A 135189-nucleotide genomic window follows, 5' to 3' on the forward strand; every position below is an offset into this window, starting at 1 on the left:
ATACTTTTGGGATGATAGTCATAATAGTCATACTCGTTCCCATGTTGAAACGTAGTGGAAGTAGCAGATCTAGGAGCTCAAACCCGTTTTGATCTCGTAGATCTGATACTTTCACTATTTATGTATTTTTATTGTAATTTAAATAATGTATTAATACTTGTGATGGGCCTAATGTACCTCAATGTACCAGCTTGAACGATACATTTGGGGATTCCAGACAACATAGCGCGCCCACTATCGTTGACCGGCTGGGGAGACCCTTGAGTCTCGGCCCTACCCCCGGCGTTCTGAGGTCACTGTCCTGGCAGGGAGACCATCGACCCTACCCCTGGCGTTCCCAAGGAGCATTCCAGACATCAAGGGCAGCAGGCATAATTTTCCTAAAAAAAAAAGGTGTTAAAAACAAATGTTAGAAATGACTACACATGTACGTGCCCATCGGCCTACTTGAGAACGATGCAACTAGGGAACCTAATAATACCCGTCAACTTGTCATAGCACCCGTTTTAACGGGTCCCTTTTGTGACCATACTATATGGAGGTCTCTGCATCTGTCTGTCTGTGCCTGAAGAGTGCAAACTGACTGTGACAAGTGGACTAGTGGTTAAGTAATCAATTAACAGGTGTGGGGTTGCCGTGGCAATCAATTGGCTGAGGCAGAGACTGGAAATTGCACAGTTGAGGGACTTGGGCTCATTAGGTCCACTGGCAGAGCATGACCAGAGCCTTTTGTGGTGTTTCTGGACAACGGTGTATGCCACCGACTCAAGGCCGGGCACTGCACTCCCTGTGGGGGTGTGGAACGCGTGTGTCAAGTTTGAAGTTGGTGGGGCAAACTGCGGTTGTCCTTGAGTTACGTGCATTACAACAGCACGCACGCAGAGACGTGGCACATTTATAGTAGGATTTGGGACCACAATCGGGCATAGCTCCGCCCTAATTGCTACATTCACTACATTTCTAAAAATAAAAAAATCTCTGAAATGACAAATAAAAATAAACTAAGATTGCTGCGTTTAAAGCAACCCCAAAAATGATCAAACATTAGCCAAATTGGTAATTACATCAGAAAGGCAAAGATTTTGAAAATAGCTGATCTACAAGCTCACAACAGCTCGCAGTACAAGGTATTGCCTTTGCCACTGCAATGCTGTAGCTACAAAAAATATTCTAACAGCAATGATGAATACTATTAAAAAGTATTGATAAGCAGTGTTGGGATAAGTACTCTCATTTCTGACTTGAAGGTTTCTTCAACCAATGTTCATGTTTTAGAGAAAGTAAAAGATGAGTGTTTATTGGTTTATTTTCATTTGCTGCTTTGTTTCGTTTGAACGATTTTAGCTATTTTTGACAGTAGGACTATAACAAATGAAATAAATCGCTATAAGATTTTGTAAAAAAAAAAAAAAAAAAAAAAATTTGGTCACCCTCGGTTATAACATTATTTAGCACCATGTTCGAATGCCCCCACCCCCATGTCAAAAATAGATAAAAATCACTAAAACGAAACAAAGCAGCGAAAGAAAATGTACACTCATCTTTTACTTTCTCTAATAACCTAAAACATGAACCTTGGTTGAAAAAAATCTAAAGTTGTTTAAGTAAAAGTATCAATAGTGCTGTATAGAAATACTGTTTCTGTGCCAGTCCAGAATTTAAAATGTACTTCAGCAAAATTACAAAAGTATTGGTTTCATAGCTATTGAAAAATAGCAGACCTACAAGCTCGAAGCGTGGCACTCGGTGCCCCTCTCTCTCTCTAGCAGGCAGAGCATACCCCTCTCTCTGTTTCTGGCGCCCCCTACTGGTATTAATAAGTCACATACTTGTGTCGTTCCAATTTCACGCATGCGCACACCACTCATGCTCATGACTACACAGGTACACGCACAGGTACACGGACATTGCTGGTTGTAGGAGTGGTTGCACCACTCAAAAATATTGGGGAAAAACTCAAGTGCAACTACCTCAAAATTTAAAGGAATGACCGGAAGTACTCAAATTCCCTCAAAAACTGTTTTTAACATTGTAACAACATTGTAGTAACCTTGCAATAACATTGTAACAACATGATTGTAACATTGTAACAACACACTCACCGGTCTGCCGGGTCCACAGGCCGGGGAGAGGCAGGGAGCCAAATCTGTACCTCTCCCCCCCGCTGTTCTGAGGAGGGTTCCAAGAGCACCAGGCATCATTCTCCTTTAAAAACAAACAAAAAAGTATATATATTATAAAAAGACCCGTCTGAAGTGTACTGTACTGTACTGTACTGTACTGTACTGTACAAGCCCTCCTCCATGGCCCGTGTGTGTCTGTGTCAGGCTGTGCAACAGTGACACTTGGTGAACAAACGCTATAATACTATTTTCGTGCTCGGACACAAGGACACAGCCACACACATAGCTGTCTATAGGAGTGGTTGCGCCACTCAAAAATCACACCCGTGTGAAGTGAGGGGTGCTCATCATCATCGTACATCATCATCAAGAATGGTGGTCCCTTAGTGGTCCCTAGTGTTCCCACCGACATCTGACTGGTTAGCGGATTTGCTCGTCTACATATGACATAAATATTTTCCCTTCATTGTCAATGGCAATTAATGTTTTATGTTTAATTTACGTCATATTTGAAGTAAATTTGACCTAATTTCTCCTGTTATTGGCAAATATTGAGACGTGTGGGGACAAATGCTGTATTAAATAAAAATCACACTCGTGTGAAGTGAGGGGTGTATTATCATCGTACATCATGACGTAACGTGTGTCGATTTGCTCAGACACACATGACGTAAATTCACCATTCATCATCAATGGGAACTGAAAAAAAAAACCTAACAAAAAACGTTTGAATTGATTTCGGAATGTGGATGCAAACTTTAATTTTCAGATTTGTCACAGGTGGTTATCCCATTTAGGCCTGACGTTGAAATTAAAATAATTTATACTTAAAATGTATATATATTTTTTTCAGGTGCTTTATGTTCATGGAGAAGAGTTACGTTTCCCTCCTCCTCTGCTCACACGGTGTGTGTTTTCCCCCTTCATCACCACACAAAGCCACGTGAAACACCGTTTTATTACGTGTATAGATTATGAATACAAAAGGAAAAGTTAAACATCTGAACAATCCAGACTGAGCAGTGTAGTCGCGATCCCCCACAGAACCTCTTGGGATTCTTATTATAAAATTATGGTTCACTAGATGCCTGTCATGACTCATGATGATTCTTATTATATAATTATGGTTCACTAGATGATTATTATATAATTATGGTTCACTAGATGATTATTATATAATTATGGTTCACTAGATGCCTGTCATGACTCATGATTCTTATTATATAATTATGGTTCACTAGATGATTATTATATAATTATGGTTCACTAGATGCCTGTCATGACTCATGATGATTCTTATTATATAATTATGGTTCACTAGATGATTATTATATAATTATGGTTCACTAGATGCCTGTCATGACTCATGATGATTCTTATTATATAATTATGGTTCACTAGATGATTATTATATAATTATGGTTCACTAGATGCCTGTCATGACTCATGATGATTCTTATTATATAATTATGGTTCACTAGATGATTATTATATAATTATGGTTCACTAGATGCCTGTCATGACTCATGATGATTCTTATTATATAATTATGGTTCACTAGATGATTATTATATAATTATGGTTCACTAGATGCCTGTCATGACTCATGATGATTCTTATTATATAATTATGGTTCACTAGATGATTATTATATAATTATGGTTCACTAGATGCCTGTCATGACTCATGATGATTCTTATTACATAATTATGGTTCACTAGATGATTATTATATAATTATGGTTCACTAGATGATTATTATATAATTATGGTTCACTAGATGATTATTATATAATTATGGTTCACTAGATGATTATTATATAATTATGGTTCACTAGATGATTATTATATAATTATGGTTCACTAGATGCCTGTCATGACTCATGATGATTCTTATTATATAATTATGGTTCACTAGATGATTATTATATAATTATGGTTCACTAGATGCCTGTCATGACTCATGATGATTCTTATTATATAATTATGGTTCACTAGATGATTATTATATAATTATGGTTCACTAGATGCCTGTCATGACTCATGATGATTCTTATTATATAATTATGGTTCACTAGATGATTATTATATAATTATGGTTCACTAGATGCCTGTCATGACTCATGATGATTCTTATTATATAATTATGGTTCACTAGATGATTATTATATAATTATGGTTCACTAGATGCCTGTCATGACTCATGATGACGATGCCAGCCAACCAAGTATACGCATCACCATGACGATGCCAGGCGTGTATATCCATATTATGAGGTTTCTAGTCTGATGTCAGTGCTGGATATCGCTGTTGTCTCCATACTGTATATGGAGCTCCACGTGAAATAACGCAGGCTTTCACCTAGTGCTCCATATATGGAGACAAGCTATACTATACACTATGCCCAGGTCTCGTGACATTGCACGCGCCGGTAGGCGTGACAGCCTACCGTGACGTGAGCCTTGCATGCCCTAATAGTATTGTTGTATTGTATGCATATTTATCCACTGATTGCGAACGCAGTGATTGCGAACGCATTGAGCACTTACTATGAGACCTAGCAGATCATGTCTGTCTGTCTGTGTGTGTGTGTGTGTGTCTGTCTGTCTGTCTGTCTGTCTGTCTGTCCCGCTATACGTCCAAATATGGAGTGTACGTCCAAATATGGAGTGTGTTGCATCAATCACAAACAAACCACTCAGCTCCATATATGGGCACAAAAGGGGCCAGGTCCCAACAGCGGGACAGACACACAGACAGACAGACATGATCTGCAGCTGCGTTCGCTTCCCGCGTTTGCGCGTCTTACTGGTTTATATAGGCCTGTATTTTATAGATGGTTTTACTAGGTTGGAGTCATTGCACTGTATTGAATCAATTTCCATGAATCAGCCGTTTGCATTCTTCTATTTTATACGTAATGTCATTTTGAGCATTATAGTTAATAAAGATCGCTCTTATAATTAGTACATTGTTGTCTGTGGTGCTTCCAGGGACTGACATTTACTACCACAACGCTAGAACCCACATTTATTACAATATTTTCAGACAGTTATCCACTTAAAGCCTCAAACCTGTACTTGGCATGTCATCTATTCCCTCTATACCAAACCTCTTTGCAAAAAATAGCGATCTACAAGCTTGTAGATCGCTTGTAGATTGTAGATTTTTGGCTAAAGTTCCCCTCAGAATAGGGATAATCGACGTTCAAGTGGTTAATCAGACCAGTGTGTGCCCAGTGGAAACCTCGTATGAATCTGATCTCAGGTCAGAATGGGTTAAGATCCACAAGACACCCTTCAATCTGCTTCAAATTGGTCGTCCGTGTAAACGGTAAATTATATCACACAAATACCAACAGTCCAATACCTGGACAACCACTGCAGTGGTCCATAGACCACCTTTTGAAAACATCTGCTTAACCCATTCTGACCTGAGATCAGATTCATACGAGGTTTTCCACTGGACACACACTGGTCTGATTAACCCCATTCTGACCTGAGATCAGATTTTTAATATGTCAGTCGTTCTTCGATTTTTCAAAAATAGCAGACCTACAAGCTCGTAGCCTTGAGCTTGTAGATCTGCTATTTTTCAAAAGCTAAAGCATAACATGATGCTAACACCAAAATGGGTTCCCGTTCAGAATGGGTTAAATGGGTGCGAGATGGATGGATGGATGGTGTGATAGGTGTGTGTACTGTATAAAGAAGTGATGCCAGTATTGTATTGTATTGTCTGTATTGTATTATATTTTTTATTATTATTATTATTTATAGTGAAGCCATATGAATGAACCGATACAGACACCCAGCTGTTTAGAGCTCAGTTAACTTCGACAATAAGTAAATATATATAAATATTTTTGTACAAATCGCGACAACTACTCAACGCAGCGTCCGATTGCGATTTAACTGTGCATGCATATTCCCACTAGGCTGAGGAAGAAATGCCACTTGTCCCAGATATTATTATTATTATAGGAGATCCCCCCCCCAGAGCAGTGTTGTCCATGGTGAGCAAGTTGACCTGGTGATCAGCTACAAATACAGTAATACTTGGACACTGCATTTGATAGCAAGCTGAAATTCGATGTAAACTGTGATTTGCTGTTTAAGAAAGGCCAACAACGCCTCTTTTGTTTGAGGAGGCTCGCCAAATTTCAGGTTGACAAATCTCTAATGAAACTGTTCTACAGTGCATTTATTGAGTCAATTATCTCCTTCTCCATCATTTGCTGGTACGGAAACCTGAACATAAAGGGAAAAAAACACCCAACAGATTGTGAGAACGGCCTCAAAAATAGCTGGAGTAAATTTTAGTAGCCTGGATCATGTCTTATCTCTCAAACGCCAGGGGGGTTAAGGGGGTAAATCCTCTTAAACCCCAGGCAGGGGGGTAAAGGGGGTAAATCTGCAACATCGGAGTTGGAACCAGAGACCAATTGGGTCTCCATTGACCCACTGAGCGCTGTTCAGAGGTGGACAGCCGCTGCCCCCGACGGTACAAATATTTGTGTACCGTCCATGTTTTTTTTTTTTTTTTACTGTGTTTTATGTGATTCATGGGTCTGCCTGTTATGCTTTGCTCTACACCAAATGGCCCTTCGGGGACAAACAAATAAATTAACCTGAACATAATCAAAAAAAATATCTTTGTGACGTTTTTTTTTTTTTTTAAGTCCGAATTTGTGACTTTTGTTCCGGTAAGGGGGTTCGTACTTTGTCTCCACCATCAGTTGTCTTCAGAGGAGGCTGCTCTGTTGGAGGATTCCAGACGAGATGGCAGGTGTAAGTAAGGGCCGCGTGGACACCAGACAGCGAAGTCCGATCATCACACGCGCAGAAGGGGACCTTCCGGCGTGCCTGAGGGAGTGTTTTAGGGTCAGCCTAACTAGCCCATCTCCCAAAGGCAGGGTCACCCCTAGACACCTGATCACATCTGAACCTCTCCCACCCTGTACCGCTGTCGTTCCAGGATACCAGCCATTATTTTCCTATAAAAGAAAAAAAATAAATACAAAAAGGATTAAAAAAACAAGTAAACTTCTTTCTTCTTTTTTTTGCTTTTTCTGTTTTTATATGCGTCTATGGAGTTAACGTTACTCTTAGTCTAATAGAACACTGCAGGTGTTTTAAGCATTATGTTGCACTTTAGCTATTGAAAAATAGCAGATCTACAACCTCGTAGCGTGGCACTCTGTGCCATGCTACGAGGTTGTAGATCTGCTATTTTTGAAAAATCCTAAAAATGTGGCGCAAATCTTTGAATATATATTCTTTCAGAGCCAAAGTTTTTAACTCAAATCTTTGCTTCTGGGGAGTGGGGAGGTCCCTGGAACAACATGTTTTCAGATGGGGGTCCACGACCAAATGCAGATAATTCTAGGGGTCCTTGACATGAAATAGTTTGAGAACCACTGATATAGAAACATAGGGTTTTTCAGAAAAGGGTCATGATTTAGAAGGCATTTGTAGAATCGTCCTCAGGTTAATCAATATATTTAACATATCTTCTTACTGTAGGGTTCGACTGTATCAGCGACATGCTTTAGGGTTATTTATGCCTGGCTACTACCCTGAAAATAGCCGATCTACAAAGCTTGTAGATCTGCTATTTTCATGTGCGCAACACTGGCACCCGACTAAGTATAATCATTCTTTAGAGAAAGCCAAAACAATTCAAAGAAATAGCCTAAACATACACACCCACAACACCAGAGGGAGTGCAACAAACCATGTACAACCCAGATTCGGCACAAACAAGGGACTAAATTAATTTCGTTCCTATGCCAAAATGGGGAACGCCCTACCAACAGTCATTAAGACATGCAAATCACTTTACTCCTTCAAAACTGCTCTCAAAGGGCACCTATACGGACGGCTGCAATTCGAAACTGGCCCCCGTAAAATCTGAATTCCCACCCCCCAACTGTATATGTTTCTTTTCCCTGTTAAGGGAGCAAGTGCGTGCGTGCGTGCGCTTGGCTCACCTGTTGTTGAACCGTTTGAAGGCCTTTCTTTCCTCCTCGTCCGGTGGACCTCGTTTCCTATCTGGGCTCAGGTTAGGCGTCTCGGCCGTAGGCCTTGTCCTCACAGAGGGCCTCCATGCCTAGCACGCTCGGGGGATGGCCGGGAGCCCTCGTGACAGGAGGGTCCGGCTTCCCCTGATCGAGCGCGCCAAGGGCTCAATCGGTCCCCTAAGAGACGTAGCCGGGGGCGTCCGCCCAGAGGGGACGACAGCGTGCTCAGTCACCCCCGCTCCACTTCTTTTCCCCTGACGGGGACTCTCTGGTGGAGCAGGCATGGGGTTGTGAGGGTCCATACGGCCGAAGTTACAGTTCACCCCCGTGCGGTACTGACGACGGGCGAGGGCCGGAGCCCAGACGCCCGCCGGCCAAGCACAGCCCAGGCGGGCCGGAGCCCTAGATTGGTGGTATATTCCCCTCCCAACGGAGGAGCCTTTCTCGAATCGGGTTACGAGCGTAAGGCGCCCCTGCAGAGCCCAAAGGGTTGCAGTGAACGTTAGGTCCCCGCACTGCCCTCTAAGAGGGTGCGCCACAAACGTTGCCTGCGATCCGAAGATCCTAGCAAACATGCGGACTTCATGCGGGTTGACACCGTGCTCTTCCCCCCGACCGAAACGAGGCGAACTGCCGATCGAACAAGGCGGACGCCCCCGCACCGACCCCCACGCAAGCCCATGGGTCCCCCACCCGCCATGGCGGGCAGGCGGATCCATGGACGGCATGCCGGATCAAGCAACGAGAGCGCCCCTCGCATCCATCGACAACCCTTACGGGCAAAGTTCGGAAATACCACCAAGAGGAAGCAGAAAGCCCCGCTCCGCACCCAAAAGAGCACGGGTTGGGGAACTGCTTAAGGGGCCTTGAGCCCACGCGGGCAGGGCAAAGAGAGAATGCAGCACAGGCGGGCGAGGGCCGAAGCCTAAACAACCGACAGCCACATCCAACCAGGTAGGGCCGGAGCCCTGTAAGACCATACTGCTTCCTAAAAGGATGGCAGTCACGATCACCGAGACAACTGATCAAGCCCGCACTATAACTTCAATCAAACTTCAAATTCAATTAAATTCAATAAAAAGGTTACTTTTCAGTTTTTTTGGATTCCAGTCCAACACCTTTCTCTTAGGCCTGGCCTGGTGATAGGTGGGTATACAGGGAAGTGCTGGGGATGGAGGGGGTGGTGACGTGTGTGGCTGTGAGGCGCCAGTATTGAGAGGCTGCGGGATCGGGTGGTTCTTAGAGGGTTCAGAGGGGCCTGTTTGGTCACGGTTGTTTCCGTATAGAGGCCTACTCATCATTACCCGGGATCTTAGGGTACCGATCCTGCGCTTCACACCGGCGCCTCCTGTGGGGGAAAGGGAAATGGAGTTTAAATCATGGAATGATGCTGTGGTGTGCTGGGGAGTGGTGGGTGTGGTGGGAAGGACTAGTGAGGTGGGTTGGAGTGGACTTGGGGCTGTGGACTCCTCACAGGTGGAGCACCCTCTGGGTTGGAAACGGGGGGAGGTTCCAGTGGTGGTATGGGTGGACTTGGGTGTCGAGGAGGCAGAAGGAAGGGGATAGGGTGAGATGCCCGCCACCTCCACCTCCCGAACACCGCTAGGGGGTCCAGGTGAAGAGGAGGCAGGCAGTGTTGAGTCCTCCGGGACAGGGGGGAGGGGGGTTGTGGGGGGCAACCGGGAGCTGGTCCTCTGGGGTTTTACTCTGTGGCTGGGGGGGCGCCAGAGCAAAGGCCTCTGGACGTCTCCCCAGCGACAGAGAGCAAATGGGTCTGGGTGGTGGGCACTAGGGAGGACGGGTCGCTGGTCTGTGGGGGTTATGAGGAGGGGTGGGATGGTAGGCCGCCTGGTTATAGGGAAGGTGAGAAGGGGTGGGATGGAAGGCGTTGGGAGTAAGGCTGGTGGGGAAGTGTTTCTGCCCAGAGGAGGGGGGAACACTTGGGCTGGGGTCCTAGGGTGTGGGAGCAGGCCAGGCCGAGCACTAGCAGAGCTATAGGGAGGTCTCGAGTGAGGTGGAGGGGGGGCGGTGTGTGATGCTGTGTATGTGTTCGCTCGTGTATGTATGTTGTAGCGGTTTGTATGTGTGAAATGTGTATTGAGTTGTGTCTGTGTATGTTGTCTGTGTTGTGTATTGTGTTGGCTGTGTGTGTTGTGTGTGTTGTGTGGTTGGCTGTGTGTGTTGTGTGGTTGGCTGTGTGTGTTGTGTGGTTGGCTGTGTGTGTTGTGTGGTTGGCTGTGTGTGTTGTGTGCGTGTCTGTATCTGTAGTATGTTGCTAACCCGGGTTAGGGTTGCAATTTGTGTATATGTATTTATATATATATATATATATATATATATATATATATATATATGTATGTGTATATATATATATGTATATATATATATATTATTTTTATTATTATTATTATTACTTTTTGTTCTTACTGTAAAGCACTTTGAACTGCACTCGCTGCCTGGAAAATGTGCTATAAAAATAAAGATTGATTGATTGATTGACACGTATACAGAGACAGACATGTACACAGAGAGACAGACACGTACACATGGACATGTGTGTACTTGTCTGTCTCTCTCGGGATTCCTGGATCGCTGCCCTCCACAAATTCCTATCCAACATCAGGTTCTTGAGCTCTGCAGTGTTGTCAGCCAAGCTGTCGCGCCGCAGCACGTCTACATAGGTGGTATGTAGAGCTTTGCTCCCATAGGGTGAATTTACTTGCCTCAAGTTCTGGGTGCCTGACGCAGTGCCCTGCCAGCCTCATCCTTCTCTCTCTGACTTTGTCCGTGACGCGTGGTAGGTCCCCATAGAGGTCCACATTTCTGATGCGATCCGTCCATGTGACACCTAGTGCCATTCGTAGCATTCTAGTGTAGACTCCATCCAGGGCTTTTTCCTGTTGTACTGTGAGGGTCCATGTCTCGGCCCCATACAGCAGTACTGACTCCACAGTAGCTATGAACAGCCGCCGCTTAAGGTCTTCTCCCATGTCTGATTTCCACACTCTCCTCATCCCGTGCAAGGCTTTCCAGGCAAGTGCTCTCCGAACATTCAGATCCTGTTCAGTTGAGGCAGTCCAGGCCCTGAGGTACTTGAAGTCCTCGACTTGCTCGAGCACCGTCCCGTCTGCAGTGGCAATGGTTTTGTCCTCTGTGTTGACTGTCATTACCTTTGTTTTCTTGGCATTGAGCTTGAGGCCGATCTTCCTGCACTCCTTTTCTACTGCCAGTAGTAGCTCCATTCCTTTCTCGACTGCATCCGAGATTAGGGCGATGTCGTCTGCTGCACTGATAACTTTGGGGTGGGACCGTCTAGTTTGAATGGACAGATAAGAGTTGCTAGCGGCTCCATATATGCAGATATAGGTGATGATCCAGTCTTCTCAATATATGGCTATCCAGGGTTTGTTGAGGACAGTGTCGTGATCTTCATATTATGGAGACGGCCATATATGGAGCGTGTCACGAGGCATGATACAACTATACATGATTGATCTGGAAGCTTTTTGAAGAGTATTACTTCTTCTTGCTGCGAGAGTGAGGTCTAGCCAACACCAACTCGGGATTCCTGGATCGCTGCCCTCCACAAATTCCTATCCAACATCAGGTTCTTGAGCTCTGCAGTGTTGTCAGCCAAGCTGTCGCGCCGCAGCACGTCTTACAATTACAATTTAGGCATTTAGCAGACGCTCTTGATCCAGAGCCACTTACAATTAAGCAAAAAACAAAAGCATGTCATACATCACATACATAAAAAAGTAGTCATCATGAATCGTGTATAAACTAAGAACGTAACAGTGGAGTATCTATGCCAACAATACATACTATACTATATTATACTACTAGAATTTCGTGCGCGCTACGCGCGCACTCATCCCAGAGCGACTTTGCCACGCACTATGGGAAGAAATAAATGGCGGGAGTTGACTCCACATGTAGTAACGAATGGGTTATTGGAAATGTACCATTGTTTTGTCCTGAATATTTCCACAGCCTAAGTACTAAAGGATTGTGACTGTGGGACAGACATACAGTCTGACATACAATAGGCTACACGTGTGCACAGTGAATAAACAATGACCTATATGCCCAGAGTTCTTAAATTAACATAGTTGGATTTTAACAGAAAGACAATGCCATAAATCAGTCAAAGTAAGTGACAGACTCAACAGTAGCACACAGCATGCAAGGCAGCGATGCATGCATGCAAACATGTTTGTCCAGCTGAGATTTAGTGTCTCCATCTCTCTGTGGAAGAGGTTGCACATGACCTGTACGGCCACACTGAGGCGCTCCAACACAAACACAGACACAAAACAACACCACGCTGTTTGTCCAGTTGACCCAAATCAACACCAATACCTAGCCTGTTTGTCCAAAACACAGTATCTGCTGGCCACGTGTCTACTTCGCCACAAGCTAATGTTAGTAACAAATGTAGGGGAGAGCCGCCAAGGTTGTAACGCTTCACGGTTGTAACATGGACGTTATATCTTGATTGGTCAACGCCACCATGACGCCATCGCGTCAGTATGTGTACAGCAACGTACTCTACGTGGCCAGGAGTTTGAAGTTTGAAGTGTTTACCTTCAAAATGCGTCTAATTTTACACCTGGAGTATATGTGTGGTACAATTTTTGTCTTTGGTGTTGGTGAATAAAAATCCACATGGATGTGTTCATGCTTATGTTCTTCATTAGTTTGCATCGTGTTTAGACGGAATTCACGTTCATTCTGGTCTGTAAGCAACTGCAAAGAAAACTTGCAAAAGCGGGTCATTTGTAACATGTGTTACAAATGGTCCGCTTCCATTCAATGCCATTATATGTAATATTTACATATTTGACATATTGGCCAATATTATATGTTCTGAAATGGTATTGTATCGTGTAGTGTATTCTGAAATTAGTTTAGGGTTGTATAACGTTGTACAACTCAATCAATCAAACGTTTGTTTAATCAATGTATTGCCCCATTGAAAAAAAAGAAATGGCCAAACTGGTACTGGTACACCCGATACTATTTAATATTTCCCTTATGTTTGATACATTTTCTTATCACATCCATGGTATGAAAACAATGCGAAGGAGTTGCTTCAATGAAATGTAATTGCTTTAAGCTGAGAACGATATGTTTAATGGTGTTTTTTAGCGTTGTTACATTTATCATGCATGCCGTTACAATTGATCCGATATGCGCAGCAAATGTAACACTGAAACAGCGTCCACGTTCGGTTGAATAACTCCCGACCTGTTTTATCAAAAAAATAACTTGAAGTGGTTTATGGTAGCTGACATGTGTAGGTCCGTTGCCTGAAAATATTACATGTGTAGCTAAACGGATCTCTGAGTAAAAGAATGAAACGTGCAAAATGTTACATCCTTGGCGGCTCTCCCCTATTAGTTTACTCACAGCACAGCACCGTCACTCCTGTCAGTTATTTCGTCCTAATAACTTGAAGTGGTTTATGGTAGCTGACATGTGTAGGTCCGTTGCCTGGAAATATGACATGTGTAGCTAAAGGGATCTCTGAGTAAAAAAATGGAACGTGCAAAATATGTTCTAAAATAGTATTGTATTGTGTAGTGTATTCTAAAATTAGTTTAGGGTTGTATAACGTTGTACAACTCAATCAATCAAACGTTTGTTTAATCAATGTATTGCCCCATTGAAAAAAAAGAAATGGCCAAACTGGTACACCCGATGCTATTTAATATTTCCCTTATGTTTGATACATTATCTTATCACATCCATGGTATGAAAACAATGCTAAGGAGTTGCTTCAATGAAATGTAATAGCTTTAAGCTGAAAACGATATGTTTAATGGTGTTTTTTAGCGTTGTTACATTTATCATGCATGCCGTTACAATTATTCCGATATGCGCAGCAAATGTAACACTGAAACAGCGTCCACGTTCGGTTTAATAACTCCCGGGCTGTTGTGTGTATTGCGTGGTTAAAAGGCCGTGTGTTTGTGTTGTAAACAACTCATGTTATGTCTGCGCACACTGTATGTTGCTATGGCTGCTGACGTTAGCATGTGTGCTATCAGGCAAAAGCTGAGATAGATATGCAACTACTACTGGGGAAAATGCCATACAAAACACAACACCTAATTTCGGAATGTTATTGTGACCTATTGAGCACAATCAGACCATCATGATTTGCTTGCTGGACCTATAATTAATTTATTAGCATTAAATGTCCACTCGCCCATCCAAAAGAAAAGCAAGATGGCTGCGACAGATTGTGAGCGCGACGGACTACGGAGGCCAGGAGGAACAGAGCTGGTGACGTAAGAGGCAGGCAGTGTTGCCAGGTTTGCGAATTGTAAGCGAGTTGCAGTGTATGCAAGTAGCGTGGTTAAATTCCTTGTTTCTCGGCGTGTTGTGGCACCCGTTTATCTGCTGGCTCGATCGTGATTTTCATAAAAGTAATATTTGCAGAGTAACTAAGAAACTTGAACGGCTAAAAAATAGGCTATGTCAGTTGGGGGAGGGTGGCGAATTTATTTTGCATATAGAGATGTGTGGTAAAAGTGTGGTTCGGTCGGAGATAGAGCATGAAGAATGAGTATGGGTACACCTTTTCACTTGTATATAAGATACTATACAACTATACATGATTGATCTGGAAGCTTTTTGAAGAGTATTACTTCTTCTTGCTGCGAGAGTGAGGTCTAGCCAACACCAACTCGTGATTCCTGGATCGCTGCCCTCCACAAATTCCTATCCAACATCAGGTTCTTGAGCTCTGCAGTGTTGTCAGCCAAGCTGTCGCACCGCAGCACGTCTTACAATTACAATTTAGGCATTTAGCAGACGCTCTTGAACCAGAGCGACTTACAATTAAGCAAAAAAACAAAAGCATGTCATACATCACATATATAAAAAAGTAGTTATCATGAATCGTGTATAAACTAAGAACGTAACAGTGGAGTATCTATGTCAACTATACATACTATACAACTATACATGATTGATCTGGAAGCTTTTTGAAGAGTATTACTTCTTCTTGCTGCGAGAGTGAGGTCTAGCCAACACCAACTCGGGATTCCTGGATCGCTGCCCTCCACAAATTCCTATCCAACATCAGGTTCTTGAGCTCTGCAGTGTTGTCAGCCAAGCTGTCGCGCCGCAGCACGTCTACATAGGTGGTACGCTTCTTTCCCCTCCTGGCTTTGCTCCCATAGGGTGAATTTACTTGCCTCAAGTTCTGGGTGCCTGACGCAGTGCCCTGCCAGCCTCATCCTTCTCTCTCTGACTTTGTCCGTGACGCGTGGTAGGTCCCCATAGAGGTCCACATTTCTGATGCGATCCGTCCATTTCTCGACTGCATCCGAGATTAGGGCGATGTCGTCTGCTGCACTGATAACTTTGGGGTGGGACCGTCTAGTTTGAATGGACAGATAAGAGTTGCTAGCGGCTCCATATATGCAGATATAGGTGATGATCCAGTCTTCTCAATATATGGCTATCCAGGGTTTGTTGAGGACAGTGTCGTGATCTTCATATTATGGAGACGGCCATATATGGAGCGTGTCACGAGGCATGATACAACTATACATGATTGATCTGGAAGCTTTTTGAAGAGTATTACTTCTTCTTGCTGCGAGAGTGAGGTCTAGCCAACACCAACTCGGGATTCCTGGATCGCTGCCCTCCACAAATTCCTATCCAACATCAGGTTCTTGAGCTCTGCAGTGTTGTCAGCCAAGCTGTCGCGCCGCAGCACGTCTTACAATTACAATTTACAATTTAGGCATTTAACAGACGCTCTTGATACAGAGCGACTTACAATTAAGCAAAAAACAAAAGCATGTCATACATCACATATATAAAAAAGTAGTTATCATGAATCGTGTATAAACTAAGAACGTAACAGTGGAGTATCTATGTCAACTATACATACTATACAACTATACATGATTGATCTGGAAGCTTTTTGAAGAGTATTACTTCTTCTTGCTGCGAGAGTGAGGTCTAGCCAACACCAACTCGGGATTCCTGGATCGCTGCCCTCCACAAATTCCTATCCAACATCAGGTTCTTGAGCTCTGCAGTGTTGTCAGCCAAGCTGTCGCGCCGCAGCACGTCTACATAGGTGGTACGCTTCTTTCCCCTCCTGGCTTTGCTCCCATAGGGTGAATTTACTTGCCTCAAGTTCTGGGTGCCTGACGCAGTGCCCTGCCAGCCTCATCCTTCTCTCTCTGACTTTGTCCGTGACGCGTGGTAGGTCCCCATAGAGGTCCACATTTCTGATGCGATCCGTCCATGTGACACCTAGTGCCATTCGTAGCATTCTAGTGTAGACTCCATCCAGGGCTTTTTCCTGTTGTACTGTGAGGGTCCATGTCTCGGCCCCATACAGCAGTACTGACTCCACAGTAGCTATGAACAGCCGCCGCTTAAGGTCTTCTCCCATGTCTGATTTCCACACTCTCCTCATCCCGTGCAAGGCTTTCCAGGCAAGTGCTCTCCGAACCTTCAGATCCTGTTCAGTTGAGGCAGTCCAGGCCCCGAGGTACTTGAAGTCCTCGACTTGCTCGAGCACCGTCCCGTCTGCAGTGGCAATGGTTTCGTCCTCTGTGTTGACTGTCATTACCTTTGTTTTCTTGGCATTGAGCTTGAGGCCGATCTTCCCGCAATCCTTTTCTACTGCCAGTAGTAGCTCCATTCCTTTCTCGACTGCATCCGAGATTAGGGCGATGTCGTCTGCATAGTCGAGGTCAGTGACCATGATGGGGTGTACTCGCCTTGACTTCCTCGGGACCAGAGTGAACCCCCAGAGTGGGGTTTGGACCTTGGCTCGAGTCTGGCTGTAGCTTGACTATCATCTGGACCATATTTTCTGGAACTCCGTAGGCACGTAGAATACTCATGAGTTTCCCCCGGTGGATGGTATCGAAAGCCTTTTGGAAGCCAGTTCCGCCAGTTCAGCCAGCTCCGCCAGTCAGCCAGTGTAGAAAGTCAGGCTGCCAAGCCAGCGCACATCAGCCCTTGCAGTCAACCATTGCAGCCATACCAGCCTTGCTCAGTCAGCTCAGCCAGGCCTCTCTCGAGGCCTGGCTCTCTGCCTGCCTGGCCCGGTCTGACCCGCCCTGCCTTGCAGCAACAGAACAAGCCGGAGTGGCAAGCCAGCCAGCTCAGAATAAGAGCTCAGCAAGCTAGCGCAGCTGGCCAGTCTGGGCTTGTTGCTGAGCTAGCATTCTGAGCTGGCTGGCTTGTCAGCCCGGCTGGTTCTATTGCTGCAAGGCAGGGTGGGGCAGACCGGGCCAGGCAGACAGAGAGCCAGGCCTCGAGTGAGGCCTGGCTGAGCTGACTGAGCAAGACTGGTATGGCTGCAATGGCTGACTGCAAGGGCTGATATGCTCTGGCTTGGCAGCCTGACTTTCTACACTGGCTGACTGGCGGAGCTGGCTGGCTGTGTTGGCTGACTGGGCGGGCTTGCTGGCTAGCTGGCTTGCTGGGCGCCCTGAGGGAAGCTTTGTGATGGATCTCTAGGGGCATTGATTGGCTTGTGTTGAGCCTTTTAGTGAGGTCACCTGACTTTGGTACTGGAACGATGTTCATTGTGCGCCATATCTCCGGCTTCTCTCCAGACATGTGTGCTTTGTTGATGAAATCTAGCACCACCTCGTCTATAGGCACGTATTTCAGAACCTCTGGTGTCAATCCATCCTCCCCACAGCTCTTGCCCCACTTGATCGTAGCCTTGGCCTTCTGGTACTCATCCATGGTGAATGGTCCATCTGGAACGGGAAGGTCATGGAAGACAGGGGCCATCAGAACATCCTCATCCTCAGTTGCAGGTGGGTTACCTAGGAGTGTTTTGAAGTGCTGGTACCATGCTTCAACCCGTTCCTCTGCATTTTCTCCCCGGATCTTGGTAGTCTGAGAGGAGTTTCAGCCAGAGATGTCATTGATGAGCTTCCAGCCCATGCCATGCTTCTGGTTAACATGAGCATCCTCGATCTCCTTGATCTTCTGGTTTAGCTCCTGTTGTTCCAGTGTTTCATAGACTTGGTAGAGCTCCTCCTTCCTCCGCCTGTATTCCTCCTTCAGACCCTCTAGTTTTCGATCAGCGACAAAGTCCCTGTGTGCTGCTCTCAGCTCCTCCCTGGCTTTGATGATTCTGGGGTCAAGACATCTGTCTTTCCTCCTTGCTTTGGGGGCTTGCTGGAGACATGTCTCAGCTGCTGCATTGTTTGCTTCAACAAAACGTTGGTAGCGCGCTGATATGTTCTCCTCCTCCTGCAGTACTTGGAACCTGTTCTTGATTTCTACTGCGTAGCGTTCCTGTAGCAGAAGGTCCGTTGCCAGTTGACTCCATTTATATTTCACCTTCCTCCTTCCCTCCTTCCTTGGGGCCCTCAGGCTCAGTCTAACTGTTGCTGTTACGACCCTGTGGTCTGTGTAGAGTGAGCTCCATTTTCTACGAGTGAGGATGTAGTCAATCTGATGTGCCGTGTTGTGTGGTGACATCCATGTCCACAACTTCCCCCTCTTCATTTGGAACATTGTGTTGGTGGCCAGAAGTTGGTGCTCTTCCATAATCTCTAACAAGCGTTTTCCATTGTCATTTGTCTGTTCGTTGTAGGTGAACAGCGCATCTCCTGGTCTGAGAAAGTCCCCTAGGATGGCCAGGAAGTTGTGTAGCTTGACTCTTTCAATTGCATGCTTGAGCTTGTGGTAGAACTGTTCCTTACTTTCCATGCTGGCATCTTCAGTCGGGGAGTAAGCTTTCTGATATGCGTTGAACACCGATCAGTACCTTCTGTGCCTCCCTTCCTATGAGGATTCCAACACCACCATTTCGCTGCCTGGGCTGCATTCCGCCATGCTGACCCTGTGTATAGGGCATACCCCATTCCAATTGTCTGGAGGTTAATCTCGTTTGTTATGTCGTCCTTGTGCACCTGCCTGTGCTCTTGTAGGCCGCATATGTCAACGTGCTGCTCCCAAAGGTTCAGTGCTAGCTCCTCAGTCTTCAGCCCACGTTCTCCTTCCTGCTTACTGCTTGTGGGTGCTGCAAGAGTCCGGATATTGAATGTGGAGAGTCTGAGGGGCCGCTTGCATCTTAGTATAGCATCAGGTGCCCTGCACCCGTTAGCTACGCCCCGCCCAGGTGGGTTTAGGGGCGCTGCATCATCCGGTCTGTCTGGCAGACGCGCTTTGGTACCTGGCACTGTTATGTTCCTGGGGACTCCCGCCCCTGGAAGTATAGGATTTGTGTTTCGGGTGTAATGATCCATAGTTTCCTTTCATGGCTGTTTACATTCGAGGGTCGCCGGTCCTCTCGAACGGAACAGTTTAACGTCATGCCCAGGACATATTACAGAAGAGTATTACAGTCAAGCATAATACAGTAAGACGCCCTGAGGGCTAGAAGCGACCTCGCCCCGGCAGACTGCTGGGCGAGCACTGGCGCTTTGGCATGGGTGGGTCAGATGAACATCTGGAATTAATTCTGTACTGGCCATATATGGAGCACGTCTTGAGTGTACAGGGTTTGATGAGGTCTGGCCATATATGGAGCACGTCTTGAGTGTATAGGGTTTGATGAAGTCTGGCCATATATGGAGCACGTCTTGTGTACAGGGTTTGATGAGGTCTGGTCATATATGGAGCACATCTTGAGTGTACAGGGTTTGAAAGTCTAGGTCAGTGACCATGATGGGGTGTACTCACCTTGACTTCCTCGGGAACCCCAGAGCCTCCTCTCTGCCATTGATTGCAAGTCTCAGTGCATGATCCATCACTACAACGAACAGGAAGGGGGCAAGAGTGTCACCCTGTAGGACGCCTGCTAGAATCTCAAATGTTTTGGTGTCAGTCACAGGTTTGGACCTTGGCTCGAGTCTGGCTGTAGCTTGACTATCATCTGGACCAACTTTTCTGGAACTCCGTAGGCACGTAGAATACTCATGAGTTTCCCCTGGTGGATGGTATCGAAAGCCTTTTGGAAGTCAATGAAGTTGATCACCGCTGAAATTTTCAAGCCTGTTGAAATCAGCTGCACTGATAACTTTGGGGTGGGACCGTCTAGTTTGAATGGACAGATAAGAGTTGCTAGCGGCTCCATATATGCAGATATAGGTGATGATCCAGTCTTCTCAATATATGGCTATCCAGGGTTTGTTGAGGACAGTGTCGTGATCTTCATATTATGGAGACGGCCATATATGGAGCGTGTCACGAGGCATGATGGAGCCAGCTTAGGTGGATTCCTCTCAATCATCTCCCTAGGGAGGTCCTCGGACATCCCGCTGGAAAGAGACCCCTGGGAAGCCCAACGATGAGATGTCAGAATTATATCTCCAAAATCTTCCGAAAACGCCTCGGGATCCCCCAGAATTAAGTTACTAATGTTGCTTTGGAGAGGGAGGTCTGGAGCTCTCTGGTGGAGCAGTTTTCCCCCACGACCCGACTACGGAGAAGCTGTTGAAGATGGATGGACGGACCTTTGTGGTGGTACGTGTCAGTCTGATACCTCGGTAGTTGTCTGCAGCTTTAGGCACTAGGATGATGTTAGGTCTAGAATAGTTCTTCAAGTCACTTAATATATAGCTTCACACTAAAGGGGGTTAATCAAACACAAACAGTTGGTTGGCCAACCTGGCGGGAAGGAAACAACAAGATACGGAAAACATTTGGCCAACCAATTAAAAACAGATTCAACACACATACCACATACTGTACCACACACACACACCCTTAGGCCCATCACAATTACTACATAATAAGTATTTGTGATAATCGCAATACTTTTGGGATGATAGTCATAATAGTCATACTCGTTCCCATGTTGAAACGTAGTGGAAGTAGCAGATCTAGGAGCTCAAACCCGTTTTGATCTCGTAGATCTGATACTTTCACTATTTATGTATTTTTATTGTAATTTAAATAATGTATTAATACTTGTGATGGGCCTAATGTACCTCAATGTACCAGCTTGAGCGATACATTTGGGGATTCCAGACAACATAGCGCGCCCACTATCGTTGACCGGCTGGGGAGACCCTTGAGTCTCGGCCCTACCCCCGGCGTTCTGAGGTCACTGTCCTGGCAGGGAGACCATCGACCCTACCCCTGGCGTTCCCAAGGAGCATTCCAGACATCAAGGGCAGCAGGCATAATTTTCCTAAAAAAAAAAGGTGTTAAAAACAAATGTTAGAAATGACTACACATGTACGTGCCCATCGGCCTACTTGAGAACGATGCAACTAGGGAACCTAATAATACCCGTTGTCAACTTGTCATAGCACCCGTTTTAACGGGTCCCTTTTGTGACCATACTATATGGAGGTCTCTGCATCTGTCTGTCTGTGCCTGAAGAGTGCAAACTGACTGTGACAAGTGGACTGGTTAAGTAATCAATTAACAGGTGTGGGGTTGCCGTGGCAATCAAACGGCTGAGGCAGAGACTGGAAATTGCACAGGTGAGGGACTTGGGCTCATTAGGTCCACTGGCAGAGCCTGACCAGAGCCTTTTGTGGTGTTTCTGGACAACGGTGTATGCCACCGACTCAAGGCCGGGCACTGCACTCCCTGTGGGGGTGTGGAACGCGTGTGTCAAGTTTGAAGTCGGTGGGGCAAACTGCGGTTGTCCTTGAGTTACGTGCATTACAACAGCACGCACGCAGAGACGTGGCACATTTATAGTAGGATTTGGGACCACAATCGGGCATAGCTCCGCCCTAATTGCTACATTCACTACATTTCTAAAAAAAAAAAAATCTCTGAAATGACAAATAAAAATAAACTAAGACATTGCTGCGTTTAAAGCAACCCCAAAAATGATCAAACATTAGCCAAATTGGTAATTACATCAGAAAGGCAAAGATTTTGAAAATAGCTGATCTACAAGCTCACAACAGCTCGCAGTACAAGGTATTGCCTTTGCCACTGCAATGCTGTAGCTACAAAAAATATTCTAACAGCAATGATGAATACTATTAAAAAGTATTGATAAGCAGTGTTGGGATAAGTACTCTCATTTCTGACTTGAAGGTTTCTTCAACCAATGTCCATGTTTTAGAGAAAGTAAAAGATGAGTGTTTATTGGTTTATTTTCATTTGCTGCTTTGTTTCGTTTGAACGATTTTAGCTATTTTTGACAGTAGGACTATAACAAATGAAATAAATCGCTATAAGATTTTGTAAAAAAAAAAAAAAAAAAAAAAAAAAACATTATTTAGCACCATGTTCGAATGCCCCCAACCCCATGTCAAAAATAGATAAAAATCACTAAAACGAAACAAAGCAGCGAAAGAAAATGTACACTCATCTTTTACTTTCTCTAATAACCTAAAACATGAACCTTGGTTGAAAAAAATCTAAAGTTGTTTAAGTAAAAGTATCAATAGTGCTGTATAGAAATACTGTTTCTGTGCCAGTCCAGAATTTAAAATGTACTTCAGCAAAATTACAAAAGTATTGGTTTTATAGCTATTGAAAAATAGCAGACCTACAAGCTCGAAGCGTGGCACTCGGTGCCCCTCTCTCTCTCTCTCTCTCTAGCAGGCAGAGCATACCCCTCTCTCTGTTTCTGGCGCCCCCTACTGGTATTAATAAGTCACATACTCGTGTCGTTCCAATTTCACGCATGCGCACACCACTCATGCTCATGACTACACAGGTACACGCACAGGTACACGGACATTGCTGGTTGTAGGAGTGGTTGCACCACTCAAAAATATTGGGGAAAAACTCAAGTGCAACTACCTCAAAATTTAAAGGAATGACCGGAAGTACTCAAATTCACTCAAAAACTGTTTTTAACATTGTAGTAACCTTGCAATAACATTGTAACAACATGATTGTAACATTGTAACAACACACTCACCAGTCTGCCGGGTCCACAGGCCGGGGAGAGGCAGGGAGCCAAATCTGTACCTCTCCCCCCCGCTGTTCTGAGGAGGGTTCCAAGAGCACCAGGCATCATTCTCCTTTAAAAACAAACAAAAAAGTATATATATATTATAAAAAGACCGGTCTGAAGTGTACTGTACTGTACTGTACTGTACTGTACTGTACTGTACAAGCCCTCCTCCATGGCCCGTGTGTGTCTGTGTCAGGCTGTGCAACAGTGACACTTGGTGAACAAACGCTATAATACTATTTTCGTGCTCGGACACAAGGACACAGCCACACACATAGCTGTCTATAGGAGTGGTTGCGCCACTCAAAAATCACACCTGTGTGAAGTGAGGGGTGCTCATCATCATCGTACATCATCATCAAGAATGGTGGTCCCTTAGTGGTCCCTAGTGTTCCCACCGACATCTGACTGGTTAGCGGATTTGCTCGTCTACATATGACATACATATTTTCCCTTCATTGTCAATGGCAATTAATGTTTTGATGTTTAATTTACGTCATATTTGAAGTAAATTTTACCTAATTTCTCCTGTCATTGGCAAATATTGAGACGTGTGGGGACAAATGCTGTATTAAATAAAAATCACACTCGTGTGAAGTGAGGGGTGTATTATCATCGTACATCATGACGTAACGTGTGTCGATTTGCTCAGACACACATGACGTAAATTCACCATTCATCATCAATGGGAACTGAAAAAAATAAACCTAACAAAAAATGTTTGAATTGATTTCGGACCAAAATTGGGCATAGCTTCGCCGTCCAGAAAGACGTGGCATTACTCCTTTAAAGCAGGGGTATACCATTCTGGCACAATAGTTACACAAACTGTTGGACAGTTTATTTATTTATATATATATATATATATATAAAAAAACAGTACAACAGTGAATGTTTTTTTTTTTTTTTTACTTGAGTATTTCAATTTCCAGTACTTTTACTTCACTTTCACCACTACATCTCAGGGGCAAATATTCTACTTTTACTCCCCTACATTAATTTGAAACCTTTCATTACTGTATGTTAGTTTGTACATTTAGATCAGTGGTTTTCAACCCTCTTCATATCAAGGCCCATTATTTATTTATTGGGCATTTGAGCCACGGAACCACCATTTGATGACATTTAGCCTCTCAGAACCAAAACTAAAGCATATTTTTATGTCGTTCGATAAGATTTTGCTGTACCATTAGGAGAGATAACAGGCAGACATTGATCAAAAAAACAATTCTTCTACATTCTCTAATTGTACTAATTACTTACTATATGGAGCACATCTTGAGTGTACAGGGTTCGATGAGGTCTGGTCACATATGGAGCACATCTTGAGTTTACAGGGTTCGATGAGGTCTGGTCACATATGGAGCACATCTTGAGTGTACAGGGTTCGATGAGGTCTGGTCACATATGGAGCACATCTTGAGTGTACAGGGTTCGATGAGGTCTGGTCACAGATGGAGCACATCTTGAGTGTACAGGGTTCGATGAGGTCTGGTCACATATGGAGCACATCTTGAGTGTACAGGGTTCGATGAGGTCTGGTCACATATGGAGCACATCTTGAGTGTACAGGGTTCGATGAGGTCTGGTCACATATGGAGCACATCTTGAGTGTACAGGGTTCGATGAGGTCTGGTCACATATGGAGCACATCTTGAGTGTACAGGGTTCGATGAGGTCTGGTCACATATGGAGCACATCTTGAGTGTACAGGGTTTGATGAGGTCTGGTCACATATGGAGCACATCTTGAGTGTACAGGGTTCGATGAGGTCTGGTCACATATGGAGCACATCTTGAGTGTACAGGGTTCGATGAGGTCTGGTCACATATGGAGCACATCTTGAGTGTACAGGGTTCGATGAGGTCTGGTCACATATGGAGCACATCTTGAGTGTACAGGGTTCGATGAGGTCTGGTCACATATGGAGCACATCTTGAGTGTACAGGGTTCGATGAGGTCTGGTCACATATGGAGAACATCTTGAGTGTACAGGGTTCGATGAGGTCTGGTCACATATGAAGCACATCTTGAGTGTACAGGGTTCGATGAGGTCTGGTCACATATGGAGCACATCTTGAGTGTATAGGGTTCGATGAGGTCTGGTCACATATGGAGCACATCTTGAGTGTACAGGGTATGAGGTCTGGTCACATATGGAGCACATCTTTAGTGTACAGGGTTCGATGAGGTCTGGTCACATATGGAGCACATCTTGTGTACAGGGTTCGATTGAGGTCTGGTCACATATGGAGCGCATCTTGAGTGTACAGGGTTCGATGAGGTCTGGTCATATATATTAACTGTTGTTTTGAAAAGTGCTTTATAAATAAAATTTACTTACTTACTTACTTACTTACTATATGGAGCACATCTTGAGTGTACAGGGTTCGATGAGGTCTGGTCACATATGGAGCACATCTTGAGTGTACAGGGTTCGATGAGGTCTGGTCACATATGGAGCGCATCTTGAGTGTACAGGGTTCGATGAGGTCTGGTCACATATGGAGCGCATCTTGAGTGTACAGGGTTCGATGAGGTCTGGTCACATATGGAGCGCATCTTGAGTGTACAGGGTTCGATGAGGTCAGGTCACATATGGAGCGCATCTTGAGTGTACAGGGTTCGATGAGGTCTGGTCACATATGGAGCGCATCTTGAGTGTACAGGGTTCGATGAGGTCTGGTCACATATGGAGCGCATCTTGAGTGTACAGGGTTCGATGAGGTCTGGTCACATATGGAGCGCATCTTGAGTGTACAGGGTTCGATGAGGTCTGGTCACATATGGAGCGCATCTTGAGTGTACAGGGTTCGATGAGGTCTGGTAACATATGGAGCGCATCTTGAGTGTACAGGGTTCGATGAGGTCTGGTCACATATGGAGCGCATCTTGAGTGTACAGGGTTCGATGAGGTCTGGTCACATATGGAGCGCATCTTGAGTGTACAGGGTTCGATGAGGTCTGGTCACATATGGAGCGCATCTTGAGTGTACAGGGTTCGATGAGGTCTGGTCACATATGGAGCGCATCTTGAGTGTACAGGGTTCGATGAGGTCTGGTCACATATGGAGCGCATCTTGAGTGTACAGGGTTCGATGAGGTCTGGTCACATATGGAGCACATCTTGAGTGTACAGGGTTCGATGAGGTCTGGTCACATATGGAGCGCATCTTGAGTGTACAGGGTTCGATGAGGTCTGGTCACATATGGAGCGCATCTTGAGTGTACAGGGTTCGATGAGGTCTGGTCACATATGGAGCGCATCTTGAGTGTACAGGGTTCGATGAGGTCTGGTCACATATGGAGCGCATCTTGAGTGTACAGGGTTCGATGAGGTCTGGTCACATATGGAGCGCATCTTGAGTGTACAGGGTTCGATGAGGTCTGGTCACATATGGAGCGCATCTTGAGTGTACAGGGTTCGATGAGGTCTGGTCACATATGGAGCGCATCTTGAGTGTACAGGGTTCGATGAGGTCTGGTCACATATGGAGCGCATCTTGAGTGTACAGGGTTCGATGAGGTCTGGTCACATATGGAGCACATCTTGAGTGTACAGGGTTCGATGAGGTCTGGTCACATATGGAGCACATCTTGAGTGTACAGGGTTCGATGAGGTCTGGTCACATATGGAGCGCATCTTGAGTGTACAGGGTTCGATGAGGTCTGGTCACATATGGAGCGCATCTTGAGTGTACAGGGTTCGATGAGGTCTGGTCACATATGGAGCGCATCTTGAGTGTACAGGGTTCGATGAGGTCTGGTCACATATGGAGCGCATCTTGAGTGTACAGGGTTCGATGAGGTCTGGTCACATATGGAGCGCATCTTGAGTGTACAGGGTTCGATGAGGTCTGGTCACATATGGAGCGCATCTTGAGTGTACAGGGTTCGATGAGGTCTGGTCACATATGGAGCGCATCTTGAGTGTACAGGGTTCGATGAGGTCTGGTCACATATGGAGCACATCTTGAGTGTACAGGGTTCGATGAGGTCTGGTCACATATGGAGCACATCTTGAGTGTACAGGGTTCGATGAGGTCTGGTCACATATGGAGCGCATCTTGAGTGTACAGGGTTCGATGAGGTCTGGTCACATATGGAGCGCATCTTGAGTGTACAGGGTTCGATGAGGTCTGGTCACATATGGAGCGCATCTTGAGTGTACAGGGTTCGATGAGGTCTGGTCACATATGGAGCACATCTTGAGTGTACAGGGTTCGATGAGGTCTGGTCACATATGGAGCACATCTTGAGTGTACAGGGTTCGATGAGGTCTGGTCACATATGGAGCACATCTTGAGTGTACAGGGTTCGATGAGGTCTGGTCACATATGGAGCACATCTTGAGTGTACAGGGTTCGATGAGGTCTGGTCACATATGGAGCACATCTTGAGTGTACAGGGTTCGATGAGGTCTGGTCACATATGGAGCACATCTTGAGTGTACAGGGTTCGATGAGGTCTGGTCACATATGGAGCACATCTTGAGTGTACAGGGTTCGATGAGGTCTGGTCACATATGGAGCACATCTTGAGTGTACAGGGTTCGATGAGGTCTGGTCACATATGGAGCGCATCTTGAGTGTACAGGGTTCGAGGAGGTCTGGTCACATATGGAGCGCATCTTGAGTGTACAGGGTTCGATGAGGTCTGGTCACATATGGAGCGCATCTTGAGTGTACAGGGTTCGATGAGGTCTGGTCACATATGGAGCGCATCTTGAGTGTACAGGGTTCGATGAGGTCTGGTCACATATGGAGCGCATCTTGAGTGTACAGGGTTCGATGAGGTCTGGTCACATATGGAGCGCATCTTGAGTGTACAGGGTTCGATGAGGTCTGGTCACATATGGAGCGCATCTTGAGTGTACAGGGTTCGATGAGGTCTGGTCACATATGGAGCGCATCTTGAGTGTACAGGGTTCGATGAGGTCTGGTCACATATGGAGCGCATCTTGAGTGTACAGGGTTCGATGAGGTCTGGTCACATATGGAGCGCATCTTGAGTGTACAGGGTTCGATGAGGTCTGGTCACATATGGAGCGCATCTTGAGTGTACAGGGTTCGATGAGGTCTGGTCACATATGGAGCGCATCTTGAGTGTACAGGGTTCGATGAGGTCTGGTCACATATGGAGCGCATCTTGAGTGTACAGGGTTCGATGAGGTCTGGTCACATATGGAGCGCATCTTGAGTGTACAGGGTTCGATGAGGTCTGGTCACATATGGAGCGCATCTTGAGTGTACAGGGTTCGATGAGGTCTGGTCACATATGGAGCACATCTTGAGTGTACAGGGTTCGATGAGGTCTGGTCACATATGGAGCACATCTTGTGTACAGGGTTCGATGAGGTCTGGTCACATATGGAGCACATCTTGAGTGTACAGGGTTCGATGAGGTCTGGTCACATATGGAGCACATCTTGAGTGTACAGGGTTCGATGAGGTCTTGTCACATATGGAGCACATCTTGAGTGTACAGGGTTCGATGAGGTCTGGTCACATATGGAGCACATCTTGAGTGTACAGGGTTCGATGAGGTCTGGTCACATATGGAGCACATCTTGAGTGTACAGGGTTCGATGAGGTCTGGTCATATATATTAACTGTTGTTTTGAAAAGTGCTATGAGCTTGTAGTTCTGCAATTTTTCAATAGCTAAAGCATAACATGATGCTAACACCAAAATGGGTTCCCGTTCAGAATGGGTTAAAATACTATATAAAATGCATTCACATTAACACAGCAACAGTGATCATGAGCAGTGGGGATTAGACTATTTTTTTTAAATGTCCACAGCAGTTGGCAGTGAACAAACAAAGTTCTGTAACCCTTCTTTTCAGCCAATTTTGCCTTAAGCCTCCTGCCTGATGTCCAATTCAGAGTGAAGAGGATGGGTAGAATCATTGTAAATCTTAATTGATTTTTTGGTTATGTATATATATATACTGTGTATATATATGTCCTGAAGTTGCAATTGTTTGTCTCCAATGATCTTACTTGCAAATATTGCAAAAGGGCATGGGCTATGAACTGCCCACAGCCCTCCTATGAGACAGAAGACTCAGTAGAAAAAATTGTGGTATTTTATCATGAACATTAGTGAGGGCCAATTATATGAAGATAGGTTGAAAAGTGGTGAAGTTGCCCTTTAGGCAGTGTGAAAACTCTTCATTCCCCTTTCATAATAGAGACCTGCCATACACTACTGCACTCCACCCCGCTTCCCACTAGGTGGCAGCAGAGTAGTGGAAACATTGCATGATCATCATTGTAAGGTCTTCTCGACTTTATCACTTTGCTTGATGAGAGCTGATAATACCGTATATTATTAATATTAATGAAATTGATTGAAAACCACTGCTTTAGACACCAGTGCAACCAGTGTCATGTTGAATGAACACTTTGAAACAGTCTATAAGAACCTGATAGAGGGAATCTTGACTTTTAACATGGCAATGTGGTTTGGCAATCTAAATGTAAAAGGAAGAAGCAAGCTGCAGCGAATAGTAAACCTAGCCTCAAAAATCATTGGGAAGAGACAGCAACAATTAGGCTGTATCTACAAGGAGGTACTTCGTAAAAAAGCTGTCAAGATAGCAAACGACCTCCTCTCATCCACTCGGCAGGGAGTTCGAACTACTTCCCTCTGGTAGACGGTACAAAGTTTTTTAATTCCTTCATACCAAATGCCATAAAGGCACTAAATGATACCATGTCTCGCTATATATGTTTGTTTTTCCAATGTATTTGCCACTGTTGTCCTGCACTTTTTTGCCATGAGAAAATAATTGTGTTAAGTGTTTTTGTTTTTTACTGTTGAGACCGAAGACGAATTTGCACATACGTGGACAATAAATGAAAGTAACTAACTAACTAACTAACATCCTAACATCCCGGAACATTCACCAAAAATAGCCTTTCTAGATCTGCTATTTTTGGTGAAGAGACTTATTAAACTGTACTCTGCGAGTTCTTTTTCAGTTCAACTTGAAGTGGCATCGATACATTCCAAATAATATTATCAAAGTATTCTGGGGCACTCTTGGACTTGCGTTAACCCATTCTGGGCGGGAACCCCCTTTGGTGTTTTAACTAAGCATTATGTAATACTTTAGCTATTGGAAAAATAGCAGATCTACAAGCTCGTAGCGCGCCACCGAGTGGCAATCTATGAGCTTGTAGGTCTGCTATTTTTTTTTTAATCGTGAAAATGCGGCACAAATCTTTGATTATATATTCTTTCAGAAGATTTTTTATGTTTTTTTTATGGCCTAAATGTTTTTTTTAAATTGCGTTAAGGCACCCAATATCCTGGCATACTGTAAAACACAAGCAGCAGCAAACAATAATAATACAAAATCAAGGTTCCTACTTTGAGCCGTCTTCATCAGTGGTGTTGAGTTGGACTGGAACCCGGACAGAGAGATGTGGACGGTTCTCGCTCTGTCGACTCGCTCCATATGAGGGCTGGGAGAGAAGCCGTACGCCTTGAGTATCTGAAAGAAAGAAGTTCATCATATGTAACATTACAATGAATGTAGGACCCCTGGGGGTCCCCAGAACCCACTTTGAGAAGGATTGGACCCATGTAGAGCCCGACCAATGTCAACATTGCTAGACCTTGCATTAAAATACATTCACATTAATCCATTCTGACCTGAGATCAGATTCATACAAGGTTTCCACTGGACACACACTGGTCTGATGAACCCATTCTGACCTGAGATCAGATTCTAAAAATGTCAAGTCGTTTTTTTTTTCAATAGCAGAGCTACAAGCTCGTAGCGCGCCACTCGGTGGCGCGCTACGAGCTTGTAGATCTGCTATTTTTCACATTTTACAAGATGCTAACACCAAAATGGGTTCCCGTTCAGAATGGGTTAAAATACTATATAAAATGCATTCACATTAACACAGCAACAGTGATCATGAGCAGTGGGGATTAGACTTTTTTTTTTTTTTTTTATGTCCACAGCAGTTGGCAGTGCACAAACAAAGGTTTTCTAACCCTTCTTTTCAGCCAATTTTGCCCTAAGCCTCCTGAGTGAAGAGGATGCGTATAGAATCATTGTAAATATGAATTGATTTTTTGGTTATGGAGCGGTTGTATATGTCCCGAAGTTGCAATTGTTTGTCTCCAATGATCTTACTTGCAAATATTGCAAAAAGGCATGGGCTATGAACTGCCCACAGCCCTCCTAAGACTGAGTAGAATTGTATCATGAACATTAGTGAAGACCAATTATATGAAGATAGGTTGAAAAGTGGTGAAGTTGCCATTTTACACTTGGGTGCATGCTGAAAATAGCCGATCTACAAGCCCACAAGGCGTTGCGCTGTGACGCGTTGTGAGCTTGTAGATCGGCTATTTTCAGTAAGTGTAAAAACAGTCATTACGACGGCATCAAGGCCCGCCAATGTACATTTCAGTCGACTAAAATCTTATGACATTTAGTCGACTAAAACTACACTAAACACTAAAACGTTCCAGGTGACTAAAATGTGACTAAAACTAAGTGAAAACTATTCAAGAGACTATCTATGGGCTGTATTTTGCGTGTCTTAAGTACCAGGTCTTATTCCCTATAACTTGAGTAAACTAAAGACCTGGAGGCATGATCAATGCCATTTGGCTATTCTGAGTGGCCAAAGAGCATTGATCACGCCCCCAGGTCTTTAGTTTACTCAAGTTAGGGAATAAGACCTGGTCCTTAAGACGCGCAAAATACGCGCAAAATACAGCCATATATGACTAAAACTAAAATCTAAATCTGCTGCCAAAAACAACACTGCTTGTCAGCCTGTAGTGGTCATTTTAGAACGTACCATATCCACTTCAGAGATGCTGTCCAAACTCTACACCTGGACGTCCACTCCCAATATGCCTCACACAATAGCCTAATATAGGCATAAATCTACTTAATTAATGTCATAGCCTAAGTCACTGTATTTATGTACATATAAAAGTTATAAACTCAACGTGTTAATGTTGTTATATGCACGAGCTGGCCTCGTTGCACAGTTACACATTGGCTCGCTGTTGCCGTTGTTCTCCATTCTTCGTCGAGTGCGTTATGTTAATATGGAGAAAACATTTAAAATTACAAAAAAATTATAATAACTCACGTCTGTTCGCACGGTGTGTGTGTGTGTGTGTGTGTTTCCCCGCTGCATTTCCCCCTCTTCTCTTCTCTTCTCTGCTCCTCCTGCAACATCAAACAAATAAACAACTTCACTTTAGGAAAGTGGCGCGCGAGACGAAAACAGAGCTGCAAGCCTAATTTCTGTTTATTAGGCGCGCGAAAAAAATAGGGGGGCGGGGTGAAATAGGCCTAATTACAAAGCACGACCTTGCCATGAAAGTAAAACGATGTAATAGTTATTATAAATGTTTGTATTTTGTTCTATCCCTCCCAAAGTACACTATTGCGAAGTACTTCACTATATTAATTCATGAACCATGTATGTAATGTATTGTAATTGTATACAATTACAAACAGCTAGCAACCATCGTTGTCCTCCTACCTATAAAACAGCGCATTTATCGAGTCATTGCGAAAACATATCGGCGGATACATAACGTTAGCTGGTTAAATACACAGCTAACGGTTGGCTGGTTAGCTATGTAGTTACAGCTAACGTTATGTGGGAGGGCGAGCCTCGGCGGATAGATTACGTTAGCTGCTAACGTAATGTACCAGGCTCTTTCTCACCGGAGGTCGGAGCCGGGTTTGCGCGGCGTGTTCCTGGCGGTGGGGCCACGTCGTGTGCCCGTGGAGGACCGTCTCGCGGGGAGGGCGAGCGTCGGCGGATACATTACGTTAGCAGCTAACGTAATACACAGCTAAAGCTCACCACACACCGGCTGCGACCGTCTGCGGCGCGGCGCGTTGCTGCGCGGCGCCTGGAAAATAGAACTGTGTTCTATCGGCGCGGGCGGCGCGGCGCGGCTTCATTGAAAATAATGGAGGCGGCTGTGTGCGCCGCGCGGCGCCGCGCGGGGGACGCAGCCGGTGTGTGTCGGGCTTAACTTGCTACAAGCCATGTTAGCTTGCTACTCCCCATCTCCCTCCACTTTGATGTAATGCAATGTTAGCTTGCTAAAATATGAACTTTATATAATAACACCAAGTCAACTATATGGTAAAACAATAGTGGATATGTACAAACCTTGCTTTGCAGTGGAGTGGTGCGTCGGAAGTTCGGAACATGTAACTATTATTAATAAAAACGTTTTCCGCTTTCCGAGGCTGCTGCTGGATGAAGAGAAGTGTCGCGGGTTGTGGTTGGTTGCGCATGCGCGAACGATACGGGCGGTTACCTAACCTCGCCTCACCAGGCTTTCCACCGCCTCGGAGGAAAGCCTGGTCCATAGAGTATTCCTGGTCTCTGTTCCAAAAGTCCGTATGATCCGGGCTGGAGCAGGATGATGTGCCTACGTCATGTTGTAGGCACTTCCCAAACAAGACGTACCCACAATAATTCCCCCTTCCCCGCGATCATAATTTTAGTTCCTACCAATTAATATGCTTCTGATGCGGCGTACTTTAGTTTCGCTGAATTTTAAAATACAAAATAAATATAAATGTGAGTGTGCTTTTTAGAGATTATTTAGCGTCTTTGCTATCCCTTTGTTATACGTTTTGTTTAGTTTGTTATCCCACGAGGAAATTCTATTCTCATCGGCTACGAGAGAGAGTCACTCATGCACAAGTAATTGAGTTACTTACAGGTTATATGCGGGTCCTCCTGTTGTCGATCTATTTACCTCTTAGAGTATACTCTAAGATTTACCTCTAAAGAAAAGATATAGAAATGGCATCCCAAAAAACCCCGACCAAAAATGTCAAAGGAGACCCAACAAGACGGAAAAGATGCGGAAAGGAATTGGTTCGTTCACCACATGTACTTTTTGGAGAAGATTCGCCCTTGGAGGTTGAATTAACGGTAATGTAACATACTTTAAAATGCGTGTATAATGTCATATTAATGCATTAAGCTTGGACATTATAGGCATAATTGGAAACATTATAAAATACTGTGTACTACATTTAAATGCCATATGACTTTCTAAAATCCCAATCATGACCAAATTGATTTAATAGGCTACTATAGTCCAACTTTTTCCCCTTTTTCTCATTTTCAGTTTTTATTTCATATTGCTCACAAATGATAGGCCTACATCAGAATCAGCTTTGTAACATCAAGGTTTACATAATTGAAAACATGGGTGACATTGTGTGAAATGTTTTGTGCATAATTTACATCGTAGCCTACGTGTTGTTATTTACATGTTACATAGAAAAAAATGGAAGAAGGGGGTTGGTCAATGAAAAAAAGCAAAGAAAACATTGATAGGCCTATAACATATACATGTCGACAGTTAATGCAATACAATAACAACAATGTACAGAAAATTCCAGAGGTGATCTGGTATGTCTATAATATAGCGGTAGCTAGCGGGGAAATGTTAGCTGGGGTATACGATCCATACTGTTATTTTTTTATGGAGGGTCCCCTCCCCCATTCTCTCTCTCTCTCTCTCTCTCTCTCTCTCTCTCTCTCTCTCTCTCTCTCGCTCTCTCGCTCTCTCTCTACCTTTACTTTCACATTCTTTATCGTTTTCGAAAACGAGATTATGTTCTTTTTGCATTTTATATTATATTCTTAATTTCTGATGTTTGTTTTTATGTGTATATTATGTTTAAAGAATGAAAACATTTATGGAATTGGGCAAGACCAATGGACCTGGATAGAAAGTTGTCATTCTATATAAAAGTTATAGTTTATTTTATGCAGTCATGCAGTTGTGAATGAAACTGATGTCTTGACTTCTATAAAAAGAATGCACAGAAACAGAGAGTCAAACAACAAATGTCACTATGATTTGTTTTTCTAATTTAGACAATGCACAACATCAATTTCTGTACAAATAACATGAATTATTTACACTGTTGTTTTATTTATTATTTTTGTAGATTGGGAAACTGATGTTAAATCCTCGGCTTTTGCTATAACTATTATTATTTATTGTTATTTATGTTCTATTAGGGCGCTAGTGCATCAGCCTCGTCTTCTGTAATGCAACAAGACACGACAGAGGGTGTCCAGGTTAGTAATTTTCCATAATGTAACATCATGGTGTAATGTATGTGCTGTGTTCTACATGTTATTCTATACTTTTTTTGTACTTATGTACAGATGGATACTCCCTCTCCGCCTGTTCCGAGTCCTACTATTTTTCAGCGGGGAGATTGGAGGACACGGCGGAGAGATTGGAGGACATTGAAAGTAAGTGACAAATTAAATTCAATATATTGAATATCGAGAATAGCATTAGTTCATCATGCACTAGGGTGGCTGTCATTGACATGTTCTACCGGTGTATTCACCTGCTGCTCCTCGTGCCACGTCTTTTTATGTCTTTTTATTATTTCAGGAAACTCGGCGCATTTTACCAACACCTGTTGACCCTCCAGCAGCCCCCTCACCTGCTGTAATAGAACAGGACATTGAAAAGGTTATCACTCCACTGACGACATCCACAGAGTCTGCCCAGGTTTGAATTTTCACTGTATAGAGTTGGCATCTGCATTGTGTTTCAAAGTAAGCTAAAACAAAAGCTGTCACATAAAAGTATTTTCTGTTTTGTTCATGTTCAAGGTTTGTCTTGATAAAATGCAGTGGCACATGATTTCTCTGCCACATTTCCCCAAATCACATGATGTTGTCTGTGTTTGGGTACCTTTGATGTTATGGGCATGGTAAGAAACCACTTATTACATTGCCACCATAGTGGCACAATTTGTGTGTGTGTGTGTGTGTGTGTGTGTGTGTGTGTGTGTGTGTGTGTGTGTGTGTGTGTGTGTGTGTGTGTGTGTGTGTGTGTGTGTGTGTGTGTCACCATTGAGCCATGTCGAATATATTACTGTATTTGTATTTGGATAGATTTTGTATTGTATATGTGATATCATATTTTTGTTCTATTAGAAAGCTGACGTCAGACCAGTTTCTGGAGTGCAGACAAGCTCAAGAATTCCAGTGTTGTGGTCTCCGAGAACAGTAAAGGTTTGTCACCTTTATCCAAAGCGCTTTAGTCAACATAATGCGATTTGGGAAAACGCGGCAGAGAATTCATGTGCCACTGACATGAATTCTCTGCCACGTTTTCCCAAATCACATGATGTTCTCTGTCACTGTGTTTGCGTACCTCTTGGTGTTATACACACTTCTATCCGAGCCACCATAGAAGCACATTGAGTAACAACCACTTACAGTCTTTATATAGATGGTGAGAATTGTTATTGTTATTGTGTGTGTGTGTGTGTGTGTGTGTGTGTGTGTGTGTGTGTGTGTGTGTGTGTGTGTGTGTGTGTGTGTGTGTGTGTGTGCGTTGTGCCACCATTGAGCCATATCGAATATATTACTGTATTTGTATTTGGAGAGATTTTTTATTGTACTGTATGTGTAATATCATATTTTTGTTCTATTAGAAAGCTGCTAGGGGCCTTTCAGCCAAGACTTCTACAGCATCCTCCTCACCAGCTCTAATGCAACAGGAAGTTAGCACTCCAGTCACTGTCCCACTGTCTGTCAAGGTTTGCTTTTTTCCTCTTAGAGTCGTACACCGTATTGTGCTTTACAGCAAGCAATTACAAAACAAAACAAATTTTATTTTGTTTTGTTTTTATTTTTTACAACATTTCAGAAAGCTGACGTCAGACCAGTTTCTGGAGTGCAGACAAGCTAAAAAATTCCAGTGTTGTGGTCTCCGAGAACAGTAAAGGTTTGTCACTTTATCCAAAGCGCTTTACATATATAAAATGTCAACATAATGCGATTTGGGAAAACGTTTTCCCTTCTCTTTCCTAAAAACCACTTTTAGTCTTTATTTGCATAGTTGGTGAAAATTGTGTGTGTGTGTTTGTGTGTGTGGGTGTATTTTTTTCCCCCCTCTCCTATTAGGGTATTGCTGGGAGAATTCTAACAAAGGCACCTACTGTATCAGGCCCCTCGCCTGCTGTGGAGCAACGGGACACGACAGTCACAGAGTCTTCTCAGGTTTGTATTTTTCCTGTGTAGAGAATAGATTGCCACTGTATGGTATTTGATTAATAGCATGAAAAATAAACTACTAATACGATTGAATTATTTAAAATAAATTATGTCTTTGTGGTTATATTTCATAATATGTAATTTCAGAAGGCTATTGACAGACCCGTTTCTGGACTGCACAAAAGCTCAGAGGCTCCAGAGATGTTGTTTCCTACAAAGGTAAACGTTTGTCTTGATAAATTGCAGTGGCAAATGAATTCCCCTGCCACGTTTTCACCACATCACACATGATGTTCTCTGTGTTTGTGCACCTTTCATGTTTTGGGCATGGTAAGAAACCATTTATTACATTTGTGCCACCATTGAGGCATATCAATTTTATTTAACTCGATTTGTATTTAGAGAGATTTTGTATTGTATGTATGTGTGATATGTTTTTGTTCTATTAGGATGCTATCCTTATAGCAAATGCATCTACTGCATCAGCCCCAGCGCCTGATGTAAGGCTACAAGAAACAGAAGATACCACTCCACTGACATTCACAGAGTCTGATCAGGTTTGTATTTAACCTAAATGTAACATAGATGTAATGTAATTGTACTGTATATTTGAAGTATATAAATCGGATTACACTTTTGTGTTTAATGCACAGACGGCGATTGTCTCTGAAGATACTTCTTCTCTTGTACCTCACTCACCTGCTGTAGTCAGATGGAAAAAGGTAAGAATTGTTGAATGCAATGTGCGTGATACAAATTTTAATATATGCACTACATGTTAATGTAGTCTTAATGTAATCTTATCTAGTGTTATTTCCGTAATCCCTCCATTATAAACCAGGGGGATTGTCTATTGAAGACAAACTGGGTGGATATGATGTTTTTGATTTTGGCCACTACTTTTTTGTGCCCTTAGATCGTTCCTAGGGTGCTTTTACCAAAGACATGTACTGCATCATCATCCTCTTCTGCTGCACCTCCAACTTCAGCAATTGGGCAGAAAAAGGTGAGAATTGTTCAAGTGCAATACAATGTAAGCAAAAAATAATTCAAATATATTCAATAACATCTTGAATAGCATTATTATTCCATTATGAGTGTGCTCGATTGTTATATACTGTGTGGATATGATGTTTTTTTATTTGGTCTACTATCATATATTTTTTCCATTAGGGTGATGCTGGGGGCCTTTCAGAAAGGACACCTACTGCTTCACAATCACAGCCTGCTACCACTCTGCTCACATCCCCAGAGTCTGTATGTATTTTTTTCTAAACTAATGTATTTACACTGTATCATGATTATTTTAAATACTGCCTGTGTTACTTTTGTAAATGTTTGCTGACTTTAGTGTGTAATACACAGATGGACATCTCTCCTGTGGCACCTCCAACCACACCTATTGTCATGCGACGATATCGCAGAATGAGGAAGGACTGGAAGGTTAATAAGATGGGGCCACATCAGAGGATAGCACACCATGCGGCAGAGGGACATTTCAAATGCCTGCCAAATGACCTGATGGCAGTACCTGCACTTGAGTGAGTTGGTCATTTCAGAGGTGATGAATCTCTTAAAAAAAGAGTGTGCTGCCATCACACGTACTGCATTTGGCTCCATATTACGTCAAACTTCCCTACAGTCCCTCAAGAACTTCCATTGGGAGGACTTAGTTAAGGAATGGAGGACAAGTGCGCCAACATTAATTAAGTTCATCGAAAGTGCTACTTCAAAATCACTAAAAGAGCCCACCACAACTGACACTACTGAGGCTAAAACAAAAAAACGGATTGCAACTATGGCTGGAGCGATGATGCTTAATGCTCGTTCACGGAGTATGTGTGCACCCATGTTCCGCAACTCACTGTTATTAAGGCATGCAGGAGCGACAAAACGTTGCTTTCACCATTTTCGGACACAAGGCATTTGTGTCTCGTACAAACTGACTTTGCAGAAACTAAAAGAGATGGGTGGAACGTTTGACAAAGAGATCCTGGAATGGAAAAAAGCATGTGAGGGAAGCAATGTAGAACAGGAGTGCATTGATGAGAGGCCAGAAGAAGATGAATGGGTTGATATTGAGGATTCAAAAGACTCTGAACAAGAGGATAGACCCACCCGTACCTCAGCAGCAGAGCCAGAGAGTCAAAGAATGTTGCCAGGCGCTGATATACAGGTATGGCTTTGATATTACATTAATGTATTCATTGGTTTTTGGAGACAGTATAAAACAATATTGGACTGTAACAGAAAATGTGTTGTCAACCTAAAAAAAAGTTATTAATTGTTATGCTCTTTAATCTTCAATCTATTAATCTTTAATTTAAATTTAATTCGAATTGGATTATAGAGGTGAACTTACAGCCCTAACGCAGCCGCACACGCACGCTCACACACACACACACACACACACACACACACACACACACACACACACACACACACACACACACACACACACATACCTGCGTAGCAGTGCGTTCTGGCTGCGTTCTGGCTGTAGCTGCAGTGCTATCTCAGCCTGTACGTCGCGGCTATCCACCATGTGTGAGTCTGGGAGGTGTGTGTGTGTGTGTGTGTGTGTCTGGGAGGTGTGTGTCTGGGAGGTGTGTGTGTGTGTGCGTCTGGGAGGTGTGTGTCTGGGAGGTGTGTGTCTAGGAGGTGTGTGTCTGGGAGGTGTGTGTGTGCGTCTGGGAGGTTTGTGTGTGGGAGGTGTGTGTGTGCGTCTGGGAGGTGTGTGTCTGGGAGGTGTGTGTGTGAGTGAGAGTGTGTGGAGGATCCAGCGCTGTCCACACCGCTGACATCTCTGACCGGCACGCTCTCCTCTTCCTCTCCACAGGGGCCACGTCTGTCCCCAGGCCAGGGGCCCGAGTCTTGGGTACAGCCCGGCCGGCTGTCCTTGGCTGGCTGGCCTGGTGTGGGGCCCCCAGCCATGGGGGCTGGTATTTGGGCTGGTTGGCCTGGTGTGGGGGCCCCAGCCATGTGGGCTGGTCTCTGGGCTGGCTGGCCTGGTGTGGGGGCCCCAGCCATGGGGGCTGGTCTCTGGGCTGGTTGGCCTGGTGTGGGGGCCCCAGCCATGGGGGCTGGTCGCTGGCCTGCCGTGGAGTCCATGGTGGTCGTGGATGGAGCAGGGGGTTCCTCAGGGATCGGAGTCAGTGTGGAGGAGGTCAGACGACGGTTGAAGGGAACCTCTGGCCCGGGTTCCGAGGTAGCGGACTGGAGCTCCGTTCTGAGATAAAGATGGATGAATCAAAGTAAGCTTTTCTTTCAGACAATCTGAAAAGGATTGTAATGTTGACTTCAGTTGTTAAATCTAACGAACGAGTGGGGTGTGGTAGAGGACATCTCCCCGAACGCGTGGGTATGTCCAGATAGTTGCCTCGCCGAGCCGTCTTTTGTCCAGTGTCCATTCTGGGTCCGGAAACGGTACATTTCTTTGCATTGACCCCAGTAGAAGGGCTCCAGCTGTGAATTTTACACCTCTCCCGCTTAGCGGAGACTGTGGGGTGGTAGAGGACATCTCCCCGAACGCGTGGGTATGTCCAAATAGTTGCCTCGTGGAGCCGTCTTTTGTCCAGTGTCCACTTTATATGCACTCCAGTGAATAGCATTTATCCATTTAGATAACTTTTTTATGTTATTTAATTACTTATTTTTACACAGAAACATAATGTGTGTCTTTACAATAACTGTAATGTAATAATAATACTAATAATGTAATGTAATAATTATTTAATTAACGAATTAAATAACCTTATTTTATTCTGAAGGCAACCGGATGTCTTAAATTAGCTAGCTCTCAGACAGGAAGTTCTAAATTAGCTCATAAGACGGAGCCCGCTATTTCAGTAATAAAAGGGTACTTCCGATCGGTTATTTCAAAATAAACTTCAAAATAATCTTCAATGCTTACTGATATTTTTGTGTTTTGTGTTTTAAGGAGCCAACCCGAAAAGTGTATGTAATGTGTAGCATACATTATATGTAATGTTCATTAATATGCTCTGTCCCGTCCAAATAAACAAATAATGTAAAGTCAAATTAAATTCCAGTTGACAATGAACTGGAGAATTTTACGTCATGGACCGGTGGTTGAGCAAATAGGCATATCTTACGTGTCTATCTTACGTCATGATGATGTACAATGATAAGAGCGCCCCTCACTTCACACGGGTGTGATTTTCTTATTGTAATATTATTAAAAACGTATCATTTGCAACACCCCCGTGGCCCACCAGTGGTCCTAGGCCCAGAGGTTGAGCACCACGGGGTCCAGAGTATTGTGTTATGTGCCGAGACTCCTCCCATTAACAGCCGTCTGTGTCTGGCTCAACCGAGGTGGAAAGCGTTCCCTGGTCCTCGCCGGGTCTTTCCGTGTCTGCCTCCAAATACGCGTCCAGACAGACACACAGGCGCGCCACCTGAGTGGTCAGTAGCTGGGGGCCCGGACGGCGGTTTCCCTGTTGGAGTTCGCTCTTGAGCGAGTCGTTTGCCCGGCTCTCCACGGCTCTGAGGTTGTCGTCCGTGCTCCCGCTGCTCTCTTCTCCCTTCCAGCTGAGCGACAGGGAAAACAGGGGGGACACAGCCGGGTAGCGGGGGCTCAACACCACCGCCGCCCGCAGGCGAGCGGCGCCCCTCTCCACCACGGCCACAAAGTACGCGTCCGTCTCCTCGGCCGGGCCGCCGCCGTCCGTCGCGTGCCGCGTGAACGCCAGGTCCCTGTACTCTCGGTACGAGATGGCGGTCCAGGAAGTCAACCGGGAGACGGTTTTGCCGGGGAAGAGATGCTGACACTCGCCGGCGGAGACCGGGACTGCAGCGCCGTTTTCCAGCGAGGCAAACTGTCTGTGCAGGAGCAGGCGGGACTCCACGCGCTCCCTCAGCAGTTTCACAGTGCTCTCCATGTGGCTGGCGCTCAGGGAACCGCCCACGCCACCACCCTCCTCCGGGGCATCGCCGGGGAACTGTAGTCCACCGAGTTTCTGGACCCATAGGTAGGGGCAGCCCATCTCCTCTGCGTAGTCGGCAAACGACGTGATCCCGACCTTATCCAACTGGTAGCGGTTGGCCGGGTTGGGCGACTCTCGGGCCCGGTCGCCAGCGAGGAGGCAGTCGAGTAGAGTGTCGGGCTTCAGCAGCTCACCTGCGCTGACGACGGCTGCGGAGGCGAGCTCGGTGGATACCTTGGACTTCGCGGTCATAATGTTGAGGTTCGTCAGGTAACAGAAGTGCAGGTGGAGAACGCTGCCGTCTTTACACTTGATGTCCAAACAGACGGACAGAGGGTGTCTCCTCAGCATCTCGCGTCGCTTGTTGTCCAGCTTCCCGCCCGCGGTGGGCCGTCTCCTCTTTGTTTCGTCCAGTTCCTCTGCATCGGAGTGGCTCTCGTCGGCCTGGCAGACTTTGGGACATTTGGACAGGGCCTTGGCCTCCTCTATGTCTCCGGCGATCGACACGCACAGGTCCCCGTCGCAGGCCTGTCCGTAAGCCGAGGCCTGGACGAACAGGACATAGAGGGAGGCGGGCAGGTGGCGGGCCATCTCCGTCTGCCTCGGGCTCCGCTCGGAGGAGCAGCCGGTGGGCACGGATAGATACTCCTGCACCGGCACGGACGCCTGCATGATGGCGTTCAGCCCTGGCTGCAGGCTGCTCAGGTGCTCCTTCTTCACCTCAATGCTCTTCCGCGTGTTCTCCCTGGCGGCCTGAGACTCCGTGCATTTCTCCGCCAGCCTCTTCCTCTGCTCCAGCTCCCAGTTCAGGCGCGCCAGCGTGCGCTGGTGCGCGTCTCCTCGGGTGACGGCGGGCCTGGATATCGCCGAGGGGGCCTCCTCGTAGAACTCGGCCTCGCTCACCAGGTCGACGTCGTCGTGCTCGGAGTTGAACTCCAGACACTTGCCGATGGCCTTCTGCCAGTGCATGACCTGGTACAGCAGGTTCTGCAGCCGCACGTGCAGCACGTCCACCTTCTGCTTGGCGTCGTGCGTCTGGTCCCGGGCCCTCTTCAGCCGCATGTGGGCCAAGCGGTTGAGCCTCTTCAGGGTCATGACGTGGACGCAGCTCTGCATGCGTTTGCGCTCCGCCTCGGCCGCGGAGGAGCCTCCGCCTCGGCCGCCGTCCTCCTCGGTGGCGGCTCCGTTGGCTCTGAGCTCCTGGATCTCGCCCATGAGCGTGGCCAGACTCTCGCACGTCTGTTTGTACTGCAGGCGGTCCCGCTCCGGGTCGCGACCGTCCAGCTCCGCCCACTCACTGTACGCGCCGCCACGACCAACGTCCTGCTGCTGCTGGTCTCCTCCGTCTCTGCTGCGTTTCAACTCCGGAGGAGTTCCTCCCTCACCGCGGAGCGCCTTCACCTTACGCTTCTTCAGAACATCCGACATCATAACGTTGTTGGCTGTTTGAAGTAGAAGGATAAGCCCGGCACGAATGACCCAATAATGCCGAGCAGAGTACTTGGAGGATCAGTCTGATGTCATGGACCGATCGCCATATTTGGGCAAGACTTTCATGGAACTTCAACTCCATATTTAGGCACCTCCATTTTTGGGCATGACTGACATAGAACTCCCATGTCTAGGCAATGCTTGTGATGACGCAATGGGTCTCAGTTATCTTTGATATCTTTGTAGGCCAGGTTTTTGGGCCCGGCCAATCAAACCCTCTTCTGATTGTCCAAAAACCTGCCCTCTGCTTATTGGCCGGGCCCGAAAACCTGCTCTTTTCTGATTGGCCGGGCCCTAAACCTGCCCTCTTCTGATTGGCCAGGCCCAAAAACCTGCCCTCTGCTGATTCTGTCAATCAGATTACGTAAAAATCCCAAGGACACGGTCCGAAAATTGAAGCATTGTCCTGATGAAATTTGTTCAGAAACAAACATCAAAAAACAGAAAAAAAAAGTGTTTCTTTAAAGTCAATACTTTCTGTCGATCAGATTATACTAAGATCCCCTGACCGTCTTCCTATCTGTCTGTGTTTCACGTCTGAAACACGTGTCTATACTATGTGGTATGTTATGTTCGATTTTGCTTTTATTTCTTCATGAAATTACTGAAACAATTGTTTTTTTTATTCATGAAAAATGTTGCTTTTGTGGGAATGTTTTTTGGAAAATGTTTTACAATATAATAATTAAAAACAAAAAGAAAAGAGTCAAAATGTATATATATAATATATATATGTGTGTGTGTGTGTGTGTGTGTGTGTGTGTGTGTGTGTGCGTGCACGAGCGAGTGCATGAAAGCAGTGCTGGACATTAATTAATGCAGTGGTTTTCAACCTTTTTCATATCAAGTCCCCTTGTATTCCGCATTTGAGCCACGGCCCACGCACCACCATTTTAATTATTTTACATTCTCTACTTTTGTGTGTAGACTTCTTGTAAATTAAGTAATGCAGATGTTTAACAATATAATGTAACTCTCAAGAGTTAAAGATCTACTGTATATAAGGTTCCATTTGGTTACCAACTCTCCATCAGTTAGCTCGGGACGACTGTGTTTTCCAGTGCTGATGATGGATGGTGGGAGTGGCGGTAGAGATTGGAGGCGTGTCGTGGAGATTGTGACACACCTGGGCCAGTATAAAATCACCAACCAGTATAAAGGGAGGGAGAACAGCCCACAAGCTCTTTTGCCATTGTAACAAACACCACATGCTGCTGAGACCCTGTTTTCTGTTTTCCCAGTGAAACAATACTAGACAGACAAAGTCACTAGTCAGATAAAGTTGATAGTCAAAGTTACTTTAAGCAACTCAACTCATATAAACCACTGTCCAAGTATCCCAAACCATTTGCCTGCATACTGTTTATAAATCAATACATTGAAACTGGGACTCAACTGATGCAAATTACAGCAATGTTGTTATTCAATTGAGCCATTTAAACGTCACATCTATAACCATAAGTGTTCACTTCGTAAATGTGTGTCAACCCCATAGACTGGTCAACCCCCAGGCCCCGTCTAATAGATTTGCAATTACTGCTGTACAGTGCCCTCTGGTGTTGGAACGTCAACAGTGCATCCCAATTTATCACCAAAATAGGACATTGGTTGGAACACTTTAGCATTTACTCAGATGAGCATATAGACTACAGGAGGTTTGAGATCAGATGGTCAGATGATCATATAGCCTCCCATAGACAACAGGAGGTTTGACAAGATTCTTGGATTTTTTCTTAAAGACTACATTAGACTAGATTTATAATATTTAACCTTTAACCCATTCAGACCTGTCACATTATAGCTTTTAACTTTTAACCACTTGAACCACTATTTTAAACCTTAGCTATTGTCAAAATAGCAGATCTACAAGCTCTTAGTGTGGCAGAGTGCCACACTATGAGCTTGTAGATCTGCCATTTTAGAAGAAATGTGGAAATGTGTGAAAATCTTTGAATATATATTCTTTCACATCGAACATTTGTAACGCAAATCTTTGTTTCGGGAAACAAAATATTTTGAGATGGGGATCTGCAGCCAAATACATATGATTCTGGGGGTCCTTGATATGAACAACTTTGAGAACCACTGACATAGAAACATGTTGGCGTTTCAGAAATCTGTCAGGATTTAGAAGACATTTGTAGAATCAGTTCTCAGGTATAATCGGGTTAAACAGAATCTTGTCAAAACTCTTGTAGTGTGTATGGGAGGCTTTACAGACGAACTAAGACGAAAAATGTCCCTCGAATACCTTTTTCCACTGACGAAAACTAAATGGAAACTAAATGAAAACTAAAAAAAGTATTGACAATTTCGTTAGATAAAAACTAGACTAAAATGTTAGGGACCAGTGGACAAGAGATCCAGTAAAAGTCATTTTACACTTGGTTGCATGCTGAAAATAGATCTACAAGCTGTAAAATGAGCCATTAAGACAGCATCAAGACCCACCAAAATAAATTTTAGGTGACTAAATTAACTGCAGGTTTAGTCAACTAAAAACTTTTAGTAGACTAAAACTAGACCAATACTAAAACATTCCAGGTGACAAACTAAATGAAGTTTCATTCCAAAGACTGACTAGACTAAAATAGAAATTTGCTGCCAAAAACACATAAATCAACAAATCTAACCACTCGAAGAATATACAGCATCCTTGAAATGCTACATAGAGACAGGCAGAGTGTACAGTGTGAAAAATACAAAGGTTTATTTAGATATTTGGATGGGCAAAAAGGCTCCCACAACACTGTTTATTCATTAAATACAATAGCAGATATAAAACGTGTCATAGAAAAGCATTAGAAATCTTTAAAAACTAGGTTGTTTCCCTGGGAGTAAACTTGTTGTTGGTAGTGTCAGTTATACAGATTAAGGCACATACACATTTGAAGCACTAGTTTGTTTGAGTCTAAATTGGGACCCAAAGTTTTAAGAGTAAAGGCTGTGAGTGTGTTGCGTGTACGGTATGTTGACAAAGCATCGGGTTGTCAACGTCGGGTTCGGGGACCACCAGGAAGCCCAAATGGACCATTTATGGGTCTGTAACAGAGTTCAATTCTTACACTCCCCAAGGTTTAATTAACAGAGAATTTTACAAAACGTAAAAATAAAAATGGCTACACATTCCAATATCCAAGTTTCCAATACGGGGTTACTTTAACCCATTAGTAGAATGCTACAAGCATACTACGTTTAGTTACATTGATTCAAGTTGGAACATGCATCCATTGATTGATCGATCGTAACATGCTCTGAACCACGGCCGAGAGACGCCGACGCCTTTTGAGATGTTCAAGTGGAAGTCTCCTCTCCTCTCCGCTCGTAGTGCGGCACCGAGTGCAGCACTTTGAGCTTCTAGGTCTGCCGTTTTTGAAAAATCGTGAAAGATTTGAGTTAAAAAAATGTTCGCTCTGAGAGAATATATTCAAACATTTGGGCCACATTTTCACGATTAAAAAAAAATAGCTTAAGTATAACGTAATGCTATAAACGCCAAAAGGCGTCGGCGTCTCTCGGCCGAGGTTGAGACTGGTGGGCCGCGAGCATTCAGAGCATGTTACGATCGATCAATCAATGGATGGTGTTCCAACTTGAATCAATGTAACTAAACGTAGTATACGTCCCTATGTAGCGGTATCGTGTGAAAACTCACTTCAAGGTTTTTATGAACGAATACTTTGCTGTAAGCCCGCTCTGGACTAAGAGCGTCTGCTTAAAATGCATGAATTGTGAATTGTTTTTACATATATACCATTCTGATATTACAATCATACTGTTTGACCAATTAATTGGGGGCCCGCAGGTTGAAAACCACTCACTGATCTAAGAGGGAATTATTTGGCGATGGCGGTGCTTTGCTTCTAGTGTTTTCTCACACCTCTGTACAACATTCATTCATTCATTCATTCGTCAAGGTGCCTTTCAGTCTCAGCAACAATAAATGGGAGGAAAAACAAAACGAACAAACAATGTCATATAAAAAAATGAATGGATAAATATCAAACATATCACAAAAAAGCAGGCTATAAATCCCCGCTAAGACAATGTTAAAAATAATAATACCAAGGGAAAAATGGCACCATAAAAACAAAAAAACTAAAAACATTAACTTGGAACTTTGGCATGCACGCATGCGTACGCACTACAGGTGTGTTGAAACTTCCTTCTTTCCTGGTTTGGGTTGTTTTTGAAGACTGGCCAGCGGAGTGGGCGGGGCTGCCTGGAGGACCTTCACAGAAACCCTGAACTGAAAGAGGACAGAAGAAAACAGACAAATGGAGCTTTTACAACGAGCTTGTACGCAAGTGTTTATTTAAAGCTAGAACATAAATATGATCACAGACTTATTTTTTTTTTTACAATTGTAAGCTCACATTTTAGGAGCTTTTTGTGGGTCGATGTTGATGTAGACAAAAATAGGTCACAGATTTATCTCGACCTTTAAAAGAGAATATAAAAGACAAGATTTGATACAGTTTGTAATGGGATGCAAAGCAAATACACGTTCATGTTATCTTAAGTATGTGTGTGAGTGTACAGATATACAAATACGGTTATGCGTGGCTGGGCGATTAACCCGACAATATATTTAAAAAAAAAACACATTTACAACAGACTTAATCTTGATCGTGTAGGTCGATTAATTGAGAAGCAGCTTTTTAAAATTAACTTGCAATTTATTTATTACACATCAATGTAATCCTTCACCAACGTCTGTGTGTGTGTAGTATGTTTGCGTTACTATGCTTGTGAGGACCTGTGTGTGTAGTATGTTGTGTTACTATGCTTGTGAGGACCAAAATGTCCCCACAGCTCTAGTAGAAGTTGAGAAACGGTTCAGACGGACGTCGTCAGAACCATTTTACTGGTCCTCACGTCGTCAGGACCATTTTCCTGGTCCCTTACGTCGTCAGAACCATTTTACTGGTCATCACGTCGTCAGGACCATTTTCCTGGTCCCTTACGTCGTCAGAACCATTTTACTGGTCCTCACGTCGTCAGGACCATTTTCCTGGTCGTCGGGACCATTCTTTCCTGGTCCTGACGTCGTCAGGATCATTTTCCTGGTCCTCACGTCAGGACCATTTTCCTGGTCCATATTTTTTTTTCTTATTTGTACAAACTGTAAAAACTGTACATTGGTGACTATAATCTAGCATTCTAGCTGATCTTGAGGCCTACCAAAACGGGAGAAAAGCTTTTCCTCCTCCTTATCAACTAGTACCAGCAAGGTCGACTAGTGGATTTACTCGTTGAATAGTCGACTAGTTGCTTAAAGCCCTACCTGATTCTAGTTGAGTGCTGGTGTTGTGCACCGAAAAGAGTTTTTTTAGTTTTTTTTGCTTTAGCCTTAAATGGTAAGACCACATTTTTTGAGGTTTGGGTTGTGTAGTTTACCTTGCCATGATGTAACTCCAAATGTGGACAAGAAATTAAAAAAATATAATTCTGACAAAATATAACTTTGACATTGTACACTGAAACAGCTCTCTTTTAGTGCGTAAACAAAACACAATGTGATATTTCTGATGCAAATCAAAACACAGGACAAAAGGTCAACCAGGGTCTGGGCTTTCTCTAGCCACGCTTTTATTGACACCGATTCTCACAGGGGGGGCGGGGCTGAGGGACAGTGACACAGTTCATACGGCCAGGGGGGGCGGGGCTGAGGGACAGTGACACAGTTCATACAGGGAGGCTCTTTAGCCCTCGAGGGTCCGGTCTGCGGGGTGAGAAGGCACAGAGTTAGCCCATTTAGGCCAGTCATCGAAATTTAAAAATTGTCTTCTAAATCATGACAGTTTTCTGAAATACCGTATGTTTCTATATCAGTGGTTCTCAATATTTCCATGTCAAGGATCCCCAGAATTATGTAATTGGCCACCGACCACCCCCCCATCTGAAAATATGTTGTTCAAGCTCGTAGCGAGATTGTAGATCTGCTATTTTTCAATAGCTAAAGTATAACATAATGCATAAAACACTAAAACAAGTTGGGGCGCCAAGGTCCCTCCCGGGGCGATCTACCAACTATCAAACACAAACTAATAATTCACTTCTATTCTCTGTTCTTTCTAGGCGGTAGTGGCGGCGGCAGAGCACCAGGAGGCGCTCTCAGACCGATGGACAGCAGGTAGGTGGGTCTAGTATAGTAGGGGACAGGCGAGTGCTTTAGAATACAGGGTCTCTCCCTATCCCAGGACACGGAACCAGGCTCAACCGGATCTTCAGGCGGATAACAGGTGAGTGGGTATATCTTCAGCCAAATAAACAGATAACAGGGGGCTTCTCAGTCTTCTTGTCTCTTAATAACCTGCCATCTCTTCTTTCAGATCGAGGCCCCGTATTAAACGTAAGGGAGGCTCCTGATCCTTTAACAACATCCACGGGAGCTGGCCAGGATTGTTACTCTTCTATAACATATCTTTGATCATTAGCTTCTGCTCCGATGGCCGTGCAGGTTGTTCTCCATGAGTGAGGTAAGATTCAAGGTTGGCTTACGACCCAAGTTGAGCGAAGGCGTCCGGGAGATGCGGGGACCACTCGCATTAATGGACCGGGCCTGGGGAGTTGTCCGTTGGCGTGGCTGATCCGCTTTCCTGCTGCTCCACGAAGCCACCTGAGGTTGGCGCTACGAGCGCGCTTTCTGTCTGACCGCTCTGCGTGGTGAACCAGCCGGCACCGACACGCAAGGCGGCCGGCATTTATGTTCTGCATTTAAGTCAGACGTCATTTTGTAGTCCTATACGTCACGTCCGGGTCCAAGTGGCACCAGCTCCTGTCCGCTTCTCATTGTAAATAGCAATATCTAAACGCGTGAATCTTTTTACAATGACATTATTTTTCAGAAAGGAAGCCATTGAGGGTTAAAATGCTCAAAACACTCGCATTGAGCTCGCCTCAGAAGCTTTTGAGCTTGTAGATCGGCTATTTTTAACAGTATAACAGTAATATGCAGTGTGGAAATATGTGACCAGATTTGACTGAGAGACTGCCATCGCGCAAATGCCAGCGTTTCAAAAATGAGTTAATAACACAGTGACAGTAACAGAGTGACTTTGAGAGCTGTTTCAGTGTACAATGTAAGTCAATGAGGAGCATATTTTGAATTATCAATTTCTAATCACTGGAGCATTTGTTTTTTTCTTGTTCACATTTGGAGTTACATCATGGTAAGATAACTAACTACACAACCCAAACATCTAAAATGGTGGTCTCACCCTTTAACCCATTTTGGACTGAAAAAATCTTTAAAAATCCTAATAGTTTTCTGAAAAACCTATGTTTCTATGTCAGTGGTGGTCAAACTTTTTCACGTCAAGGACACCCAGATTCATCTCTATTGGGCCACGGACCCCCATCTCAAAATATATAGTTCCAGGGACCCCCCCAGAAGGAACGAAAAATGTTCGTTCTGAAATATTCAATATTCAAAGATTTGCACCACATTTTCACGACTTTTCAAAAATAGCAGACCTACAACCTCATAGCTTGTAGATCTGCTATTTTTCAATAGCTAAAGTATGACATAATGCTTAACACCAAAAGGGGTTCCCGCCCAAAATGGGTTGAGTATAGTAATACTACAAACGTGTGTGCGTGCGTCTGTGTGGCGTGTGCCTGTGTGTGAGTGTCGTACTTCTTCCGGTCCTTGTCCTTCTTGCCGTTGGAGGTCAGGCTCTGGGCCTGCAGCAGCTGCGCTGCAGCGCGTCTCTTGTTGAAGGAGCTCTGGTCCTCGTCCAGCATCCTCCTCTTCTCCTCCAGCGCCGCCTTCTGCTCCGCGTGCAGCCTTTTCAGCTGCTCGAAGCGGTTCTGCAGCTGCGCAGGCACACACACACACACACACACACACGCACAGGCACACACACAGTACACACACAGGCACACACACACAAAAGATGTAAGGGCAATGATACCAGTATACCACCAGTGTTGATTTCGTCGACTAAAACTAAAGACGAAAAATGTTCGTCGACTACCTTTTTCCACTGACGAAATGAAAACTAAGCTACGATGACTAAAACAATGACCAAATATACTGACAATTGTGTCAACAAATAAAAACTAGACTAAAATGTTATAGGAAGGGACTAGTGGACAAGAGATCCAGTTTTATGCTAGGTTGCACGCTGAAGATAGCAGATCTACAAGCTCACAACGTGCCGCGACGCGGTGTGATCCGAGCTTGTAGCTTGTAGATCTGCTATTTTCAGCATGCAAACAAAGTGTAAAATCTGCCTTTACAATGACATCAAGGCCTGTCAAAACAGTCGACTAAAATCGTATGACATTTGGTCGACTAAAACTGGACTAACACTTTACACCAGACAGGTGAGTTTTACTTGGAGACACCCTCAGTTCCATTTCCTGACAAACAGGAACCCAGAACCAGTTGCTGATGCAGCGACAGAGATTGCCCTTCCCTGTCCGGCTTGTTGATTTCGTCGACTAAAACTAAGACGAAAAATGTTCGTCGACTACCTTTTTCCACTGACGTAAACTAAATTGAAACTAAATAAAAACTAAGCTATGATGACTAACACTATGACCAAATATACTGATAATTTCGTCAAGTAAAAACTAGACTAAAATGTTAGTAAGGGTCTAGTGGAAAAGAGCGTTGTGAGCTTGTAGATCGGCTATTTTCAGCAAGTGTAATATGCGTGTGTTTCATCATGCCTCATACTGTGATGTCATGAATGAATGTGTGCGGTCAGGCCAATGAGCACCTCTCGTACTGTGATGTCATGAATGAATGTGTGAGGCCTTATGAGCACCTCTCATACTGTGATGTATGAATGTGTCCAATGAGCACCTCTCATACTGTGACGTATGAATGCATGTGTCCAATGAGCAACTCTCATACTGTGATGTATGAATGCATGTGTCCAATGAGCACCTCTCTCTCTGCGTCCTTCAGCTCCGACTCCTTCTCCTTGACCCTCTGGACAAACATCTGTCTCATCTCCTCCTCCCTCCTCTGCAGCTCACTCACAAACTCCTGACGTTTGGCCTCGTATGTCTGCTGCAAGCTACACACACACACACACACACACACACACACATTTAACATCTTTATTTGCATTCACATTTAACAAGAAATTCATGAACACAAACAATAGTTTGTAAAACTCTACAACAAGTGCTACAGGATACAGATCACGGGTACAGAAAGCATCGCCTTCTAGGCTTTTCCATATACTGGAGAATGCCAATTATTGCAGACACTGAACAGAATTTCAAATTTCAAAACACACCAACTTGGGTGTGTGTGTGTGTGTGTGTGTGTGTGTGTGCTGGTGTCACTCTGACCTGACAGGCTTGCACTCGGGGCCCGTGTCCTTGAAGCCCATCTCCTCCAGCTTGCAGCGGCGGTACAGCTCGTAGTGCCTGGTGTGCGTCTGCTCACGCAGGTCCTCCATGTTGATGCAGATCAACATCTCCCTCAGCTTCACAAAGTCACAGTGGTTCTCGTTCTCCACTGACACACACACACACACACACACACACGTTAGGACTACTATACACACACACCAGTGTTTTGTTTGGCAGCACATTTTGATTTTAGTTTTCGTCAGTCGCTTGAATAGTTTTCATTTAGTTTTAGTCACATTTTAGTCACATGGAATGTTTTAGTTAGTCTGGATTTAGTCGACTAAATCTACATTTGATTTAGTCGACTAAAATGTATTTCGGCAGGCCTTGATGCCGTCGTAATGACTGATTTTACACTTGCTGAAAATAGCCGATCTATAAGCTTGTAGATTGGCTATTTTCAGCATGCAACCAAGTGTAAAATTACTTTTACTGGATCTCTTGTCCACTAGTCCCTTCCTAACATTTTAGTATAGTTTTTATTGGTTGACGAAATTGTCAATATATTTAGTCTTAGTCATCATAACAAACTTAGTTATGTAGTTTTTGTCAGTGGAAAAAGGTAGTCGAACATTTTTCGTCTTAGTTTTAGTCGATACACACACATCTATTCAGCACACAAACGATGTCAGTATTTCACACCTAAAGAATTTACAATATAGAAACACTATGTGGTGTGATGTAGTGTGTGTGTGTGTGTGTGTGTGTGTGGAGTGTGCTCTCCTGCTGTATTTTAATGCTAAATAAAGAATAAGTTGTAAGCTAATATGAGATGTGTGATAGTCTTTATGACTTATTAGCCCTTTAAAAAAATGCATGTAAATATTTTCATTGTTGAAAGAAAATTATTACTTTTGCCTATAATACAGGCATAGCACTGTGCAATGTGTCTGTTGATTGAGTTCACGTCACAAATACACACATTAGAATCGCGCACACACACACATACTTAGGTGACCTACCTTGTACCACACCCCAGGGGTACTGGCGAGCCTTCACCATCTTGTTGCCCACCATCACCTCCTCTGTGCTGCCCACCACTGCGAACGGCAGGTGGCCCTGTGTGTGTGAACAAAACGTGTCACACGTCTGTGTGCGTGTGTGTGTGTGTGTGTGTGTGTGTGTGTGAAGAAAACGTGTCACACGTCAGTGTGTGTGTGTGTGTGTGTGTGTGTGTGTGTGTGTGTGAACAAAACGTCAGGCCATGTGACTGACTTTCAGTGAGAAGACATTAGGGTCACTACTAGGATGTTAAACGTTCATTCATCGATTAATCGCTGTAAGAAATTCAATTGAACGCAACACCCTGAGCACACGGGACGAAGTTCTCCGACTTTTCAATTAGTAACGCCCAGCGCCCGGGACGAAGATTGATCAAAAGGACGGAGATTATTGATATCAAAACCGATCGCATCGCTCCACAGGATGGAAGCGTCTGTTGGGTAACATTCAATGTTGCGCAACAGTGGGACGTCATCAAAAATGTTCCCACCCCCGTTTAGCCAACGAGACCGAAAATCTTAAAACTTTATTAACTCTTGATCTAAATCATTCCGTCCAATTCTAATGTGCATCAGCTATCAGGAGGAAGTATCAGGGGGTGCACGGCCAACAAAGTTTGGGAACGGATACACTGTAGACTGTTTTATTAACCCAGTTAGGCCTGATGTCAAAATTTAGTTTTCTGAAATACAAGGACACCAATAATGTAATTGGCCACCGACCTGAAAATATGTTGTTCCAGGGACCTCCCCATGAAGCAAAGATTTGAGTTAAAAACGTACGTTTGAAAGAATATGTTCAAAGAATTGCACCACATTTTCACGATTTAAAACAAATAGACCTACAAGCTTGCGCTATTTTTCAATAGCTAAAATATATAATGCTTAAAACACCAAAAGGTGTTCCCACCCAGAATGGGTTACGGAAAGATTGGCATGTCAACGCATGTTCGGGTGTCAATCAAATCAACTGCGTCAGACGACTCCCGCAGCCCGCTGTTTTTTGTTAACTGCTCCTGGCGGCATAAAAAAAAAGAGCGCGGATTTCACATCATTTCAGATCGTCTTTTTCCTGCGATCCCATTGACTGTCACAACAGACAACATTTATAGATGGGTCTGGTTTGGAGTAGCCTAATTTAAAACACTGTCCGACTTTGTTTTGAGCCAATATTAATACCATGCGCTATTGTTACAGCCAGGAGCATCGTGCATAGCTCAGACTCGGACGAAATATACGACATCAGTTATGTTGTCATTATATATATATATATATATATATATATATATATATATGTATATAGAGAGAGAGAAACATTAGGCTAAACGTGTAGCCTATGGATAAGGGTGTATCGATACAACAGGTTTCAACTTTCGATTGATTGAACTGGCGGAGAGGTCCACATCTCATTCAAACAGCAGTAGGGTTTATATACCATAGGATAGGTCAAGTAATGTGATGCAATCACCGCCACAAATGGTCCTACAGTGTTATGTAAAATGCACTTCTGCATACCTCACGTTCCATTTCTTGGATTCATGAACATTGCATGCGACGTGCAGTGTCTGTCAGCGAGAGACGAGAGAGGGAAAGAGAAAATCAGAGAGAGAGCCAGGCAGAGTTCCACTGCAGGTCGCTCGCGGAAAGGTTTACAGACAGGACGGACAGAACTGTTTTTATCTTTTGACTGACAAAACATTTAGAGGTTTAATAGATAGGTCTATCGGGTTGGAATGATTTCAAACACTGTCATTTAGTTGGAATTTCAATGGCAGGCATTCTCACTCCAAGGAAATGTCGGCTCAGCAGCGCATCGAATTAAACAAACACCTCACCATTCAAAACGTCCTCTCATCATGGAACCTATTATCTTAAACAAATTCTAAGTTAACCGACGATAGATTGATGAGTCCAACATAATCAATCAACTTCCAGCCGCTCCACCACCACGCAGAAACATCAAACAACTCCCCAAGCCATGACTTAACATTATTGCAGACATGATTAGACGGAGACTCACTGATTAAGTTTATTATGATAAACTTTTAATTTCATATCACACCATATGCCTAGAACTTAGGTCGCCAGAACAGCACGAAAAAAATTATGTCATAGGTGACACAAAATTTGACTAAAACTAAAAGAAAACTATTCAAGAGACTGAGTAAAACCAAAAGTTGCTGTCAAAATCAACACTGGCTTGTAGATCAGCTTTTTTCGACGCACGGCACAACACAATCTATGCCAGGAACGTCAGGTTACTTTTTAAGCAGCATACCTTACCTGTGCCAAGACGTAACATTGCGTTATTAGCTTTTATTTAATTTTCTCACGCGATGTGCACATGGATGCGCCCACGGTTATTTATTATTTTTAATTGTCCCATATCTCTGGCAACTGCACTGCGTTTCTGTTTAACAGGTGGGGCGGATTGAGTTGACAAGCATGCAGTGCAGGGTTGACTCACTGTGTGACTGGCCAGAGGCTAGTGCTAAAATGAGCAGACGAGGTGACACGAGTCCTTGAGTGGCCATGCTCTCGTCTCCCAGTCAAGGACGTTCATTTTAGGTATGCTCTCGGCTCGTTTCTGACACCGTGTAAGATTACTTATGTAATGCGTAAGAATCACACTTTTAAAATTGGTTGTGTAAAAAATATGCAATTTACACGCTTCAAAATCAAACAGCAGGTGCCGTTCAAGATCTTGTTGACTGATGATGCATTTTTTACTAATGCTGACTGTAGTGTGGCTCAGAATGTCATCTTCTGCTCATTGCACACACACAGAGAGAGAGAGAGAGAGAGAGAGAGAGAGAGAGAGAGAGAGAGAGAGAGAGAGAGAGAGAGAGAGAGAGAGAGAGAGAGAGAGAGAGAGAGTGTGTGTGTGTGTGTGTGTGTGTGTGTGTGTGCGTTCCTACATTCATGGTGGTGTTGACCTTGGCCACGGTCTCGTCGTCCAGGGGGAACTGGTATATCTGAACGCCGTTGCTCACCAGTTCACTCATGATCTTAATCTTGAACTTGTGGAGTTCACTCTTGGTGATGGTGTCTGCCTTGGCAATCACTGGGATGATGTTCACCTTGAGACAGAGAGAATGACTGTGTTAATAAACATATGCCAGAAAATAATGTACATTTTGGCATTGCTCCCAGGTCAGTGTATACGGGCTAGGGCGGGTCATACTTTTTTTTTTTTGGAAAATCAAAATGCTTGCAGTGTCTATTTTGTGTTTTTTGATGGAGAATTCAAATATGACATTGTTTTTTTGATAGAATAACTCTAACCTACATTATTTTGTACTTTTGCCCGTTTTAATCTCTTTTTAGGATTTTAAAGACAACGGAAAGCATTTATATTAACAATTCAAGTGCATGTATATCACTGGATACAATTATGATGATCAATTATCACTTCCTGAACAAGTCCTGTCTCAGCCCTAGACATCAGTCTCCTGCTAGTCTCCTGAGCCCTCCATCCCTCGTTTCCTGAGAGAAGTATGTAGCAGAAGCCTCAGTCACCATGTTGACAACCCTCTCAATGCTCTGAGTGTGGCAAGGCCAGTTGGGCACATTCATGGGGGTGACAATGAAGATCTTAATCTCTGAGGTGTTTAGTGTGCAGGTGAGACCAGAGGTGGCTCTGACACACCTTCTGACCAGCTAAACAATCCACCAATGCTGGAAGCATCATAATTGATCTCAGGTGTACTTCTGGTTCTTACAGAGTTGTCTCCCAGCTGAGTATCTGGGCCTCCTTCTCCCCTGATGGCTAGGATTATCTCCACCCACTCAATCATCTCATTCTGATCCGAGCACAGCAGTGCCAAATGGAGATAATTCTGGGGGTTTTTGACATGAAAAAGGTTGAGCACCACTGACATAGAAACATAGGTTTTTTTGTGGTGCACGACATACCTCCATAGAAATTACTGGAATCAGTCACAGCGACTGAACACCTGAATCCATGAGGATGGGTTGTTGTCAAACACGTGAGCAGTGATGGCCATGTAATGTAGGACAGTGGTTCCCAAACTTTTTCATGTCAAGGACCCCCAAATTGACACCAATTAGCCCACGAACACCCATTTGAAAAGACATGAGAGAAGTTGTTTGTGGTGATTCTCAAGCCGTTTAACTTCAAGGTCCCTTAGATTGACATGCATATTAGTCTACAGACCCCCATTTAATGGCATTTCTATCTCTGGGACCCCCGGTTTATTTTGTCAAATCAACGTTAATTTAACACAGAGAGTGTACAAATGGAACCAAATGGACCCATTTGTACACTCTGAGTTACAGACCCATAAGGGTCCATTTGGTTACTAACTGTCATTTAGCTGGGGACCCGCTGGAACTCCCTCAAGGACCCCTAGGGGTCCCCAGACCCCACTTTGGGAACCACTGACGCAGGAGAGTTGAACACGTATGTACATGTGAGGTCAGTTGCTATCTAATAAATAGTAAATGTCGTTTGAATAAGCTAACTGTGCGTCCTCACTCTTTAGAAGGCTGTCCTGTCTGGGTGACTGCAGGGCCAACAGTCTACTGAGCTTAAAGCCTGCATTCCATTCCTCTGTCATTCCTGTCTGTCTGCTTCCCTGTCTATCTGTCTGTCTGTGTTGCCTTGAACCCAAGACATGCTTGGGGAAGGAGCCCTTGTGTCTGCACATGACCGACAGACAGACGGACGCACAGTGACACGCACGGTCGCACGCACACACCCCGTTTCCTGAAGGAAGAAAAATGTTGCTGGTAATAGCATACCAATAACTGTCTGAGTGACTGAATGTGTTTTCTGTGTCAGTGATGTGGTTCCAACAAATGTCTCTTTCTGTACAGTGACAAAGGCGGAGGCTAGAGTGAGCTGTGAGTGAGCAAGCGAGAGAGAGAGAAAAAGGAGGAGATTGCAGCAGCATTCCAGCACTCTTTCCACCCCATTGACATGCAAATGGCCGGGTTACGTACACTGTAGAGCTGAGAGCTCACACACACACACACACACACACACACACACAATCACACACACACACACACACACACAATGTACACCACACACACACACACACACACACACACACACACACACACACAGAGAGAGAGAGCATGGGAAAGTGTCAGACCACCACCGGTGCAAAGGGGAAGGGTTCTGTTTAGTGGGATCGCTCCGTTAGTCTTCTCAGCATCCAAACCAGACATAATAACAACTGTGGAGGAGGAGAAACTCCAAAAACAAACCACCACATACTCTGGCTCATGCCTCGCTCATGCCTGCCTCCCTCCCTCCCTCCCTCCCCGCAAGCTTGGAATGGCTTTCCAAAGGCTATAAATGTCACTGACATCGTCAGTCGTCACCAACTAGCAGAAATAATAAAATAAATTAAAAGCCTGGGAGTGTAACGGCAGCTTTGTGTGAGTGCCATCTCCAAACTAAACATGCAGCCCAGGGCTCTCAAATTCGAGGAGCAAATATGCATAAAACATAATTATGAGCTGAAGAGGCATCGACGATAAGGATTGTTGTTTTTGTTTGTGTGTTCAGGCACAGATGCACACAAGCATATAAATGGTAATGGTGCATTTATATAGCGCTTTTATGCAAAGCACTTTGCATAGATCAGTGGTTCCCACACTTTTTCATGTCAAGGACCACCAAATTGACACCAATTAGCCCGTCGTGGACCCCTGTTTGAAAACATATGCCAGGGACCACCATAAGATAGATTTCTACGGCTCTAGCAGTGATTGTCAACCCGTTTAATTTCAAGGACCCCCAGTTTGACATGCATTAGTCTACGGACCCCCATTTATTGGAATTATTTGTATCTCTGGGACCCCAATTTATATCGTAAAATCAATGTCAATTTAACTCAGAGAGTGTACAAATGGAACCAAATGGACCCACACTTTCTTAGTTACGGACCCATAACGCTCCATTTGGTTCCTAAGTATCATTTGGCTGGAGACCAATCAAGGACCATCAAGGACCCCTGGGCGTCCCCGGTCCCCACATTGGGAACCACTGGCATAGATTTTTCATCACATTCACACACACACACACACACATCCATACACCGATGGTGGAGGAAACCTTGCAAGGCACCAACCAGCTCATCTGGAGAAAATAGGGGTTCAGTGTCTTGCTCAAGGACACTTTCGACACTAAAAGGTGGTTGCACACTGGACACGTTTTTAAAACCGATGGAGAAATGCCGCTAAAAATCAGAATAATGCGCTCTGTTTGCAGGGACCTTAACTCTGGGGGAGCTCGGGATCAACCCGGGAACCTCACGGTTCCCATCCGGCCACTCTATAGGCCACTCTGAACCCACTGCCGCCCCGTATACTAAGTATCTGCCAAAATACACACACACATGCTGTGTCCAACGACAATGGGAATGGAACGTTTCAACGGAATGGAACGTTTCAACATCAATTTAAAACGTTTTACCCATTTTGGGCGGGGAATCCCTTTTGGTGTTTTAAGCATTATGTTATGCTTTAGCTATTGAAAAATAGCAGATCTACGAGCTTGTAGATCTGCCATTTTTGAAAAATCGAGAAAATGTGGCCCAAATCTTTGAATATATTCAGGCATGCAAACAGGCCCAAGGTGAAAAAGGTGACAGTGTGCGGGGCCAACGCTGTGCCGCGGGCAAAACCGCGGCGCAAATCTTTTAAGCGTTTATCGGTACTAAACCCACTTTGGGGGGGGGGGGGGGGTGTCATGGGGGACAGTATATACTACACTGTACTAGCCCTCCTCCCGGCCTGTGTGTCTGTGTGTTAGGCTGTGCAACAGTGACACTTGGTGGTGAACAAATGCTATAACGCTATGTTTCGTGCTCGGACACAGCCAGGGACCCAGGGACACAGCCAGGGACAGACCCAGTGACACAGGGGCAGCCAGGGACAGACCCAGTGACACAGGGACAGCCAGGGACAGACCCAGTGACACAGGGACACAGCCAGGGACACATCCAGGGACAGACCCAGTGACACAGGGACAGCCAGGGACAGACCCAGTGACACAGGGACAGCCAGGGACAGACCCAGTGACACAGCCAGGGACACATCCAGGGACAGACCCAGTGACACAGGGACAGCCAGGGACAGACCCAGTGACACAGGGACAGCCAGGGACAGACCCAGTGACACAGGGACACAGCCAGGGACACAGCCAGGGACAGCCAGGGACAGACCCAGTGACACAGGGACACAGCCAGGGACAGACCCAGTGACACATGCAGGGACAGCCAGGGACAGACCCAGTGACACAGGGACACAGCCAGGGACACAGCCAGGGACAGCCAGGGACAGACCCAGTGACACAGGGACACAGCCAGGGACAGACCCAGTGACACAGGGACAGCGAGGGACAGACCCAGTGACACAGGGACAGCCAGGGACAGACCCAGTGACACAGGGACACAGCCAGGGACACAGCCAGGGACAGACCCAGTGACACAGGGACACAGCCAGGGACACAGCCAGGGACAGCCAGGGACAGACCCAGTGACACAGGGACAGCCAGGGACAGACCTAGTGACACAGGGACAGCCAGGGACAGACCTAGTGACACAGGGACAGCCAGGGACAGACCCAATGACACAGTGACACAGCCAGGGACAGACCCAGTGACACAGGCACACAGCCAGGAACAGACCCAGTGACACAGGGACACAGGGACACCGCCAGGGACACAGGGACCCAGCCAGGGACAGACACAGGGACACATACTGTAGCTGTCTATAGTGTGGTTGAGTGGCTGCACCACTCAAAAATGACAGATGATTATTTACTAAATCAGTACAAATCTAGTCAGTATTGAGCAAGATGTTAACATTCATGTCCTGATAGTCATAGAACAATTAATTTACTCCAACAGGAGCACTAGCCCCTCGAGGAGCACTAGCCCCTCCTATATTCAGTAGATTTGTGTCCTAAATGCCATTGACAATGAATGAATTGTCATATATCGGCTATTTTTGTCCTACACAATCCTACACATTCATTGTCACAAAAATGACAATGAATGGATGATGTATGATGATAAGGGTCACTTCACACAGGTGTGATTTAAAGAAAGAAACTGGTCCAGCACTCACACTCCCATCTCAAAATCCCTTACAGTTACACTCTTCACATCATGTAAAATAGAAAATTATATTCACTGGCAAAATAATGAATTATAATACAAATAAAATGTTTTGGGATGGTTTAGTCAACAGGGTCAGTTTACTTCATTATTTTAGCCTTAGTCAATTTAAGACATGTAGAGTAACATCCTCTCCTTATTCAACAGTTGAGCTGCATGTTTTCGTTTTTAATATATCCATCCTGCTACCCTAATAGACAGGGGTACATGAGCACATGTGAGTTTCTTTGTGCTCTATCTCCGACCGAACCACACTTTTACCACACATCTCTCTATGCCAAATAAAACCTGCACACTCCCACAAAGAACATAGACTACATTGCATTCGCCAAAAATGTCTTATTTACTGTTTAAATATTACTTTTCTGAAACACGCTATTCTTGCTCAACCTCCAACAGCCTACGTCAAAATCGTCATGTTGGCGTCTACTACGCCAACCATGTTCACTTAATGGGGCCAGGCTTTCACAGTGACACACATGTTACATGAACCACGCGCCCGGGATGGTTTCTACCCCTCAATGTCGTATTTGCTGCGCCCTTCTAATTCTGCGCCACGCCTACTACACTCACTGCTTGCAGCAGCAGCACTCGCTGGGAGCTGGGTCTGAGGCGGCCGTGTGTGTGCGTGCGTGCATGTGTGTGTGTGTGTGTGTGTGTGAATGAATAAGGCGCTTATATCGCTTTTGCTCAGTGGATGGGACATTTACATTACAGCAATCGGATGGACTCGTGGATAACGGGTTAACGGCATGGTTGTGTGCAATCGGAGGGAAAGGTTCCACAATCCATGCTAGCTGCTCCAGACACAGGGGAGGGGAGGGAGATGGCCCGGCTCACGGGACTCGAGTGCGATATAGCGCTTATGCAACAATTACCCTAAAACACAAGCACCTCAACTCAATGTCATTGTGAATAACAATTTCGAGCGATTTTTTTTTTTTTTGAATGACACTTTCACCCAGTATGAAGCTAAATGTGGAAGCCGTGTGTGTCACACCAAAACTGGTGTCCTATAGAAACCTGTAACCGAACGATCCTCTTGCATCTGGGCTGAGGGAGGCACTGCCTGCGAGTTGGCTCCGTCTAATAAGCAAATTTAGAACTTCCTGTTTGAGAGCTAGCTAATTTAAGACATCCGGTTGCCTTCAGAATAAAATAAGGTTATTTAATTCGTTAATTAAATAATTATTACATTACATTATTTGTATTATTGTTACATTACAGTTATTGTAAACACACATTAAAATAAAGACATATATCTATCTATCTATTCAGGCCCATTCAATTAATCTATCACTACATTAGTTGCCTGTTCAAAACTAAACTACACTTTATACAATTTACAATTTAGGCATTTAGCAGACGCTCTTAATCCAGAGCGACTTACATTAAGCAAGAACAAAAAAGCATGGGAATACATCACATAAAGACATTTATCATGAAACATGCGTAAGCTAAGAAAGTAACAGTGGAATATCTATAATGAAACTATACATATAAGCTATACATCTATACTACTATGCTACACATATGTACTATGACGTGCTATGACTACATACAATGCACTTATGCTGTCTACATAACATGCTATAAGTCTGTATCAAATGCTATCTAAGTCTACAGAATTGCTATCTAAGGGGGTGGGGTAAGTACTATGGGCCATGATGGAGTCTGAAAAGGTGGGTTTTCAGACTACGGCGGAAGATTGGGAGTGATGCTGCAGTTCTGACTGCAATGGGAAGTGCATTCCACAGTTTTGGAGCCAGAAGGGAGAAGAGTTTGGGACGTGTGGAGTGTTGTCCCGGCGTTTTTAGTGAGGGTACTTCCAGCTTCCCTGCGTTGGCTGATCTGAGTGAGCGGGAGGGTTTGTAGGGTTCGATCATACTTGCAAGATATGGGGGAGCCATACCTTTGGTTGCTTTGAATGCCAGCATCAGAGTTTTGTATTCTGTGCGGGCAGTGACCGGGAGCCAGTGGAGGGAGCGGAGCAGGGGGGAGACATGTGAGAATTTTGGCTGGTTGAAGACCAAGCGAGCTGCAGCATTTTGGATCAGCTGGAGAGGCTTAAGTGCACATGCTGGTAGGCCAGTAAGGAGGGAGTTACAATAGTCACGTTTTGACAAGACTGTTGTCTGGATTAAATCATTTTTAATGAAATCATTGTTGCAGCCTACACACATATATTCAGGCCCATTCAGAACACATTTCCCAAATCTCAGTGATTTATCCACACATCGCTCTGTGTGTGTGTGGGCCGCGTCGCCCTCCAGCTGCAATTGCGAGTGTGCGCTGTGTGCAGGGCACACTACTGAGTTTAAAAACACAGCTGAAACATGAAGTGGAATCTGTCAACTCCCGCAATTTCTTTCTTCCCATATTGCGCTGCAACGACACTGGGATGAGGCCCCCGAAGGGGGCCGAAATTCTAGTTTAGTATAAGCCCTGGCACGCACGCACACACACACACACACACACACACACACACACACGCGCGCGCGCGTGCTTTATTTATTTACTCATACGCATGCATGCACACACACGAGCACACAGACAGACACACACACACACACACACAGCGAGAGAAACTGACGCCGGCGCGTCCACACCACAGACAGTATAACGCAAAGTGCTAACGTTGCTAATGCTAACTGTAGCAGCTAAACTAATGGATCGACTGGCGAGTCACAGACAGTGTGTCAAAATTCATGCCGAGTCCACACAAACAGGTTTTTTTTCCGCGGAGCGACCAGCGGCTGCGCACATCATGCCGCCCAGATGCAAGCAGAAATATCGCTCAGAATCATTAGTGACTCACGAGAGTAGTCTGTCAGATAATTCTCCGGGCAGCGAGCTCGGGCTTCACAGACCCCCTCACCCCCCCCAAACATTTTTTTAACGGATTTGCATGAATCACACAGGTCCTATATTTGGGATAAAAACGGCGATTTTCGCCGAAAAGCTACACTTTTGCATGTCTGTATATTGTTTCAGAGCCAACATTTTAACTCAAATCTTTGCTTCTGGGGGTCCCTGGAACAACATATTTTCAGATGGGGGTCGGCAGCCAATTACATATAATCTTGGGGGTCCTTGACATGAAACATGGGTTTTTCAGAAAACTGTCATGATTTAGAAGTTATTTGTAGAATCGTCCTTAGGTCTAAATGGGTTAAAAGAACCTAGGCCTAACTCTGGCATGTGATCCTTGGTCCGAGAACCTCATTTCGAATCAATTTAACTAAAACACGTGTGACTGTGTGAAGAAAGCTTACTGGTTGAAGAATTATTTAAAAAAAGATCTGCTTCTAGCAGATGGAGCTTTTTAAATCTTAATAGCCAGTACCGTGCTGCATGCATTCAGCCCTCTCTGGCTGCTTGTGTGTAAACAGGAAGTCAGTAGAAAAAGATATCTGTGCATGACGCCTACTTTCACTGGAATAGCAGCCTGATAAATAAATGGCTGGTAAATTAATACGATTATGCATAGAGCGCCTAAGGCCTGACGTCACTCGCTCATCCCCTGGTTTCCCCTGGTTCACGGAAGTAAATTCTCTATGTAAATCGTTTCATATAAGCTTTGTGGTCCAAAAATAAACAAGCTGTCTCTGCGTTATTGTCAGGGAGGTGTCTCTGTGTCGTTTGCAACAGTCAGTCACTCATATATGATACAGTCTGTTTCTAGCGAAAATTGTACTAATTCAGTAGCAGTAATAATAACGTTTTCTCGCAGTCAGTTGATTCTTCATATCCATAAGCGGCCTGGATGATCTGTTTATTTTTCAAACACAGTGCTTATATGAGGCTAGCTAAAATCCACCTATGGGGATTACAATGCAGATGAAAAGTACACGAACCTGCGGATTTGCGCCCTCTACCGATATTGACGTCAGACTTCGGTGCACTATATCACAAACTACCCCCCCCACACACACACACACACACACACACACACAGTCACACCCCTTGAGTTCCCCCACCTTGCTGTCGAGTTTCTTCATGGTGACCAGGTCCAGGGACTTCAGAGAGTGTCCCGAGGGCGAGATGAAGTACAGGCAGGCGTGGACGCGCGAGTCGTGGTAGTTGTGGAGCGAACGTTTGATCTTCAGCTCCTCCTGGAGGTAGGTCTCGAACTGACGGTCAATGTAGTCGACCACAGGCTGGTAGCTAGGGGGAGGGGAGAGATATGGCCGGTTAAGGCAAAGGTTTACGACTTTACGGTGTTGTACAACAAAAAAGTGTTTTGGTCCACTTACGTGGAAGGTTTGTACTCAGTAGACACACGACTACTATCTCACATAACATTTCATTAATTACATTTACATGTTAATATCTCCACAATATTAAATTGAGGGGCAGGTCCTCATTTTCAATGTAGCCGAATACAGAATACAAATCAACAATATACAAGTCAGCAATTTACAACAGAAATCTTAAATATACGAATCAGAAAACATATGATACCAAAACTAAAGAACTGATAGATAATTAATTAAAACAATTACAATGTTGAGCAAAATTGCTGGAAATAATTTCCCTGAATTGTCCCAGGGAAGGCAGTGACATCATTTTTAAGGACTTCTGGATCTCATTCCAATCAAAAGGAGCACCGTTTTGTCTGTTGTCTTGTCCATGTATAGTCTATTGTCTGAATGGGGACATACTACTGTTCTGGAGAATGCTGGATTCAGAGCAACATTTAGTTTAACATTAAGTATTTATCCAAGAAAATGTCTACACCAAGACACGGTTAAGTTACTCCGCGGTTCGGTTCAAACACCGATTTTTGGGTCACGGTTTCGGTACAGTAATTAAGCAAAAGAAAAAGTACCTTATATCGCCAACTTTACTTCGAGGCAAAATAATGCACCATATGTCACTAGTACGCATAAGTGTGGGAGGTACTGTCGCATCGAAGGAAAAAAAACATCACTTTTAGTTTATGGCAATAAATCACCGGCTCTGCATAAGGACCTATGGATGTTTATAACGATTACAGAGAGTTCCTATCTACAGTCAACTTTGTTGGAACTGGTCTGGAAATGACTTATAATGAGCTGAGTTCCCTCCTGCTACGAGTCACACACACGACTGATTATTGGGCATAGGCGGTTTTCGGTGACCCGACAACAGGGCTTGTTGAGTTTAGGCTTTTATACGTCTCTCACTTACACATGAACACACACACATACCAAGTCCCCCCTCCCCCCCACAACAATCCTCCACCCACCTCTCCTGTTTGTTCATCTGGTCCCCAAAGCCCACTGTATTGACCACAGTGAGGCGCAGCCTGACGTTGGTCTCCTGCAGGTCGTAGGTCTGGGCGTGCACCTTCACCTGGGGCTCAAAGTGGGACGACTCAAAGTTCTCGAAGTTGGTGTTGAACAGCGTGTCCATCAGGGTGGATTTGCCGATGCCAGTCTCACCTGGAAGCAATGAGAGAAAAGGCGATATTGGACTGTCAAACACTGATTTTTATCATTTATGATGATTGTATGGGTGTAATTTCATTGTTCCATTCCATCTATAATCATTTAAAAGGTGTTAGTTCTTTTTTGTTAAAGGGGATCATAAAACACCTTGCCCTGAAGGCCTGTCTTCCATTGAATCAACCCTTTGATCAAGCGATATGGAAAAGGACACGCCCGTTATTTCTTTGTCATGATGGGACCTCGCCTGACTTTGGAGAGAGAGGTATAAACTAAGGCAATGAGAACAGGTATGCGAGGGATATTCGGGAGGGGCTGGGCTGGGCTGACAGAGAGGACATGGAAGGCTGAAGCCATGTTAGGGGAAAATGTTGTTTGGCTTGTTCGATACTCTTCTAAATAATCATCTGTATGGACGATAGATTATTTTTCCATATGAAGAGAGACACAGAGAGAGAGAGAGAGTCAGAGAGAGATAGGAAAATAAATATAGCCATATAGCTGCAGTGATGTCCCAGGATGCAGGGATGGTCTTTTAGAATTTAGATGAGTCCCAGGGCTGGTCTTTTAGAAATGAGTCCCACTTCAACGACGTTAGGAGGCATATTTTGCTATTTATTTACAAATTGCAGCATTTAACTCCCATTTCATTTTATATGGTTATAATGTAGTTATATTCATGTAGAAAACAGAAAAAGAAAGGATTATTTTAACTACAGCTAGCAAAATAAACTAGAATAAAAAACAGTACAGTAATACAGTAGTGCATCCCGTGGATGCAGACTGAGGTCGTTGTTTAATTGCGTCCCTTAACTAAACAACTGCGTTTTGGGATGCAAAATGCACCCTATTTTAATCTCTGTAGCTGGTTAACAATTGAGTCAGTGATGCAAATGGTGTGCATCCTGCATCCTTATATCTCTGTGAATTTCCAAACAACCATTGGAAAGTATTTTTGAACACGCCTTACGTGTCAGGTGGTGATGTGTGTCTGTGGGAGGTGTATTTAGTACGTACCTATGCAGAGGATGTTGAAACAGAAACCCTGGCAAGTAGACTTGTTCACCAGCTGGTCTGGGAGGCTGTCGAAGCCCACATGACCAGACAGGGCCAGGGGACGCATGCCGTTGTTATCCTGCACAAGACACACAGTACAGTATTAAACAACCAGGTATTCCTAAATGTAAATTCAGTAAACTATGCCTAAACCTGACCTTATTCCTTCCTGGACTACAATTCCAAATAAGTGAGCCCTGTGTCCATGACATCATGGAGCCCATGGACACTTTGAAATACTGAAATTTCTAAAAAATAAAAACACACATTACCCACATAAAAATCCCAGGAAAGTGTTTCTTGTCTCCCGAACATCATTGAAATAAGATCTGTTTGCTAAAGGCGTGAAGTGGCCCTTTAAGCCATGACACTGGTGAAGTACTAGTGTCATATTGTCAACCATGGCTAAGCTCAATGTATGTCAAACTGGGGGCCACTAAAATAAATAGAAAAAAGGTTGAGAATCACTCATTGATTTGAATTTCCTTGTAACCTAGATGAAACGGTGTTACAATTACAGCATGATTGTAATGCTTGGGGTTATAGGAAGACACAAACACACGTTATTTAAAGAAAATAATTGGTTTTGCCTCTGTAGCACTAATGTAGTGCAATGTGTGATGTGTCTGTTGAGTGCGAGTTCACACCACAAATACACCTCGTACATACCAACAGACACACACACACACACACACACACACACACACAGTTAGCCCCTCTGCTTGTGGGGCTAACACACTGACACACACACACACACACACACAGTGACACACACACAGTGACACACACACACACACACACACACGCACACACACACACACACACACACACACACACACACACACACACACGCGAAAAGAGATGATGCCTTGTTCAATGTTTGTTTGGCAGGCATGCATCACCAGCTGGAGAGAACACTGACGTTATTAGCCAAGTTGTCTAAACTCTAAAAAATAAAACACTTCTTGGTTATAAATGCAAAGCTTTCAATTTGTTTAGACGTAAACGCATCTAAACGCACGTACGTTGGACGTGGTTGAAATTAAATGTTAATATGAAAGTGTGTAGTTTAGGTTCTGGTCTGCATTACGTGTCTGATAGATAGCTTTAGCATCGTTAGCATCTCAGGACAGGACACCACTCCCTGTCCCTACAGACCGTCCGTCTGTCAACAACTAAACTACACTTATTCAACCAGAAAGAGGACAACTACTCACCGGCTGCCGCACTACATCGGAAGAAGCCATGTTTTTACTTTAAAAAAACAAACAGTATTGGTGATGGCTGGCGGTGGCTAGCAACAACAACAACAACTGAGAGAGTAGAAAAGTTCTTTCAGAATGTAATGATTCCCCCCGTTCAGCTCAGAGTGGCCTCATCGCACGGTGACGTATAGACGACGGCCCAGACCAAACCAACTCAGGAATTAGGGGACAAGGTCTTAGCTTTAAAGGTTGAAATGTCATAATTAAACAAAGACGAATGGATCTTCTCTTAGAAAAAAAAATGCTGGAAGAACGGTTCATTAGAAATACGTTGATATTTTTTTGTGATGAAGTAGTCAAGTGCATGTTATTTATCACCATGTGATTTGGGACTGTATTGAATCCTCCCCTTTCGTCATTCTACAATGGTAGAGCTCAGATGGGAAGGCTTTAGGCCGCCATGATGGCTCTAAGGGAGACTTTTTGATTGATTGGAATATGTATTAACCATATTAACACTTAACAGTTTGCAGAATTACAGTACATTTCAAGCACAAACTAAATACAAAGACTGAGTGGACGACCCAATTAAGCATTATACTTGTTTACAAGAGGGTCCACCTTGTTCAATTCATCAAAACATTTAGAGACGTACAAAAAGAACAGAACAGGAATTCATCATAAGGGAGGTAAAAAGGGAAAAACGATAATAATCATAATAATAATAATTAATAATAATACAATTTTACTACTACTAATAATAATAAGATTTTAACAATAATAATAATAATAACACTGTTCAATATCAAATTCAATACAAACATTACAGAGCCAAAATGGAGACTCAGTAGCTGCAGTTTCTCAGTCGTACCGAAAGGAAAGGGGCGTGCCGTGGCGTGGAATCACTGCCTGTTTTGTTGCAACTACGCCCCCTGTCTGCAACACTCAACTCAACACTTTGGTGTTGTTCCCCCTCGCCTCGGTCGGAGGAGAGGAGAGGAGGAGGAGGATGAAGAAGATGCTGTCAAAGACCGACCCACATCAAAGGATTACAGACTCGGCACGGGTGAACTTGCACGCCACGATGCGACTCCTCCGAGCACTGTCATTTTGAAACGTTTTGAGGAGGACGGACCCGGACCGTTGGCGGACCATTGAGGGGCGACGCTCCCTCATCGCGATGGCCTCCGAATGCACCGAGCGAGCCGTGCTGGAGTTCCTGACGGAGCGGGGAGGGAGGGTCAAGCAGATGGAGCTCATCGACCACTTCGAGTCGATCTGGAAGAACGACTCGTCGCTGGAGACGATGGACCGGGAGACGCTGCGGCGCACCGTGGACGGCGTGGCCCTCGTGACGCTGGAAAACGGCGTGAAATTCGTCCGTTTGAAGCAGGTGGAGGACGAGGAGGACGAGGACGAGGAGGAGGAGGAGGAGGAGGCGTGCGTGGATTCAGTGATGATGGATGTCCGTGGCCGTGGTGAAGGAGAGGAGGAGGAGGAGGAGTGCAACGGTAACGGCGTGAGCGCAGCAGACAGTCCGCTGTCAGTCACAGCTGATCCCGGTGAAAACATCAACAAGGGATCATCAACATCATCAGAGAACTACGTCAATGGGAACCCCGACGACGCACTCGACAAAGACACGGACACTGCTGGCCTCCTGGACAATGAGTCAAACGGCAACGAGCGGCCGCGCATAGAGGAGGAGGAGGAGGACGAACCAGCCACTCCGGTGAATGAAGCGACCACAGCTGGGACCCCTTCGACCGGAGGAGGAGGAGGAGGAGAGGTGAAGCTCAGAGAGAGGAGGAGGAGAGAGTCGGCCCCTGCTATAGGAACAGAGCTGGAGCTTCATCACCACCACCTCCACCACCACCACCACCTCCACCACCACCACGGTCAGGTGGTGAGAGGGGGCCGCAGGGTGTCCAGAGGGTCCCAGCGGGCCCTGCTGAGCGGCGGCGGGCTGTCGGAGGACAGCGCCTGCATGGAGGGACCGCAGGACCCCGGCGCTGGGGACGGCAGCACGCCCAAAGGCAGCCGCAGGAACTTCATAGAGCTGATGATGAGCAGCTCCCCTCAGGTCGGTCTCTCTCTCTCTCTCTCTCTCTCTCTCTCTCTCTCTCTCTCTCTCTCTCTCTCTCTCTCTCCCTCTCACTCTCTCTCTCTCTCTCTCCCTGTAAAAAATAAAAATAAAATATAGCATTATATTTAGTTCTATATGAATCTAGAACTGAGTGTCCACGTGCATGTGTGTGTGTGTGTGTGTGTGTGTGTGTGTGTGTGTTTGTCGGTGTGTTTCGGTGTGTGTGTGTGTGTGTGTGTGTGTGACGTCCCACCCCACCCCACCCCAGGTGAGGAGGTCTCTGATAAACCGCGGCGGCTCGCGGCTGCGCGACTCGGTGAGGAGCGCCGACAGCGACTCCGGCTCGCTGCTCTCCTCCTCGGCCACGGACGAGGACTGCGCCTCGGTCGCCCTGGACCCGCTGGAGCACGAGTGGATGCTGTGCGCCTCGGACGGCCTGTGGGACAGCCTGCAGCCGCTGCTGGCCCTGGAGCCCCAGCTGGTGGCCAAGAGGGACTTCGTCACAGGCTTCTCCTGCCTGCACTGGGCGGCTAAGCAGGGCAAGGCCGAGCTGCTGTCCCGGCTGCTGGCCTTCGCCGGGCTGAACGCCGTGCACGTGGACGTCAACGCCCGGTCCGGCGCCGGCTACACGCCCCTGCACCTGGCGGCCATGCACGGGCACACACAGGTCAGTGGGATGATGTGGGGGGGAGGGGGGGGGGGGGGGCATTTAGAATGTCTTCTAAATCCTGACAGTTTTCTGAAAAACCCATGTTTCTATGTTTGTGGTTGGTGGCTGGTGACCCCCATAAATATATGTAATTGGCCGCTGACCCCTATCTGAAAATGTTCCAGGGACCCCCCCTGCAGAAGCAAATATTTGAGTTAAAAACATTCACCCTGAAAAAAATAGCAGACCTACAAGCTCCTAAGCGCAGCACTCGGTGCCGCGCTATGAGCTTGTAGATCTGCTATTTTTCAATTGCTAAAGTGGAACATATTGCTTATAAAACACCAAAAGGGGTTCCCGCCCAGAATGGGTTAAGCCTCTCCAACTGATCTAAAATGCCGCAGCCAAAATTCTCACATGTCTCCCCCCTGCTCCGCTCCCTCCATTGGCTCCCGGTCGCTGCCCGCACAGAATACAAAACTCTGATGCTGGCATTCAAAGCAACCAAAGGTTGTCTCATCAAACCCTATACAAACCCTCCCACACGCTGAGATCAGCCAACGCAGGGAAGCTGGAAGTACCTTAACTAAAAACGCCAGGACAACACTCCACACGTCCCAAACTCTTCTCCCTTCTGGCTCCAAAACTATGGAATACATGCACTTCCCATTACATTCAGAACTGCAGACTCACTCCTAATCTTCCGCCGTAGTCTGAAAACCCACCTTACAGGCACAACTTATGTAACTTAGACATAGCACTTATATATGCATAGTTTAATTATATAGATATTCCACTGTTATGTTCTTAGCTTACGTATGATTCATAAAAACTATTTTGTTTATGATGTATTGACTTGTTTCTTTGTTCTTGCTTAACCCATTTTGGGCAAGAACCCCTATTGGTGTTTTAAGCATTATGTATGTTATGCTTTAGCTGTTGAAAAATAGCAGATCTACAAGCCCATAGCTTGTAGGTCTGCTATTTCCTTTTAAATCGTGAAAATGTGGCGCATACATATTAAAATATAATAATACACGGTTCATTGGCCGCTGCAGTTCATTGGAGCCAGAGCCATATAGAGCAGCCATAGAGCAGACAGAGCACTTCATTGGCCCAGGCTCTTCTACATAGACTCCTACTGAAAAGGGACAAAACCGGAAGTTTACGGAATGCATGTCTATTGGTCTCGCGCGAATACATACAAAGACAATATACAATCTTATACAAAGACCAGGCTGTTTTCTGCCCCCTCAATGTCGTAACTCTGTCTTACTCTATGGCTCTGATTGGAGCGACGCGTCTCCATTGAAGGCAGGAAGTCAAGCGGAAGTTTGATTGATTGAATATTGTGGCAACATATAAATGCTAACAGCACAATGTACAGTCAGGCATTTTTGTCCAAAAAAGGATTTCACCGAAGAAAGACATTGCAGCCTTGTTTCCATTCGGATCCCATCCACTCACACATGACATGAATAATAATTTAACACAGTAACAGCAATTGATATAATAATAATAATTTAAAGCAACATATACATTTCCTCTAAACATGAAATATACAGTATGCACAGGTTGGGGCCGAAGTTAAGGGAAGGGGATTATTAAGGGGATTATTAGCATAAAGAGGCTGGGGCGATCACCTCCTCTCCCTTTGACCTGCTGACAGGTGAATTTTTAGGCCTGTCTTGAAGGAAGCCAGTGATTTGTTTGTTTTGAGGGAAGGGGGCGGACATTCCACACCTGGGTAGCAGTGCTTTGGTATAGGTGAATTTTCCCATATTTGTTTTATAAATGGGTGGCACCAGATCGTTGTTCACGCTCCCTCTAGTATTATGGCTGTGGGTGTTGCTCTGTCCTGAAGGCGTGCTGCGTCGCTGCCCGCATGTGACGTCAGTCACGTCACTCATGCGACTCCTCCATGTCTCTCGCTGCCACTCAAGTGACTATACATGCCAATCGCAGCGTGTCTTTTCCGGGACTTATCAATTAAATCTGTCCCCTTCCGTTACGCGCGCGGGAAGCTTCGCAAGCTTCCACTTTCCTTCCACTATGCTTCTCAAGGAATCTGCCTTCAACAGAGACACGTGCCCCAGAGCTGGAAGAGGCGTCTACCATGTTATGCCTATGGTCACTGGTGCCGCCCAATAGAATGTGGATAACAGGATTGTTGACCTGCTTTTGAATTATCCCAATGTCGAGGTTGAGTTTGTCAGACGGTCACATTAATCATTAACTTCATATCATAACATGTAAATCCCTCTGTGTGGCAGCGTCTTCTGCCTGTGGGTCTGTTATCCTTATCCCTCTCTCAAATATAATATAAAGTGTAAACTTTGTACCTGTCAAGTGATTCTCCAGTGAAATGTTGACTGAACCTGTGTGTGTGTGTGTGTGTGTGTGTGTGCGTGCATGCGTGCGTGCGTGGCGTGGTGAATGACCAGGTGGTGCGCGTGTTGCTGTCGGACTGGGAGGCGGACCCCGAGGTCCGGGACTACAGCGGGAGGCGTGCCATCCAGTACCTCCCCGCGCCGCTCGTCGCCAACCTGCAGGACGAGGGCGTGGTCACGTCGCCGGGCTCGGAGTCCGACACGGAGAGCGCCGAGGGGGGCAGCGGGACGGGGGTCCGGGGGCCGGGCTGGGGCTGGCGCAGAGTGCTCCGGCTCCTCAACCCCCCCGCCGCCGCCGAGGAGGCGCCGGCGGCGGGGGGGGGAGACGGGGGTAACGGAACGACAAAGGCCAAGGCGGCGGGCGTGCAGAGGAAGTCGTCCCTGAGCCGGCTGAACGCGCGGCTGCACCGCGGGCGCCACCGCGCACACATCATCCACAGCACCTCCTTCAGGGACGCCGGGGAGGTGGAGAGGGGAGACGGCCTGCCCACCTGCAGCCCTGTGAGGACCAGACCTCTCTCTAACCTGTTTGGCTGAGGTGGAGGAGGTGGAGGAGGTGGAGACGGCCTGCCCACCTGCAGCCCTGTGAGGACCAGACCTCTCTCCAACCTGTTTGGCTGATGCGCCGCTCAGATGTCAAATAAACGTAGCTATTTTTGGTTTAAGAAATAATGATTTTCCTTATCAGTGGGACTCTCTAATGAAGGTTTTCAGTTTTCCTGTCCAACAGATTTTTAACCCATTTAGACCAGTTTTCTGAAAAACTATGTCAGTGGTGCTCAAACTATTTCATATCAAGGACCCCCAGAATTATCTGTATTTGGCTGCAGACCCCCATTTAAAATTTGTTGTTCCAGGAACCCCCCAGAAGCAAATATTTTAGCTCAAAACGAACGCTCTGTTCACTCTAATCAAACATTTGGGTCACATTTTCACATTTTCTACAAGCTCTATGAGCTTGTAGATCTGCTATTTTCAATAGCTAAAGCATAACATAATGCTTAAAACACCAAAAGGGGTTCCCGTCCAAAATATCTATTATTTCTATTTTATTTTTTATTTTTTCAGGGCTAGGGGTCTGTGAAACCAGCGGATAGCAAGGCAATGGAATGACTTGCTCTCTGGCTTTCACACCTCCAATGGAAACTGTTCTTACACGGCGGAAATGTAGAAGTGGGCCGGGTCGTATGCACTTTTCACTTTGGTTTTGACTCGCGAAAAAGAGAGCGGAACACAGCTGTGAAAACAGCACTTCAGATTAGATTATACTCCAAAAACCATGTTCCTATTTGCAGTGAAGAACCTTTATATAATAATATACATCTCATTTTATAGATTTTAGTCTCCTTTTTTAAAGGAAGATGTTTTCTTAATTAATTAATATAATGTCAATGAAAAAAAAAGGCTGTAGTTGCTAGTAATTAAACATTTTTTTTATGACCTTTGAATATGCACTTGTCACTTTGAATGTATTTAGTTGAGAATGGAATGAAATGGCTTTGTCTAAAAGTAAACCATGACAGCTACTATTCCACTGTGGTTATGATGATCCCCTGACTCATAATCACACTCCCATAAATGATTTATATGTTAAATACAAACATTGGAATATTGTTGTTTGCTTTATTCCCTTCATATTTCAAGGCATGTTGATCGTGTATTGAGGGTAGAGTTAATGGCTGTAGCCATATGTGGGGAAGGCCTGGCGACGAGAGAGGTTAAGTTAGCCTGGCGCGTTTTACACAGATGGGGCGATTACTGCCAGCCAGGCAGTTATAGCCCTTTAGCCGAATATATTTCTAAAGATGCTGGATTAATGCTGGATTAATTACATAATCTGACTGTTTGACAGCTGGGACGCACATGGTGGTGGTCTGTTATACAGTGTTGCTTAGATTTATCTTAATGACCGCAGCAGCATACCTCAAACGTCTGTTACACAATAATTTTGTTCAACTGGTTTATTCATGTTTTTTTTCAGGATATTATTACCATAGGGCTGCTACAGTATGTATAGCCAAGGAATATTGTGATCTTTAAACCACATTCAAACCTTTGGGGTTTCTAACTGAACTTAAAGCTGCTATAAGCAATAATATGTCAAAATTGTAATGACTTTTAGTTTTTTGTATTCAGACAGCCAGCAATGGGTAGAACGCTCCAAAAGATTTTTGTCTCTGTGACACATCTAGGGGCCGCAATCTGCATTCAAAGATTTTCTTAGAAGCTTTGTCATTGGTCGATTTGCCTGTCTGCTTCCTGATAAAAATTTCGACATATTGCTTATAGCATCTTTTAAAGGCTGGATATTGTAGATGGATTGATGATACTGTAACTTTTTGATGCTTCCTAGATTTCCTGAATGTCACATTAGTGTTTGAGTATACGGCTGGATTTAACGGTGGACGGACTTCTCATATTATTGTATGAAATGAACATGGTTATTATTGAGGAAATAAAGTCCGACAAGGTGATGCAGGACTTGAATCACCCTGAAAGGGTTCACCCTTAGAGTATATATTAATGGAGACGTCACCGGAGTTCTCCTCACATCCACTTGAATTAAGTTGCTCAAAAGCACATGAGGCGATTTCACTCCTTCTTCCGGGTATAGGAACAGAGTGTATTCTGGGATGGATTGGGCCAAAACGTGAACGCGCTGGGCCGTTGACTATCATTGCACACGTTCACGTATGAAACATTCATTCACGTGTCATGGGCCCCATAACGTGAACGTGCGCAATGATAGTCAACGAACCAGCGCTGGCTCGAGCTGCAATACCAAATTCAGCCACTATGTCCATTTCGCCTCAGGGTTTCCTCCGGGTGCCGTCTCTATTAATATATACTCTAAGGGTTTCCCCCCCAAATAATGCCCGACTTGCTGTTCATTATCCTGCATTACGCAGCTACTAAATGAGGGATAACACAAATATTTTAGTGATTTGAAAAGGATCTAACCTCTCTAAATACTGGAGTCCCCCCGGGGTCTATATTAATGCCCCATGCTGTTTTCACTCTACTAATCGTCTTCCCCCCCTCCAGAATTGGGACGGTAGTTATGCTAGTCCAGTAGAGTCTACAGACAGGATGGTATGTTATTGTTGTTGAGCACAGCAGAAATAACGAGATGCGGTGCATTCAGCCAGGCCGTGTAATAAGCAAAATGTATTGTACAGAATGTGAATGCTGTGCACTGCCTGCTTCCTTTTGATGTCTAAAAATCATGTCTGTCTTGTCTGTCAAATACTGTGAAATGATATGATGTGAAAGACACTGTTATACTGAGCCATGATGGTCATCTCTTAACTGCCAAGTTTTCCACTCGTATTCTTGTTGTTTGGGAAATAAAGCAATAATTGTTTAAGGAAAAAAATAACAATCACAGACAATCCTTTCTCTTCAACTTGCACAACCAACCGTCCACGACGCAAATACAGCTATAGGTGGCAATAACAGGACTGTGTTGTATACAATAACCATGTTACAATGTTATTATGCAAAGTCACGGCCACACAAAAGGGCAAAATGAAACTGGCTGTTTCTTCTGCCTACCATTCATAATGAGTCAGAGTGATATTGTGCTTGCCTGCTGGGGCTGAATAATTGATGAAGTGATGACCCCAGTGCCATTTGCTGTCATTTAGTACCCATCACATTCTATACACAGGCTGGCCTGTGAAACGCTGCACCACAATAAACTCTCACTCTGCACCTGTTCTGTGTGTGCTCCTCATATACACCCAAGTATGAGCAAACTCAGCTCGCGTGCATGCTGTTACCGACCCTAGTTTGGGCCACAACATTATAGATGAACATCCTTCAAAGAACACCTACAAGCTCTCAACGCATTACTTTTCTGCTAATTTCACTAGTATTTGTCATGACAAAGCTTATTACTGTATAGGGCTTAAAGGATCACTTTTCAACCTATCTATCTTCATATAATTTGTTCTCACTAATGTTCATGATAGAATAGCACACTCTTCTCGTCAGTCTGTGTCTTGTATAGGAGGGCTGTGGGCAGTTCAGTAGAGTTTACCATGCATTGCAGTGGCATCGTTGATGGGGAATCCAAGCTAATAGAAACTGCAGGATTTCTATTCCTGGAAAGTTGCGAAAATGGAAGCCATCGTTCTCACGAATCTCACGTCACGATAATAAAAATCTCTCTCTCTCTCTCTCTCTCTCTCTCTCTCTCTCTCTCTCTCTCTCTCTCTCTCTCATCCACCAGAACCACAGACACATGATCTAACTATAAGCAATAATTAATTTCCAAAGGCTTGCACGGGTGAATGCCAAAGTGTTTGAGTCAACATACATTTAGCACTCAGGGCTTATAATTGTATTTGTTATTTCTCTATAGCCCAATTAGATTTATTGAGGTCATTAGGAGGAGGAGATACTAGTGAAGATGTAGTTTTACTACAATAGTCAATTCGCCCCGGGGCGATGTATCTGTCAGATGACAGAGCACAGTGGTCAGGCCAGCTGACCTACATACAAAGTCATGGGCATGATGCCTATTATGTAAATTCCTCTCATCTTTTAAGGGAAACTGTGCCAAAAAGAAGGGGGAAAAAAAGAAAAAGAAAAATGCCTCAGGGTTCCAGTGCAGGACCCGTGTTTTATCTATTCATGTCCTCTCCACCCTCTCTTTCTAAATTGTGCAGCAGCAGCAGCACACTGTAACAGCACACTGTAACAGCACACTGTAACGATACGATACGCTTAACAAGCCAGGCATCAACCAATTAACCCGCAAAGCTCAGCTGGGTACTGCATGTGATCCAAATATTGGCTCTGTATTTGTCTCATAAATTACAACAGACGTCACACACCTCCAGTGTGAGTGTCCCAGAGTGCATTGAGAGTGACAGATTATCTTCACCAGTGTTGATTTTGTCGACTAAAACTCTTGACTACCTTTCGTCGACTACCTTTTTTCACTGATGAAAACGAAATGGAAACTAAATGAAAACTAAGCTATGATAACTAAATATATCGACAATTTCGTCACGAAATATAAACTAGACTAAAATTTTAGGAAAGTACGAGTGGGAGAAGAGATCCAAGTCATTTTACACTTGGTTGCATGCTGAAAATAGCAGATCTACAAGCTCCGGCTATTTTCAGCAAAACACATTTTAGTCGACTAAATCACCTGTAGATTTAGTCGACTAAAATCTTATGATATTTAGTGAAAACTATTCAAGTGACTAAAATCTAAATTTGCTGCCAAAAACAACACATGGGGCCAGTCCAATACATATACTTCTATTGAGAATGGGGACAACCAACTGGACCAAGTCCTGGATCGAAAGTAGGCAGAAATGCATTGGACTCAGGCAACAGCCCAGCTTTAATGATCTTAAATCCCTTTATTTTAGATTGTTTTGTAGTATTAGTAGTACAACATAAACATTACAGATACTTTAATTGTTACTGTACAATACTTTAAAACAGTTGTCATGTTGCACACATGCTTAAAATAGCTCTTGTTTGCGCCACCCTCGTTGAAAACAATGTATTTCCAACTCCAGCTTGTCTCAGTCCAGGGCCCAGGCTGCATGAACAGTGCTCGAGTGCTCGAGGGAATTCAACAAACCATGTGCAACCTAGATTCTGCACAAACAAGGGACTACATTCTTTTCGCTCCTATGCCACCAAAATGTGGAACGCCCTACGAACAGTCATTAAGACATGCGAATCCCATGACTCCTTCAAATGCGCTCTCAAAGGGCACCTACGGACGAAAATATGATGAATTAAACATGATGGACCCTATTGTAAACATATATGTGCTTTATGGTGTCGTCCACAGTTAACAGTTTTGTATTGAGTTGTTCTTGAAATGTACTGTAATTCTCCAATCTGTTAATCAATCAATCAATCAATCAATCAATCAATTTGGACCCATGGTGGTGAGGTCAGGTGGTCCCTGGCTGGACAAGTGGACATCAGTTGTGAGTTGTTTTGTTCACATACCATGTAGTTCCATGTAGTTCCACATGAGGTCACTACTCCCCCACGTTGTAACAAAACGTGCTTCGTTTTCTGTAAGTCGTTGGCTCGTCACTCTCCAAGTTCAAAGTTCACTGCATCCGGAAGTGAAGAACTACACAGTCGTTCATAATGTGTGTCTTATAGCATCATTTAAATGCTTAATTTGTAGTTTTAATGTGCAAATTAAACTTTTTTTCAATACTCTAGAGGTACTCTTATTTTGAAGAGATCGTCCACCGGAAGCCTTAAATTAGCTCACTAGATTAGCTCACTAGACAGTGCCTCGTTCATTCTTTCTGCTTCTGTTCTTAGTTCTCGCTCAGCCACTAGCCAGTGGCATAACATCATTATGGAATGACCAGTCGTCTATCTAAATCGGCTAACTATAAGGTTAGGTAAGTGGAAATTATAATACTTTGTTTTAACGTTATTATTATAACCTCATGTGATGATAAGACACTCGGACGTGGTGAATTAGCTACAGCTAACACACAACAGGGCAGTTAGCATTAGCCGCCGCTAGTGTTAATTAGCTGCATTGTGTGGCAGGGGATTTGGGACGAGCTAAGCTAACATGCTAACCGTTTTAGCTGATTTGTTGTGGTGGTCAGTGTTTGTTGTCATGGCTCCTTGTGTTGTTGTTGTTGTTACTGTTTAGGGTCTCTGCCGTCTGGCAACAAAAACAATGAGGTATTTTTTTCTTCTTTGATGAATTGAACAAGGTGGACCCTCTTGTAAACAAGTGAAATGCTTTATTGGGTCGTCCACTCACAGTGAACAGTCTTTGTATTGAGTTGTGCTTGAAATGTACTGTAATTCTGCAAACTGTTAATACATATTTCAATCAATCAAATTGAACCTCTCCCGTCTCCTGGTTTGGTTAGTTAATGGTATATTATTATTATTAGTCGAAGACTTTTTCAAAAAATAGCCGAGCTGCAAGCTAACAACGTGTCGTGTTGTTGTGGGAGACAAACCAATTAAAGAAAATGCATGATGCAAGATCAGAAACGATGGAAGAAAGACATAAAATAACATTGATGGGCACAGTTCAAGAAGGTACAGGTCAATACAACATTTTCTAATATTGATTGATTGAAAATGTTATTCACAGTATGTAGAATGGGTACATTTCAAACGGAAGCACCAGTCAATACAAAAACTGCTGATGAGGATGAAACCAGGACTTTTTATACAAGGACCAGTTTCGAATTGCAACCATCCGTAGAATGTGCTCATTGAGAAACAGTCTAGGGATTCACATTTCTTAATGCCAGAGAGAGTGGTGTCGCTCGCCGAAAATAGCAGATCAACAAGCCCACCACAACAACGAGTTTCAGTTTGAGGGGACAAGAAAAGAAACAATATGAACATCACGTAGTTAACATCCGTGGCGTGTTAACCCATTTAGACGTGAGGACAATTCTACAAATGCCTTCTAAATCTTGACAGTATTCTGAAAACCCTATGTTTCTATGTCGGCAGTGCTCAAACCTTTTCATGTCAAGGGCCCCCAAAAATATATGTATTTGGCCGCCGACACCCATCTGAAAATATGTTGTTCCAGGGACCTCCCAGAAGCAAAGATTTGAGTTAAAAACATTTGCTCTGAAAGAATATATATATTCAAAGATTTGCGCCACATTTTCAAGATTTTTCAAAAAAAGCAGACCTACAATCTCTAGACTTTAATGAGTTTATACAATAACAGCATAAGAAATTAATAAAAACAAAAACAAGGCAAAAATTATTCAAAATGATTGAGGATCATTTAATCCATGAAATTGAATCAGCATTATGCTGATGCTGATTCAAGGCTAGAGAATAATTTCTAGAAGTGTGAAGACAATCTGATGCTAATGCATCTCATCTACATTGAGTAGCTGTGCATTCAAATGTAAATGATCTCAAATGTAGATGGCGTGGCTGTCTGACGTGAGGCTGGTGTCAGGCTAGACAGCAACGCGTCGTTCACTTCACCCCCACCCATTCCACTGAGCGAGACCTCGCCGTCGTGAGCACAGCGGTGCCGGCGCCGCTCGGTGGATCTTTGCCAGCTGGGTAGCACAGCACTGCTATTTTTCAATAGCTAAAGCATAATATAATGCTTAAAACACCAAAAGGTGTTCCCGCCCAGAATGGGTAGAACTTTAGTAACACAGTGGAGACGCTAGTAGTAGCCCTTTGTGATGCGTCTTGGATTCAGCTATTCAAATCCATGGAAATTGACCTACTGAATGTTCCGCAACTTGCACCATATGGGCAAGTTGTACACTCATGTACACAGTAACACACTAACTCCTGATCTACGCTATATTATTTATAATATATGATATTATGTAGATATATTTTTGACATGGAAATGTTTGAGAACAACCGACATAGAAAGTTAGAAACATAGGTTATATTATGAAAACTGTCATGATTCAGAAGACATTTGTAGAATCCGTTCTCAAGTCTAAATGGGTTAAATTACACACTGGTGTAATCGGATCGGTACTCGGTAACTGATATGCAAGTTATGTAATCGGGAAGGAAAAAATGGTATTCTGTACATCTCTAATCTTTGCGCTGTTCTCCGCCCCTCCTCAGCCTCTGCTGATATTTTGGTGTTTTAAGCATTATGTTATAATTTAGCTATTGAAAAATAGCCGATCTACAAGCTCATAGCACGGCACAGAGTGCTGCGCTATTGGAACAACATATTGGAACAACATATTTTCGGATGCGGGTCAGTGGCTATGGCTAAATACATATAGTTTCTGGGGTCCTGGACATGAAATATTGAGCACCACTGATATCGATAGGTATTTCAGAAAACTGACAGGATTTAGAAGACATTTCTTTTACCGATATGCAAGTTATGGAATCGGGATGGAAAAAATGCTATCTATTCTGTACATCTCTAATGTTTGCGCTGTTCTCCGCTCCCTCCTCTTCAGTACATCTCTAATGTTTGTTCTGTTCTCTGCTCCCTCCTCAGTACATCTCTAATGTTTGCGCTGTTCTCCGCTCCCTCCTCCTCAGTACATCTCTAATGTTTGTTCTGTTCTCTGCTCCCTCCTCCTCAGTACATCTCTAATGTTTGCGCTGTTCTCCGCTCCCTCCTCTTCAGTACATCTCTAATGTTTGTTCTGTTCTCTGCTCCCTCCTCAGTACATCTCTAATGTTTGTTCTGTTCTCTGCTCCCTCCTTAGTACATCTCTAATGTTTGCGCTGTTCTCCGCTCCCTCCTCCTCAGTACATCTCTAATGTTTGTTCTGTTCTCTGCTCCCTCCTCCTCAGTACATCTCTAATGTTTGTTCTGTTCTCTGCTCCCTCCTCCTCAGCCAGCCTCTGCGTCCCCGTCTGGCACAACGATGTCCACCATAGTGCACGACACCACGGAGGCCCTGTGCCTCTGCCAGGACCACGGCCTGTTCCTCAAGCCCATCGCCAAGATGACCGTCAGCGTGGCGCTGCCCCAGCTGAAGACGCCCGGCAAGAGCATCTCCAACTGGGAGGTGATGGAGCGCGTGAAGGCCATGGTGGCGCCGGAGCAGTTCTCGGCGCTGCGCATCTCCAAGAGCACCATGGACTTCATCCGCTTCGAGGGCGAGGTGGAGAACAAGGGCGTGGTCAAGGTGCTGCGGGAGCGCCTGGACGGGAAGAGCATCAAGCTCAGTGGCTTCACGGACATATTGAAGGTATGTGTGATGTGATGATGTGAAGAGCATTAAGCTCAGTGTCTTCACGGACATATTGAAGGTATGTGTGATGTGATGATGTGTAGAGCATTAAGCTCAGTGGCTTCACGGACATATTGAAGGTATGTGTGATGTGATGTGAAGAGTATCTCAGTGTCTTCATGGAAATATTGAAGGTATGTGTGATGTGATGTGATGATGTGAAAAGTATCTCAGTGGCTTCATGGAAATATTGAAGGTATGTGTGATATGATGATGTGAGGAGCATTAAGCTCAGTCTCTTCACGGACATATTGAAGGTATGTGTGATGTGATGATGATGTGAGGTTGACTTTTGAACTGTAGCCTCCCAGTGTTGTTTTTCGTTGACTACATGAAAACTAAGCTATGATGACTAAAATTTCCAGAACCCTAGGACCACACCCAGGGTGCCGGCCCGGTTCCGGCGAGCCGCCCCGCATCCGAAACTGTAGAGAAATGACAGAGTTACCGTGCGACAGTCCCTCTACTGTACTGTCACTGTACTGTACTGGCACACCCGAAAGCATCATATATACATTTAATGTGTGCGTGTGTGTGTGTGTGTGTGTGTTGCGCACAGTTGGTGAAAAACAACCATGTTGTTTTCGTGCTCATACCCACCCACCCACCCAGCCAGCTACCCAACCACCCACACACATGGCTCCGCAAGGGAGTGGTTGCACCACTCAAAAATACAGTAGGCCACATAAGGGCACAGAGCAATGTCCACAGCTCAGTCTAGTCCTGCATGCCAAAAACCTGATTAAGCCTCAAAGTCGACTGATGGACAAAAGACCTCTTCAGTCTGACCTTATTGTATGCTGGAACACCATATCTCCTTCCTGAAGGCAGCAACCTATACTCTCCATACAAAACATGGCTAGTATTAACACGTTTTTACCTGAGATCAGATTCTTCTAAATCCTGACGGCTTTCTGAAAAAGATATGTTTCTATGTCAGTCGTTCTTCGATTTTTCAAAAATAGCAGACCTACAAGCTTGTAGATTTGCTATTTTTCAATAGCTAAAGCATAACATAATGCTAACACCAAAATGAGTTAAGGTGGTTGCACACTGGGTGCGTTTTTCGGAAAACCGACTGAAAAACGTAGCTAAAAATCTGAAAACTCGTATCAATACCACCCAATATCACCTTTTAGAGGTGATATTCCTTGCTAACCTTAGGATGCTGTTATCATACGTGGCTGTATCATACATGGATCGCACAAAGTTTCATGTGGTATGAAACACCCTAGGAGGTAAACTGAAGCTGACAACTATGTCTGATTTAATACTCAATGTCTCCTGTCTGTCTGTCTCTCCCTGTGTTTTTCAGGTGCGTGCCGTGGAGAACAAGGTGGACTTCCCCACCAAGTACGACTGGGACTCGTTCTTCCGCGACGCGGAGGACATGAACGAGGCGGTGCCGGGGGAGAGGCCGGACACCATCCACCTGGAGGGGCTGCCCTGCCGCTGGTTCAGCCAGAAGGACAGCCCGCACCCGGACAGGCCCAACGAAGAGACCCTCGCCAAGGTCTTCCAGAGCTTCGGAAAGGTGGGGGATCTGCGACGATAACGCTGTGAAATCCTCAGTGAATTAACCCCCATTCTGGACGGGAACACCTTTTTGGTGTTTTAAGCATTATATGTTATAATTTAAGCTATTGAAAAATAGCAGATCTTCATAGCGCGACACCGAGTGCCGCGCTATGAACATGTAGTTCTGCTATTTTTGAAAAACCGTCAACATGTGGCGCAGATCTTTGAATATATGTTCTTTCAGAGCGAACGTTTTAACTTTAATCTTTGCTTCTGAGGGGTTCCTGGAACAACATATTTTGTATGCTGTGTTAGAGAGATTATTAGAGTAAACCTACCCTAATAATAGTTTAATCTTTTCTTATTTTCTATTCTTACTACTCTTATTACGTTTGAAATTACTAGGTATTTGTATGCTATGTCCTGTATGTCAGTCCTGTATGTATTGTTTGATGTCTGGGGACTGCAGATGGAAATTAGCAAGTTTTGCTAAATCTGGTATATTTTGCATTTTTAATGTAATGTTCATCAATATACACTGTCCCGACTAAATAAACGAATAAAGTAACCTATTTTCAGATGGGGGTCGGCGGCCAAATACATATAGTTTCTGGGGATCCTTGACATGAAATAGTTTGAGAACCTCTGATATACTGTATAAACACAGGATTTTCAGAAAAAACTGTAATGATTTAGAAGACATGATTATTTTAATTTCGATGTCTGGGCCTAAATGGGTTAGTCAGGTTTCAACTTGTTGCCTAGTTTACTAGTCGACTAGTTGTTTAACCTATTGTGTTTTTATTTTTGGAAATAAATATTTAAAAACTGTGTACATTGGTGACTATAACTATAATCTACCTGATCTTGAGGCCTACAATTTTTTTATTTTCTTATCAACTAGTCGACTAGTACCAACAAGATCGACTAGCGGATTTACTAGTCGACTAGTTGCTTAATGCCCTAGTTTCAACGTGACAAAAAAACGAACACTGGTGTGTTTTTTTCCCATAGGTGCGTAACGTGGACATCCCCATGCTGGACCCGTACCGCGAGGAGATGCTGGACAAGAACTTCAACACGTTCAGCTTCGGGGGCCACCTGAACTTCGAGGCCTACGTCCAGTATCAGGAGTACCAGGGCTTCATCAAGGCCATGGACACGCTGCGCGGCATGAAGCTCATGCTGAAGGGAGAGGACGGGAAGGCGGTCGCCTGCAACATCAAGGTAATAATAATAATGGACTAGGGCTTCATCAAGGTAAGGGGCCAGGCTGCCGCCTTCTTCCTAGTGTTGATTTCGGCGACTAAAAACTTAACCCATTTTGACCTGAGATCAGATTAAAAAAAATTCTTCTACATCCTGACAGTTTTCTGAAAAAGCTATGTTTCTATGTCAGTGGTTCTTCGATTTTTCAAAAATAGCAGACCTACAAACTGGTAGCGCGCGCTATGAGCTTGTAGATCTGCTATTTTTCAAAAGCTAAAGCATAACATAATGCTAACACCAAAAGGGGTTCCCGCCCCAAAATGGGTTAAGACGAAAAATGTTCGTCGACTAACTTTTTTGCACTGGTGAAAACAAAATGGAAACTAAATGAAAACTTAAGCCCACCACACACCGGCTGCGTCCGCCGCGCGGCGGACACAGCCGCCTCCATTATTTTCAATGAACCTATCGCACACCGGCTCCGTCCGCCGCGTCGCGCCGTGTCGCCTGGCACGCCGATAGAACACAGTTCTATTTTCCAGGCGGCGCGGTGCGCCGCAGACGGTGTGTGATGGGCTTAAGCTATGATGACTAAGACTAATTTATTGACAATTTTGTCAACAAATAAAAACTAGACTAAAATGTTAGACAGGGACTAGTGGACGAGATCCAGTACAAGTCATTTTACACTTGGTTGCATGCTGAACATGTATATATTTTCAGAAAGTGTAAAATCTGTCATTACGTGGCATCAAGGCCCGCCAAAATTACATTTTGACTAAATCAACTGTAGATTTAGTCTACTAAAATATTATGATCTTTAGTCGACTAACACTAGGTGACTAGTCATTCCAGGTGACTAAAATGTGACTGAAACTAAATAAACTATTGATACTATGACTAAAACTAAAAATCTAAATGTTGGCAAAAGCAACACTGCTTCTTCGACTATATGTGGGTTACTATGGGGCTACATAGGGGCTACTATGCAAAACTGTGGTTGTGTCAGTGCACCCCTTGTGGTGCGTGACAACGCCCTCTAGGGGGTGCGTGACATCATGAAAAGGAGATTCTACAACCTGATGTGATGAAGGCCCAGTGTGAGAGCTTTGCTCTCTCTTTCTCTCTATTTATCCAGTGTTCAAGGCTGTGGGACTTATTGAACAGGTCGAGTCATTGGTTTCAAGGGCTGGTGGGGAAGTATATTCTCTAATGAACTGTTTGTGTTTGGGCCAAAATATTCCTTCCGGAAAATAGGTTGTACATATTTTATTTTATTTGATTTATGGCACAGCAAAAATGGCTATATGGCTATCTCGGAAGAACAAAACAGAGGGAACTGGGAACACAAAAAGAGGTGTAATCTATATCTAGTCTTTTCATATGAGCTAACTGCAATTTTGAAGTGACATATTTTATGTACTGCAGAGTTTTAATAAAAGTGCTTTTAAAGGTCAAAGGTCTCTCTCTCTCAGCGTGTGATACCAATAGTCATGCGCGTGGTTTAATAATGCGATTGTCTTGTTCAGCGTAACACAGCAGCTTTAAGGCCTTTTAGTGGGATGAGAATCAGGACACTCCTTTTAATCCCCGGACTGAAGCGTCATTGTGAAGTGTAAAAACGCAGCATGGGGAGACCAGACAGAGAGGTAACACTCCCAATGAAAATGAGAGGAGGACAAAATACTGAGAAATTGGCCGTTTTAATTGTAATGCAAGAATGTAATGTAATGAGAGAACGACATCCCATAACCCATTCTGGGCGGGAACGCCTTTTGGTGTTTTAGGCATTGTTATAATTAAGCTATTTAGCAGATCTACAAGCTCATAACGCGGCACCGAGTGCCGCGCTATGAACTTGTAGGTCTGCTATTTCTTTTGAAAAATCGTGAAAATGTGCCTCAAATCTTTGAATATATAGTGTTACAGAGTGAACATTTTAACTTAAATCTTTGCTTCTGGGGGGGTTTCTGGAATAACATATTTTCAGAGGGGGGGGGGCCGAGGCAAATTACATATAATGTTTGGGGTCCTTGACATGAAATATTGAGCACATGCAGAAACATAAGGTTTTTCAGAAAACTTTTTTTACATTTTGTTTTAACAGTTAAGTGTTAAGCGTTGGTGTTAGCGGCTGGCCATCACTATTCACTACTATTGGAGTACCATTGTTTTCAAGAATAGTATGGTGATCTGTGGCCTACTGCATATCAACATGGTGGTCCTTTAAATTAAAAAGGTTGTTTCTTTTAATGAAGTGTGTGTGTCTGTGGGTCTCTCTCTCTCTCTCTCTCTCTCTCTCTCTCTCTATCTCAATTCAATTGAGCTTTATTGGCATGAGAAAACATACGTTCACATTGCCAAAGCAAAAGTGGAACAAAACAATCAAGATAAAACAATAAAATAAACGTGTAAACAGAGCTGTGTTATATTAACACTTTTGAGTAATACTATCTTGTGAAACTATACAAAGATTGTGCATTTTCTGTCGGATAGTTATACATCCATATAGGAGACGCTTTATACTTTTGAAAGTATTTCAATGTTTAAAACATTTGGTGGTTTTCAAACTCTCGTTGGGTGATTGTAATCCATGGGAAGTACATGTTTCTGATGTCTTGGTACAGTATGTGTCTCAGACGTCTTGTCTGTCTCTCTCCCTGTCAGGTGGCCTTTGACACCAGTAAGCACCTGAGCGAGGTGGCGGTGAAGAGGAGGCAGCAGGAGAGGATGAAGCTCCAGGAGTTAGAGAGACAACGGGAGGAACAGAAGAGACGAGAGAAGGAGGAGGAGGAGAGACGCAAGGAGGAGGAGAGGTACGCAGAGACCCAGGCTGTGATAGGAGGAGTTGCACCACTCAGTTCACACGGGTGTGATTTTTTAAATATCTATTTAAGCAAAGACCTGTGTGATATGGCTTCCCTCGACTAGGTTGAGTTCCATGTCCCTGTGTCGTAACGTAACGGGTCCCCGCCATTTAAACCATTCTAACTACTGGCCACTAGCAGTGGGCGTCGCGCCGCACTTCAACCTTGATGCTTTAGGGCAGTGTGTTCTCAAAGTGGGGTCCTTGAGAGAGTTCCAGGGGGTCCCCAGCATACTGATAATACATTTTTCTGCAGGCAGCAGAAGGAGCAGGAGGAGGAGGAGAAGGAGAGGAGGCGCGACGAGCGGCTGCGCAAGAAGGAGCAGAAGCAGCGCGAGCGCGAGGAGAGGCGGAGCCTGAAGAAGGCCAAGCGGCAGCAGGAGGAGGAGCAGCGGAGGCTGCAGATGAAGATCGCCACGGAGGAGCGGCGGCTGCTGCTGGCCCAGCGTAACCTGGAGTCCATCAGGCTGATCGCTGAGCTGCTGGCCAGAGCCAAGGTGTGTGTGTGTGTGTGTGTGTGTGTGTGTGTGATGCAGGGTGCTGCAACAGTGATTCTACGTATCCAGAGCGTTCGGTGGGTGGGCATATCAAACTGGGGGTCTGTGAAATAAAAAAGGAAAACAACCGCACACTGTCTTCAAATGCAGTGACCAACTTTTATTTCAGGGAAACGGCAACGTTTCGGCCTATGCGGCCTTCATCAGGCGATCTTAAAAGATAGCCTGAAAAGTTGGTCACTGCATTTGAAGACAGTGTGCGGTTGTTTTCCTTTTTCCTTTTTGGGGCACCGTACCCTCTCCTACGCACCTGTCGCCTGTAGGTGTGCAAAAGCTTTGCTTTTCATTGGTCTGTGAAAAAAAAAAAAGTTTGAGAATCTAGTGGTGGTTTAGAGCAGGGGTTCTCAACGTTTTTGGCCGGGGGGCACACAACGTTTCGGCTCTCTGTGGCCTTCGTCAAGTATATTATATATATATTATATATATATGAACTGATTGTATCTTTGTCCTTCTCCCCATGCAGGCTCTGAAGCAGCAGCAGCAGGAGGCGGAGCGGGCGGAGCTCGAGGAGCGCGAGCGCCAGGAGCTGGCCCGCCAGCAGGAGGAGCTGTCTCGCCTGGCGCAGCTGGAGGCGCGGCGGCGGCGCCAGGAGGAGGAGCTGCGTCGCGTGGAGGCGGAGAAGGAGCGCGCCCTGGAGCTGCAGCGCAAGGAGAAGGAGCTCCGCGACAAGCTGCTGGGAAACCTCCTGAAGAAGGGAGGAGGAGGAGGGGAGGTGGAGGACCAGGCCCTGCTCAGAGAGAAGGACACGTCCTCGGTAAAAAAAGTCTTCTAAATCCTAACATTTTCCTGAAAAACCCATGTTTCTATGTCAGTGGTGCTCAACCTTTTTCATGTCAAGGACCCCCAGAATTATCTCTTTTGGGCCACGGACCCCTATCTCAAAATATGTAGTTCCAGGAACCCCCAGAAGCCAAATTTTAGTTAAAAATGTTCGCTCTGAAATATATATTCAATGATTTGCGCCATATTTTCACGACTTTAGCAGACCTACAAACTTGTAGCTATGAGCTTGTAGATCTGCTATTTTTTAAAGTATATCATAATGCTTAAAACACCAAAAGGGATTCCCGCCCAAAATGGGTTAATGTAAAAGGTAGAAGCAAGCTGCAGCCAATAGTGAACCTAGCCTCAAAAACCATTGGGAAGAGACAGAAACAATTAAGTTGTATCTACAAGGAAGTACTTCGAAAAGGAGTTCCAACTACTTCCCTCTGGTAGACGGTACAAAGTACCAAAAGCTTACCGTAACATTTTTTTAAATTCCTTCATTCCTAATGCCATTAAGGCACTAAATGATACCATGTCTCTCTAGATTAGTTTTTAAATGTATTTGCCACTGTTGTCCTGCATTTTTGCCATGAAAATAATTGTCTAAGTGTTGTTGCTGTTGTTAACCAATGAATGCATTAATTGATGATAATTCCCACCCCTATAGGACTCCTCGGGCCTGGTGGGCAGTGACGTGATCCTGGGTCTCCTCCTGGCCCCGGTGGTGGTCAGCAGAGCCAAGGGGGCGGAGGGGGACCTCCTGGGGGGGCAGCAGCCCGTGAAGGCCAGCGTGGTGCGCTCCAAGGTGTCCGAGAGGAAGAAGAGGGTGTCCTCCTCCTCCGGGGCGAGGGGGGAGAGGAGAGGGGGGGAGGACCGCAAGAGACGGGACAGGGAGGTGAGATCATTTACATGATTATATAAAGTGATTGATTTAACTAATTCTACAAATTACAAATTCTGACTTCTAAATCCTGAGCGTTTTCTGAAAAACCCTATGTTTCTGTGTCAGGGGTGCTCAAACTTGTCAAGGAGCCCTACAATTATATGTAATTGGCCACCAAAAGGGCTTCCCGCCCTGAATGGGTTTTCTTTCAATAAAAAAAAATAACCAATCTACAAGCTCACGATGGGATGGGTGAGCGCGCGCGGGAAAAGCAATCGACACTATCTTACAATAAATGTGTGGGCTCTGGTCAGGCTCTGACAATTGATTAGCCTACTTAACCAGTCCGCTTTTCACAGTCAGTCAGTTGGCCCTCTTCAGACACAGGCAGATACAGAGGTCTCCATGTGGGACACAGACAGACACAGTTAAAATGAGTGCTATGACAAGTTGACAACGGGTATTATTAGGTTTCCAAGTTGCATCGTTCTCAAGTAGGCCGGTAGTCGACGGGCACGTACAGGTAGGGTTGGGATTCGTTAGGATTTTAACGGTTCCGGATCCTTCCCGTTTCCCTCTTAACGGTTCCGGTTCCTAACGGTTCCCTTAACGGATCCCAATATTATTTTTCCCCTTTTTTTCTGACATAGATTATGCTTATATTATAACTAACCTAACCAAGTACATAATAAACACAAATTAATTAATTCAATTATTGAAAATGCTCTTTACAATTATGAGGTGGCACTATTATTTTAATTTCACCACCACCAGCTAGCCACCACAACAATATCATTGTTGCAATTTGTAGGCTACTGTATATTGCAATTTGTACTGTATATTAAATATACAGTACATACACATTGCAATAATGATATTGTTGTGGTGACAAATGTTGTCTTTAATGGTCAGATTAATTTAATATGAAGGACCCCTTACCCTAATGGAAACAAATAGTGCTTTCTTGGATTATAAAATCCTCTTAGCAGACCTAAGACCCTGAACTGTAGGCTACGTTCCTGTGCTTTTTTCTGCAAACTGTTTATAAAGTAATCAATCTATGGAGGTATATATATGCACCTAAACGCTGGGCTCAACAGTCACGCGATTAATTTAGAGACAAATCAAAAGCAGTTGAGTTGCTTATAAGTTGTAAAAAATAAGTGCAGACAAATTGATTTGGCTATATTTAACGTGATTCATATAATATCAGACAGAAGGACGTCGAGTCATTGGCGGTCTAAATTAACAACAGTTGTACAACACGCTAATGAAAAGCTCTGTAGAAGTTTAGTAGTTTTTATTTTCTATTACGTTACTATCCTGGGGAAAGTGAACGAGCCTTGCATCATCCTCGTCCCCCGCCGGCTGTGGTGGAGCTGCGGGGAGTGCAGGCACGGCTTTCCGCATGGCTCTCAAACGCGATGTGCCTGCTGTAGATTATTCTCGTGAGTTGTGGACTCGTGTAGACATATTGATTTTGAGATGTTGCCTCGTGGACGTGGTGCAACTGGTAACTCTCTGTTAACCACACTTTGAGATCTCTTCGACATACTGTCCCACTTGCTCCGCGGCGGTCGCTGAATGCACAGAACAGTGGGCGTATCCTCCCCGACCCCACTCACTCATGTAGGTGGGGTGACGTCACCACAGGCTCTGCTTGCATGCATGCACAGACACAGCGGAGCTAAATGACGACTGATGAGAACCGTTTGGGGAACCGTTAATACGAAAACGATGGAACCGGCTCCGGATCCGCAATGTTGGAACCGGGTCTGAAATGGACCCGGTTCCGAATCCCAACCCTACGTACAGGTCTGCAAATATAACCTTCCAATTTGTGTGGCCAGCCCTACAAGGAGGAGAGGCGAGACGGCCGGGAGCACGGCGGCGGTGGCAGCCGGGAGCGAGCGAGGGAGCGGCGCTCCTGCAGCCAGGAGAGGAGGAGGAGGAGGCGGAGCAGGAGTAGGAGGCGGGACTCCCGCAGCAGGAGGCGGAGCCATAGCCGCAGCAGCAGTCACCGCGGTGGCAGCAGCAGAAGGCGGAGTCACAGCCGTCGCCACCGCAGCAGCAGAAGCACGAGCTCCAGCCGCGATAGGAGCAGGAGCAGCGGGGGGAGGAGCCACAGGTCGGGGAGGAGCCACAGGTCGGGGGGCGGCGGCGGCGGCAGCAGCCGCAGCTCACGCAGCACCTCCAGGGACAGGCGGAGCCGCGGCGAGCGGCGGAGGAGCAGGCGTCGCAGCTACAGCAGGGACAGGAGACGACGCTGATGGCGGTTATTGCTGGAGAGATGGCGGGGCGGGCAGGGGGGGGCTGGGGGGGGTCTAGCGTGCAGGGAACCAAGAAAGCACCTAGTCCACTGTAGACTAGTGGAGGTGCAGCTGAGCTGCATTTTAGCCAACGCAACAAAGTAGAGAGAAAAATTACTTCAATCCGTTTAATTTCATTGAGAGCAATCCTCCGGGTTCCACCGCTGCTGCATTTGCAGACAGAGAGAGATGGGACAGTCAAGGTGCAGGGAGGTCCCTCCCTGCACACAGAGAGATGGGACAGTCGAGGTCCCTCCCTGCACACAGAGAGATGGGACAGTCGAGGTCCATGCACACAGCGCACGTTTTTCGGATTTTTAGCGGTTTCGGTTTTCCGAAAAACGCGTCCAGTGTGCAACCACCTTCACACAGAGAGATGGACGGTTGGACAACGGGACAAAGTGCAGAAAAGAAGGTGCTTTCCCAGTCGCAGTCTCCTTCTCATAATGACCCCCGTGGGTAATGTCCACAGACCAGTGAGGCCAGTATCATAACCAATTCTGAAGAGTTAGGGGGAATGGGCGCATTTCATATCCCGTTGACTGTACCAAAACAAAACAAAAAGGTTTCCATACACAATAACCCATAGACAATGTTTGAAAGAATATATATTTGTGCTTGTTTTATTTAGTCATGCAATTCCGGAGCCAGGAGCTCGCCCCAGATATAGCTGAAAACGCAGTGCTTAAATGGCTAGAGTGAACTGGGCGGTGGGTGCTGCTGCTGCTTAACCACGTGAACCCCCCCAGCATCCCTAGTATTCTGTGGGGAACATTGGCCTGACGTGGCCTGCCATGTGTCGCTGTGCGAGCTTGTAGATCAGCTCTTTAGAGAGTTGGTGTAAAGAAAACCAGCGGAGTACAGAGCCAGCTCTGTCCGTATAGAGCAGGGCTTTTCAACCAGTGGTCCTTGAGGGGGTAAAAGGTGGTCCCCAGCTAAATGATGGAGAGTTTGGTAACCAAATGGACCTTATTTGATCCTCGACCCATTTAGACCTAACATCGATTCTACAAATATCTTCTAAATCCTGACAGTTTTCTGAAAGAACCTATGTTTCTGTGTCAGTGGTTCTCAACTTTTTTCATGTCAAGGACCCCCCGGAAGATTTAAGTTAAAACGTTCTCGGTGAAAGAATATATATATTCAAAGATTTGTGCCACATTTTCATGATTTTTCAAATAAATTGCAGATCTTCAAGCTCCTAGCGTGACACTTGGTGCCGCGCTATGAGCTGGTAGGTCTGCTATTTTTTAATAGATACAGTTTAAAATAATGGTTAAAACCTATAATTAGTTGGCCACATTCCCAAGGGTTCTAATACTAGGCTCCCATCTTCGCCAAAAATAGCCTTTTGGCCAAATGTTGGCCTCCGAATATAGGGATGCTGAGGTTCAAAACTATTGCATTCGCATTCAAATTTTACCTAAAAATGGTCCCAGTTTCTGTTGTCGCTTTTGGAGGCAGCCGGTCCTGTGAATATATATATATATCTCACAGCAGTGGTCCTGAAGTTCACTTATTATTCTTTTCATGCCCGTCCGACATGATTCAGAGGACTGGTGCAGAGCGCATTCAGAAAAAGATTGAGAGTTTTCAGTTTGTGTCAGTTGGCTGGACTGTACACAGTAGTACTAACCCATTTAGCCTTCTAAATCCTGATAGTTTTCTGAAATACCTATGTTTCTATATCGGTGTTCCTCAATATTTCATGTCAAGGACCCCAAAAATTATATATAATTGGCCACCGACCCCCATCTGAAAATGTTATTCCAGGGACCCCCTCAGATGCAAAGATTCAAGTTTAAAACGTTCGCTCTGAAAGAATATATATTCAAATATTTGCGCAACATTTTCAAGATTTTTCAAAAATAGCAGAGGTTGTATCTTGCCATCATGTACTATTTTTGGAATATCAATTTCTAATTAAACGGTAGCCTGGAAATCTGGTGAATCTGCTGCTCCTCATCTTGCACTCCTCAGTTTGTAAAAAACGCCCCTTGGAAATAAATCCACACCAAAGTTCCAGACTAATTTCTACGCAGTGATATTAGTAGTCTGACCATGCCAGGCTATATCAGCGGAGCAACTTATTGGAAGATATCGCACCCATATTTACAGTTGCATGATTCCACATCCTAAACCTCTACCAAAGTGTCAGTCATTTTACTGGGAACCCTCTCGACCAGCTCCTTTGAGAGCCACTGAGTTAGATTGTCTATGCTGCCAGAACGAAAAGATCTGACCCGTCTGAGGTGAGCGGTACTGTACTGTACAAGCCCTCCTCCCTGGCCTGTGTGTCTGTCTGTTAGGCTGTGCAACAGTGACACTTGGTGGTGAATAAACGCTATAACGCTATTTTTGTGCTTGGACCCAGGGACAGACCCAGCCCCACACAGCTGTCTATATAGGAGTGGTTGCACCACTCAAAATCAGACTGCTGTTACAATGAGAAATATGTGAAGATTGAATGCTGACTATAACTATATCATACTTTATACATGGCTTTAACTTGTTGTCCTTTTGCAGAGGGACACAGGAATGACTGATTTCCATTTACAGTACAGTAGCTTGCGTCAAATATCTTTCTTGACCTCCTTGTTGTGCAGAAATATGCTGAGAACTGGTTGCCAACTGGTTGTTTTCTGAACTTATGTGGCTCCGTTTGTGAGAGAGACCCCTGGGCAGAGAAGCTTGTGTTTATTAAGACAGTCCAGAAATACCTCTTGACGGGAAATAAATAGATTTCTTTTAGTCATGGATTTCAAATTGTGGTCACTGGTCTGGGGACCTTCGGGGTTCCTTATCAAGTCCCCAGTTAAATCAACGATAGTTAACCCATTTAGGCCTGACCTCAACATTTAAATAAATTCTTCTAAATCTTCAAAATTTCCTGAAATTTTTCAAAAATAGCAGACCTACAAGCTCGTAGCGTGTAGATCTGCTATTTTTCAATAGCTAAATTATAACATAAGGGGTTCCCACCCAAAATGGGTTAATAACCAAATGGACGCTTACATGGGTGTGTAACATTGAGAATGTACAAATGGAACCAAATGGCTGATTAAGTGTCCATTCCCTTCCTTTTGTACACTGGGTTGGGGGGTCTGCGTACCAGTGTTGTTTTTGGCAGCAGATTTTAATTTTAGTTTTAGTCATAGTCTCTTGAATAGTTTTCACTTAGTAATTTTATTTTAGTCACCGGAATGTTTTAGTGTTAGTCTATTTTTAGTCGACTAAATATCATACGATTTTAGTTGACTAAATCTACAGTTTATTTAGTCGAACAAAATGTATTTTGGCGGGCCTTGATGCTGAAAATGTGACACAAATAGCCAATCTACAAGCTCGCAACACATCGCAGCGCGACGTGTGTTGTGGGCTTGTAGATCGGTTATTTTCGGTTACCGGTAAGTGTAAAATGACTTATACTGGATCTCTTGTCCACTAGTCCCTTCCTAGCATTTAGTCTAGTTTTCATTTGTTGACGAAATTGTCAATACATTTAGTCTTAGTTTTAGTCAGCATAGCTTATTTACTTTCCATTTAGTTGTTGGGTAGTCGTCGACAAACGTTTCGTCTTAGTTTTAGTCGACGAAAACAACACTGGTGCATACCAAACTGGGGCTGTCCTACCATTAAACCCATTGGGATGGGAATAGGGATAAACCCAGTAGAATTGTAAACAACATTTAGTGACTGATCCATTGCCTTATTGATGATACAGTTGGTCAAAGAGCGAGTTATTCCTCATTTCATTCTATGTGCAGCAGCAGGGACACATTTCAACGCTGAACTGACATTTTTTTATCAGTCTTTCTGAACAGTCACCCTTATAGCGCATGTCTTGCACACACGTTGTTTTATTTGTTAAATAAAAATGAAAACCTGAAAACGGTACTGAATTTGTTTTCCTTTTGTAGTGGCTGTACTGGTTAAATACTTTTTGTTCATTGTCTAAATGTTTTTTTCCTTCTTTCTAAATTCTTTCAGATAGGCTAAGTATCTATCTATATCTATCGATGAATCTATAAATCGCTGAAAGAAACCGACTCGCCGTGAGCCTTCCGCATCACACACGCCAACCTATCTTCCCCATGCAGAGCCTCTGTACACTGAGTGACAGACCCATAAGGGTCCATTTGGTTCCTAACTACGAGTAAGACGCGCAAACGCACTCAGCTCCATATATGGGCACAAAAGGGGCCAGGTCCACAACAAACAAATCACTGGCCCCTTTTGTGCCCATATATGGAGCTGAGTGGACCTGGCCCCTTTTGTGCCCATATATGGAGCTGAGTGATTGCTGATGCAACACACTCCATATTTGGATAGCGGGACAGACAGACAGACAGACACACAGACATGATCTGCTAGGTCTCATAGTAAGTGCTCACTGCATTCGCAACAATTTAGCTGGGGACCCCCTGGAAGTCCCTCAAGGACCCCTAGGCTATGGGACCCTGGACCCCACTTTGGGAACCACTGGGCTAAGTAGTAGTAGTAGTTAAGTGAATGCTGCTCTACCTCTTGAGGCACAGTCGTCGTAGTCACGTAGACGGCACTAATTGCGTTTTATGTAGTCATAGCACTTTATAGTATATGTAAGTATAGTATGTATAGTTTCATCAAATAGATACTCCACTGTTACGTTCTCAGCTTACGCAGGTTTCATGATAACTACTTTTTATGTATGTGATGTATTGCCATGCTTTTTGTTCTTGCCTAATGTAAATCGCTCTGGATTAAGAGCGTCTGATAAATGCCTAAATTGTAAATATGGAAACAGTGAATCACCACTGGGGCTGAATCATATCCCACAGTGATTCACCTGGTCGATCTCCCTACATGGTCTCTCCTCCACCTAACGACACTAGTCTGCCCGCGTGTGTGTGTGTGTGTGTCTGTGGCGCTAATGAAGTCCACAGAGGAGTAATTAGGAGTCAGATTAGCCGCAGCCTTTGTTATTCCATCAAGGCAGTGTGTGACTGTGATAGTCGACGCCGGTGTCATTAGCTCGATATTATTACCGTGCAGTCTCACAGCCCAAGTGGTGTTATCCCGTTTAGACCTAGAGGACGATTCTACAAATGTCTTCTAAATCCTGACAGTTTTCTGAAAAACCTCATGTTTCTATGTCAGTGGTTCTCAAACATTTTCATGTCAAGGTCCAAGGACCCCCGAAAATATGTAATTGGCCGTCGACCCCCCCATGTTGTTCCTGGGACCTCTCTCAGTAGCAAAGATTTGAATTTAAAAACGCTCGCTCTGAAAGAATATATAGATTCAAAGATTTGTGCCACGGTTAAAAAAAAAAAGCAGATCTACAAGCTTGTAGCGTGGCACTCGGTGCCGCGCTATGAGCTTGTAGATCTGAGCTTGTATAACATAATGCTTAAAACAACAAAAGGGGTTGCCTTTCCGCCCAGAATGGGTTATCTCACCATATGGCACAGAGGAAGACGGTTCATTTCTCATCGTCACGTATACGTGTTCAACAACCTCATGATCTCGCTCCACTCCGCGTTCCAACATTTGGAACCCCAATAGTGCTGACCTCACTGAAGCACTGCCCCCCCCGGGGTCAACACAGTCTGATTAAAACACATGACGTCGCCATTATGGAAAGCAGTCTCTGTCGTGCGTGCGTGCGTGTGAACCAGTGATTGTGCCAGGCTGTGCTTGTGCATCTGCTATTTTTGGAACATATCTCAAAAAAATGTGAGGTCCTATATACAGCTTTAATGTTTGTTTTTCAACGACCCTAACCCTGATGTGAACCGTGTAGATCTGCTATTTTCAGTTATATTTACATGTGGAGACGAAACAGGAGGGGGGACCTATAGTATAGAGCCAGCTGGCGGACTCCGGTCAACTATAGGTTTTAAGTTAGGCTATATATCAAACAAGGCTGCAGTGTGTTGCCAGAAGAGTTATTTATTTGTATGATTGCAGTCTTTGAGCCTCTGAGCTGTAATCTGGGTTATCTGGCCGTAATCGGCTTTAGCACCACTTCTACTCTCAGTGTCTGACGCCCGCAGGGTGGGCAGTTCAACTCCTCCAGTCTATAGTCTGTAAAAAGTGTCTCCCGGGCCGCGGGACACGTACTGTACACATAAAGAGGGGGGTCTTATCTTACCGTCTTGTCACATAGACTCACAGAGCCGGCAGAGAGCTTCAGTGTAGTAGAGCTACTTTCGGAGGAACTAAGTCATTCTTAGAGGGGTCACTGACTCTTCCCTTCCACGCCTGATGATGGCTGACTCTCCTGGAGTGAATTTGTCAACGCGGGCGACAGCAGCTGCGCCTGCAGGGTACCCCAGGAAGATTCTGGATTATATGGAAGGATTCCTTGTCTCAAAGGTAAAGCATGTGTCTTGTGCAGTGGTTCTATTACATGAAGATGGGGGTGGCGGTGGATCAGGGGGTAGAGTGGCTGGATGGTAACCGCAAGGTTGCCAGTTCGAACCCTGTGGGCTCCCCCATAGTTAGTGTCGAAGTGTCCGTGCGCAAGACACTGAACCCCTAATTGCTCCTGATGTGCTGGTTGGTGCCTTGGTTTCCACCGCCATCGGTGTGTGTGTGTGTGTGTGTGTGTGTGTGTGTGTGTGTGTGTGTGAATGGGTGAATGTATAATGCACAATATATGTAAAGCGCCTTGGATAAAGGCGCTATATATATAAATGCACCATTTACCATGAAGAATAACAACAAAATTCAAAATCAAAATCATCAACACAAAAAAAACTTACAGAGTGGTGAAAAAGAAAGGATCACCTGTTTAAGGGGAATAATAATTTCCTCTCCCTGCTGAAAGGTGGATTTTCAGGCCTGTGATCTGCATTTTTTGAGGGAGGGGGTCGGGGCATTCCATGCCTGGGTGGAATTTACCCATAATATGGGTATTACCACCCACTTTGAAAACAAATATTATTTGTTTTGAAAGTGGGTGGTACCAGATTGTTGTTCACACTCCCTCTAGTATTGAGGCTCTGGGTGTTTTTAGGTTAGTCAGTACTGAGGGCATTGAGTAGCCTGGCTCCAGCCTGAATCGCTAGCCCTTTAAGAAAATAATGTTCTGGAGCAGACAACAATGTTGTGATCGCTTAAACTGCACCCTTTGAGATTCTGGCCTGGTCAGGAGTCAAAATTAGGTCAATGCTTGTTTTTAGAAGCAGTCCTAGTAGTCTATATAAGGCTGTGTATAGTTACATAGTTTGCTTACCGATTTAAATATGAGGAAGTCTTTCTGAAGAACATTGGCGTTCCAAGGGCTCCATCTTGCGCCACCCCTTACCCCGGCCTTATCCCTAAACTTATTTGCCATTTTCTACTATTTTAAAACATTTAAAAATAGTTCAACTAGCCGATATACAGCGACACGTTGTTAGCTTGTAGATCGGCTATAAAAATGGCAAAAAAGTTTAGCGATAAGGGGTAAGGGTAGGGCCAAATATCAGGGGTTTAGCTTTCTGGGAAAATTATCTTTACCCAAACATATTCTATGGAGTTGTTTCCTAAATCAGAGACTTGGTTTCACTCTGTTCCCTGGTCCCGGTTATAGACACTGTTCACAGCATGTGAGCTCGGGGTGTTTGACCTCCTGCTGGGCTCACAGCGCCCCCTATCTGCGGCGGAGATATCCCAGATGGTAGGAGCCAGTCTGGACGGCACGCAGAGACTGCTGGCTGCCTGCGCCGGGCTGGAGCTGCTCAACGTGCACCTCCAGGACGATGGAGAAGGTCAGTAACCTCTCTCTGATGTCTTGGTTCAGTGGACAGACGGCTAGGAAGTGTAGCTCAGTCTCTACCTCGTTTTGTGTGCAGTGGGTGCATAGTCTTGTCTTCTCTTGAGAGCCAACTCTCTCTCTCTCTCTCTCTCTCTCTCTCTCTCTCTCTCTCTCTCTAGTGTTGTACAGCAACACAGAGCAGGCCGGTGTGTACCTGACGCGCGGCAACCCTCTGTCTCTCTACCACTCCATCCAGTACAACTCCAGGACCATCTACCTCTGCTGGCATTACCTGACGGACGCCGTCCGGTCAGTGCGGCACACACACTCCTCCACATGTGTGTGTGTGGGAATAATAACGAATCCGTGTTGTTGTTTTTGCCCTCTTACCCGTCTGTAAAACAACTCTCCAGACCACGAATGCAGCATTTACTATATGGTGAAAGAAATGCCAAATGCCCTCCTCTCCTGTCCATGCCATTTTCAGCAGTCTCCTGAACTTGAACACAGCATTTTGCATTGAACTAATTTGTTTCTAAATCCATGCCATACACCACATCTCCAGTAGATAAAGAGTGCAGGGTTTGCGTTGTGAGCTTGTAGATCTGCTATTTTCGCTATTTCTATCTACTTTCGCTATTTTGGGCCAAAAGTATACGTCTTATTATGGGATTTCAGCCCCTGCCCCTCTAAACATTCTCTGCACGTGCCTCGCAGGGAGAGTTCAAGTTCACGGTGAACGTGTGTGTGTGTGTGTGTGTGAGAGACACAGTAGCCTCGGAGACCCAGACGTTTTATTTAGTGAGACAGTGACTGATTATCATTGTTCTCTGTGTGATGTTCTTGTCTCGGTCCCAGAGAGGGATGCAACCAGTACCACAAGGCTTTTGGTGTCAGCTCCAAGGACCTGTTTGAAGCTCTGTACAGGTAAGATGGGGTTTTGTTTATTTATACACAATACATTTATACATTTATGCACTTGCAGAATACACAGACATCACGCACGCACACACGCACGCACGCACACACACATTCCCCCCACCGCCGTTACACCTCAGTTCCTCTCGGTTGTGCTGCTGTGCGTGCGTGTATCATTTTCATTCCATCTGTGTCCGCAGCCTCTCTTTCAGTCTTAGCCATGTGTCTCTGGGGGGAATAGTTGGCATAGAGGTTAGCGAGAGAGAGAGAAGAGAGTCAATGATGCAGTGTTCATTTCATCTACAATAATCCTTTATCTTCTTGACAATAATGTTCTATTGATTATCATATAATCAACTAACCTAGACGTGTGTGACAGAATAAAAAAAAGCAGGTCAAAGGTTTGTCCTAATTGGCCTCTATAGGGAGTGTGCATGCTAAGTTTTACGCAGATCGGTGCAGTTATAGGTAGAAATGTGAAAATCAGCGCTATAACAGGCCGTTCTGGAAAATGTGGGGCAGAGGTTCGTCGTCGGCATCCAGGGAGTGTGTGTGCAAAGTGTGGTAACTCCCGGACGGACGGACGGTGTGCATGCAAAACATACTATCCCCATGCCTTTGGCTGGTGGAGACAAAATACAGTATGTCTGTCTGCCTGCCTGAGGACGGCTAATCCCCCCCCCCCCCCCATAAGGAGAGCAGGACATGTGAATCAGTGATATGTGTACATTAGGGAGTGGAATACGTAACCAGCGGAAAACAAATCCCCAGAATAGAAACCATGCATTATACATGATGGATGTCTAATCCTACAGCGCTCACGGGAACGTTTACAATGTACATTCGTTTGAGCGCTATCTGTCAGCAAAGGAAACTTCACGAAATACCAGATCTACAAGCTCACCACGCGTCTCGTTGCAACGCGTTGTGAGCCTGTATGTACAGGGACTCCAACTGCACAAACAAGGACCCCCATTTAATGGCATTTCTATCTCTGGGGACCTCCAATTTAGATTGTAAAAAAAAAATTGTTTTAACTCTGAGAGTGTACAAATGGAACGGGTCCATTTGGTTCCAAACTATCATTCAGCTGGGGACCCCCCTGGAACTCCCTCGGGTACCCCTGGGGGTCCCCGGACTCCACTTTGGGAACCACTGAGACTTCATCGATTGTCCTAGTGAGCTGAGCTCTATGGAGAATAAAGTCATGCAGTCCTTGAAAGTGTTTTTGCAGGAGTACAGTTATTGTGATTCATCAAGAGCAGCAGTGATGACTCACACTTATTTGTTTACTTCTTCTTCTGCCATATTGCGGCAATTGCAGGCCTATCTATTCTATTCTACAGCCGGGAGATCATCCTCTCTCTGAATTAAACGCTCGGAGAGACAAACCTGGCACTGTGTGAAATAGAAAAGTCTTCCCGCGTGTGTCTTGGCTCTGCCCTCGTCCAGAGGTCATTGCACAGCAGACACTGAAGTAACAATGTTTGTTATCGTTATTTGGAGCTGCTGGCACGTAAAAAAAAAACCTATATACTTGCACAAAATAGCAAAAACAGATGATCTGCAAGTTCACGTACGTGTCATATTGTAACACGTGAGCTTGTTGACCGGCTCAGGCAAAAACACACTCCAGTGAACTGAAAAACACACAGTCAGACACACACACACACACACACACACACACACACACACACACACACACACACACACACACACACACACACAGGTTGCTGCCATGGGGATGAATAAAGTATCAGTGGGAGACGGGAGTGATTGTGTGTTTTCTTTAGGCGTGCGTGCGTCTGTTAGGTAACAGCCTAGGGAAACAGTTCAGTAAACAAGATTGTCTCTAGAATTAAAGAGTGGAAGTGAAGTTGTGTACTCAATATTGTATGTGTTTTTATGCGCGTGTGTGTGTGTGTCATTGTTGTTTTTGACACCAAATTTCGTAGTCTCTTCAATAGTTTTCATCTAGTTTTAGTCACATTTTAGTCACCTGGAATGTTTTAGTGTTAGTCTAGTTTTAGTCAACTAAATGTGTTTTGGCGGTCGACTAAAACCGTGAGCTTGTAGATCTGCTATTTTCAGCATGCAACTAATTGCAAAATGACTTATACTGGATCTCTTGTCCACTAGTCCCTTCCTAACATTTCAGTCTAGTTTTTATTTATTGACGAAATTGTCAGCATATTTAGTCTTAGTTTTAGTCACCATAGCTTAATTTCCATTTAGTTTCCATTTAGGCCTTTGATGCATGCCTACACTACTTGTGCCCATGCAATGCTGGGTGACATTCTTGTTGTATCGCGACATATTCCTTGATTTTGTGGATGTAACTTTGCTGCACCTGAACTATTTATGTCCTTGTATGCAATTTCCTCTGTGTGGACATAAATAATGTGCGCGTGTGTGGTGTGCATGGTGTGCATGTGCGTGTGCGTGTGCATGTGTGTGTGTGCGTGTGTGTGTGTGTGTGTGTGCGTGTAGGTCCGAGGAGGAGATGGTGAAGTTCATGCAGTTAATGAGCTCCATTTGGAACATCTGCGGCAGAGACGTGGTCACCGCCTTTGACCTCTCACCTTTCAGGGTCATCTACGACCTTGGGGGTAAGCGTGTGTGTGTGCGTGTGTGTGTGTGTGTGTGTGTGTGTGAAAAAGAGAAAGACATATATATATAACTTATAAGCCTACATAATTTCTCATTTGCATAAGGTTGCAGGATCAAAATCATTAACATTTAGAGTTGGTCATAATGTCAACTGACAACTGGCACGCACACACGCATGCACACAGGCACACAAGCACGCACACATGCACGGTGACCTTCAACAGAAGCCCCTAGTATATACTACAGCGTCACTCTCAGTTAATGCACGGCTAAACCGATCAACCTTTTCAATCACCTGCACACACACTCAGCACAGATTATACGCTGCATGCGTAGCCGGCAGCCCACCCCGGCGACCCCGCCACCTCGTCCTTATGTTGTCACGGCAGGGAGACATCTCACACACAACACACCGCTTGAAAGTGCCACGCTTAGCGGTCAGATGGGTGGGCCGCGTGCGTTTAACGCTAATACGAAAGAAAGCAGCAAATTAATTTAAAAAGAACAACACTATAACCTTTTACTTTCTCTAATAACAACAACCTAAAACATGACAAAGAGGTGGAAGCAAGAAAAGGGCAGTTGAGGTGAAGTCTAACCTTATATACCTTTATCAATATTATTCAGACTGACGACTCCTTCAGTGGATTCATACACTTCATAGTCTCTTTTGTGGAAAATAGACCCCTTTAATGTATAACCACTTTTATCTATAGTTGCATTGCTTCAAAAAGGGCCGGAAAAAAGGGCTTTGAAGCAGTGTTGTTTTTGGCAGCAAATTTCTATTTTAGTTTTTGTCATAGTCTCTTGAATAGCTTCCATTTAGTTTTACTTTTTTTTTTACAGTCACATTTTAGTCACCTGGAATGTTTTAACAACCCCATCTGTACACTCTTGGAGTTAAATTAGCAGTCGGGAATTTACTATTTGTTGTAGACTGCTGTCCCAAAAAAGAAAATCACACTTTTGTGAAGTGAGGGCCATCTGGTAATGCTGTAAACAAACATTAAAAGTCCATAGACTTGGGTGGCGCATAGCGTCACGTTTAGTGCCCTAAACAAAAGTCCATAGCCTTGGCTGCCATATGACATAATTTCAAAAGCCAGCGTTGGAAAAAAAGGTGGACTCGGGCCGGGGATCCTTTAAATGTTAAAGGGACACTTCATCCTTTTTGCAAAAAAAAGATGTTAATGACGTTTAGAAGATTTAGAACACTTCCCTGGGGGTCTTTATGTGTGTAATATGTGGTTTTAGATATTTCAGATTTTAGCAGTGAGCCCAGTGTCTCTGATGTCACAGACACTGGGCTAACTTACTTTTTGGACTATGTTGTCTCTGTAAGACAGCCCCTCCCCTTTCCACAAGGAGGAGCAGTGCACCAAAGCATTATGGGAATTGTAGTCCAGGAAGGAAGTGAGCCACCAGTGTACACTGCTAAAATCTAAAATCTATAAAACCACACACATAGAGACCCCATGGGGAAGTGTTCTAAATATTTTAAACGTCATTAACTTATATTGTTTTGCAAAAAGGGTGAAGTGCCCCTTTAAAGCGTTGAGAAACCCAGCTGGTATGTCCTCCATTGTGTGACGCCTCATTTGACCACAAGGAGGAGCTGTGCAGCCATCAACTAGAACAAGTATTATGACTCTCTTACTCTCTCTCACACACACACACACACACACACACACACACACACACACACGACATGAGGCACTGAATGAGCGATGTATTGTGTACTGTGCTTAACGGCCTTTTAGACTCGGTCACAGCACGTCACATGCTTGCAGGACAAATAGGTAAGTGGACAGAGAGGAGTATGGGAAGAGTGCCACGGTGAGGAAGACCGTGGTGTGTGTGCGTGTGCGTGCGTGCGAGACAGCGTGCGTGCGTGACAGCGGGAAGAGTGAAGGGCACAAACCCCTGCAGTGTACCCACACACAGGGACGTGCACACATAGACATCAAAGGGGGGCTTCATTCACCCCCTGCCCTTTTACCCATCTGTAAAACAACTGCCCCTCTCCCAGACCCACGAATGCAGGGTTTACTACACGGTGCCACTGCCTTTTTTTTTATAAGTCTCCTGAACTTGAACACATTACTTTGCGTTGAACTAATTTGTTTAGAAATCCATGTCGTACAGTACGTCGCATCTCTACTAGCTAAAGAGTGCTGGGTGGTTGCGCCCTGAAAATAGCTGATCTACAAGCTCACAACGTGCTAGATCTGCTATTTTCGCTATTTTTGGGCCAAAAGTGCCCTCTTGTGGAATGTCAGCCCCTGCCTCTCTAATGCTCTCTGCACATGCCTGTCTGTCTGTCTGTCTGTCTGTCTGTCTGTAAGTGTTTGTACTGCTTGTCCTTGGTGTTATACTTTTCCGAGTGTAGTTTTTCGCGATATGAATTAAACATTATCTTTTAGTCTCTGTCCCTGTCAACCTTCAAGCTTCTCATCTCACTGTATTCTTTTCTACCGATGCAGTGCAGTGATATCTTCAGTGTTACACAATTTAACTCTGAGTTTGAGCAAATAGGGGATGTAGGTTCCAGGGGGGGGGTCGCCGACCCTGAGGTCTTTGGGGAGGAGGTCGTATGGCGTTCGTCTTGCGCATGGACGGTCACCCCCCAGCAGGAATACCTGAGAAGGAGAGAAGAGAGTTTGTTTTAATCGGTTGTTCCACTTTGGCAAAGTGAATGTAGTAGTTCTAGTGCCGAGAAGTGTTCTTCTCCTTTGGGGGGAGCGGGGAAAGGAGCTACTATGGAGGTGAAGTGGGTGGGGGTGGGTTGCGAGAAGCCTGGAAGGCGGCTAGTGTGCGACGCAGCGAGACGGGCGAAACATGGAGGATTCTGGTTGGTACTGGGCAGGTATAACTAGGGACAGGTAGGTTGGCGTGGAGGGCGGAGAGTGGTGTGAAGGGCAGGGTCAATGTGTGTTTCTTGGGGGGCTGTGGCTTCATTATTATTCATTATTCTCCGCCTCCTGAACATCTGTTGTTCCAACTCCATTACATTGATTTAACCAGTAACAACGCATTTTCAAGTGGGAAAAGAAACATCTTTGCTAAAATAAAAAATGAAAAAATACCTAAAATACCTCCAAAGTGACACACTTTAAGCAACAGAAAATGCAGCCTATACCTGTTTGTCAATCAACTGCCAGGAGTCTTTCAGTCTCTGTCTGTCTTGTCAGACGCTTTACTTTCTCTGTTGGCCTGTGTTTCTTTTGAGCCGGCCTGTCTGGCAGGCAGTGTGCCTGTCTGACAAACTCTTGGCACTACAAACGGGTTCCATGGTTTAATGGGCCCATGGATAGATTTTACCATCAACAAACGGAGACATCCTGGGTTTAAGCTGGTGTGCGTCAGTGCCTCGGTATATATACGACCCTGTCCTGTCTGGAGCCAGACCGAAATATCTGTCTGGACAATAATATCCCGCATTATTGGACTTTCTTTTTTTTGTTGTTGTTGCTTTTTACCTGTTTTTCTCCCCAATTTAGTCGCCGTGCCACAATCGATTCCTCCCCCACACACTTGCTGTGTTATTGTCACTGCGCCGTTGTATATCTCACTGACTCACCTGCCAGTGAGGAGCCCCCACCGGGACGGGAGGACATCTCACTGACTCACCTGCCAGTGAGGAGCCCCCACCGGGACGGGAGGACATCTCACTGACTCACCTGCCAGTGAGGAGCCCCCACCGGGGGGGATGGGAGGACATAGAGAGCCTTTCTCCCAGAGCCTTAGATATAGACAGAGTTACGCAAACTGCGTTCACTTCATGGGGCTTCAGTCCAATCACGGCTCTCCTACATAGACTTCTATTGAGAATGGGGACAACCCAACTGGGACAAGTCCTGGACCGGAAGTAGGCAGAAATGCATTGGACTCAGGCAACAGCCCAGCTTTAATGATCTTAAATCCCTTTATTTTAGATTGTTTTGTAGTAATAGTATACAACATAAACATTAAAGAGACTTTAGTTGTTACTGTACAATACTTTTAAAACAGTTGTCATGTTGCACACATGCTTAAATTAGCTCTTATTTGCGCCGCCCTCGTTGGAAACAATGTATTTCCAACTCCAGCTTGTCTCAGTTCAGTGCTCGGTTTCTGCCCCCTCAACGTCGTAACTCTTCTATTATAGATGGCTCTGCTTCGTCCTAGCCTTCGTCCAGGCACTGCCCCATGCCCGTAGGATTACCCTCCTACTCACCCTCCCTGCCTAGCCTCCCCTCCCCTGAACACGGGCCATTTGTGTTCGTATTATGAACCCTGGACAAAGCTGGATGCACCGCGATGGAATCGAACCCACGACCAAAGGGTGGCGCAATGGCGCATGGGCAGGTACTTTAGCACTGACTGACTGCGCTACCCGAGCGCCCCGATTGTTGGTTTGGGCAAACTGTATTGTATGCAGCTGATGTGTAGTCCTGATTCTGGGCATGTCATTAAAAGTGAACATTTAGTCATTTTCAAATATATCATATCTACTACAAGAAAGAAGATGAAAGTGTTTAATGAAACAATTAAAATCAAGTGTTTCAAGTTGATTAGAACTGCAGATATTGCACTTTTTCGACAAAATATCAGTCAAAACACGGATAATCAGTGTGCTAGGACTGTTCAAAATCGTGATTGGCATCGGACCCAAAACTCAACTGGGTTGAGCACTTGTTCTATCCTGTGCATGGTAATGCTTCACTTCATCTCCTCCACTGCACTTTGCTCTTCATCTTCTCTTGACATGCACGACCTGCGCAGAACGCAATGAGTGTTTGATGTAAGAAAAATATATATTCGCGCGCGCGCGCGTGTGTGTGTGTGTGTGTGATACGAGTGAGAGATACTGTGAGCGAGATGGAGAAGAGAGAGAGAGAGAGAGAGAGAGTTGAGAATACTGATGCTTTGCGTAGCAGTAACACCTTATTAAAGTAAAGTTCCTGTGAGGGTTTTGGTGTGTTCTCTCTCTTGACAGTATCTGCTCTGCACGCTGATGCTGCTGCATGTATTCCACAAGGTTGCTTTCACACTTTCTTCCCATTTCCTCTCTCTCTCTCTCAATTCAATTTAAATTCAAAGGAGCTTTCTAGAGGGTATGTGCATGCTTAAAGTGAATGGCACATCGTGTGGCAAAGCAACAGGCAAAGTGAGTTTAACATTGTTTAACGTTGTTTAATGCAATCAAGATATGATTTCTCTGTTTGGATGTATGGGCTGTCAAGGTCAGAGAGTAGTTTTTGCCACTCAGTAGGCGTTCCTGCATAACTTCCGGGTTTGATGATGATGTCACGCGCATACCCTCTATTGGCACGAGAAAGCATACGTTTACATTGCTAAAGCAAAAGTGGAATAAAACAATCAAGATAAAACAATTAAATAAACGTGTAAACAGAGCGCTCTCTCTCCCCCCCCCCCCCCCCCCCCCTCTCTCTCTCTCTCTCTCTCTCTCTCATATGCACGCACGCACGTACACACACACACACACACACACACACACACACACACACACACACACACACACACACATGTACGCACATACACACAAACATACACACACCCCTCCATCAGTCTCTCCATCTGAAATATTTTCCCCTTGTTTCTTCTTCCCTCTCTCTCTCTCTCTACAGGCTCTAGCGGTGCAATGGCCAAGCAGTGCACGTTGGCATACCCAGAATGCACTGTGACGATCTTTGACCTGCCCAAGGTGTGCACCACTGCCCGGGAACACTTTGTGTTCGCTGGAGATCAGAGGATAGGCTTCCATGAAGGTATGTCCTGTCCTCCTAATGTCACCGCTGGAGATCAGAGGATATACTGTAGGCTTCCATGAAGGTACTCCTGTCCTCCATGAGTCCTAATCCACATCTCAGAATCACCTACAGCAGGATGCCATTTATAGGCCAGTGTTTCCCAAAACCGTGGGTCGAGACTCGAGACCCATTTTCGTAGGTCATGGTGAATGAAATAAATCCCCATGTTTCTTATTATTTCCCACATTTAGCCTCTGCTATTGTTTTGACATTCCTTGGTCATTCCTTTTTGTGTGTCTGGTCCTGCTTCCTGTCCCTGGAACAACATACTTTCAGATGGGGGTCCGCGGCCAAATATACAGAAAATTATTTAAGACATTTGTAGAATCGTCCTCGGGTCTAAATGGGTTAAACAAAACGGGTTAATCTTCAACAATTTAATTCAAATGTATGTTAAACACACGTCTATTTAGTGGGAAGATGCTGTATGTGTCAAATACAATACAAGTACAGTATAGCAGGGGTTCCCAAACGTTGTCATGTCAAGGACCCCCACATTGACACTCATTAGCCCGCGGACCCCCATTTGAAAGGAGATTCCAGGGACGGCTCTAGCATAGTGATTCTCAACCCGTTTCAACCCATTTAATGGCATTTCTATCTCTGGGACCCCCTATTTATATTGTAAAATCAATGTTATTGTAACTCCGAGAGTTACAGACCAATAATGGTCTATTTGGTTCCAAACTATCATTTAGCTGCAGGGGACCCCCTGGAACTCCCTCAGGTACCCCTGGGCGTCCCCGGACCCCACTTTGGGAACCCCTGCAGTATAGCCTACAGTAGAGCTGCATGTATGTTACTGTATATCATCATGATATATCGTTGCTGTCATGTTATATCACAGCATGCTAAAGTGAGTCATAAAATACATGCTGTGTGCACACGTCATGCATGCACGCACGCACGTCACACCAGACACATATATACGCTGCTGCGTATAGCCACAAATCTTAACCGTGCGTTTGCTTGTCAAGGCTTGTGCGAAACGTGCGATATATCTCAGTTGCCACTTCACCCCTTTTGCAACCAGATCTTATTTTAATGATGTTTGGGAGTCAAGAAACACTTCCCTGGCGTTTTTACGTGCATGGGTAATATGTGGTTTTTAGATATTTCAGTATTTCAAAACACTTTGAAATACTGAAATATCTAAAAACCACATATTACCCACGCGAAAACCCCAGGAAAGTGTTTCTTGTCTCCCAAACATCATTAAAATAGGATAAACCATGTGTTCCACGTCCTTTAAACCATGTGTTACACATCCTTTAAACCATCCTTTTGTTTTAACGGATGGTGTTCAGGGCATTCGACATTTTGAACTCAGCTTTAATGCAAGCTTTAATGCAAGCCTCAGTTGAGTAGGTAAGTCCTTGCACCGAGAGAGAGAGACACAGAGAGAGAGAGAAAGAGAGAGAGAGAGAGGGGCTGTTCAGTGGAGTGAGATGGAAGGTGCACTGCTCATTTCTCAAAGCCCTGACAGGCCAGATCTCTAACACGCTGTGAGCTCTGACGGTACATATGTTCTCTTCCCTGCTGTGATAGGGCTATACCGCTGCCACTTACAAGGGTCTGTCTCCCCATAGTAAGACAGACTGTGTGTGTGTGTGTGTGTGTGTGTGTGTGTGTGTGTGTGTGTGTGTGTGTGTGTGTGTGTGTTCAGGGGACTTCTTCAAAGACCCCCTGCCTGAGGCTGACCTCTACGTCCTTGCAAGAATTCTCCACGACTGGACAGACGAGCGCTGCATCGAACTGCTCACCAAAGTCTATCAGTCCTGCAAGCCAGGTGCGTGTGTGTGTGTGTGTGTGTTAAGGCTGTCCCCGAACATTCAGGGTTCGAACCTTCACCCCCCCCCCCCCCCCTCCCCTTATTTTACTTGAAAATATATCTCGGCGAGAATGCGATATGCGCAATGAGAGTACTACGTTCATGTTGTGGTTACATGTTACATGTTTAGATATTATTAATAATCAGGGGGGTGCATTTCAGTTGTAAACAAGCTACTATGACACTTTCTACAATATAGAAATACAAGTGTGTGTGTGTGTGTGTGTGTGTGTGTGTGTGTGTGTGTGTGTGTGTGTGTGTGTGTGTGTGTGTGTGTGTGTGTGTGTGTGTGTGTGTGCGTGTGCGTGCGTTGTGCATGCATGCGTGCATGCATGCGTGTGTTTGTTTCCCTGCCATGAAATGAGATGGCAGATTGTAAGCCCAAAATGCAGCTGGTCCCAGAAAACACTGCTGCCTGACTTTGATCAAGACACACACACACACACACACACACACACACACACACACACACACACACACAAGAACACGCACACACACACACACACCATAATGATGGCAATGTCGGTCGGTGGTTTGGTCCATCCGTCCGTTCTGTCCGTCCGTCCGTGCGGTGATAATGAGTTTCTACAAAGCTGTCAACTTCACACATTGATGAACTACATATTCGTGTCTTGTACAGAAAATAACTGAAAAGCAGAAGGCAATTCCATTTGGCATCAGGCAGCCAGTCTCACAGGACTGCCTTCCCTCCGTTGTGCCTGTCAGCGTGCCTGCCTGTGCCCTCCCTCTCTACACACCTGCCTGCTCGCCTCACATTGAAAATGAATTATTAAGCGTGCCACTCTCTCCCGCTTCCTGTCTGGAAAGACCTTCAGCCCAAATCAATACACACACAGGAGAAGGAGAAGAAGTCTGCAATAACCACCAAATAAAGTCAGGTACAGGTATCATCACATAACCTACAGCAGTTATGGGCTCCCAAACGTTGCTTTTTTATTATTCTTCTCCCAGGGAGTCAGGGACCAAATCTTACAAAAATACATGATGTTTTTTTTCCACACATACACACACAAGACACACACACCCACGACAGTAATAAAACCCTGAACTACATAATTGCATTGAATGAGGGGTTAAACGGTCTCTTCCTCCCCCTGTGTGTGGGTCAGGTGGTGGGTCTAAACGGTCTCTTCCTCGCCCTGTCTGTGGTGCAGGCGGTGGGGTTAAACGGTCTCTTCCTCCCCCTGTCTGTGGTGCAGGCGGTGGGGTTAAACGGTCTCTTCCTCCCCCTGTCTGTGGTGCAGGCGGTGGGGTTAAACGGTCTCTTCCTCCCCCTGTGTGTGGGTCAGGTGGTGGGTCTAAAACTCTAAACGGTCTCTTCCTCCCCCTGTCTGTGGTGCAGGCGGTGGGGTGCTGCTGGTGGAGGCTCTGCTCCTGGAGGACGGCTCGGGGCCGCTCACGGCCCAGCTGTACTCTCTGAACATGCTGGTCCAGACGGAGGGCCGGGAGAGGACGGCGCCCCAGTACGCTGCCCTGCTGACCGCCGCCGGCTTCAGCCAGGCCCGGGTGGAGGTCCGGCGCACGGGCAAGACCTACGACGCTGTCCTGGCGCGCAAGGAGGGACCGGTCTGACCCACGCCCCCCAAAAAACGTGTGTCTGTGCGTGTGTGTGTGTGTGCGTGCGTGTGCGCGTGTGTGTGTGTGTGTGTGTGTGTGTGTGTGTGTGTGTGTCACTGTGTGTCACTGTGTGTGTGTGTACACTTACACAGAAAACTTCCTGTGTTAATTGAACCACTTAAAACCCCATAGGGTCACTATTCTGGTCTTGTGATTGATTGATTGATTGATTGATTTCTTTAATGACAAAAATACACACACACACACACACACACACACACACACACACACACACACAAAGGATAAAGCACAAAACTGTAAATGTTTGTAAACTGAGTGCTACAGTATGTGCTTGTTTCTGTTTTTGTGTGGAGAGGATTGGGCGATGCAGAGACAGAAATAATTAATAAACTAATTAAATGAGAAGAAATCCTGAATCATTTTCCAGAATCATTTTTCTCCAGCATTGTGTTGCAGTCGGGCAAGCCAGCTTGTATGTAATCCCCAAATGTTTATAATTTTTTTAATTAATGCCATACTTTGTCATTATGCTATTTTTACTATTATATATAATATTATATTGAACCAATGAAAGGTAGGCTATTAAAACACGTTAAACAGGTATTTAGGACCATTAAATCAGAGCATGGGGGTATATTTATATATTGTCAATTACTTCCATGAGAGGGGGAGAGGTGGTGGAGTTAGTTGCTTTAGCAGACATTTTGAGGGTCAGGACAGGACATGACCTATGGACACTATAAAAATAATAAAAAAATCAAAAAATGAAAAATGATGGAAACTTATGAATGTATGTCCTCCTTCCGAAAATAAACTGAACTGAACTGAATAGGGTCCAATGAAGTTCAGAGGTTTTGTCCAAAGCACTTTTTACTACTTTCCATTGGCTCACAACGGGTCGCGAATGCGACCGGTTGTGAGCTTGTATAGGTTTGCTCTTTTCCTCTGCGCAAGACCATCGTGCAACGAAGTATATGAATTGGGGCTTAAAAAGCTCACTCCCCTCTATATCACTCCCTCTTATCGGCCCCTGCTAAAGCCCCGTGTCTGAGCACCCCTCGCCCTCCCTCGGTTCTTATTAGCCGGGTGAATCCGCCTATTGTACCTGCAGGCTCTTTGTCATGGTGGACACACAGAGCTCAATAAAGCTCTCCCTATAGCCATGGCTTTCACACACACATTTTAACCATTTATTTATGTCCACACAAAGGATATATGCATACAAGGACACAAATATTATAGGTTAATTGTTACGTGCCCCTTATAGTGTAGTTTGTCTAGGGTTGCTCTGCATTCCTCCCCTGTCTCTCCTTCCCTCCACTTTGTCATTCTCTGCAGGTTTGAAGTCCCCCCATCTGCCTGTTTTACCTGACTCCACCCACATCCAATCACCAGCACAGTTACTTCCACCTGGGCTCCCTACACCGGATCAGCTGATGGGTGTCCTAGGAGAGAGAAGGAGGTAATGGTAAGCAGGGTTCGAGCAGAAGTGAAGGGGTTGTCTTATGCCGAAGCGATAAAGAGAGTGGAGAGGAGCAAGAAAAAGTGAGTATTTCTAAGTTTTCTTTAGTAAGTATTCTCAGATCCAGAGCGTATACAAAGGTAATGGATAGAGGAGAGAGAATTCTCCTAAGTGCTCTGAATGCCTTGTCACATCATTTTGCACAAACATATATACTGAAAAATATGTCATAGATCAGGATTCAGCTGTCACATTTTCAATAGGTTGAAAGGTCCCATCAGAGTAAGCTGTCATGGGCGCCCGATCGTCTGAATCCTGTTTTCTATTTTAATCACGTTCCGTGATTAGGATTCTGTTGATGACTCTTTATCTCCCGGGGTGAGAGTATGTTTATCCTCATCTTTAAGGACAAAGTTTGTTTTCTATTTAATCATATTTCCCTTTGGTACAATTGACAATCTGGAGTGGGTGACAGCTGATAGTGGAATGAATACACACGCAAATATTGATATGACATCACTGTGTGACAGGGCAGTCCTGTGCACCAGATACAAGATACGTTGCAAGGTCTTTTTTTAACATAGTAATAAGATGTGAACATAAAATATGAAACAATAAATCATAATTAAGAAAATACCCATCAACGGCTGCCAATTATAGCAGAGACACCACAATACCTTTCCAGCCTTTTTGCCTCCTTTTTGGGCATCCCAAGTTGTTGGAACCCTCTAACAACCAGTCTGTGCGTATGTATGCCCTAGGCTGCCCAATATAAAGACAAATAGTCTGCACCTATAGCCCAGCTCAGATGTTATGTACAGTAGAAGTGGCTGGTATTGTATAAGCTTGGTCATAAAGGCTTCCTCTAGGCTGTGGTCAAAGGCTATCTCTAATACAAACACTTCTCTGGACTCTTCATCAACCACAACACTATCTGGTGTATTAGCTGTCAGATGTAAAGGTATCTGAGTTATCACAGAGTTGGAACATGGATGGAATGACCCTGAAATGTGTGTACATTCTCACTGAAGATGCATGATATTTTGATATGTCCTTTGCTATGAGTTCCACTATTCTATCATGGCGTGCTATACTACGCCATGATATGTATGCATAACATCCGTTCAAGATGCGTGACAGTGTTTCAGTGATCTGTTCTGCGGTGTGGTGCAAGCAGTGAGGGACCTTTATCATGTCCTCGGAGACCCTCCCAGTCTCTGAGTCAGACCGCACCCACTCCAGGGACACTCAGAGGTTTGTACAAAAAAAAAAATGCAATAAATATATTGTTAAAAAAAAAAAAATGACACAGAGGTCATTTAGGTCTGGCCTGTCCGACCAAACCGCAAAGCCAGCGGGACGGGTGTCCAGTTTCCGCTGGGAAGCCAAGAAAGTGTGGCTCTACACACACACACACACACACACACACACACACACACCACACTCGTGACTCACCACATCTTTGGAATTCAGACTCCATACACTTAATTCTTTCTATCTGTCTCTTTCCCAGTTCATTTCTCTTGTCTCTCGACTCCCCTAGTCTCCTAGCTCTTCCATCTCTCTCTCGCATGCATTTCGAGCTAAGCAGACTTCAAAGGGCACCGAGTTAGGATTGATGTAAAATCCTCGTGGAAGGCTTTAACAGAGAGTTGTGCACGTATAATTGAAGGGGGTATTAAGTGTTGCTGAGGCTGGACCACATGCAGTGACCTGACCTGACAAGGCTACTGTACTTTATACCTCATACTAAGCATTTAAAGTACAAGTTATAAAGTACATTGTGTTCATAAAACCGAAAGATTGGGTATTGGGTAAGACTGACGTTATGTATCTTTCAGGACCTTTCACTGCTTTGTATCAACCATTACTCAATGGCTCTGGTCTCAGCCACCGCAGTGGATATTTTGACATTCCGTTTTTTTTAATGTTGCCACTACTGTTGGAGCAGCCATAAACTACACAGGTTCATCCCGATGTTCTGGGCATCTTTGTGATGTTAGTGTTAGTAAAAAGCAGGTAAAAGAGTAACGTTTGAGGCAGACTAACATCAGTCACTCTGCCGTTCACTGTAGTAGAAGAGGTGCGCCTGGTGAGGGTTTAAACCCCGTAGCTACGTCGAGTCCGCCTACAGGAAATACGTAAGCTGTGACCATGAGACCCGTTTCTGAATTCGTCTATAGCGGGCAACACGTTGCCAGATTAGCACAGCATCACATAACAAGCACAACCAGTGATGGAGAAAGTACTCCCATGTTTTACTTGAGCAATAGTAGTAGTAGATGTATATTATGCATGAGTAAAAGTACGGAAGTGTCGGCGTCAAAATATTCTTAAAGTGCTAAAAGTAAAAGTAGCCTACTCTAGTTTCAGGGCTTTTAAATCTGCTATTTATGAATGGCCGAAATATACACAGGGCTGAAGTGGTTAGTGTGTTTTGTAATAATAACCCGAATCTACAAAGTTCTAGTAACTTAATGTTTTCGTTGTATTGGAGTAAAAGTAAAATATTTTCCTATAGTTGGGTAGAAGTAAAAGTATTGAAAATTGCAAATACTGAAGAAAGTAAAAACTTCAGTACAGTACTTGAGTACCAGTAAGATGCCCTGAAGCGTGCACGCATCCGCCTGGGTGACCACTGGGCATGGGGGGTCAGATCATCATATCCACCTGGGTGACCACTGGGCATGGGGGGTCAGATCATCATATCCACCTGGGTGACCACTGGGCATGGGGGGTCAGATCATCATATCCACCTGGGTGACCACTGGGCATGGGGGGTCAGATCATCATATCCACCTGGGTGACCACTGGGCATGGGGGGTCAGATCATCATATCCACCTGGGTGACCACTGGGCATGGGGGGTCAGATCATCATATCCACCTGGGTGACCACTGGGCATGGGGGGTCAGATCATCATATCCGCCTGGGTGACAGCAGACTGCTGGGTGACCACTGGGCATGGGGGGTCAGATCATCATATCCACCTGGGTGACAGCAGACTGCTGGGCGAGCGCTGGCGCTTTGGCATGCGGGGCTCAGATCAACATGAATTCTGTACTGGCCATATATGGAGCGTGTCTTGAGTGTACAGGGTTTGATGTGGTCCGATCAACATAATGGAATGTCAGAACAGGTCAGCTCCATATATGGAGATCTAAGGGTGGCAGCGGGGGCAATGTCTTGAGTGTACAGGGTTTGGTGAGGGCCCAGGTAGGGCCGGGCCTTGAATTTCGGGCCCATTGAGAACTCTGTTTTTTGCCCGGCTGTTTTTTGCCCGGCTTTTGCAATATTGATGACATCAACGAATGCTTACAATCTGCACACTCACTTTAATTTACATATCTTATAACCAATAGGCCTATTCTAACTTGTGTTAAATGAATGCCCTATACTACTTGAGTACACACAACAGCATCAAAAGTAGCAGATCTGTATATCTGCAGCAGGCAGTATATCGTTGCTGTCGGGAGGAAACCTAACTTTTCTTTTGCATAAATCAGTGCTATTGAACACCCTTTACGTCTGTGTGTTGTTTCGAAAATATTGAACCAATGGAAAGTAGTCAAATCTTTTTTCTTGCATCCCTAAAATGCAATAACTGTGAAAAATGCATTGCATGCAAAAAGCAAACGATGCTTTAGTTTACACAAACGCTGACTGTGATAATTCAAAGTTACCCATACTGTACATCTCTAGTCTATAGTTCTCTATAGTAGACTGTGTGCAGTGTGTAAGGCTACTGTCCACATCACCACCTCAAAATGCAATTTCCACTCAACTCATTCTATAAACAAAGTCCAATGGCATGGGGGTCAACTCGGTGATATCCTGACTGTCGCAATTCCACAAGGACATCGTCTCACTCAGCACATCTTTATCTCTTTAACCCGCTCTGAACGGGAACCCCTTTTGGTGTTTTAAGCATTATGTTATACTTTAGCTATTGAAAAATAGCAGATCTACAAGCTTGTATAGGTCTGCTATTTTTGAAAAATTGTGAAAATGTGGTGCAAATCATTTAATATTCTTTCAGTGCGAAAAAATTTAACTCAAATCTTTGCTTTTGGCGGGGTTCCTGGAACAACATATTTTCAGATGGGGGTCCGCGGCCAAATACAGATAATTCTGGAGGTCCTTTGACATGAAAAAGGTTGAGCACCACTGACATAGAAACATAGGTTTTTCAGAAAACTGTTAGAATTCAGAAGCCTTTTTTAAATCGACCTCAGTCCAAAATGGATTAAAAAGTACTTTTCTTGTTTTCTCCAGCAGACAGACAGGCAGGCAGGCAGACGGTCATGACTGAGTCTGAGCACGCACGCACGCACCCCCGTGGTTCAACCTGACTGGGTTTCATGGATGAATGTAGAAAGTTAGAACTATAATAAAAGAAGAGAGGAGAGGATAGATGGGGTGTCTGTCTGTCTGTCTGTCTGTCTGTCTGTCTGTCTGTCTGTTTAGGGTACGAACAGCTGCAATAACACATGGTGACCTAAAGTGGTGCTGTTGAGCAGCAGGGCTCTTATCGCTGCTTGCAGCTAGATTTGTATTTATTTTTCATATATTCTATTTTCCATGGATGGTAGTCATTACTGGAGAACTGTCAGCTGATAGTGTAGTAGTATTGTGTCATTTATTTCAGTTTTTCTTTTTTCAGCATGCTGTTGGTAGTCATGGCTGCCAGTTCCCAAACTTCCCACCTGATATTGTGTGGGAGTACAGACTGATCCAGACCCTTTGGGCCTGTGGCTCCCCGGCTACCACCTGATGTTGTGTGGGAGTTCAGACTGATCCAGAGCATACTGAATAGCTGCTAGTTTGCATAACGTCTTGAGGGTAGGACTGAGGTCTAAAACATACAGGCGGACACTGTGTTAGAGGATTATACCAGCATCTCCCAACATGCAACATTGCAACAGCATAGTTTTAATCCTCCGTCTTGTTCCCATTCCAAGTGTGTTTGTCGTAACGCCAGCGCCGCTATTCCAAAGCTCCCTCAAGTACATTTTTACTATTTTCAAAGCAAGGCAATAATATTTCTTTTTTTTTGGTGGGTAGATCTTGTTGAGCTATAGTCATTTTGAAAGTAACTCTCAAAGCAAAAAAGTCTGGGCACCCCTGCCTTAGGGCTTTCTGTGTGATCGGGTTCTATATATATATATTCCCCAACTCTCTCAGTAGTAAGTTGGAAGAGACTCTATTAAATGAATGCTTTGTAGTTATTCTTTGCTGTATGACAGTGTCACCCAAAAAAAGAAAGTCACTCCGGGCGTCCTCGTAAAGACATCAATCGCCTCCTATTCCCCCGTCACAGAGATAGTCCGAGTGAATACAAGGAAGTGTGGCTCGCTCTGGAGGGCGAGCCCCAAAAAAGTGTACTACTAGCTACTTTTGTGAATTTAATAGTTTTATGAAGTTAATATTGCTATACTGTATGTTTGTAACCGTAGAAAAGTAGGGCGGCTGTGGCTCAGGAGGCTGTGGCTCAGGAGGTAGAGCAGGTCGTCCAATGATCCCTGGGTCGGCGGTTCGAATCCCGGCTCCTCCTGTCCACATGTCGAAGTGTCCTTGGGCAAGACACTGAACACTACATTGCCTTCAATGAGTTGGTCTGTCAGGGTTGACGTCACGCCTACCTAGTTGTGATGTCATTCCCTCCTTTTATAAGGCACCTTGCCAGCACCAATCTCTGTCCGATTATTAATTGTCAACCTAGTCTGTATGAGATTCTAAAACTAAACCTTGCAATTTAAGCATTCTTAATTTGCTCCCCAAACTGAAGAACATCGCCAAGACCAAACTCCTTGATAATACCAGCTGGTCAGCACTTTCTGCTCTTGTGACCAAGAACCTTCTCCATCCTTACAGAATAATCGGACCAAGATTTGGTCGCAGCGGAAAAGATGTCTTCTAAAAAAGATCTACCGTGCAATCCCCGCTCTCAAGCTCTATTCATCCATTCCCATTCCATTCCATTTCCATTTCCTTTTCCATTTCCATTCCATTCCATTCCATTCCACTCCACTCTACTTCAGATTCGCCCAGTGGATTTTCCCAAACCGGTGGCACTTCGCCTCCGGGAAGGGCCAAAGATGACTTGCCCCGCCCTCCCCGGACGCATTCCTCGAGGGGGGGGGGGGGGGGGGGGTACTGTCAGGGTTGACGTCACGCCTACCTAGTTGTGATGTCATTCCCTCCTTTTATAAGGCACCTTGCCAGCACCAATCTCTGTCCGATTATTAATTGTCAACCTAGTCTGTATGAGATTCTAAAACTAAACCTTGCAATTTAAGCATTCTTAATTTGCTCCCAAAACTGAAGAACATCGCCAAGACCAAACTCCTTGATAATACCAGCTGGTCAGCACTTTCTGCTCTTGTGACCAAGAACCTCCTCCACCCTTACATGGTCGGTGTGAGCTCGCCACCATTGGTGTGTGAATGTGGGAAGTGAGGACGCTGACGTCGACTGTTCGCCGCTTCACCTCCCAATGTATGAATGTGAATGAACCATTGTAAAGCGCTTTGAGCACTTGGAAAAGCGCTATAAAATGCAATTCATTATTATTATTATTATTATTATTAAAAGCAATAAGCCACGCAACGTCCCAGTTTACAGTGTATTTTATAATGGCTGACAGGGTCAAAGACCCTCCGCCTCTCACTACGCCTCTCAGCCATTATAAAATACCCGGTAACCTGACACCTCTTGTGGCTTATTGCTTTAGTATTGTCTGACTGAAATCACATTGTGACATGCTTTAAAATGCTTTGAGCCTTTAGCACGTACTGTTTTATATATAGGGTGCAAGGAAGGGAGGGAGCAGAGAGGAGGAGGAGGAGGAGAGAGAGAGAGAGAGAGAGAGAGAGAGAGAGAGAGAGAGAGAGAGAGAGAGAGAGAGAGATTTGTCTTTTCATCACAACTGCATGTCAGAAAGATCTAGCACGCACAAATGCATGCACGCACGCACACGCTCACACACTCACACACACACTTTCTCACAATTCAATAAAAATGTCTGGCTGTATAAGCTGTGCTTTGTCACTGAGAAACAGTTCCATAATTCATGGGCCTGTGACAGCAGTATTGAGCCGAGGACAAAGACTGTCTGCCCTGTAGGCTACACACACACACACGCACGCAGGCACGCACGCACGCAGGCACAGACACACACACACACACACACACACACACACACACACACACACACACATTTCTGTAGTAGATTTTCATGAGTTATACAGTGTATGCATACAGGGAGGAGCGACACAATCGGTGGAGAGAAGCTTTCTGATGCTAAACTCTCTTGTACGCTGCACAAGGTGTGCGAATGCTCTCCTGTACGCTGGTGTGTGAATGCTTGTGTGCTGTGCGTTTGGGCACGTATTGGCACATATTGTAGCAAAGCATTGCTGTCAAGCTTGTATCTCCATAATTGAGAGACAGCGAGATCCGGTATACTGTAGTGACCAACGACCAGGTCGCGACTAGTTGCTTATTGGTCGCGACCGAGGTCACGACCTACAGCTTCTGGTCGCGACTAGTTACCTTTTGGTCGCGACTAATACGCAACTATAGGCGCAAGGGTATCTGCACTGCAGGCTTAGGCAAGCCAGATTTAACTTCATTAATATTGTGAGCTTGTAGATCGGTTCAAGCTGTTATACTCTGGGCATGATTATCTGCAAAGACAATCGGACCGATTAATGAATCGGACCGATGACGATTAATCGAAGAACAACTAGCGTCGGCCAATACCGATGTGTTTGCCGATTTAATCTCCCGTCACTAAAACGATTGCTAAGGAAACAATGGGCAGTCGCGCAGCAGGCCTGCCCCGTGTGGCACTACATACACTCCTGCATGGGTGGTCGAGGTGCTTGTTCAGCGGGGAGGATTGGGATCTGGGAGGAGATAGCGTCCGTCAACCTCTGTACACACTCTCTCCACTGGTGGTGAAACCGTTTGCATTGGAGGAAGTATGTGGTTGTCTACACCTTGCCCTGGCTGGCAGCGATCTAGAACGACAGTAATTGGCAACCGACTGTTTGTGTGTGTGTGTGTGTGTGTGTGTGTGTGTGTGTGTGTGTGTGTGTGTGTGTGTGTGTGTGTGTGTGTGTGTGTGTGTGTGTGTGTGTGTGTGTGGTATTTCCAGAACTTTTACTTCTACTCCACTGCATATCAGTGTACCAAAATGTGTACTTTTACTTCACTACAATTATTAGAAAAATGTAGTTACACAGTTACTTTGGCGATTTACATTTTGATTAGAAAACATACATTAACCAATTCAACCCTATACATTTTGGCGATCTTGCAACGCATTGTGACCTTGTAGATTGGCAATTTTCTATAGATTTTGTACACATTTTGAACTTGTGAAATGGGACATTCTGCAATAGGAGTACTTTAACTTTTAATACTTTAAGTACATTTTGATGCCGATACTTTTGTACTTTTACTCAAGTACATTTTCAATTCCGTACTTTTACTTGTAACGAAGTATACTTCTAAATTGCAGTATTGGTACTTTTACTTAAGTAAAACAATTGAGTACTTTTTTTCCACCACTGCATATTATGTATCTCCACTTCAGAGTTAGTAATCCTCTCCTTGCCGTCCCCCCTCTCCCCCCCCCTGTCCCCTTGTCACTTGCAGTTGTCTTTTTCTTTCGGGATGCTCATCCTGGCCCTCAGGGCGTGACTAAATGCACTTAGTCTCGGACACAGAGACACAGACCCAAAACAAAACACACAGAGATTTGTGGCAGCTACTTGATTGCGACGAGGACGTTCAACTGATTCCTACTGACAACGAAACACCTCCTTAACAGCTGTAACCTTAAAGGACGACGATGCTGCTGGTGGTCTGGGCGTGTTTAGTCCATCGACTGCTAACATACACGTGACATTACTGCAGACCACTCTTTCAAAGCGCAGTCACAAGCGCACGCACGCACGTACACGCGCACAAGGGCGCACACACATGCGTGCAACACAAGCTGACAAAAGGGTACAATGAAGGCATGACCTGCCTCCCTCCATCCCACTGTGTGTCTCTCTGGGGGCATGCGATGACAGTGTGGTTTTGGGTTGTGTGCGGATATGAAAACTGACGGGGCAATGCATGGGGGGAGGAGGGGGGATATCATTACATCATTACTGTGCAACTGAGTATTATGGCGGCAAATGTATGGCTGTACCGGCCCGGCACAAATTAAGGACAGACAGACTCTAGTGTGATTTCTCTTGAGGAGAACATTTAAGAAAAACAGACTAAAGAACTCGTTTGTACATCAGTCTGTCTTGCTTCTAAACCAAAAATTGTTAAACCAGTGGATATGTTCACGTTCCTGATTGTTTTCTGTGTTTTTTTGTCCTGTAATGTCTACCATTTTGTAATGTATTGTCTATGTCTTGTCTGTTTCTTGAACGGTGGTGTCATGGACGCAAAACAAATTTCAGTGCAAGCTGACAACGTATCGTAAGATGAATCTTATCATCCCACCTACTCCTTCTCAATTTCCCCATGTACTGTAGGAGGTGTGTGTGTGTGTGTGTGTGTGTGTGTGTGTGTGTGTGTGTGTGTGTGTGTGTGTGTGTGTGTGTGTGTGTGTGTGTGTGTGTGTGTGTGTGTGTGTGTGTGTGTGTGTGTGTGTGTGTGTGTTGGGGGGGGGGGAGGTGGACATCAAAGGCTGTATGGTCGAGTCCTGTGACTGGCTGTAAGGTCGAGTCCTCTGACTGGCTGTAAGGTCGAGTCCTCTGACTGGCTGTATGGTCGAGTCCTCTGACTGGCTGTAAGGTCGAGTCCTCTGACTGGCTGTATGGTCGAGTCCTGTGATTGGCTGTAAGGTCGAGTCCTCTGACTGGCTGTAAGGTCGAGTCCTCTGACTGGCTGTAAGGTCGAGTCCTCTGACTGGCTGTATGGTCGAGTCCTGTGACTGGCTGTATGGTCGAGTCCTGTGATTGGCTGTAAGGTCGAGTCCTCTGACTGGCTGTATGGTCGAGTCCTGTGATTGGCTGTAAGGTCGAGTCCTCTGACTGGCTGTATGGTCGAGTCCTCTGACTGGCTGTAAGGTCGAGTCCTCTGACTGGCTGTATGGTCGAGTCCTGTGATTGGCTGTAAGGTCGAGTCCTCTGACTGGCTGTATGGTCGAGTCCTGTGATTGGCTGTAAGGTCGAGTCCTCTGACTGGCTGTAAGGTCGAGTCCTCTGACTGGCTGTATGGTCGAGTCCTGTGACTGGCTGTATGGTCGAGTCCTCTGACTGGCTGTAGTCAGAGGACTCGACCTTCTGTGACCTTCTGTGATTGGCTGTATGGTCGAGTCCTGTGATTGGCTGTATGGTCGAGTCCTCTGACTGGCTGTGTGGTCGAGTCCCATGACTGTCTCAACACATAACCCGTTTAACACCACGTTTGTTCATTAAAAAAAAAAAAAGTTATTTCCCTGTTCTCTTTACAAGCCATCCGTTTCCTGTCCTCTTCCGCAGCTGTCCTCCGTTCCTTCCCCAAAGCATCTGTTTCTACATTCATTCCTGATGGAGATCAATGGCTGTGCACGTTTCTATTCTTAGATCTCTTTGCAGCCATGCCCTCGCCCTGATGCAGTGCAGTTTGGTAATATATAGTTCTCTATTCTCCGTATGATGCGGCTTGGTTCCGGGTGGGGATAACTCATCATATCTTCCCTGCTGTAGTTCAGTTGGTAGATTTCTCAATATTCTCGTTTCTGGTGGGCATCACTGAGCACATTCCTGTGCTCGGCTTTCCGAATGATGGTAGCCTTTTTAAGGGCCGTGATCTCGTCTTTCCCTTCCTTTTGTTCCAATTCCCGGAACTTGTTTCTCTGCCGTCGTCACCTGCTGAACTGATCTGCGCCATGGTCTTTTCGGCGGTGTGCTACGTTTTTTTTTTCTGTCCGTCATGACCGTCAGTTCCCACCTGATGTCGTGTGGGAGTCCAGACTGCTCCAGGCCGTGCTGAACGACGGACAGCTTGCATAACGTCTTCAGACTAGGATTCAGGTCTAATATGTACAGGTCCTTGGCCGTGTATCCTCCTCCTCCAAAGAGGACGATGCGATCGCCCACCGCGCAGCAGCACATCTTAGACTTCCACGAACACGGGCCGTCCCCGTTGGGGTCGATCCTCTTCCAGGAGAACGTCTCCGGGTTTAACTTCCACAGAGTGTTGAAGAACTGGTGGAAGTGGTGGCCGCCGAATATGTACAGCTCTCCGTTGTGGACGAAGGCTGAATGACCCACGCGCACCTCTGGAAGGAGCTTGGCTGAAGGAGCGCTCAGCCAACAGTTGGTCTCCGTGTCAAACACCCTCATGCAGTCATACTCCTGCTCGATCCAGTCCATCCGGCCCCCGACGACGAACATCCTTTTCCCAAAGATGGTGGCGGTGTGGCATTCCGACGCGAGCGCAGAGGTGCCTTTGGTGTTGATTAGGGACCAGGTCATCACAGCGCTGTCCAACTTTTGGATTTCGTTGGTGCGTCCATTCTGATAAGCGTATCCTCCATAGATATACATGGCCTTCCCCAAGACACAGGCGGAGTGGTTGTACCTCGCCCTTGGAACGGTCCCGGAAATATTGGGTTTGGACCATCTGTGGGTGTTGACGTCAAAGATGTAAAGCAAGTTTGAGTTCTTCGCAACCCCTCCCCAGATGTAGATGGTATCTTCTATCAGCACAGCAGTGTGGCCGGAGCGCATGGAGGGGGGCAACCAGTCTCCTCTGCCAGTTGTCACCGGGGGCAACTTCGCCCAGCGCAAAGACACCGAGTTGAAGACGTACACGCCAATCTGGGTCTTGTAGTTATCGTTACTGTACCCTCCAAAGGAGTACAGTTTGTGGCCCACTGCCACAGCAGCATGGCCATCTCTAGATGGTCCCCGTTCCAGGTGCAGTGTCCAGTGCAACATTCCTCAAAGGACTCCTCTGTAGCTCATCAGTCAATTGTTGCTCTGAAAAATACAATTGTGTTCCCTGCCTGCCCTACCACTTTATTGGTATAGCGGTACACATGTCACGCAAAGGTCAGCCAATCTGCTAAGCCGATGGGTCGGGTTGGCCAATCAGGGAATCGATGCATGTTGATCTCCATATAGACAATAAGAGTGCCGTCGTACCAACCCCAGCCTGCGGCAGACTCTGGAAATCTGTGTTCAAATGGCCACTGTCTTAAGAAAGGCTTTCTTAGTCATACCGAATAGTATCAGTCAGTATTATTATTGTTGTTATTATTATTTGCAAAATTACAGTACATTTCTAGTACAACAAGCCTACACTCTAATTGAACTGTCTCACACACTGAGATGTTGCCAGATTGACTGAATAAGGACTTGCGGAAAATAAAATGCCACAATTAATCTATGTTCAGCCTTCAAATGCAATGAGTAAACATTGAGCAATAATGTGTATATAAGGTTAAGTGGATTAGCTTTGCCGCAGGTGATTGCGCGCAGGGAGGAGGAGGAGGAGGGGCTGCTGGCCTTTCAGGAAAACAGCACGGTTTGTGTTCAGCAGAACCGGAACAGAACAGATGATGGAATTAGCATATTTCCTCCTGATTGTTTTCATTAGCTTGTGAATGCCAGGGGTCACCGGAGGTCGCTGTCTCTGAGAGAGAGAGAGAGAGAGAGAGAGAGAGAGAGACAGACAGACAGACAGACAGACAGACAGACAGGTCGCCACAGTGGATCATCCGTTTCCACACAGGTTCTGTTCTCTGTGTCCATGGTGGTGGAAAAAGTACTCAAATGTTTTACTTAAGTAAAAGTATAAATACTGCAATGTAGAAGTACTCCGTTACAAGTAATAGAAGTGCTGTATTAGAAATGTACTTCAGTAAAAGTTAAAAAGTGTCGCATCAAAATGTATTAAAGTATACTAAAACTAAAAGTACTCATATTGCAGAATGTCCCATTTCACAAGTTCAAAATGTGTGTATAATCCTAATCCTAATGCAATTAGCAGATCTATGCAAGCTCACAATGCGTCGCAATGCGACGCATTGTGCTCTTGTAGATCGACTATTTACATGCTGCACGCTGCATTCGTGGTCTGGAGAGGGCAGTTGTTTTACAGACGGGTAAAAGGGCAGGGTCTGAAGCCCCCCTTTGATGTCTATGTGGCTCATGGGTAGAGTGACCACTAGGGGGCGGCGGTGGCTCAGGGGTAGAGTGACCACTAGGGGGCGGCGGTGGCTCAGGGGTAGAGTGGCTGGATGGTAACCGAAAGGTTGCCAGTTCGAACCCGAGCTCCCCCAGAGTCAGTGTCAAAGTGTCCTTGAGCAAGACTCTGAACCCCTAATTGCTCCTGATGTGCTGGTTGGTGCCTTGCATGGTTTCCGCCGCCATCGGTGTATGAATGTGTGTGAGTGTATAGTGCACAATCGATGTAAAGCGCCTTGGATAAAGGCACTATATAAATCCACCTCTAAACCATCCTCTTTCAAACCCTCCTTGCCTGGCAGCTCCTTGTCCCACTATAGTCCCTATAGTCTCCAATGTACGCCTCAAATCTGCAACATCGACACCGGCTGAGTGTGAGCAACACATTCTGCGTGTCACTGTCGCAGCCCGCTTCTTAACATCGTGCACCCCTCCCTCCCTCTCTGGAGACACGCTTTGATCCAGGCGAAATTGCGGGTCCGCTCAGCCGAGCCCTAACAGGCCGTGGCGAAGGAGAGATAGCTGGCTAAACGTTGGAGACGGACGACACACAATTGATTTGTCGACCGAAATACAAACAACCACTGGGGAAATTTATTTTTTCTCTCTCTCTCACTGCCATACAATCCAGCAAATGTCTCCCGCTGAGCACTGCAAGAATAATGTATTCATAGAGTTGATAACGCATGCGAGAGCAAGTGTCACCTTGAGAATCTGCATGGGAACGTCGACAAAAAAAAAAAAAAAAAAAAAAAAAAACCGTGCACTAAGATTCGCTTATAGCCTGAGGCAAATATTCTCATAGTGTGTATATTCTATTCCCAAGGTGCCAATGAGAGCTTACCTGCTGGTTTGTAATTTTCATCTCACTTCATGCCGTTTACCATGTTACCATAGTGCCATTATTGGTGTTGTAAAGATATATTTCTAGGACATAATTTTGTACTTTTTATTCCACGATGGCTGAATATGAGTTTTCTCTGACGGGTGGCTGGCATCTCCCTTAGAGATAGGGTGAGAAGTTCAGTCACGTGAGAGAGACTCGGAGTAGAGCGAGAGTTCGGGCATCTGGTTAGGATGCCTCTCGGGCGTCTCCCTATAGGGAGGTCCTCGAGGCACGTCCCACTGGGAGGAGACCCCGGGGCAGACCAAGGTGCAGTTGGAGGAATCACGTTGACTCAACTGGCCATGGAACGTCTCGGAATCCCCCAGAAGGAAGTTACTAAATGTTGCTCTGGAGAGGGAAGTCTGGAGCTCTCTGCTGGAGTTGTTGCCCCCGCGACCCGACTACGGATAAGCGGTTGAAGATGGATGGATAGATGGATGGACTCCACATGACTAGTTATTTGGGAGACTTACAAGCTCACAATGTGACACAGTGACATTGTGAGGTTCTATAGAGGGTACGTGCATGCATAAAGTGAATGGGTGGAAAGTCGAGTGGCAAAGTCACTTGGCAAAGTGAGTTTAATGTTGCATAACGTCGTTTAATGCAGATAGGACTTTTCTGTTTGGATGGATGGGCTGTCAAGGCCAGAAAAGTATAGTTTTATAACATGATGATGGAATACCAAACGACTCGCCCCTTTAACAACTCGCCCTCGCGAAATGTTTTAATTAACAGTTAATTTCGTATTTCCCTCCCTCTCTGAAATCTGAAATGATCTTGTATACAGATTTATTTGATTGTATAGTAGTCGATCTCTATACTCAGTGTTAAGAAAGAATAACATGAAACAGAGGCGGTGACTGCTTAATTAAGTTAATTTCTAGACCTTCTAGCAGTTAATTTCATTTTATTAATCACATTTCTTCCATGTAGCCCATGTTTTGTAATGGCATCATCATGCTATTATGCCCGTGGATATAAGTGTGAACTGAACAATAGATAGAGTAGTGGGGCGAGGTGGAAAAGGGGCGACCGTACCAGTTATTTACAGCTATAGGTAGAGTAGTGGGGCGAGGTGGAAAAGGGGCGACCGTACCTGTTATTTACAGCTATATAGGTAGAGTAGTGGGGCGAGGTGGAAAAGGGGCGACCGTACCTGTTATTTACAGCTATATAGGTAGAGTAGTGGGGCGAGATGGAAAAGGGACGACCGTACCTGTTACCTGATGATGATGTCACGCGCATATATACCCTCTATTTCCAAATATACTTTTTTAAATATACAGTTTGAACCTGTGAAATCCAAAATCTTTGCACTCTTTTACTCAAGTATACATTTTGAACACAGGACCTTGACTTGTAACAACAAGAGTATACATATTTCTACAGTGCATTATGACTTCCTCCCTCCATCAGTGTGAAACTGAAGGTTGCGTGGAGGTCATTGGTCTCCCTGTATGTATGCGGTGTGGAGGTCATTGGTCTCCCTGTGAAGGTCATTGGTCTCCCTGTATGTATGCGGTGTGGAGGTCATTGGTCTCCCTGTGGAGGTCATTGGTCTCCCTGTGTGTATGCGGTGCTGTAGAAGCAGAGTCGTGTCGTTGCAGCCACCTCTCGTGTCATTGATGTCATTGATGCTGCTATGGTGAACTGAACAGGGGGGGACGGGGGCAACGTGATGGATCGCTAATGACGACAAATTACGGCGTGCGCACAGCCGCACACACACAGGCACTGGTGAAAAGATATACATCTAAACCAACGTGCATACATCACGCATGCAAGTGCACGCACATGCACGCACACACACACACACACACACACACCAGAATGATGCTAAATGACCTCATCAGGCTCTAGAAAAAGGTCGCAGATGTCCATAGCTGTGTCACACTCTCTTCCTGCCTTTGACCACTTCGTTCGTGCCCCCGCACACTCTGCCCCTCTCACCATGTGCCCCATTTAAAACGCCCACCCGCACGTCCTCTCTCTCCCTCTCTCTCTCAGCAGTGGCAGATATAGCAGCAGCAGAGACGGCGGTGGCGGTGGCGGCGTTAAGCTCCGCCCCCTCCTCTCTCCCACAAGTGACCTTCAGCGGCTCAGCATGTCGGAATGAGGAGGAGGAGGAGGAGGGAAGGGAAGGGAAGGCAGGAAGAGAGAGACGGGAGGGAGGAAGAAAGGAGATGGGGAGGGGGGGGGGGGTAGAGTACAGGGGGGGGGGATGGGATATACTGTACGTATAAAAGACACTGGAGGCGAGAGGGAGAGACATGATGGAGGTATAGATGGAACGTGAAGGAGGCTACATATATTACAACACGTGTGTGGAAACAGATCAGTACTGGGAATGGAAAAAAGGAGATGACAAAAAGAGAGAGAGAGAGGAAGGCAAGACAAATAAGGGAAAGGATGGGATGGCAGCTAGGGGGCTCCATGGGGGGGGGGGGGTAGAGAAACGGTAGAAATACAGTACAGTTTACAGGGAGATGATGACTATAGATATAGCTTGCAGTGATATTAGCGCACTTAGTGAAATAAATCTTCCTTCTGTATATCGGCCTATACTGGATGTCCGAACCACCTCAGCTGGCTCCTTTCCAGGCGAAGGAGCAGCGGTTCTACCCCGAGTCTCTCTCGTGTGACTGAACTTCTCACCCTATCCCTCGATGTCCGTTAGGCTAACTGATGATAACGAAGTTGCTGCAGTCTCTCTCTTGACAATATACCTTTTCTCAGTGATGTTTCTTGTTTCCATTGTGCTTGTAGATCTGCTATTATTGGTTTGTGTATATTGACCCATTCAGGACGGGAGCCCCTTTTGGTGTTTTAAGCATTACAGTATGTTATACTTTAGCTATATTGAAAAATAGCAGATCTACAAGCATATAGCGATATGGCACTGGTTCCCTGGAACAACATATTTTCAGATGGGGTTCTCCAGCCAAATACAGATAATTCTGGGGCTCCTTGACATGAAATAGAACAAAAAAAAAAAAACTGTCAGGATTTACAAGACATTTTATAGAATTTGGTCTCAGTCCTATAAATGGGTTAAACAAGGTCGCATTTTTAGAAGTGTAGAAGGTTTAAGTGGTACTAAATGTTCAGCCTCGCCCCCACACAACTATAATTCATCCCTGTGTGTGACGGAGGACAATTTTACGATGAATTTAAATCTGCATGCAGTGCTATCATGATGGGAAAGACAGGTCTTTTTTCATGGCAAAGGGTCTCCGTGACCTTCACTTTAACCTTCCTTAGCCCGAGCTGCGTGTGTCGTGAACCGAGAGAGAGAGAGAGAGAGAGAGAGAGAGAGAGAGAGAGAGAGAGAGAGAGAGGAATGCTCTCCCAACGCCCACGGCATTGACGTCTCTCGCCCCGTGCTCTCTCCTCTGTGACTCATCCCCACAACAGTCCCTGCGGAGAACTAAAATGGTTAAAGACAGATTATGTAAAATGAAAAAAATGAACATGTACGTTCAGTACGAGAGCATGGATGGATGTGTCAGTTCAAACGGGTTACGAGTTACAGACCCATGAGGGTCCATTTGGTTCCATTCTCTGAGTTACAGACCCATGAGGGTCCATTTGGTTCCATTCTCTGAGTTACAGACCCATGAGGGTCCATTTGGTTCCATTCTCTGAGTTACAGACCCATGAGGGTCCATTTGGTTCCATGTGTATACACACTCTGAGTTACAGACCCATGAGGGTCCATTTGGTTCCATTCTCTGAGTTACAGACCCATGAGGGTCCATTTGGTTCCATTCTCTGAGTTACAGACCCATGAGGGTCCATTTGGTTCCATTCTCTGAGTTACAGACCCATGAGGGTCCATTTGGTTCCATTCTCTGAGTTACAGACCCATGAGGGTCCATTTGGTTCCATGTGTATACACACTCTGAGTTACAGACCCATGAGGGTCCATTTGGTTCCATTCTCTGAGTTACAGACCCATGAGGGTCCATTTGGTTCCATTCTCTGAGTTACAGACCCATGAGGGTCCATTTGGTTCCATTCTCTGAGTTACAGACCCATGAGGGTCCATTTGGTTCCATTCTCTGAGTTACAGACCCATGAGGGTCCATTTGGTTCCATTCTCTGAGTTACAGACCCATGAGGGTCCATTTGGTTCCATGTGTATACACACTCTGAGTTACAGACCCATGAGGGTCCATTTGGTTCCATTCTCTGAGTTACAGACCCATGAGGGTCCATTTGGTTCCATTCTCTGAGTTACAGACCCATGAGGGTCCATTTGGTTCCATTCTCTGAGTTACAGAGCCATGAGGGTCTATTTGGTTCCCAACTCTCTCTAATTGAGCTATAGGGACCCCCTGGCACTCCCTCAAGTACCCCCAGGGGTCCCCGGACCCCTCTTTGGGAACCCATGCAGTAATGTATGTATACAGTAATGTATGTATACAGT

At 45.0% G+C, this 135189-nt stretch overlaps 5 protein-coding genes across 7 annotated transcripts; 3 read left to right on the top strand and 2 right to left on the bottom strand.

Annotated features, from left to right (window-relative positions):
• Positions 1-41397: 41397 nt before the first annotated feature.
• On the bottom strand, positions 41398-43470 carry LOC308330428 (THO complex subunit 5 homolog; the record flags this gene model as incomplete). Its single annotated transcript, XM_080785279.1, has 1 exon — positions 41398-43470. The coding sequence occupies one exon, from the start codon at positions 43468-43470 to the stop codon at positions 41398-41400; it is 2073 nt and encodes a 690-aa protein (XP_080641405.1).
• A 2746-nt stretch (positions 43471-46216) lies between these two features.
• septin10 (septin 10) lies at positions 46217-69907 on the bottom strand. Of its 2 annotated transcripts, XR_013965572.1 has the most exons (11): positions 69767-69907; positions 68511-68628; positions 67295-67490; positions 66045-66231; positions 56828-56989; positions 53871-53967; positions 52846-53014; positions 52433-52565; positions 51173-51351; positions 47907-47971; positions 46217-47779 (listed from the first exon to the last, which is right to left on the bottom strand). XR_013965572.1 is itself a non-coding variant. In XM_080786644.1 (10 exons), exons 1-10 carry the CDS (start codon positions 69794-69796, stop codon positions 47764-47766), a joined length of 1287 nt encoding a protein of 428 aa, XP_080642770.1. In that variant the 5' UTR covers positions 69797-69907; the 3' UTR covers positions 46217-47763. The 2 variants fall into 2 exon arrangements, 1 of the variants encoding a protein (XP_080642770.1); XM_080786644.1 differs by lacking the exon at positions 47907-47971.
• A 1027-nt stretch (positions 69908-70934) lies between these two features.
• On the top strand, positions 70935-75416 carry sowahca (sosondowah ankyrin repeat domain family Ca; the record flags this gene model as incomplete). Its single annotated transcript, XM_080785280.1, has 4 exons — positions 70935-71136; positions 71239-71837; positions 72109-72507; positions 74934-75416. 4 exons carry the CDS (start codon positions 70935-70937, stop codon positions 75414-75416), a joined length of 1683 nt encoding a protein of 560 aa, XP_080641406.1.
• Positions 75417-80991: 5575 nt separating this feature from the next.
• akap17a (A kinase (PRKA) anchor protein 17A) lies at positions 80992-94712 on the top strand. Of its 2 annotated transcripts, XM_080786475.1 has the most exons (10): positions 80992-81005; positions 81169-81275; positions 84215-84571; positions 85929-86147; positions 87146-87358; positions 90008-90156; positions 90463-90703; positions 91227-91517; positions 92199-92426; positions 94265-94712. In XM_080786475.1, the coding sequence occupies exons 2-10, from the start codon at positions 81240-81242 to the stop codon at positions 94682-94684; spliced, it is 2154 nt and encodes a 717-aa protein (XP_080642601.1). In that variant the 5' UTR covers positions 80992-81005; positions 81169-81239; the 3' UTR covers positions 94685-94712. The 2 variants fall into 2 exon arrangements, with proteins under 2 accessions (XP_080642601.1, XP_080642602.1); XM_080786476.1 differs by lacking the exon at positions 80992-81005 and having other exon boundaries at positions 81023-81280.
• A 6263-nt stretch (positions 94713-100975) lies between these two features.
• On the top strand, positions 100976-115214 carry asmt (acetylserotonin O-methyltransferase; the record flags this gene model as incomplete). The annotated part of the gene is made up of 8 exons (XM_080785281.1): positions 100976-101083; positions 102285-102462; positions 102629-102758; positions 103308-103376; positions 105858-105976; positions 111608-111748; positions 113457-113579; positions 114985-115214. The coding sequence occupies 8 exons, from the start codon at positions 100976-100978 to the stop codon at positions 115212-115214; spliced, it is 1098 nt and encodes a 365-aa protein (XP_080641407.1).
• Positions 115215-135189: the final 19975 nt, after the last annotated feature.

This window comes from Protomyctophum bolini (genome assembly GCF_963924005.1).
Source record: "Protomyctophum bolini genome assembly, chromosome: 16".
In the NCBI taxonomy this organism is placed as follows: domain Eukaryota; kingdom Metazoa; phylum Chordata; class Actinopteri; order Myctophiformes; family Myctophidae; genus Protomyctophum; species Protomyctophum bolini.

Excerpts from the sequence above, each read along its gene's own strand:
- akap17a (XM_080786475.1), top strand. The coding sequence starts at position 81,240 with ATGACCAGTCGTCTATCTAAATCGGCTAACTATAAG. Across the intron at positions 81,276-84,214 it reads CTAAATCGGCTAACTATAAG|CCAGCCTCTGCGTCCCCGTC; the intron begins GTTAGGTAAGTG and ends CCTCCTCCTCAG. Across the intron at positions 86,148-87,145 it reads TCTTCCAGAGCTTCGGAAAG|GTGCGTAACGTGGACATCCC; the intron begins GTGGGGGATCTG and ends TTTTTCCCATAG.
- septin10 (XM_080786644.1), bottom strand. The coding sequence starts at position 69,796 with ATGGCTTCTTCCGATGTAGTGCGGCAGCCG. Across the intron at positions 56,990-66,044 it reads TGAAGAAACTCGACAGCAAG|GTGAACATCATCCCAGTGAT; the intron begins GTGGGGGAACTC and ends CTCTGTCTCAAG. Across the intron at positions 52,566-52,845 it reads CCCGAGTGCAAGCCTGTCAG|CTTGCAGCAGACATACGAGG; the intron begins GTCAGAGTGACA and ends GTGTGTGTGTAG.